The sequence below is a fragment of the Mesoplodon bidens genome (genome assembly GCF_964165515.1).
Source record: "Mesoplodon bidens genome assembly, chromosome: 1".
NCBI lineage: Eukaryota > Metazoa > Chordata > Mammalia > Artiodactyla > Ziphiidae > Mesoplodon > Mesoplodon bidens.
In genome coordinates this window covers 18,787,688-18,931,866 of record NC_138176.1, presented here as the reverse complement: position 1 = coordinate 18,931,866, position 144,179 = coordinate 18,787,688, and the positions used below count along the sequence as shown (strand labels likewise).

Here is a 144,179-nt window from a genome sequence, read left to right as displayed (position 1 = left end):
TATTACTCAGTCATAGAAAGGAATGAAATTGGGTCATTTGTAGAGACGTGGATGGATCTTGAGACTATCATACAGAGTGAAGTAAGTCAGAAAGAGAAAGACGAAGATCGTATATTAATGCACATATGTGGAATCTAGAAAAATGGTACAGATGAACCAGTTTTCAGGGCAGAAATTGAGACACAGATGCAGAGAACAATTATATGGACACCAAGGGGGGAAAGTGGCGGGGGTGGTGGTGGTGGGATGAATTGGGAGAGTGGGATTGACATATATACACTAATATGTATAAAATGGATAACTAATAAGAACCTGCTGTATAAAAAAATAAATTAAATAAAATCCAAAAAAAAAAAGCCAGGAAGAGAGCTCAAAAAAAAAAAAAAAAGAACATAGTGACAGTCTTGGGTCCCTCTTTCCTAATTTACTCTACACAGGCTCAGGCAGGTTTATACCCTCCAGACAGAAAATTTGAAAAATTTTTCTCTGGGAAAAGTCAAAAGCCCAAGAGCAATGACCTATGGATACTGAAACAGTTGGAAATTCCCCATTGAAACAAAGTTCCCCGGTCACCCAAGGTGGAGCCCACCACTGTACCTAGCTTCCAAACATTCTTATCTGCTCCAATTAAAAACCAAAAAAGCTAAGCAGAGAGCCAAGGATCCTCAAACATTTGAGAAAAGTGTCTACTAGGAAAGGTAGAAACCAAAATAATAAACAGAAAAAGAAACTCAGAGGAAGTAGAGTATGTAGGGAGCAAAGGAAAAAGAAACCCAATGGAAGCTGTAGTTAATATTCTCAGAGGGATAGGAAAAGATACTGCAACCATGAAAGAAGAACATGATGTTATCTTTTAAAAAGGAACATGCAGATATGAAAAGTTTATTGAACATTTAAAAATATGATAGCAGAAGTGAAAAATTCAATGAAGGTCTGGAAAATGAGGTTAAGGAAATCTCCCACAAAGTAAGTCCAAGAAAGGTGGGAAATAAAAGAGGAGGAGAAAAGATAAGACAATTAGCATAGATCCAGGAAAACCAACTAACAGGAATTCCAGAAAGAGAAAGCAGGAAGACAGAACAGAGGAAATTACCAAAAAATTAATTAAAGAAATGTTTCAGAACCAGAGGTTTGAGTTCCAGATTTAAAAGGCCCACCAAGTACAGTTCAAAGAAGGAAAAAATGACTCACACCAAGACCATCATCATGATGGTTCACAACACTGTGGACAGAGTGTGGATACTACACACTTCCAAAGGTGAAAAGCAGGTCGGTCACAGGACTGAGAATCAGAATGGAATCATATTCCTCAATGGTGACAATGAAGGGGATCACAAGGTAAAAGGAAAAGTCTTTAAAATCCTGAAGGAAATGATTTACTACCCAGAATTCTATACCAAGTCACACTACTGATCAAACGTGAAGACAGAATAACATCTTCAGTCACACGTTTTCAAAGGTATATTTACCACGCACCCTTTCTCAGGAAGCTACAGGAGAACAATCCTCACCCAGACAAAAAAGTAAAAATAAATAACAAATGGGAGGGGCTTCCCTGGGCTCCCCTGGTGGCTCAGTGGCTGGGAGTCTGCCTGCCAACGTGGGGGACGTGGGTTCGAGCCCTGGTCTGGGAGGATCCCACATGCCGCGGAGCGGCTGGGCCCGTGAGCCACAATTGCTGAGCCTGCCTGTCTGGAGCCTGTGCTTCGCAACGGGAGAGGCCGAGATAGTGGGAGGCCCGTGCACCGCGATGAAGAGTGGCCCCGCTCACCGCAACTGGAGAGGGCCTCCACGCAGAAATGAAGACCCAACGCAGCCAAAAATAAATAAATAAATAAATTTAAAAAATAATAATAATAAATAAAATAACAAATGGGAGACAGAGGAGCTGGGAAATGGGGGCTCCGGTATGGAAAACAGGCAAAGGGAACCACTAAAATGATGAAGGAGGGAGATTGCAGAATGACGGAGTCTGTACACATGTGTGTGTGTGTATGTCTTCTCAGTTGGGACTACATATATTCACAATAAGATAAACACTGGATGTCAAATTAACAAAAAATTTTAACCACTGAGAGGCAGAGTAGAGAGAAAATGTCATGATAAGAAAGTAAATCATTATCTTCAATACAAGGAAATCAATGGATAATACCGCACATTGAAAAATAAGAAATAACAGTATATATGCATGGTACTTAGAAATATGAAAGTTTTTGTGGGAGGAATGTAACCGGTAAAGTACCAATTGTCATTGCCTCTGGAATGAGGGTCAGAGGTGGAGACAAGTGTGACACAAGACTGCCTCTTTTTGTTATAAATCTTATGGAAAAGACTGGATTAGCTAATCTGCAGTTCCTTGAGTTTCTAATTGGATTTTTGGGACACGTACTTTGTAAAATGAGATGATTTGTAGGTTTGAATTCCAAATGTCTTACGTGAATCCCTCTTGCTCTAACTAAACCCTTTCCCCTCATCCTTTATGGAAAGAAACCACTCCTGCTGCCCCATTCATGCCCAATGCCAAGACTACACACACCCCATATTTTTGGAGGCTGACTGGGCTCCCACATAATTATTTACAACTTTCAGTTTTCTGGGTACCCGTTTGAGCAGAGACTTGGAGTAGGTTTGTGTCATAAAAGGAAATAAAGCAGGTGAGGAGGTACCTGAGCGAAGCAGACCTAGAATAATTAAGAAAGTCAAACTACTTGTTTGGAAAAAAGAAATAAAAAACTTGTTTTTCCATCTCATCCAACCTTCCAACCTCAAAGGGACCTTGTGGAATTTCTTTGACCATCACTAAGCAGGGAACACTGGCAGGACCAAAATAGGTTTATGCCCTGGCTAATTTTATTTTAAGTGGAAATTTCTCTGCGGTACATTGTTTAATGATGGAAAACAGGAACAATCCCATCTTAAAGCCTAGCCGTTGGCTTTACAAAGTGAGAAATAACCTGCCCGGGCTTCCGAGCTGATAGCCTCTGGCCTCTGGCCTGGCTGCCGCCTGCTTCTCCATTCCTCTCCCCACCGCAGGGCGCTGACCTCCAGACGAAGTAATTCATCTCAATTCACCTCGCTGCTTGTCTCTCTCAGCCGTCTCCATTTCACCTTCCAACACGACAACCCTCGGGAACCCCAACATGGAAAGCAAAAGCAGAGATTGTCCCCTACCCTGCAAACCCATTCCCCGGGGAGCAGGTAGCTGGATTAGGATGTAGGGTGGGCTTTGTGGCAGGAGGCAAGGGTGGTGGATGGGAGGGGCGTGAACGTGTGCTCTCACACTGGGGCACCCAGCTTTCATCTTAGTAATGAAGATGCATGCCGTAGACGGGAAAATGTCTGTCTCACTCGTGTTCCCTTTTGCAGTGACAGGACATGCTCAAAAGGCCAGCCTTGAAGTGCAGAAGTCTAGACATACTGGGAAAGTAGGTGGTCTGTCAGGGAGCCCTCAGCATAGCCCTGGTGGCCAAGGCATGTGCCTGCTGCGCCCACCCGCCCACCTCCCCCATGCAAGCCTCAAACACAAAGACTGCAGCCCCACCACATTTCAGGGAAATTGAGCCTCTGATTTCTGCAATCTCTTATCTTATGGCCTAATTTCAAGGTAAATATAACTGCTTAGAGCACAGTCCTGGTTCAGGTGGAGGAAAAGACACAGTGAAAATATGTGGAGTGTTGTCCCTGTTCTGTGTTCTGATATGTATAATATGACCTTCTAAGCATCTAAGGCTTCTGGCACGAATCATCCCTCACCCCACTCCATACCCTCCCCCAGCCGCCTCCCCAAAAGATAAAACTATGTGTCACCAGAATATATTTCATTAGCATGTAAAGGCTAATTAAATCACCTCATTTCAACACACTGTACTTTCCAAGGTTTGATGGGTTTCAAACATGTTATTGCCCTGGACAAGACTAAATGAGCCAAAAATATTAGCCTTAAAAGAGTTCATTCCAACCACCCCATGCTTCAGAGAGGACTCCTGTGGGAGATGCATTCGGTATCAGGATCCGGGCACTTTGACAGGGACCCTCTCATGACCACCATCACCAAATCTTATGGATTCTACCCAGCAATTCTTTCTTGAGTGGGTGCACTGTGCTGGACACACAGAAGGTTTCAGACATGGCGGACACAAGACCTCTTTTCTCAAGCAAGCTCCCTGTGTTAAAGTAAAAGAAACAAACCTAAAACCCAAAGAAAAAAGAAGTAAAGATTCCTGGAGTGGCACAGAGCTCTAGGAGAGGAACAAGGAGAGGGCAGTTCATCCTGGCTGAGGGAGCCTGGGACATAGAAGGTGGTTCTGAAGGTGAGCCTTGGGAAGCCACAGTATTTCCAAGGGCTTGAATGTGAAAAGAGGGTGTACTGGGCAAGGGGATGGTGGGAGCAAAGGCCCAGAGATGAGTGGACTTGACCCACTAGGGGAAGGTGAGCTCTCTGAGGCTGGCAGCTTGGGGCATATGCCAAGGGTGGGATGATGGTGGAGGCGGATCCTGCGCTTGTGGGAGTCACAGCCTGAGTCTCAGTTTTCCCTCAGAGTAAAGGAGTTAGACTAACTGATTTCTAGAGTCTCTGCAGCTTTGTAATTCCATGAGACTGGAAAGAGGGCTGCTGAGTCTAGAACTGGAGAGCCTTCGACGTCAAGATAGGACACAGGAGCTACTCTCTGAAGCTGATGGAGCATCACTGTAGGGTTTCAACGTGACAAGAGCTGGGCTGTTTCAATGCAGTGCAGCAGCAGAGTAAAGAGGAACTGGAGAAGGCAGATGTTAGAGGCAGAGGCAAGGAAAGGAAGGGCTGGAGCCCAGATTTCAGCTCATAATGTAAAGGGGAGCAAGCACCGCCCTCCATACCTCAAAGAAAAGGAGGGTGAGCAGCTCTACTAGCTAGACCTGGAAAGGACATTGATAAAATCTAGTTCCTTAACTCACTCATTTTAAAGATAAAGAAATTGAAGTTCATATAACCAGCCGGGGACAGAGCAGGGCCAGGATTCTGTTCTCTAGGTTTCCAATTCAGCATCCTCCAGGGGGTGACTTCTCACTGGTCCACCCTTCCAGGAGAGCTCACTGGCAGCTTTTACTAATCTTCACGTTTAGTCCTCTGGGCTTCTTCTCTACCCTCTGAGATTCCCCATTCACACACTGTATTAATTAGGGATCTGTTATTAATCAAACTCAATCAAATATAAGGCTGAATTTATTAGCCTTCACCATCGGGAAAACCACTCAAAAAATTGAAGAACAAGATGCACGAACCAGAGCCAGATGTTCATCACTACTCGGTACGTACTGGGCGTGTGTATCTTTTTCTTTTTTTCTTCTTTTTTTTTTATTGTGGTACACGGGCCTCTCACTGTTGTGGCCTCTCCCGTTGCGGAGCACAGGCTCCGGACGTGCAGGCTCAGCGGCCATGGCTCACGGGCCCAGCCGCTCCGCGGCATGTGGGATCTTCCCAGACTGGGGCACGAACCTGTGTACCCTGCATCGGCAGGCGGACTCCCAACCACTGCGCCACCAGGGAAGCCCTGTATCTTTTTCTTATCCATGTTCATTTCTGCATTGCCTTACGTGTCGCCATTTCTATACATTGCGAATATGGCTGCCAGCAAATTCAACTCAGCAAACCCAGCAGAAGGGGAGAGAAACTTCTTTTCTGGTTGATCTTGCAATGATTACCTGCCCACCCTTTAGAGGTATCATTGTTGATTACAATTAGCCATGCCTCGTTCACGGGGTCATCCTCTAGCCAGAAGGGCAAAGTCTGTTTCTAGAGGAAGAAACTTGGGAAAAATCTTTTATGTAAACAACCTGGAATAGCTACTCTAACCTACTAAGCCCATCTCTATATGAAGATCCTCAGGAAGTTACTATAATCTACTGCCTCTGCTCAGAGCACATCTCCCTCGTGGTAGGATACGAGATTGGAAGTATACACTGGCCACCTGGGCAAGCAGGTTCTAGCATGAGCCACTGAAGAATATTCAGGCAGTGGCATGATGTTTCACACAACCATTTTAACGCAACTCGACTGATGTTTAGGTAAGAGAAATGCATATAAGGTTCACACTGTGGGCAGGTTTACCCCAATGTATCAGACCTTGCTGAGATCAAACCTGTATAAAATACCTCTCTCCAGAGCAGAGGCCAGCTAGCCTCTGTCTTAAGGCTCCACCTTGCCTGTTCTCTTGACACAAGCCTGTCTTCAAGCAGGAGGTACTTGGGCGACTCCGGCATCACATTTACCCACTTCCTGGGCCCTCTGGCCCTAACTCTGAACCCAATTTGAGTAACTGGTCTCTGTCTTGCTTCTAAAACTTAGTGCCTCATTCATAGAAGCTCGCCTCTTTCTCCATGCTTCAATTCCGGACTCAGACCTCCATCCCCAGAGGACTGAAGCGCAACCTCATTCTCATCTGTCCTCTCTCAGACCCTGATAGACGTCTCAGCCCAATCACAGAGAACTCATACCCTTACTGGTACCATCCGCCTCGGTCTCCAAGCATCACCTGCCCGAATTCCCCATTGCCCTGCTCCACCCCAACACTGCAGCATGGCCAGCTTGGTGCTAACCATCAGAGAAGCCACCTCTTTTTTTTTTTTTTTAATTTATTTATTTGGCTGCATCGGGTCTTAGTTGCGGCACGCGGGATCTTCTGTTGCAGCGCTCGGGCTCTTCATTGGGATGTGTGGGCTTCTCTCTAGTTGGGGTTCGTGGCCTCTAGGGCATGCGGGCTCAGTTGCCCTGCAGCATGTGGGATCTTAGTTCCCCAACCGGGGATCGAACCCACGTCCCCTGCATTGGAAGGCAGATTCTTAACCACTGGACCACCGGGGAAATCCCAGCCACCCCTTATTTACTGACATTTCTTCTAGATACTGCCTCGAGTGCCTGTCTCCACTCAGGGGCGGGGTCTTGCCTGGTCCCAGCCTGACTCATCCAGCTATATTAAGCAATATGCACCATGGCAGCTCTGACACTAAGTCAACAGTCCCATAACCCCATCCCTTAAACCCAGCCGGCACACAGGTGAGGGCTGAAAGTTTAGAAATGCTCACAGTCAAGTGACCACCTGCCCAGTGTTGTAGCTACGTTTGTACTTGCCCACACAAGAACTGTAAGATAAACGTATATGGTGGAGTTCACATAGGAAAAGAATTATGACAATCTTGTCATGGCCCCTAACTAAGCAATGAAGGACTGTAGACCAAACCATTTGTGACTTTCTAAAACTGTTTCTGGAGCTAAGGCTGTCCAAGGAAAACATACTACTAATCTGATTTGTCTTCAAAGTTCTTCCAGACACAGTGGAAGGAAAGACTTGAGGCCCTCACGGAACAAGGTTAGAGGCACAAATGCATCTGGCACCAGTATCCTAAGAGCTTAGAGCAGTGGATCTCAAAGTGTGGTCTCCGGAAGAGCAGCAGTAACAGCATCAGCCAAGAACTTTCTAGAAACGCATATTCTCAGGCACCACCCAGACCTACTGAATCAGATACTCTGGGCCCCTCCTCCGGTGTTTGAACAAGCCCTCTGGGGACACGCATGCCCATTAAGGCGACTACACTAGGAGTTTTAAAAAATTCAGATGTTCACTCCCCACTCCAAAGATTCTGATTGGGTCCAGCCTAGCTGGGACCTGGACACCTGTATTTTAAAACTCCCCAGGGTGACTCTAACAGTTACTATGGAGAGGTATGCCTCGGAGTATGCAGAGTCCTGCAGTTTTGCTCCAAGACAAGACTGTATCCGCTTCCTCCTCCCCACCTGTCTTGTTTCCCTGCACATGGACACCTGCCCTTACTCTGCTTGTTCAGCCCCTGCAGAATTGACTGGCCAGGCTTGGCAACGCTCATTTTCAAAGACTCCATAATGTCAAGCTTCTTGTTATTCACAGTGTTTTTATGTTAGTTATCGTTGTTAATATCACCATCAAATCAAATCAGGAGATTTCACAGGCATGCTGTGAAACTGCATCCGGGTGTCTGCAGCCCGAGCTGAAGTCCTATTTAGGTAAGGTCACATATGTGATCTGTAAGGACTGCAGTTTGCAAGGAGAAGGGATGCCAGTGCTAAATAAGAAACGGAGAAGCAGGAGGAATCAAAGGAAGAAGACATGAGGACTTCAGTTAAATCCACCCCCCGTGTCCCTATTCTTCATGGAAGTCCACTTAAAAGCACCTGTTTGGGTTGTATCCAAACCTGTACCCAGTAATCAATCAGGGCCCAGTGATAGGTGGGGTCTGAGGCTACATTTCATGCTTCCCTCCAAAAGGATGAGTGGTTCTCAACCTTTAAGTATGAGGACATTTTTAATGACAAAATACTTCTCAGAGCCCCACCTAGTAGTAATTTGGCTTGTAGCTTCGTTGGATGGCGAAAATCCACAAAGAAAACGGCTCTGAATTCATCCCACTTAGAAATGAATTCATATTGTGTTTATCACGTGAATTTGAAGATTCACATCTGCATAGTAAACGTTTGTTTACTCAGCCTAGAGGCAATGCTTGAGGCATAAATGGATTCCAGAGGCCACTGCAGTCACTCCACAGCCCCAGAGGAACCACTGCCTTATAGGAGCAGGGGTAATGGGAACTCAGCAGCTGTTTTGTGCCAGTTTTTTGTACATAAATGTCACAATTCTCTTGCATCCACCACCAGCCACAGCCCTAGAGCTGCTCAACCATCACCAGGTAACCTGTGGTGTCTAAAAAGAGCACCTTGAGGAACCCTCGTACACTTCTGGCAGGAATGTAAACTGGTGCAGCCACTATGGAAAACAGTATGGGTTCCTTAAAAAATTAAAAAGAGAACTACCATACGATCCAGCAATTCCACTCCTGGGTATTTATCTGAAGAAAACAAAAACACTAATTCGAAGAGATATACACATTCCAATGTTCATAGCAACACTATTTACAATAGCCAAGATATGGAAACAAGCTAAGTGTCCATGAGCAGATGAATGGATGAAAAGATGGGGTATATATATACAATGGAATATTACTCAGCCATGAAAAAGAATGAAATTTTGCCATTTGCCACAACATGGATGGACCTGCAGGGTATTATGCTTAGTGAAATCATTCAGACAAAGAAAAACAATTACTGTATGATTTCACTTGCACGTGGAATCTAAAAAATAAAACAAATATAACAAACAAAAATTTAAAAAGTCCTCTCTACATTTTTCTGAACCACTCACTCTTAAATCTGGTCTGTTTAACTGCAATTCCTTAAGAGAAAGGAGCAAATAAATTAAGGTTGACTCTTTCTTTTCTTAGAAGGACTTGAGCCTGCATCTCCAAGGCTGAGCCGCCTCCTCACTCTCCCGATCTGTTACCAGCCTCCCTGTCTCCTCCAGTTTCTTGTCCTCCTGCAATAAGAATGGATGTTCTAAAATGCAAGTCTGAGTGTGACTTTCCCAGTCCCCCAATGGCCTTGGGAAAAATCTCAATTCATGACCATAGTATAAAGGGTGCTTCAGGATCTGGCCCCTGTGTATCTCACTCATCTTCTGCTTAGCACACCCTGTCTTGTAGAGCATGCTAGATCCTACCTAATCACCACCAGCCTTTCTGTATCCCCCTTTCCCTGACTAACTCTTCCTTATTTTCATGCCTCATCCTAACCATCTGCCCCCACCAAGCACCTTCCATGACCACCACTGGTCTGGACTTGGTTTCCCTCTTGGATATTCTCATCGCACCTTATTATTCCCCAATTTTAGCATTCAATCACACCATATTGTATTAGCTCATTTTCAGTGAATCCTAGAATATATCACAGAGCAAGAAGGCAGGAAAGATTGATTCAAGTGAGTTGTGCTCACACATGACATGTAGAGACAATAGTCCCCAGATAACACTCTCCTTCTTGCCTGGTTCTTTGGGATGAGTCTACAGATGCCTCCTGAGGCTACAGGACACACAAAGGCACTTTCCATCCAATTGTTCAGTTCATCCCACTCCCCACCCTTGGCATTATTTGGGCAGGATATGAGCACCCTGGCCAGTCTTTACTGATTGAGGGACTGGAGTTGTCCCCACTGTTAGGAAGAAATTAAAAGAATATTTAGCAACATTTCTTCCTTAAGGGTTTGGGATCCAGAGGCTTCCCATGAATTTCTAAAACCCATCTGCTTCCACCAAGGGGATAAAAAAAGTTCTTTGAAGAACAATTCAGAGCTTGTACTTTCATGAAAGGGAAAAGGCAGAGTGAATCTATGCAATCGGTCCTTTGCAGGGTCCTTCTTGATAGTAAAATGGAGCATTCCTGTGGCCAATCCAAAATAACATACAATACAGAGAATCATCTTCCTTTGGCAATCTAAATAAAACCTTGGATAATTTCGCAATTTCCTTATTATGCTCAAATCATGGAGCTTTGGTAAGATTTACATGCCATTTTCAGAACAAAAGCTCTAAGCCACCTAATATTCTAGACAGCAAACATGTCTTCTTTTAAGCAAAAATAAATTTATAGAACTTTTCCTATTGGACAATAAAATATGTTCATTATATGTATATTCAAAAAATGGATATTCCTGGGCTTCCCTGGTGGCACAGTGGTTGAGAATCTGCCTGCCAATGCAGGGGACACGGGTTCGAGCCCTGGTCTGGGAAGATCCCACATGCCGCGGAGCAACTGGGCCCGTGAGCCACAACTACTGAGCCTGCGCATCTGGAGCCTGTGCTCCGCAACAAGAGAGGCCGTGACAGTGAGAGGCCCGCGCACCGCGATGAAGAGTGGCCCCCGCTTGCCACAACTAGAGAAAGCTCTCGCACAGAAACGAAGACCCAACACAGCCAAAAATAAATAAATAAATAAATTTATAAAAAAAAAAAATAGATATTCCTAAAGAAGAAAGTAAATAAAACTCGAAATTTCAACACCCAAAAGTACCAGTGCTATATTTTTTTAAACTGCAAGCCAAGCTGAGTTTTTTTCAGTTCCTCCAATCAAGGCCTCTCTCAAGCCTTTCTACATGGAGACCCCTTTGTCCAAAAGAGTTTTCTCATCCCTCCAAAACCCTGCCTTCAACCTCGTTCCCTGGTGCTAGATTAGACATTATTACTGACAATAATTAATTATTAATTATGTCATTGATCATGTGATACCATGCAATAAAATACAGCAAAGCACACTGCAACACAATATAATATAATAATTATTGGATATAATTTCCTCCAGGAAGCCCTCCCTGACTCCCCAGGGCTGGGGTGGTTGGTCTGCCTTGTACTCTCAAAGCACCAATCACAGGACTGTTCACCCTGTCATAATGCAGTTACTACTGATTCTTCCCTTTCTCCCACCAGACTGTAAGCTCCATGAGGGCAGGGGCCAGTTCTATCCAATCCACTGCTGTCATAAGTGCCCAGCACACACCCGCTGTCTCTTTAAGCAAGGGACAACTCTACATAAACTGTAAACGGCCTTGTTTCTCAATGACAGTGAGCATACTTCTGTGTGTCAATCAAGATAGAGCTATATTATCATTCTAAATGACTTCATTGCATTACATGGAAAGCATAATTTCTTTAACTGTACTGACTGTTGCTATAACATTCAATGAGACCAGAGGATCATTTCTTTCAGAACTCTGGGTTCAACAGGGGTCGCTGAACTGTAAGTAAAATCTAGGAATTCTGATATGAGGACATTTAACACAAGAGCTTTCTTATGCCTTCCATCTGCTCCAAAGGTCTTTTGTTGCTTATTTCCTGTGTCTTAGCTGCATTTTGATGGTTGATTATCACCAGATTCATGACCTTCAGCTAAATGATGCAACACTGTTTTAAAGTACTTAGTATTTTCTAGGCATCTGTAAACTGCTATTTTGTAGTGTCAGCCTAGGGGAAAGATTCCATTCTGAGATAAATACTTTGCCTAGAAGAGACCATGAAATAGATGACCCACACTGACAAAGTAAAATTGACCTTTTTGTACATCACCCAAAAATCTTCTAAGAATTGAGCACATTCCAGCCCTAGAGATAAAACAGGCCATCCATTCCCTATCAAATTGGATTTACAGAACTCCTGTTGTAAACCCAGGACCATGCTAGGTACTATGGAAAGGATAAGTCAGACCTTTTTTGCTCTGGGAAAGTTTATAGTCTCTCTAAAGGATAAGATGTTTATATCAAAAGGTTTGGACCTCCAACATTCAAATCAGTGCCCCACAACTGTACAAACACACTTGCATTTGTGAACAAACATGACCCACCTTCTCTTGGAAAAGCAGATGAGTCAGTGTAACAGCTCTCTGAAAGTAATTCAAGGACTTAGTGGAAAATGACTCATTGCGTTAAGAAAGGAGTCTTTAGGGCTACTGAACCAAGGCAAGAGGAAGCTGAGCAAGGCTGTAGGGCATCATTTTTCTCTCTAAATGTAAATATTATCACTTTGTGCTGGGTCAGGATGCAGACACACAGCTGAGTAATGACTGGAGCTTCTGGTACCATCAAACAGCGTGGTAATGACACCAAACATTTACATGTTTCCTGCCCCCGAGGTGCTCAGACACTCTTTACAAATGGTTTTTAAAGATAAAACAATCTTATAGCTACCAGAGAAGACTTGTCTTTCTACTGGACTTGAAGCAAGTCACACTTGAAGACCATCGGGCAGGAAAATCTGCCTAAGGAAGTGGCCAAGAGAAGGGGGGAACAGATAAACTGGGAGATTGGGATTGACATATACACACTACTATATATAAAATAGATAACTAATAAGGACCTACTGTATAACACAGGGAACTCTACTCAATGCTCTGTGGTGACCTATATGCGAAAAGAATCTAAAAAGAGTGGATACATGTATATGTATAACTGATTCACTTTGCTGTACAGCAGAAACTAACACAACATTGTGAATCAACTATACTTCAATAAACATTTTTTTAAAAAGATATAAACAAAAATCTCCCTAACACACCAGTGCAAGTGGCAACTTGTATTCCATCCCAGAAGCAGAGAAAATGGGAGTCCAAAGAGTTTGGAAGCAAAAGCTGGTCACACAAGCAACAAGCATGTTTGGACCCAGCACCCTCTTCTTCCTCTGAATTATGCCTCTATTTCTGATTTAGTTGCCTGCTATGGAAAAGACTGCTAGTTCTCATGAAATTCTCCACATGTTCCCCAACACTTCCCAGACACCCTTAGAGTTAAGTCAGGACCCACTGACTAGATCCAGTCAACGGAAAATGAGCAGAAGTAAAGTGTGTCACTTCCGCGTTGGAAGTTAAAATCAATGCCTCTGCTATCACTCTCTCCCCTGTTGCAGAAATCTTGGAGGCCACGTGGTGAGACGGGGGCCTCACAAGATGGAGGAATATGGGAGCATTGCACCAACTCACCAGATGGAGAACTCTGTCTAACCTGAGTCAGACTTTGTGCTTGTGAAGGAAACTTTGGTTGTGCTAAACCACAGGGATGCTGGGTTTTACTTGTCACCACAGCACAGCCTACCCTCTCTTGCCAGATACTATCCACCAGCCATTCCTACCCCCTCATTCCCTCCTGACAAAGTCCCAATATTGTTCGTGGTTCACTCTCTGCTTGGCCACAGGCTCAGAGTAAGTGACTGCCTCTCCAGCCCAAGGAGAGTGAGCCACAAATTGATCTCAGCAGATAACAATGGTTTTACTTGCCTTGCCAGAGGTTGGTTAAGGCTTGGACATGTGATCCTATTCTGGGCAAGGGGTTAAAAGGGAAATCTCCTGGGGGAATTCTGGGAAAGGCTTTATTCACTCTTAGAAAGAAATCTATGTGGAGAAGTCATCCCTGTTATGTTTCAAGATGCAACTCATCAGGAAGTGATGAGCCATCTTGCAACCATGAAGGTGAGGCAAAAGCCAACAGGGTAAAAATGGCAGAGAAGGGCTTCCCTGGTGGCGCAGTGGTTGAGAATCCGCCTGCCGATGCAGGGGACACGGGTTCGTGCCCCAGTCCGGGAAGATCCCACATGCCGCGGAGCGGCTGGGCCCGTGAGTCCTGGCCGCTAAGCCTGCGCGTCCGGAGCCTGTGCTCCGCAACGGGAGAGGCCACAGCAGTAAGAGGCCCACATTCCGCAAAACAAAAACAAAAACAAAAAAAACCTCCACCTACCTATTCATATTTCCTCTCCCTCCCAGAGGGACACAGAGGCTGAAGCTCTCTGCGGCTATTCCAAAACAAGCTCAGGCTGAGCCTGACCGTAAATCCTCCGTGTGAATAATGACTGATACCTATTACCACTTACTCTGCACAAGGCACTGGGCTGAGAGCTTCAAGCATTGTTCTGAGGTAAGAGTTCTATACCCATTCTTCAGTCAAGGGAACAGGAACCAAAAAGCTAAGCAACATGTCCCATGGTGACTTCACTAATGTGTCAGTTAGCTAGTGCAGAATTACAAAAATTCCCAAAACTTCCTGAAAATTCAAGCTTGGCTCAATTATGCATTTTTTTCCTCTTGGCTATGATCCTTCTGCTTTTGCCATCACCTGCAAGTTGATGTTCCTGCATGTTTCTAGGCATCTCTTTTCTAGCTGTTGGCTGGCTGTTGGCTGGCTGTTGGCTGAGGTGCCTCTGTTATCCTCCACATGGTCTGTTGTGCTCTAGCAGGCTAGCTCTGGCAAGTGCACAGGGCAGAAACAGTGTTCCCAAGTGCACAGGGCAGAAATAGTGTTCTGAGTGAAAGTACAAGTATGTAAGGACTCTTAAACTAAGGTGTAGCCTTGGAATTGACACAGTATCATTTTCCCTGCATTCCGTCCACTGGAGCAGGTCACAGGGCTAGCCCAGATTTATGGAATAGGGAAATAGACTCCATCCCTTAATGGGAGGAGCAAAGACACATTGTGAAGGGCATGGATTTGGGGAAACTATTAATCTTCCACAGCTAAAAGTAATTGAACTAGATTGGAATCCGGGCAGTGTGGATTCAGGTCCTGAACTCTACCCACTACATAACCCAGTAAGTGCTCACACTCCCAGATATCCAGATTCTACAGTTCTGCTTTAAGTTCCCCATGTATGCTCCTTCCAAGTTAAACTTCCTAGATATTATGCAAACATGTTCAATGCCACCTCTATAAGCAGTAATTTGCACCTTAGTCAGCCATTCCAAAAACTGGAATTAACAAAAGGGGGAAATACAGAAATCTTTTTAAAGCCAATCTCAATTCTACCCAACTAAGCATCACCATTGCTAAAAACCTCAAGAACCAACAATATCATAAACAACATCCACAGGATTATGTGCTGTGGTAAAACTAAGTGCTAAGAAATAAAGAGTCCATTTACATAGAACTGCGAGAGAAATCATTGAACGGTGAAGGATTTTCAGAATAGCTGCTTTCCTCTTGGTGAGAGCAGAGAGTTCACCCCAAATGAAGAACCCAGTCCCTAGACTGACAGCTCAGGACTCAGGCTGTAATTTCCAAGAGAGCTTTTACCCGAAACTCCATCATGTAAAGACTGTTTGATGTCCTTGAACTCCCAGTACAAGCACACTTCATTTTTCTTCAAATTACCTCCAAACAATTACATTTGTATTGCACTCATGTCCTGTAATCCAAACTCCATCCCTCAAAATTGTCTGCAATAGGAAACATGATGAACTCTTTCCCTGCAAGAATTTTTTTTTTTTTTTGGATGTGTGTGTTGACATCTTTTAAACAGATTCTTACAAACTGAACTTGTTACACAGTCTATAAGTGCTACTTGGAATATGCGAGGAAATCTTACTGCCTGAAGCTGGTAGCTCACTGAGAACATGAGCTCTCGTCCCTACCCTGCCCCGCCTTGTCTTTGACCACATTGAAGTTCCTGGGCAAAGCTGGACACACCCAGAGCACTGCGCACACCCCTGCACTCACCCTCATGGCCCCAAGAGGCCCAGATGGAGGACATGTTATTTGGTGAGTGGTTCCTAGACTTTTTCACATTTTCAAGGTAGATGGAAATTTTGCCTGGAGCAAAATGTCAAGATCATCTTTCTCACATCTTCCTTCTCTTTCTCCCAAATAAAAAATATTAAGAAAATACCGGGAGATTTATTTCATTGAGAAAGAGAGACTCAAAATGAGAACCCCACTTGGCAGCCAAAAGAATTCAAATGGATTTCGGTAATAAAGGATTTGAACCTTCTGGTGCTACAGACATCGTCCCTGATCTAAACATTCTCTTCATTCCTTCTCTACTTGAGGCCAGCATGTGCTTCTGCTTGCACAGACCACCTCACCTTCTTACAGCCTGCTGGCCCGTCCCACAGCCTTTAGATAGCCCCACACACCTACACCCTGACCCTTCAACCCCTGACTACTTCCCAAGGTTAACAGGGTTAGGTGCCCAAGCACTGGCTGAGGGCTCTGCACTCACCTGTGGCTCAGGTGAGTGTCCCCAAATGCAGAGGGTCATCACCATCACTGAGAGAGCCCCTCACAAGCTCAGATTCCTGTCCTGACTCATCAGAGTCCCCAGAGGAGAGGGCTGGGCATGTCTACTTTTAGAAGGCTCTCCTTAGCATTTTGATGATTGGCCAGGTTTAGAAACAAGTTAAGTAGAAAACTTTTGGGGAACCAGACATTGCCCAAAAGACACAAAACAGAGACTCTGATTTGGAAGGGCTCTGGGAGGCACCTCATGCACCTACCACTGCCCCCAGAGGACCCAGGTGGCCCACAAAACCACACCATTATCAATTGCCACCACCCTTAATTTTTTTTTATCTTAAATCCTACATTTCCAGGGGCACATAGAAGAAAGCCCTCCTCACAGAACTCAACATTCTCAAGTCTTTTTTTTTTTCCAGGAATTAGTCCATGATGAGTTAGGCAACGACCAAGTTCCTCCTTTCCAGTGGTTCAAAGAGTGACAGATCATTGAGATGGAGTCTCATCACTATAGGTCGTCATTATAACTTCTGATCCTGGTCTCTCTCCCTAGGTCACCTAGAAAAGCCAAAGTTGATTTTTGACCCAGGGGACATTTGACAGTGTCTGGAGACATTCTGGTTTGGTTTAATTTGGTATAACTTGGGGCAGGGGTTCTACTGCTATCCAGTGGGTAGAGGTCCGGGATGCTGCTCAGCCTCCTCTGATGCACATCCCAGCACCCCCTCCCCCGAAAGAATTATCCAACCCAAAATGTCAGTTATGCCCAGGGTGAGAACCTCTGGCTTAGAACAATGTTCTGCACTGTATTTAATCAGCAGTTCGTAAACTTTTTTAGTTCTAACTGAATGAAAATCCTTCTTGATTCTGATGATGGAGTAGTCAATGTGACAGTTACAGTTGCCACACACCTTTTGTTCCTTCACTCAATGCCTGTCTGAAATTCCAACTCTAAGCAAGCGTCATGCTGGGGAGAGGGGTTCAGAGCCACGAAGACGTGGCTCCTGTCCTCACGGAGCCGACATCATTGTTGGAGAGATGGGCACTAGGCAGAGAATCACCGACAGCAGAGTGTGGAATTGCCGCTGTAAGTGCTATAAGGAAGTGTGAGAGCGAGGGATGGCGGGCTTCCACCTAGGGGTGTGTGTGTTTGTGTGTGTGTGTCGGGGGATGGGGGACATCAGGAGAAGCCTCCCTGAGAAAACGGTGGTTGGGCTAAGATGCGTGGGATGCCTAGGAGTTCACTGGAGCGAGAGAAATGAAAAGCGCATTCGGGGCAAAGGAAAGGGAGCATCCGAAGGTCGTTGGGGGACGGAGTGTGGTACATACAAGGGGCTGAAAGGAGGGCGGAGAGAATGAGGGCGGTGTCAGAAGAGGCTGGAGAGGGGACGTAGAGTCGAGATGATGAGAAGCTTCGGCTTAGGGAACGTTCAAAGTGTGGGTCTTTCTCTTAACAGCGATGGGCAATCTTAAACTGGAGCTGGGGGTTATGAAGGATTGAGGTATCTCCTTGTCCATCAGTTCCTAACCCTGTTTACACATGAGAAAAACCCTGGGGAACCCTTTAAAAATACACATCTTGGGGCTTCCCCGGTGGCGCAGTGGTTGGGGGTCCGCCTGCCGATGCAGGGGACATGGGTTCGTGCCCCGGTCCGGGAAGATCCCACATGCCGTGGAGCGGCTGGGCCCGTGAGCCATGGCCGCTGGGCCTGCGCGTCCGGAGCCTGTGCCCCGCAACGGGAAAGGCCACAGCAGTGAGAGGCCCGCGTACCACAAAAAAATAATAATAATAAAATAAAATTAAGTTAAAAAATAATTTTAAAAAAATAAAAAGAAAAATACACATCTTTAGGCCCCACCCCAGACCAAATGAATCAGAATTTCTAGGGGTGTTTCCCAGGCATCGGTCATTTTTTAAAAGGTTGAGAAGCAGGGTTCTAAGCTATCACAAACCCCACATTCATATATTTCTCTGTAACCCATCATTTAGTCCTTTAATATATGCCTGAGGATGAATAAAGATGAAGTTATCTAGAGGCAGCTAGTACCTTCCATGGATGGAGAAGCAATTCTATGCAAAGTTTTGGGGTCAGGTTGGCTTTATTAGCAGAGGGCCTCGCTCTAGCTTACCAGCCTATGGTAGATACAATTCTAATTCTTGTCTTCACAAAACTACAAACAACATCAGGGCCTCTAGAATATAGTTAATCCCACAAGTTGGGAAATCTGCAAATGCCAAGGATCTGCTGTATTCAGAAGATGCAAATGCTGAGGCAGAAAGCAGATTTACATGATGCAGCCAAGCAATGGTAAAAGAGGGAAAAAGAAAAGTTGAACCGAACAGCAGACTCTCCAATCATGCAGAGAGATGTTAGGTTTTTAAGTAATTTCAAGGGGAGTGGGGATGGAATTTGTTTCCAAAGTTTGAAGTTTCAACATTGCCTGGAATTACAAATAATTTATGAAGTTACACGAGATACTTTCACGTGGTATGCTCAAGCAAAGGGCATGGCTTTCCACTGACTTACCCCATTACAGTACAAAGTAGGGGCTAAACCACAGTGGACCTGACAGAGATCATTGCAAATCACAGTAAACCTATTCTAAGCACCAACAGTAAAAAAAAAAAAAAAAAGACCCAAGTTTTAAACTAATAAAGGCAGGCAGAGACATGGGAAGTTTTCCACACAACTTATCAGACCAAACAGTACAACTAACTCAATTAAACAAAACTAGTTCCATGATGTCAGATTTATACCAGCAGATAATTCATTTGCTTCAGTTGATCACACACACAGAGCACTGATTATTAGAGACACCTGGGAACTATCGCGTGTCTCAGTGGAGTTCATGACTGTGACTCCTATTCGCTGCAACTGGCAAAATTAGTGAAAGGTGACCAATAATTCCTTTGGTGCAGCTTATATAAGGACGGTGGCGAAAGGGGCAAAGGAAAAGAAGAAAAGAATGCATTTGGCTTCTTGGGCCAAAGTCAGGCCCAAGTACATTCAGCTCTGAACACAGAAGACCAAAATGGACTGAGAATCTTTCCAGAAGCTTCCAACTGGGGATGCTCTCGAAGTACTGTACTGAGCTAACATTCTATGATTCTACAACAACTGATATCTAAGATTAAGGGAAATAGAGCAAAGGAGAGTACCCAGGCAACTGAGATACTAAGAAACTTGGAATATTTTGACAAAAAGAGAGGCCAGTTCTTACTTTTTATTCCAGTTATTTGTAAAATAAAACAGTAGGGACCCTTTAAACCCTTTAGTAATCCAGTGATCTGTACCCATTTATAAGCCAAAATCCTCTAGTGATATAAATTTCACTACCTATCACAACCCATCTTTTCTATTCTAACAACACACACTTGAGAGTTAGAAAGGGTCAAATTGCTATCAGGATCACAGATTATGATATCACAAACTAAATAGAATTTTCTCCAGGAAAGAAAAAAACATAAATATTTCATAAGAATTGCTTATTTTGTTTTTTTACCAATCAATTGATTAATGGTGAGTGATACACAAGGAGTTTTGGATTTATAAGACAAATTGTGACTTAAAGCGTTAATCGGGAAAACTCCATTTAATTATGGATTTCTGTAAGATGTGCATTTGCACTGTTTGCTTTACCTTTTAATATATATTCCTCTCATCTTAAAGATGCAGATGACATTTACAGAAGGCACACACTATAATTTCCAGACAAGTATTTTGTCTTTTTTGATTAAATTTATAGCTCTATCAGAAAATGACTAGATGGTGGAGTCGTTTTGTTTACATTTTATTTACAGCTAAATGAAGCAGATAACTGGTAATGTTCCTGGAAGGAGCCCCATTTCCAACCAAAGAGGCCAATGTCCCTCACATTTAGGAAAGTTTTTGCTATGGACAAGAACAATTACTCGGACAAACAGCAAATGAAATGATAAACTTTTAATAAAAGAACAAGCCCATATACTCTGCATGTATTTCTTGACCAAGCAACTTAATTTTTTAAAGGTTTGGTTCTTCGTAAATATACAATTTCATTATGTGAGAGATGTCCCCATATGTCAGAAAAAAACAAGGTTACGTCTGACACATCAGGCTGAGGAATGGAGAATTAGGGAGCACACAGGACTTGCTGTGCTTTCATCTTCCTCTTTGTCCTGAGGCCCCGATCTCCACGTGGAAGGTCCACTGTCAGACATACCATCGATGAACTGTAGCTAATTGATTTCCTAAGACACACTGAGACACAACAGGAAGCTATGAAATTATTCCCACCTTCCTGTACAACTGTATTTCCACTTACTCCTTAAACAGTGACTAAAAGTCTACTGTTCAAAGTCTATTCTTTCCCCAGCACCATTCTAGGAACTAAGGAAACAAAATCAACCTGTCTTCATCAGATCTGGTCTAGCTATGGGTTCACAGACATAAATAAGGACATGTGAAGGCATTACCTTCCTAGGGTGGGAACTTGCTCAGAATATCTGGGGGCTTCAAATCATAGGAAACATTTACTGAGGGCTTCCCATGTGCCAGGAACTTTACATGGATTATTTCATTTAACCCAGAACTGAGCGGAGTACTATAATCTCCACATTATAAAGAGGGAGAAACTGAGACCTAGAGAGGTTCAGTAAGCTGCTCTGGGTCACACAGAGAATAAATGATGGCACCAAAGTGTGGACTGGGATTTTCTGCCCCCAAAACCTCTGCTCTTGATTTCTCTGCAATATAATCCTGCAAATTGGTAGTTGTGAGTCTCATCTTGGATGGGGTCTGAAAGAAGAAATCATGAAAGGCTTCATAGAGGAGGTGACTCTTGAGCCGAGTCTAAAAGATGAGGGTATAGCACAGGTAGGCAGCTTGCGCAGTGGGCTGCTTGAGCAACACAGAGGTGCAAACATCTTAGCCCTCAGGGGAGTTTCAGGGCAAGGTTTGGAGAGGTGGCAAGCAATACACTGGAGACATCCACGGGGCCAGGCAGTGGAGAACCTTAAATCCACACTAAGAAGTGTGGACTTGATCCACAAGCACCGGGGGCCACCAAAGGCTTTTAAGCAGGAACATTAATGTGGTCATACTAGCATTTTAGAATGATCTGGGGACACAGTGGAAGATGGGTTAGAGGGAGACCAGATGGAAGGCAAAAAGAGCTGGTAAGAAGCCATCGCATTAGTTGTGGGGTAAAATCACTCACATAGCAGCCCTGGGGATAGAAAAGAGAGGATAAATTCAATGAAATATATAGAGTGTGGTGAATAGGAATGTGATTGATTAGCCCTGGGAAGATAGAGAGAGGGAGGTAGTTTGGAAGCCACTCAGATTTCCAGCCCAGGGAACTGAGTGATGCCATTTACCAGGTCAGAGGCTATAGAAAAGGACACAGCTGGGGAGGTACAGGAGCACAAGGTAATGAGCTCATCTGCGGATATTTCAAATACCAGGTCCCTATGGAGCGGCTAAGCAGAGACATATCCAGCAGGCTGATGGATATGGAGTCAGAATGCATTACAACAAGCACACCTCAAAACAATAAAGGTAATAAGCAATGGAAAAGGACACCATGGGCTCCCTAATGGGCCAGTACAGACCATGGTCCATGGCATATACACAAAGAACACTGAAACCTCTGAGGCGGCGGCGGGGGTGGAGGGAAGCATGCTCCACTTTCACCACAAGAGGGCAGAACAGAGTCTCCTCTTCACTGGAGGCCAGCTGCTCTCCTGCTTCTTGGCTGCATTTGGGCCCCTACTTGGTGATACAGGACACCAATGTTCCACATAATAAAGATGGTTCCCAAGGAGGCCCTATCCATTCGCCCTTCCCGCCTTCAACAGGGAGGCAGGCTGGGACCAGCAGTCTTCCTTTCACTACATTAGTCCTGACCATCTGAGCCCTGGTGACAGGTGAGGTGAACTAATTTCTCCTGTGTCTAAACACATCCCCTCACAGGGACCAAAAGTGCTCCAGAGGTGAAGTTTATGGGGGTTTCGTGCAGCCATTCAGTCATCAATAATTCCACATGCCCCCGCATATTTCTCCCTTAAAGCACTTTACGGTTTATAATTGTATCTGTATGTGATTATTTGATTAACGTCTTCCTTACTATTTCTGCCAGGGTCTGTGACTGTTTGTGTCACCCATTGTGGCTTCCTAGTTAACATTTACTGTTCAAGAAACTGATATTAAATGCCTCCCATGTGCCAGAGGCAATGCTGGGTCCTAAGGACACCCAGTTGGCTGAGACCCAGTCCCTCACATCAAGTTGCTTACAGCTAACTGTGGCTCCAATATTGTCCTCTTGGTCAGCTAAGGACATTGACTCTGACTCTGTTGAAAAGAAGCTTCCTCTGGTGCCCCTGCACCAGCCTCCAAAGTGCCCCCCCTAGGTCTCACCCTGACACTAAAAACAAGACAGCAGAGCCTGGGGAGAAAGGAGCCCCCATAAGTCATCACACTAGGCAAGACCTGAGAATAATAAAACACTTTGAATTTCTCTTATAAATGATAACATTGTTGATTCTTGAGAGAGAAATGATACTTCCTTTAAGAGTTTTATTTATCCTCTTTCATTCTGAGCTGTGAGATGCTTCCCCAGTACTTCATAATCAAAAGGCACTGTCCCTTTCCCACAACAAACATAGCCTCATGGACTGACACCATCAAAGTTAAGATTTACATATTTGTTCTTTTTTTTTCATTTAAAAAATTTTTATTGGAGTATAGTTGCTTTACAATGTTGTTAGTTTCTGCTGTACAGCAAAGTGAATCAGTTATACGTTACATATATCCACTCTTTTTTAGGTTCTTTTCCCATATAGGCCATTACAGAGTACTGAGTTCCCTGTGCTATACAGTAGGTCCTTATTAGTTATCTATTTTTTTAATAGATCTTTATTGGAGTATAATTGCTTCTCAATACTGCATTAGTTTCTGTTGCACAACAAAGCGAATCAGCCATATGCATACACATGTCCCCATATCCCCTCCCTCTTGAGCCTCCCTCCCACCCTCCCTATCCCACCCCTCTAGGTCATCGCAGAGCCCCGAGCCAATCTCCCTGTGCTATGTTGCTGCTTCCCACCAGCCAACTATTTTACATTCGGTAGTGTATATGTGTTGATGCTACTCTCACTTGGCCCCAGCTTCACCCTCCCACCCCATGTCCTCAAGTCCATTTTCTATGTCTACCTCTTTATTCCTGCCCTGCAACTAGGTTACATATTTGTTCTTAAAATTAAGGATTTTAAATCTTTCTGTTCAATAACAAGAACTGTTATAAATTAGTATAAATAATTACAGACCTAAAACATGATCAGAAGTGATTAGCTTGGGCGGAGAACAAAAGGACATTGTACCATTATTCTTTATGAAGTAACTTCAACACTGAATTTTTTCTTCAGCTAATGTCTACAGTCATCTCTCTATATACAGATAGATACATGTATAGATAGATAGATAGATAGATAGATAGATAGATAGAGATCCATTTTATTGAGATCCAATTTGCACGTCATACAATTCACCCATTTAAAGTGTGCAATTCAATGGTCTTTGGTATATTCACTGAGTTGTACGACCATAACCACTATCTAATTTCAGAACCTTTTTGTCACCCCCAAAAGAAACACCATACATAAAGCAGTCATTCCCCATTCCCCCCAGCTGCTGGAAACCACTAATCTACTTTTTCCCTGTGGATTTGCCTATTCTGGACATTTTATAGAAATGAAATTATGTGATATGTTGTCTTTTGTGACTAGCTTCTTTCACTTAGCATGATTTTTTTTTTTTTTTTGGCTGTGTTGGGTCTTTGTTGCTGTGCGCGGGCTTTCTCTAGTTGCAGCAAGCGGGGGCTACTCTTCATTGTGTTGCGTGGACTTCTCATTGCGGTGGCTTCTCTTGTTGCGGAGCACAGGCTCTAGGCGCGCAGGCTTCAGTAGGTGGCTTGCAGGCTCAGTAGTTGTGGCACGCAGGCTTAGTTGCTCCACGGCATGTGGGATCTTCCCAGACCAGGGCTTGAACCGTGTCCCCTGAATTGGCAGGAGGATTCTTAACCACTGCACCACCAGGGAAGCCCTAGCATGATGTTTTTATGGTTCATCCCTGTTGTAGCATATATCAGTACTTCATTCCTTTTTATTGCTAAATAATATTCCATTGCATGGATAAACCACATTTTGTTTATCCATTCATAGTTGATGGACATTTGGATTGTTTCCACTTTTTGGTTACTATAAATAAAGTTGCTATGAACATTCATGTACAAGTATTTGCATGGATATGTCTTCATTTCTCTTTAATGTACAGCTAGGAGTGGAATTCCTTGGCCACATAGTGATTCTATGTTTAACATTTTGAGGAACAGCAAGACTATATTCCAGATCACTGCACTATTTTAAATTCCCACCAGAGTATTTGAGGGATCTACTTTCTCCACCTCCTTGCCAACACTCATTAACATCCATCTTTTTGATTATGGTCATCCTAGTGAGGATGAAGTGGGATTTTGTGGTTTTGATTTGCATTTTCTTAATGACTAATGATGTCCATGGCTTTTTGAAGCCTAAAGTTCTGGAACAGGATTTAGACCTCCTCCCCCCAACATTAAAATGAAAAGCTGTCTTCTGAGAATATAAGGACCACATAAAGCCATGGGATCTATAAGACCCCGATAATATCAGTAGAACCTGAGAGTGCCATCAGTGATTTCAGGGGAGATGAGGGAATATGCAGTGAAGATAAGTTGTGGGTAGAAAGTGTTCATGTTCTTGGGCCTCCAAAGAGAAGGGAACCAAGAGCCCCATCAGCCTCCACCAAGCAGGGAGGCTCCAGCTGAGGCTACACTGAGCAGCACCACCCCATTTGCTCCAGTCATGTCCTCGGTGAATGAGGCAAAATTCAGAACCCAACAAAAGAAGTGAGAATTTGGGGTGCAGCCACACGTGGTCTTGCTGACTGGCCTCGGGGAAAGATCTGGCTTGGAGTCTGGGAGGTGGGGCTGGCACAGATCCTCTTTAAGACCTTGTTTTGATCCTAAAGGGGATTTGGACCAAAGATAGGATCATAAGAAGATAGTCCTGGGTTGTAAAACCCAAAGTGCGGAGGCTGTACTGAGCCTTTCAATCAGAAACTTCTTGGACTGGAAACCAGTTGTCACCACAGCTGTGGTCAAGGCCACCATTAAAAAAACTAAACGTTCATGCGCCCACCTCCCCTCCCCTCTTCTGTCTGGTGGTCTCACCACAGGATGGCAAGGCTTTTCTGTTCCTGAGGGTTGTGTGAATCAGCTTGCGTTACAAGAAATTGTCGGAGCCACTGGGTTGGGCATCGGAAGACTTAGGAGAGACACAAAGACCTGGCCTGCCTTTAAGAAGCTCACACATTAAAAATTAGAGGAAAGGGCTTCCCTGGTGGCACAGTGGTTGAGAGTCTGCCTGCCGATGCAGGGGACACGGGTTCGTGCCCCGGTCAGGGAAGATCCCACATGCCGCGGAGCGGCTGGGCCTATGAGCCATGGCTGCTGAGCCTGCGCGTCCAGAGCCTGTGCTCCACAACGGGAGAGGCCACAACAGTGAGAGGCCCGCGCACCGCAAAAAAAAAAAAAAACTAGAGGAAAGACAGAGACAGAGAGAAGGAGGGAGGAAGGGAGGGAGGGAGGGAGGGAGGGAGGAGGAAAAGAAAGATGTTTTATGTTCATCTCTATGATTTCATGTGGTGTTTATCAGTAAACCCAACTCTGGATTTTACTTTTTTTTTTTAAATCAATAGTCACCAGTTAGCAGCCTAATGCAATTTGATTTAGTTAATCCTAAATCAAATTGCTAGCCCAACCTTATAACAGAAAGGGAAATTTAGGGACAGGAATTGTTTGTGTGAAGCCCATATGATCAGCAACCTTGTGGCTGTAGATCACTGTTCAACATGGAGCAGAAAAGATCAAGTTGTCCATCTGAATCCATCAGAAAGAAGCCCACGAGGTTTCTCCCCCTCTGGCCATGTGGTTTGGGTAGGCCTAACCTAAACCCCCAGTTCCTGGAAAGCACAGAGCCCAGTACTGGTCAATGAGACTACAATCAGGGACCATAGCTGGAACCAGTGACAAAGAGAAAACTTCTCTTTCTACTGGACTTGAAGCGAGGTACACTTGGGGACCATCGTGCAGGAAAATCTGCTTATGGGAGTGGCCAACAGAAGAGAGTGATGCCAAAAGACAAAGAGACACAAAGCACTACTGACATCATCTGAGCTTCTCGATACACTTGTGCCTGAAGTGAATTACCTCTGGAATTTTCCATTAAGTGAATTAATGACCTTCCCCCTCTGCACATATACAGTTTTGTTTGTTTTCTGCTTTTTTTTTCACTTATATCAGTTTAAATTGGGTTTCAGTCACTTGCAAACAAAGATCTCAATGGACACAGGACTCAGAATTTTTTTGTTTTCAGCAATCACTGTCCTATCCACATGGACCCCCTTCAGCACCAGGGCTGCTGTTTCGACACACCTGCTTGTGCCTGGACCACACTCTCCATATGTAGGGACAAGGCAAATCCCTTTCATGTGCCAGTACACAGGCCAACTTTCTTTGCCACCAGCTTGCCCTTCGTGATGCCTCCTCCTCTGTCCTGTGACAATCTGTACTCTGACCCCCGCCCCCAGCAAGGATCTGCGCCACTCACCACGCTGCTCCTACACCATCCACTCCAATGCATCTTCAGCTCCAGGACAATAAACTTGACACACTGGTCACAGTTTGGCCCACCCCAAAGGCATTCCCAGCTCACCAGGGCTCTGGGGTCACGCTCATCTCCCGGTCCACTTCTCCTTGCTTTTCTTAGTTCCAGTCCACACAGAAATGAAGGATTTTAGCTATTCTAGCAAATATGCTCCTTAGCAGATGCAATAACCATTCTAAATTATGCTGTCACTTTCTCCCTACTTGCTAATCTGTAGGGAATAAAGCCAGGCACCGTGGGAATCCTCACAGCACCACCCAACCAAAGTCCCTATCACCCCACTGGGTTTTTCTGGTGGTATTTGTAAAAATTTACAAAGAACTTTACCTAAAACCTCCCAGTGGAGAAGACAGATGTGCCAAACTCCACTCAATGTCCTCTTGTGTGTCACCTCCCCTCCCCCACTGCTTCTCTTTGCTCCCTGACACTCCAGAACTTTTCAAGCAGGGAGGAACATGGCCAAAAGGAAGTGGCTGGTCACATGCCCTGGATGGGGCTTTATCCCTATGCTGCTCCCCAGGCTGATGTATCCTGGTCCCCGGTCAGGGAGGCTTAGTTCAAAAGGCATCCCTTAATTTTTATTATAATGTGATTTCACCTAAAATCACATCTTCCTGGTGTTTGGGCAAGACTGAAGTCTATTTTTCAGGAAATGTAGAGAGACTTGCATATATACACAGCACAGTGGTTTACAAGGTGGCCTCTGGAGTCAGATTGCCCGAGTTTAAATCCCAGGTCAACCATTTGTACATAAGATTTAACACACTTTTCTTGTTTAATAGAGATAATAATAGAAGTAGCACCATAAGGGTGCTGGGAAGATCAAAAATGATAATGGACACAAAGCACTCAGCACAGTGCTCAGCCTAGAGCAAATGCTAGAGGGACATTCGCTAGTGGGAGGCTGACTTTCCAATTGATGAAGAAGCCTGGTGGGTCCTGGTGCTCATGATGTCCAAATGTTCTCAGTGTCCAATTATCTCCAAATGTGTGCCTATAGGTCTCAAGGAGAAGCACCGCCTATGGCACTGGTTCCCAACTGGGGTCAATTTTACCCCTGGGGCTCAGTTGACAGTGTCTGGAGACATTTTTGATTGCACTAATTGGGAGGTGGAGGTTTCCACTGGTATCTAGTGGGTAGAGGCCAAGGATGCTGCTGGCCACCCTACAGGATAGTTCCCCACAACCAAGAATCATCAGCCCAAATGTCAGTGATACCAAGGTTACGTAACTCTGGTCTATGGCTACATCTCTTGAAGTTTGGTTCTTGGGTTACCTGCACCAGCATTAGCTTGGAGTATGGGTTAGAGATGCAGATTTTGAAGCTGAACCCCAGAACTACTTGTTAGACCCTCTGGGGCAGGAGGACCACGGTTTCATGGGACCCCTTCCACACATCATGCCAGTCTTCGTGGACACCCCCAGACCCATAATCCTGCTTCTCTCTCACTGTTTCCCTGACTCATTTAGGAAGATTGCAGAGAATTAATACTGGAAGCTGCTTTAGGTACCGACACATCTCTCTACCGGGTTCCAGAATGTGCTGGGGGTGGTGAGTCAGGGGAGGGGCTGTAACTGACTTGAAAGTGAGAAGGGACCAGTGAGATCACCAGTCCAACCCCATCTTTTTCAAAGAAGAAAACTGACATCATTAAGGGAAAAAAAAAATCCATACTTGGTCAACTTCCAGAGTGGGTCACTGTTTTTTTTCCTATTTTTTTCCCATCTTAATCAAAATCATATAAAACAGAAGTGGAGGAGGAAAAGCTGCATGGCTGGAGGTGGAAAGTGACGGGACTGGTAGTTGGAAAGGTGAGAATAATGTGAGTTTTTCAGTAATGGAAGCGGAGGCAGCAAGAGAAGAGATTTTAGGCTCCGAGCTCCCAGTGTAAACAGGAAGCCCTTGATCCCTTCCTCTGTCATCTCAAAGTAGCTGTGGCTCCTGCATAGTCTGGGGGCCTGAGGTGCCTCCAGCTGACAAGGCCATCAGCTATGAACAACCAGGAAAATATCACTGGCCATATTTTTCTATCCTTCCTTTTAGCAAGGAAAAGCAAGAGTATTATCAGCCTTGGATTATCACATAAAAAGGCAAACATTGGGCTTCCCTGGTGACGCAGTGGTTGAGAGTCCGCCTGCCGATGCAGGGGACATGGGTTCGTGCCCCGGTCCGGGAAGATCCCACATGCCATGGAGCAGCTGGGCCCGTGAGCCATGGCCGCTGAGCCTGCGCGTCCGGAGCCTGTGCTCCGCAATGGGAGAGGCCACAACAGTGAGAGGCCCGCGTACCGAAAAAAAAAAAAAAGGCAAACATCTTTCACATGTTTTTTATTCAGCAAGACCACCATCCAGGGAAAAACTTTATGTTCTGCACATACATACATACACACACACAAACACACACATATGCACACAACAAAGACATATATATACACACAGAGACACACACATGCACACACATATACATGCACACAGAGAGACACATATGTATACACACATACATAACATACAGAGACACACATACATATGCACACACTGAGAGTCACAAATACATATACACAGACAAGCACACATATATACAACAGACATACATACACACAGAATCACAGACACACATACACACACTCATATACACATATATACATAAGATACACATACACACATGCACACACGCAGTCTTAGTAAAGACAGCACATGGACAGCAAACCTACTTTTTCCCTCCTTCAAGCCTATCTGCTCAAAGAACTTTCATAAATGGCATCTCTAATAAGTGATCCATATGGCTTCCTGGAAAAAGAAATCACAGTCCCTGCCCTCAAGGGATTGTAGTCTGGGAAGAGGGCAGAGGCAGCCCCCATGAACACGGACAAAGCCACATGAAGCAAAGTCAGCTACGACATTAGTGGGGTCAGTGTGTGTGTTAAAGGGACCATCTTCATTTGTGTCTGCCCCTCCGGGCCTGGAGCAGCCTTCCTGCCCCGAGTCTGGACTCTGGGCAAGCCCCAGAGCCTCCTACCCCTGGCACAGTAAGGAGATACTGACCTGCTATAAACCTCAGGGCCTCAAGGATTCCCGCATCCTTAACGTCTGCTCCCCACATTCTCTGCCACAAATTCCTTCAAAGGGTGGTGTCACCCTGGAATGCCATGGCTGGAGCCAGGATTACACTGTGATCATCCTCATGGAAGGGAATATTTGGTTCCCCTTCAGAGGAAGAAGGCCTGTTTCACTCCACAGGAGACCCTGCCAAAGTGGAACGGGCTGTTGGGAGAGGAATTTCCCTGTCTCTGAAGGAACCCTGGCTTCACCAGGTTGACTGGGTGCCAGGAAGGCACATGGCAGAAGTGTTCACCCAGTGCTCAGAGCACAACTGGGAGAACATGGGCTCTGGGGTCAAGTAGAATCTAGTTCAAAACCTCTCACTGTCACTTAAGAGCTGTAAAATTTATGCACATTATTGAAATGTACTGAAGCACATGCTTACTTTCTTCATTTCTTGGTTTGCCTACGCATTGTCTCTTTCTTCTTCTCCAGGTAATAGAACCATCATTTTCCTCCAGGTAGAAGGTATCTACCTACCCCATCCCTAGCTCTAGAAGTGGGCATGTAGCCCAAGAGGTCAGTCAGCATATTGCAGCCTCTCAGCCACATGGATCGAATCAGCAGAACCTATGACCCAAGTTAAACCAAGGTGATTCAATCCTGGGATTTGGAGTTGGGACCTCTGAGAAGGTAATCTCTCTTTTTACTATATTTGAAACCGAGAAGTCATAAACCGGAAGTTTCTGAGGCTGTCACACCAAGTAAGCCCACCAACACAGCAGAAAGTAGAACCAAGACCATGAAATGGAGTCCTGATGACATCACGAAGACCCTAGATGCAGCTATGCCTGAAGCCTTAGAATTTCTACTTACATGAATAAATTCCTCTCTATTTGCCGTACACCAATTAAAACTTGATTCTTAACATTTGCAACCACAGGTCCTCAGTAATACACCCTCCAAGCCTGGGTTTCTTCATATTATAATGGAGACAGTATCAGTTTTAATCTTATATGGTTGTGGCGTTTAATCAAGATGTAGCAACAAACAGAAAGTGCTGGCCTTTAATGCTGGTTTCTCTTAGGTAAGAAACTCAAGTAGATTAGATTAAAGGCTGTGGCAGAAATAATCATGTTCCTCAAACATTCCATGTACTCGCCTATGTTTCCCAGCCCACCTGCATTTAAGTGAGGCTATATAACCCGTCCTGGACAATGAGCAGTGACCAACATTGCAGATCTGGTGTTTGACCCTCCATCTCTCTCATCTCTTGCCCCAGTGACCCAGAAGCTTCACGAAGAGGTGAAGCACCTCTGCACCGCAAGATCAAAGCAGTCAGAATCACTGAGTTACTGCACGATGGACAGCTGCCCTGGAGAGCTGCTAGACCCACGGCTGCTGTGTTAAGTCACTGAGATTTGGACAGCATTGGTTACCACGGCATAGCCCATCCCCTACCGACTAACAGAGTTGTCTTCCGAAGAAAGACTTCCACAGCCAGGGGGATGAATGCAGTGAACGTTCAAGCCCGCATGAAGGGCAACCCATCCAAGGAGGTGGACGCTCCACCCCCAAGACCAACTTCACACATGTCCTAATTTTGCAGAGGGGCTGCCCAGCCCCTCTCCTGAGGCTCCGCCTCAAACATGGCACGTGCTAGGGCAGGCCAGGTTTAGATATCAACCAGAGGGAATCCATGGCTGGGAGGAGGGACGGAGGTTGGTAACGCTTTGGCAATGCTCTGAGGATTAAATGTTCAATACTAATTCCTTACTATGACTCAGAAAACCCACTACTCCATGCTGCAACTCATGCGTGGCCCCTCAGTCACCATACCCCCACCTCATTGACCTTCCAACGATTTCCGGAATATCTGAGTCTCATTACCTCCTCAGGGCTTGTGCACAGGCTGTGGCCTCCTTCAAATGCTCTTCACATGGTTGGCTCCCTTTCATTTTTCAGGTCTGAACTTTTATGGCATGTCCTGAGACAGGTCTTCTTGATCTCTCTCGGAAGCAAGTCCCTTCCGTGTTGACCCTCTCTGCATCCTTCTTATTCTCTCCTCCTCCTGCCCCCACCATGCCTTCCTCTTCCTCATCAACATAACTAACGTTGATTGGTTGTCTCCTATGCTTTGGGTGGAACTCTAAGCTCTCTACATGGATTATCCCATTTCACCTAGCAACAACCCTATGTACCAACTGGGCATCTTGATTTCACCAATAGGAAGGAAGCTTATTCAGGCCAAAAATCCATTTATTGGAGGGGTACTGAGTAGCTCACAAAATCAGGGGGATGCCTGGAACCAAGCAAGACCGGATGGTCACAATCCCAGCCTTGGTCAAACCATAGGCAGGAAGTGGCTAAGAACAACTGCCACCAGTGCTGGACCTGGGTCACCACGGTCGTCACCAGCCGCCCTGCATCTGGATACACTCACTGCTGCCTCAATCAACTCTAACTGTTCTTGCACCTCTGAGGCCTTCCTTGCTCGAGTCAAAGACTTAAGCAGAAGCACCCAATTTTCCAAGCTAAGACCAAGGCCCTTCCCAGGCTGCCCTGGGGCGGGATATCATCTGGCTGAGTCAGCCCACGTGAATGGCAGTAAGGCTGCCTACTGAGACGCACCGTGGGAGAGTCACAAAGCAGAAGAAGGAGCTTCGGATGCCGTCCAGCTCTAAAAGTTGTGAATGCTCACTCTCCTTGAGGCAGACAGGACATTCAAGACACGGTTTTTAAAAATCCTTGCCAATACCAGTGACACCCCTACTAAAAAAAAAATATGATGAACAAATATTTAAAGACGATCCATTTGAAGAAGGGTCTAATTTTTAGCCTGACGAGGGCACCCACACTTTCCAGTCTCATTCTACTGATGAGGGCAGGCAGAGAGGTTTCCCGGATGGATGTCTGCAGCCTGAGTTTCTCATGGATGTGTAGCTTCTGACGGCAGAGACGTCCAGGTCTTGCTACACAACGTGTGGTCCCAGAACCAGCAGCATCACCCGGGAGCTTGTGAGACATGTAGCCTCTCAGGTCCCACTGCAGCCTACTGAACCCGAATCTGCATTTCAGCAAAATCACCAGTGATTCATGAAAGTTTGGGATACACCGTCATAGCCCAGTGATTCTCAACCTCACCCACATGTTGGAATCACACGGGCAATTTGTACAAAGTTATCGATGCCGAAACTCACTCCCAGAGAGTCCACTGGGATTGTTCCCAGGTGTGACCTGGGCATAGAAATTTTGAAAACTCCCCAGACAACTCCAATGAAAATCAAAAGTCAAGAACTACTTAGAAAGACATGATCCCATCCAATCCAGAGTAGCCTTGGATTAAAAAACAACAACAACAAAAAACCCCACAAAAAACATTCTTAACAAAAATCAGGTCAACACAGGGAGTCACTTTTCAACCTCTCCCTCCTAAAGTTTCCCTGAGCATCATCCCTCACTAGAGGTTCATTCCCAGAGAAGTAATTCTAAAAATCAAAGGGCTCTGATTGGTCACTGCCACTTTGAGTTAATGATTCTAGACCTTGGTGCTTTAATTTTTTTTTTTCCTGCAAGTGTTCAAGTTTAATAAATCAGTAAGAGAAATCCCAGAGGTCACAGGATCTAACCCCCTCATTTTATAAATGAGTAAACTGAGGCACAGAGTGAGGAATTGAGTTTTGAAGCATAACCAAGGATCTGGACTCCACTCTTCTGATTTCCTAGGCAGCCCCTTTCCGCCACACACTGCCTCTCCAGTGAAACGTACTTATGAGGAAGGATGTTTGATGAGTGCATGGTCAAAAGTTCATCACCAAAACATTTATTATTAATAATGAGGTTAAAAGCTTCGAAGCCAATCCAGTGCCAGTGGCTCCCATGAAAGCCATTTTTCAGTTTGTTCTCATCTAATTACTGGTAGGTACAGTAATTGGAAACAGGCCGCATCCGATGGGCAGGGTTTCAGGAAATGGAAATCTCTAATACAATTCTGCCTGGGGAGAGTCAGCTTCCACCATCACGTGCAGCTGGGACTCTCACAAGGCCTGCCCTGCGGAGAAGGAAAAGAGAGCACATTCCAGAAGCAGGTAAAACAGGCATAAAAGACAAGATCGTTGAGGTCTGGAAGAGTTATGGTCCCACCAGGAAAGCCAAGTGTTGGGCTCCTGTGCTGTGGGGACTTTGTGTTGTGCCGATGCTCCAGGGACCGTTACTATGTCCGGGGTTACGCGTGGGTGTGGTTGGTTGTAGTCTTGAAGTTACACTTACTGAGTAGGGGCTAGGGACTAGGTGCCAGGTACTGAACTAAGCACTCTGTTTATATTACCCCATTTCATCCTTGCATCCATTCCATGAGGTAGGTAACCCCTTTTGACAGAGGAGGAAACCGAGGCTTAAAGTGGTTGAGTCACTTGCTCATACTCCCGCAGGTAGGGGTGAGCCGGGACTGGGATCCAGAGCTCTGGCACCCACTAGGCTCCACTGTCCATCTCTCCTCATTGCAACACTCTCAGGACCTAATCAGGACCAGCCTGGTCCTCCCAGGTGGAGGCAAGCAGAAGCACCAGGCTCCATCAGAGCCAAAGGGCAGAAGCTGGTCAGAGGAAAAGAAGAGGAAGGAAGAAAATGGCACCCACAGAGCGAACAGATGTGCCTCTCAAATGCTCCGGGAGCTCCGGCAATGTGAGATCGGCTGACCCGGGAGCTGTCAACCCCGGCATGTGCCGCAGCGTGCGCTCACTGCACTGGGACCCTGGGACCACCACCGCCTCTTGCGCTATCTGGCCTTCCAGCGACAGAGATTTCGCCACCGTTTGCAGCTGAGCGTGAGCTGAGCAGGTCTCCAGTGGCTACCGTTCAACAAGTTCATGGCTCAGTGGTTCCCGAGATGGATTACTCAAAGCCGCGTGCGCAGGTGCCAGATGTTCCGCCAAGCCAGCTGCAGGTGGCTTCTTATGGCGGCCATCGGTCTCGTTAACAGGACCTGATCTGTAGATCAACATTTTCCCATCTGGTGCCCACCATCTGGGCTGCTGTCAGCTTGGGGATTGATTTTTCAATCTCTCTCTCCCTCCCCCTCCCTCTCTTCCCTGCCCTCCCCTTCTCCCTCTCTGCATTTTTCTTCCAAACCAACTTTCTCAGCACTTCAAAACACCATACCTCATTTCGTCCCATTTGGTGCTTGTTTTCAAGTCCAGATTTGCACCAGCTAGGTGAAAATACTCCTTTTGGTTTGATCAAGCTGGTGGAATACCTTCAGCTACTTCAAGCCCACCCTCCTTATTCCCTGAGATTGCACAGAAGGTTCAGGAAGGCCTATGCAACGCTGAGGTTTGGTGGGGGAGGGAGGAGAAAGGTCACCTGGATGTTGCCGTCATCTGCCCATGCGGGACACTGCAGAGTCATCTCCACCCCTACCCCTGAAGCTGCTCTTGGCCTCATGACCCCCTAGAATCATCCACTGCTCTTTTTTCATTTTAGGTTGAGGATACTCTGAAGCTATCAGGACATTGCTTATCAAAACTCCTCAGGAAACCATTTCTTCTCCGAGGTCCTGCAGGCTCAGGCAGGAGCCTCCTCTGCCCTCGGCTCCCACAAACACATCTGTATGGTTGCTTCTCCAGGGCTCAGCCAAGCCCCTCGTGGGGTCTCTCCATGTCTACACCGTCCCTGCATCCCCTCCAAGTCGCCTCTCTGCCTGCAGCCCTGAGAGTCGTCTTCTGGTCAGAGATAGAAACGGAGAGGGTCTTCCTTTCATATGCCTTATTTCCTCCAAAATATTTTTCCTCTGATATGAGTCCTTTCTGGTTCTCAAAGGGTCTAGGCTACTGAAACTTGAAAGCCAGGAAGAGGGTTCCTTTTCCTTCCCCTTTCTGCTGTCACAGGGAGGGATATGGGGAAAGAGAAGACGCACCGATGAATGGAAGGGCCAGGAAGGAAAAGGAAATAACAGTTAATATTTTCAAAATGTGATCCTGTCATAGGGTGAGAGAGTCTCAGAGACATCAGGCCTATTGCTTAAAGACACAGAACACATGCGTGTGGAGGAACTTGAACCAGAAATTAGCATCGAAAAGATGAGATATGAGAATTCAGGCACCTTTAATCCAGTGGGTCCGGCTGTGAGTCAGAATCACCTGGTCTCACATGGAGAAGCTGACTTTAACAAGAGCCCCAGGAAATTGTTCAGCAGTAATTCTGTACTCTTTGGAAATCATTTTCCAGATGAAGACACTAAGGCCCAGAGAGAACAGGCTCTCACAGATAGTTAGTTGTCATTTACAATCTACCTCTGTCCAAATAAATGGAGGCCATTCGAAACAAGTTCGCGGCGTCAAGGCTAGAACATGATGCTCAGGCTCCTTCTTCCAGAAGCTATCCTGTCTCTCCTCCATCCTGTCTACTCCTGGCAAGGGAAAAGTTTTATCCATTTTTAATAAGTTGTAGCCAATTTATTCCCCAAAATTATCCAGGAGGCCAACAGGTTTGGAAGAGAAATGGAAGAGCTTGTGCCTAGGTGCAACTGCTGTGAGCAAGAAGTGATGTAAACACACAGTCGGCACTCATCTGTCCTCCAGGGGTTATGTCCATGTGTTTGGGGTAAGTAGGCTAAAGATAATCCAAAAACACTGATCTGACCAGTAACTAATTACTCGATTAGTCCTAGGAAACTACTGGGCCATGTCATCATTTTTTTTTATTTTGTTGAACAAATAATTGAATTCTTCCTATATGCTCAACCCCATGCTCAGACATACAGGTGTGAATATGTCCTATAAGGCCTCTATGCTCTGGGAATTTACATTTTTATGGGAAGACAGATCAAAAATAAAAGCAAACATGAAAATACATACATTGATTCTTTTTTTAATAGTTTTTTTAAATTTTTTTTAATTTTATTTTGTTTATTTTTGGCTGCATTGGGTCTTTGTTGCTGTGCGCAGGTTTTCTCTAGTTGCAGAGAGTGGGGGCTACTCTTTGTTGTGGTGCACGGGCTCTAGGTGCATGGGCTTCAGTAGCTGTGGTGCACGGGCTTAGCTGCTCTGCGGCATGTGGGATCTTCCCAGACCAGGGATCGAACCTGTGTCCCCTTCATTGGCAGGCAGATTCTTATCCACTGCACCACCAGGGAAGCCCATACATTGATTCTTATATGTGAAAAATGATATCAAGAAAGCAAATAAAAGGCTGAGCTACAACAGGAGTCAAACTTTTTCTAGAAGGGACCAGATGGTAAATATTTTATGCTTTGTGGTCCATATGGTCTGTGTCGCAACAACCTGGCTCTGCCACTGTAACCCCAATGCAGCCAAAGTCAACAGGTGAAGGAACGGCCAGGGCCGTGATCCAATAAGCATTATTTACAAAAGCAGGCTGCCACCAGATTTGACCCACGGAGTTTGGTGACCCCTGAGTACTGCACGTGTTGGGTAGAGGGTAGACCTGCAGGGTCTTGAGGAAAAGCAGCCACAGGAATTGAGGGGAGCGCCTCGGGCAGGGGAGCCCCGGGCAGGGGCGGGGTGAGAGTAGGGGAGGCCTAGCAGCGAGACAGCGGGTTGAGGCTGGTGAGGAACTGCAAGGCTGTAGGCATCGCCAGGGACCCTCTGTGGGCTGTGAAATGAGTGGGAATTTTATTCCAAGTGCAAAAAACAGCATGGACAGTTTTAAGCAAAGAACTGACATAATTTGAGTGACTTTCCTCCTAAAAGCATCGCCCCTTTTAAAGCTGCTCTGTGAAACATGGAAGGTATGGGAGACCCGGGTAGCAGGAAGCACCAGTGAAAAGGCTTCTCTCGGAGCAAGATGATGGTGGGGCCTTGGTGATGGACAGCAGAGGGGCATTGGAGATGCGGTGCAGAGATAAAGCCACAGCTCCAGTGGGTGGGCTGCACGTAGAAGGGAGGAAAGGAAAGACTCAGCAATGATTGCCAGGTCTCTGACCTGGACAGATGTGGCGGAGGCGGGGATGCACTGCATGGTCCTCTTAGCTCTGAGATGCTGCCTTTCTATAAATGAGGGAGACCATGATGATGTAGCGGATGGGTAAGTCACCAAAACAATCATCTCAACTACCAGTACTCAAGGCTGCTCATGGCCTCAGTCAATCTTAATTAAGCACCAACTGTGTGCCCAGCACAAAGCTGGGTTTTTAGGCTCCACTTGGATGAGGTGGGCTGCTGCCAGGACAAGGAAACGAGACCACAGGCCTCCTCTGGCCTGTGCCTCTCTGCTCCCTCCACGCCCCTCCATCTCAGGTTCCCAGACATCAAAGAATCAAAACGGCAGCGAAGGCAGAAGCAGAGGCTGCAGAAGGACAGGAGTGACCTATCAGCATTGGCTACGTTGATAGAAAACTAAGAAGTTTTTAAAAGTTTAACTTTTAAATAAAACAGAACTGTTACCTTTATTATCTTTAAGTAAAAGCTGGGCCAGTTCAAGTGATTTAAATGCCAGCCCTCCAGAGAGCCTGAGGAGGGGTTCTCTGCTTGGTTTTTGCTGGGTTTTTTTTAAGAGGAAAGGCCATGGGGAGGAAGGACCAGCCTAGGGAGCCCTGGGTTCCAGTCCTGCGCTGCCCCAGAGAGGACGCCTGCGTTTGATGCCGGCCTAGTCATGCGCCCTCTCAGGGCCTCGGTGGATCCATCTGTAAACTTGGAGATGGAGCAGGGGCTCCCCAAGGCCCCGGTGTCTTTCCTGTGCCGTAAAGCTCCTCTGTCGGGTGATGTAATTGCCCACAGTCGCTTGGCCCAAATGGTCTGAGGCTGGTGTAAATCATGATCACCTGCCCTCTGTCTGGGGCCCATAAATCACAGCTCAGAGAGCTGAAAGGCTGTTCCTGCTCAGACCCGGGCCATGCCTCACCAGCAAACAGCACCAACTTCTGTCCATTTGGCAGAGGGGGCTGGCACGTAGGGATGAGCCTCCCCGAGTTTACGATGAGACAGAGAGCTGACACGGGCCCTCTTTCATCAGTGTCTTCCCTGGGGACTGTGGACTGGATCATCTGGGCCATTTCTGGTCTCCCTCAAGCTCACAGGCCTCCCCTCCTCTCCGTGTCCCACTGACCCTGATTCGACCCTCTGTACAGTCTCATCCCATGAATATTTTCACTTGTACATGTTGGGCTCATTTATTCAGCAAATATTTATGAAGCACCTATGATGTGCCAGACACACAGTATAAAGAGCTGGGAATCCAGAACCAACAAGACAGACACATGTGCCCACCAGAAGCCTACAGTCTGGTAAGGAAACAGCATTGCAGTCTATTCAAAAGTACAACTTGTAAAAAGTGCTATGATGGAAGTTAAAAACAGAATATCAGGGCTTCCCTGGTGGTGTAGTGGTTGAGAGTCCGCCTGCCGATGCAAGGCACACAGGTTCGTGCCCCGGTCTGGGAAGATCCCACATACCGCGGAGCGGCTGGGCCCGTGAGCCATGGCCGCTGAGCCTGTGCGTCCGGAGCCTGTGCTCCGCAAGGGGAGAGGCCATGGCAGTGAGAGGCCCACGTACGGAAAAAAAAAACAATATATGACTCTGGCTGCAGTGTAAGAATGGATTAAAGTCAGTAAGAGAGAAGGTAGGAGTTGATGGGAAGCAGTGGGGAGATGATGGAGAGAAGGGGACCAAGTTAAAGTCTGTTCAGGGGACTTACCTGGTCCAGTGGTTAGGACTCCACACTTTCACTGCCGAGGGCCTGGGTTCAACCCCTGGTTGGGAAACTAAGATACCACAAGCTGTGCGGCACGGACAAAAAATAAAAAATAAAATAAAATCTGTTTTAAAGGCTGAGCTGACACAGTTGGCCATGGATTGGACGTGAGGGACAAACAAGAGGGGTCAAGAATGCCTCCCTGTTCTTTGTACTCTTGGTCATCATCTGGCCATCGGACCATAGGCATGTTGAGATGACCCTTTTTTCCCCCAGCACAGAAGAGGTGCTTAGGAAATACCCTTGCGTTGATGGATGGCTCCCAGAGCAAGCATTTCAGATGCCAGGACAGGCATCTTAGAAGTTGAGCACAAGGCCTCTTTCTCCACTCTGCAGCTGACACCTCCAGGCTCAGTCTTCTGCCTGGATGGTGGTTTTCACCCCGTAGGAGAGGCAGAGAGCACACCTGTGCTTCCTGACCCTCCCCAGCTCTCCTCCTCGGTTTCCAGGGCTTCCCGGAGACCTCTGGCTGGGCGTTTGGGTGATGGTTGTTGCTGCGGTTTCCATGTCAGTCTGCCTCATCGGCCCACAGGACCTCCGGGGTAGAAGCAGAGGTTCTCGTCTAACTTCTCAGCTCTGGCAGAGAGCTGGGGCTGAACGAGGGGAGGGAGTGGGAAGAGGAGGCTGGGTTCTCAGACCTTCTAGGGTCCCTGACAGGAAAGACCCTGAGTCAAAATATGGGCAACAGAAGGAGGCGGCAGGAGGAAACCAGTACACAGACGTGAAAATAAATTCTGTCTCCAGTGAAGACGACTTCTCTGAGGCAGCATTCCAGGGCACCGGCTTTGAGAAAGGGAACACTTTGTACTTGTTCCTTGACGAGTTGCCTTGAAGCAGTTTTGTAGCCTTGAGAGGAGGCTGTGGCCATGGGAGAGCAGTGGCTTCTAGGAGGTGGCCGAAGGGAGGAGAGAACAGCCCACGGGTACCGGCACAGGCACACACACACACGCACGCGCACACACAGACACACACACTGCTCAGCAGCCTGCCTTTCGATCTTATGCTTTGAGAATGCTGGTGCTACGAAAACTGAACCTAAATCAGATCAAGCCTCCCGATCCAAGTTCCAGATTACAGGAAATACGGAGGACAGAGGAACAGGCTGTACAGGACCTCAGAGATGCCAACAGCCAGAGCCAGGTGTGGGGAACCACAGAATAACTGACCAGATCGCTTAAACAAGTACGTTGCAGGGGAAAAAGGAGAGGGAGAGAAAAACTGCAGCTCAAAAGAAACTGAAAAGACTTTGCTTGCCATGTGTGGCTCTTACTTGGATCCTGACCACCTGTTAAAAAATAACTGAGGCAAGGGCTTCCCTGGTGGCGCAGTGGTTGAGAGTCCGCCTGCCGATGCAGGGGACGCGGGTTCATGCCCCGGTCCGGGAAGATCTCACATGCCGTGGAGCGCTGGGCCCGTGAGCCACGGCCGCTGAGCCTGCACGTCCAGAGCCTGTGCTCCGCAACGGGAGAGGCCACAGCAGGGAGAGGCCCGCCTACCGCAAAAAAAAAAAAAAAAACGGAGGCAACTGAACTCTGACTAGAGTGATAATGACACACCTGATATCAGGTGTGATAATGACCTTGTGATTACGGTTTTAAAACAGAACCATTAGCCTTTAGCGCTGCCTGCCGAAATACTTATGGAGGAAATGATACGATGTCATGGATCTGCTTTGAAATAATCCAGAGGTGGGAGAGCAGAGAGGATACAGATGAAATGGAACCGGCCCTGGGTTGGCAGCGGTTGAAAGTAAGTGATGGGAGCACGGGGCTTGTTCGCTACTCTCTCCACTCGTGTGCATGTGTGAACTTTCCAGGAGGCAGACATCCGCCTTGCGAGCCATGCTCTGTCTCTGCTTTGCTGTGTGGCCCTGGGCAAGAACCTCCACCTCTCTGAGCCTCTCCTCATCTATAAGGTCACACTTACAGTCACACTGCCTTACAGAATGGATGTAAATCTGCCCACAGCCCACTGCCTCTTGTTTCCTCCTGGAACCTGCATTCATAACGGGACCCCCTATCATCCTCGCCTTCAGAAGCATCACCATCTCAAGCCCGCGGGTCCTCCCTTTCATCGGATCCCCTCATGTTCCACAAGGGCTCTGCAGGAGTCCTGGGGCTCCGGACAATTGCTTTCGCTAAGATTCTCATTATGATGGAAATCATCTGCCAACGAGTTTTAAAATTAGCATTCCACACAAGCCCATTCCACTACTGACCCAATGAGGGATTACTTTCAGAGCAGAGAAAGGGCTGCTGGAGACCAGCAAATAAGCAGGGTCCTCCGGCTGCAGAGCAGAAGCTGTATCCACTGGGAGAAGAAATTGCAGCCTGGCCAGCATGTCTATAACGCACGTTATTAAGGCAGGAAACGCACGCAAGAACTCGGTGCAGCCCCACAGCCTGTGATGCTCAGAGATGCCGGCGACGAGAACCGCACCAACCGACACCTCTGCAGACGTGACGCCTGCACCTGGAGCCCTCGGGGCCTCTGTGGATCCCGTGGGGCACGCAGGCCCCAGTGGCCCAGGACAGTCCGTCTCCCCAGTTCCTCCAGAGAGCTCGGCCCCATGGTTGAAGGCCAGAGCAAAATAAGGATAACATCCCCCCTTGGTTCCCTGGCCCAGAGCAGCCTGGAGGTTAGAAGGCTCTGGAAGCCAGGAGCAGAGCCAGCTTCATGAGTTGGTTTCCAGATTCTCAAACAGCAGCAGTGGCCACTGGGCCAAACCTCCTCTGGATGGAGACCCCCCTGGAGGTCAGAACGCTCGCCCGGCTTCCAAGAGCAACTCACTGCCCTCTCCCGTCCCCTCCCCTCCCCCCTCACTGGGTACCCCAGCCTTTCAGCTGCTTCTGAGCCCCATCCTGCAGGACCACCACCTTCCCACCCACTCACTGTCTCCCAAGCGGCTGCCACCACCCTAGGCAGCTGCTCGCCAGAAGCCAACACCCAGTAGGCACCCGGGGCCAGTGGATGTGATGAGTTCCTACCGAGGGCAGGATCCAGCTAGGCCCTGACGGGCAGAAGGAACAGAGACAAACACTCCAAAGACAGATTCTCTTTCCCAGGAGAGTCACCCCACAGGGAGGAGGCCGCAGGCACCCCCAGGCTCTTGGGCAGGCAGACCCAACTGCACACACGGGGGCCAGCTCCGGGAGCCCCTCTGAGGTTCGACACAGCAGCCCAAAGCCCCCAGGCACGGTCCCCACTTCCCAGGGCTCATGTTGGCAATGGTGTAGCCAGAGCTGATCTGTGAGATGCCCAAGCAAACAGCAGCCACATCTGAGCAGCAGATAGGAACAGAGGGCACAGGGGATGGGATACAAGGTCGCAGTTCCAGGCACGATGGCATCTCTGAGGGCCCTGAGACACCCCACCCGAAACCTCTCCCACAAGCAGTGGCTTTTGAAGCTGCACCAGCAACTGCAGGGTGCTGGCGCCCTCTACTGGATGGAGGGGCCGGGCTCCACCTGGACCGTCTTCCCTGGCCCCGGGGGGAAAGTGAAGGTTCCCAGAGAGGTGCCAGCCCAGGGCAAAACTGTGATGTACAGAACACCGGCTTTCCAGCCTCAGCATTACTCCCCTTGCCCCTCCTCAGCGTCTCCCCATCTTCTCACTGGTCCCAGACACAGTGTGCCTTCTCCCTACGGCCCTTCCCAGCTTGCTATGTGGATGTCAATTTTACTACGGTGCAAACTTTACACTGTAGGACTGACTGTGTAGTCAGTTTAGAGCCAGCAAAGTCTTTGTTAGGAGTGAAGTTCCGATATGATTCAGGCATCCAGGAGGCATTTCTGGGAAGCATGGGAGGCACCCACTCTCCCCTTCGGCAAGGCAAGCCAGACTACAGGACTCCTGAAACCATCAGCACCCCCACTTTTCAGAGGAGAAGTATGCAGGCGGACCCTGCAGGGGGAGGAAGAGGGATTGGAGCTCACTGCTTAAGCAATAGCAGCGAGGGCCGAGAGGGCGTGGAGTCCCAGGCACAGAGCGAAGGAGAAAAGCCCGCCGTGGCCCCGTCCCTCTGTAGCCACACCAGGCATCCTCAGTGCTCCCAAGACAGTGGGTGGCAGGCAGCAAAGGGGGCCCTGCTTCAGTCCCCTTGACACCAGCGTCTCCAACAGTATCAAATCTTTATGCTTGTTCTACCAAAGGGAGGCCACCCAGGAAATGCTTCTCATGGTCACAACAATTAATCAAGCGCGGTTCCTGCCCTCAGGGAGTTTTGAGTCCATTCATCAAATGTCAGATCCACTGTCCCTGCCACGTCGTGGCCCCCTGCACCTCCCTAGAGCTGGCTGCTCAGTCACGTCACTCTGCCGCCCAGACTGCACGTGCTCGGAGCCCCTCCCTCACAGTGCTCGGGAGGCAGTGACCACCCCCCACCCTCCGCCCCAGCCCTGGCCACTGGAGCTGGTATTCAACTTGACCCTAGGTCCCATGCCTTTGTGACAGGGCACACCTGCCCATCAATCTCCAGAACGTCCCCAAATCCACCAGTCCCAGGCGCCATCCTCTCTTGCTGCACCTGGGGTTTCATTTCCTCCCCTTTCCCCAGGTCATGTACACAGAGCAGCAACAACACTCTTTAAAGGGCTTGAACCTTGATGTTCCCCTCCAGGCTTCCCTGCCTCATGCTCTGGCAGCCTCGTGGCTCAGGGGCTGCCCAGCATCTCCCAGCTTCTCTGTGGTCCAGTAGGGCTCTGTTCATGCTGTTCCCTCTGCAGGAACGACCCGCCCCTGAGCCCCCTTTGCAAAACCGGCTCTTTCTCAGCCTTAAGGCTCTCGGCTTAAATGTCAACTTGCTCAGAGGAGACTCCCCGAGCCCACACCCCACAATTACACTCTCCCACAGCACCCCAATGGTTTCATTCACTGCACTCATTACAATCTGCATTTTATTTACACCTCTGTTTACTCCTTTTAGACCTATCTCTCCAAGGAGAACTTGAGCTCCATGAGGGCGGAGATGTCAGTATTGTTCACCACTGCATCCCCAGCGCCTTGCTGCATATAGTATAGGTGCTCCGTGAGTACTGGAATGAATGAATGAAAGGGTCCAGTGCCATAGGAGAGATGCAACGAGGGTTCAGAAGAAGGAACAATCACTTCCAGGTGACCCAAGGGGGAAAAATAAGATTTGAACACGCAGAGGTGGTGACAAAGAAACTCAGAAGCAAAGGCGTGGAGGAGGGTAAGGACGGGTTGGGTTTGACTGCAGTGAAGAGCGAGGGTAAAGAAGGGAGAGGTGGTCTTGGAGAGCTCCGGGGGTATTAAAACAGGAGCAGAAAGGTGCATGGAAGATGAACCGCAAGGCAGAGGTGGGCAGGGGACCGGAGGGAGTGACAAAGTGACGAGAGTCTGGACTAGCACAGAGCAACTGACAGAGACAAGGCCATAGACGGGAGAGCTGGGGCTGCAGGAACCACGCCCGCTGCTGCCCCTTATACCCCATCCGTCCCCGTCCCTGTCTCTTCCTTTCCCTTTCCTCCACTTGGAGGATCCGTCCCAGAGTCTCATTTGCGGCAATCGGTGAGAAGCCCCATTGCTAAGGGGCACCTAAAGCCCACCCCCCAGGAAGCACACACTCCAGACCCAGGGTCCGGACGGCGGCGTCCTTCTTTCAGCCCCGGGTTAGGAGCCCAAGATGAAGTTCCAGCGCCACCTCGTGGACGGAGCTGGAATGCGTGGCGCGGCCACACCCTGCATCCCTGCATCCCAGATTCTAGCAAAGTCGCCTCTGAAACTTCCCGACCTCAGGAAGGCTGAGGAGGCTGGGGAAGCACAGAGCACTAGGGTCAGGACCACGGGAGGCTTGCACAGCGTCTACCCGAATATTCTGCGAATCGCTAGCTGAGGGAGCGAGAGGGCAGGTGGAGGTAGAGAAAGCAGGGGGTCCCAGGGGAAATTTTCTGAGTCATCAGAAAAGGGGAGACATTTAACAGGGTTAACGTTTATAAAGCATTTACTATGTGTGTGCCAGGCTTGGTATTAAATGCTTCGTGAATATTCATTACTTGCTCGTAAACCCAGTTAAGTGGAGACGGTTAATCAAGAAACAGGCGCCAGGTCGCCGGGCTGGTGAGCGCTGAACTGGGATCCGAACCCAGGGAGCCTTCGACAGATTTGGGGCACAGAATCCCAAAGTTATAAACGCTTCGACCGCAGTCACATCACAGAGATAACCCGGAAGCCCCCTGACTACTGCGCGGAGACCCTACCTGTTCAGAACTCCAGTTGGTTGGCGGGGGTCGGAGCTCTGTACCCCCAAGAAAGCCGTGAAAACGGACTCGCCCGTGACTTCGCGGCCATGGCCTTCTTTTCACCCCCGAGAAGCCCCACACCTGCGATTGGCCCGCGCATCACGTTCCACGCCAGCCCTCTATTCCCCTCCTCAAACAGCTGCGGCCTCTTTGTCCTGGATTGGGCACGTTTAACTCCCGAGGCAAACGTGTGGGTCCTGGGAGGCGGGCTTTAACTTATGGGGAAATCGTAAAGCCCCACATCTTAGTGCGTCGCCCTCCTTTTCCCTCCCACCACCCTCATCCCTAACCCACCCCCAAATGTGGTCACAGCGGGGACTTACCACAGCCAGATCATGAAATCCAAACAGGAAGAAGCTCACGGTCAAGGAAACTCCCGGGTGCCATAGAAAGAACAAGGGTTTGAGCGGCAGGTTGGCCATGATTCCCTTAAGATTCCCTTAAGATGCCTGAAGCGCTTCCCAAGACTTCCGCGCCTCCACTTCCCGGCGTGTAAAATGGGGAGAAGCTAGCCGTGCCTGTAAAGCTGTTAGCGCAGCGACCGGCAATTCGCTTATGCTCAATACGTATTACTTTATTCTCTGCACACTCAAAGGGTTTCTTTTTTTCATTTTAAATAAAGACGCGCATTTAGAGACCCTGCTCTTTGCTTTGGAAAAATAAAATAAACTGCACAAGCCCAATGATTCAATGACCCCTGACCTCCGTGCAGCAGACAATCCAGCAGGCGGAAATACAACAAGCATATACCCCATGTAAACGACCTCTATTCACTATTAACCCGTTGTTCCATGGGGAGTGCAGACCCAGTGCTGCTAGTTCTCCTAATAGTTTTAACACAAGCTAGAATTTTGCTACAATTTTAGAGAAATCTGATATCTTGAACTTTGACTCCATTTGTTTGACATTTTGAAATTACCAAACTAGGCAAGCCTGCAGGATGAATTAAGGCTATGTACACAGGTCTTGCACATGAACTTTGATATGAACTTTACTCAAATTTAATTATCAGGTGAGGTTTTGAAAGGACTCGAGTTCCCACTGGCTGCTTCTTGCCCTTCTTTCCAGGCCCACTTAAAGACTGGCTCTGCCATGTGCTCCCTGTCACCACCCAGATCTCCCACAGCAAGTTCTGTCTTTGCCTCGACCAACTACAGTATTATTAGCTAACCTTTCTTGAGTGAGGTCCTGGGTCCCCTAGGAGACAGTGCGCTGCTCCCAGGTGAGCACATGCTTTACACGTGGCCTCCTCTCCCCTGCCTACCTCTAGACTCTTTCAATGTTGGTTCCACTCCCTGAATCTTTACCACCCTGAATTCTTTTTTTATAATTTTTATTTATTTATTTATTTATTTATTTTTTTGTGGTACGCGGGCCTCTCACTGTTGCGGCCTCTCCCGTTGCGGAGCACAGGCTCCGGACGCGCAGGCTCAGCGGCCATGGCCCACGGGCCCAGCTGCTCCGCGGCATGTGGGATCTTCCCGGACCGGGGCACGAACCCATGTCCCCTGCATCGGCAGGCGGACTCTCAACCACTGCGCCACCAGGGAAGCCCTACCACCCTGAATTCTAATCTCTCTAACCACCATGGCGATCCTGCTCACTGGCAACCAGCAAAGGAGGCAGGACCGTGTTTACAGATCCACTCCTCATCACCATCTTCAAACATGGATGTCAAGCCGGGAATTAGAAACGCCACGTTCTCTCTGGCTCTACGTATCCTGCGTCGACAGCGCATGGGTGAGTCCAACTTAACAGACTTGGGAAACACTAGCTCTTGACATCACTGTGCTCAGCATCTAGTCAATGAAAAGTCATGAGGACTGCCTCCGTTTGGGTTCCCCTGAAAACAGCTCCTGAGACAGGATTCAGCTGCCAGTCCTTGATGTGTGAGCTGATGTCAGGAAGCACCAGTAACGGACAGGCAAAGGGAGACACGGAACGGGGAGAAGGATGATTACACCCCAAGAAAAGGGAATAATGAGTGGGTCACTGCTATAGCCGACTGGAGCTTAACCCCACTGAGGACCCTCTGAATTGTTCCAATGAGGGGCTGTTTATCTTCTAGTTCCACAAACCCAAACCCCACTGGATGACCATGACTGCTGGGGTATTGACTCACCAGCAACTTCCAGCAGGCTCTGGTGGCTCCACGTACTCCCAAGTCAGGGACCGCCCTCAGCAGGGAGATCCAGGCAGACAAAAGTGCAGGAATGTCCACAGGTGACCCGGAGGTGGCCACGGGCACATAGGTAGGGTCCTACAGAATCCACTGCAAGTCTGCCTCAGGAAAACCCAGCACCAGAACAGAAGCCAGTCTTTACGTTTAGAGAATAAATTACACTTTCAAGGCATCGCCCACTGGCTCAGGTGGTTTTCCCAATACTCCCGTGATAGACGTGCTAGATGTGGGGACATTATTCTTTGCCCTAATTTACAAATGGGAGAAATCAAGGGTTTGCCCAAAGTCATATAATCAGTTACTAACTCTCATTTGCAGACTTGATGAACTTCTTATAACTAAAGACCTTGCCAGCGGGATTACTTTAAATAGCAAAGCATGTAATTCTTTAAAATTATTTTTGCAATTTTTAAATTGATTTCCTAACGGCTTTTTGGGAATTCATCTGATTCTTGGTGTTGTCTTTGTGTGCTTGTGTGGTGGGCTTTGCTGCAGTGACTCCCATATTCCGTGTCTGCAACTTTCTGGCCCCTCACAGTGTCCTGAGACTCAAATGCCCTTTTGGACAATTACTCTTTCAACCTCTGCATTTTACCTTTATTTATGTAAAGTTATTTTCTGGGCACTGAGAAGACTCTACTGTTAATTAAATTGACTTAAAGCAGGAACCCTGGATACACCATGCAAACCTACCTCTTGGTTCAGCAGCTTAGGGAAGCACAATGAATCTTCATCAAGAACGACCTCAATGCACGTTGTTGCCAATGAAATTCAGGTTCATCCTGATCAAAGACAATGGCCGTGTTCTATCACCCAATTTAGACATACTTTCCAAATTAATCTGCCTGCTTTATGCCTGCATTGTGCCCACGAAAAGAATGTCATTCGCCATCTGGCTCTACAAGGATTAAGTCATTAGCCACTGCCGTTGCTGACCTTTAACATACCCTGAAAGGAGATCGGGGCAAAGATCAGGAATGAGGCACTCTGTGCTCTGGGGAAACTGGCAGAACAGGCCTTCAGAGAGTTAGATAGTTTCAGGAGAAAATTTTATGAACCCAATTTCTTGCATCTTCTCATACAAGCACTACAGTCATTAACTGAGATACCTGTTTCTCGTGACTCGCAACAACCTTCTGCGGAGATGTGTGCCTGATTACACCTACCCCTCCTCCAAACTCACTCTCATGCTGACCTCTCTCCCCACCTCTTTGGAGCTATCTGAGAGGCTGTCTCCTGGGCTATAGTCCTCAGTAAGTCTCCACATAAAACTGAAACTCACGGCTCTCATGTTGTGGGTTGTTATTTCAGTCGACTGCTGGGAGGGAACGTCTATGGGGAAAAGTTAATGAGGCTGCAAGACTTCAATAAAAGAGATTTTGTAAAAATTCCCAATCCAGAGATGGAAGCAAACTTTATGTAAAGAAAAAAAAAATGACTTGCAGTTTAGAGCCTCAAAGCGTTATACAACTGTGGCCCTGTTGATACCATTACTGTCTCAGGATTGCAGATTTAGAAGTGATTTATGCAGTGCCTTGGAGGGAAGGGCTATCTCCTGACCCCAAGTGGAGGCGGCCAGGACTGCAGCCTGCAGTGTGGGAGGCCAGGGTGGAACTGCCCCCTTTTCTTTCTGCACAAGAGGCAGGGACGTTTCCAACTCAGTGAACACAGTGGAAGACTTCAGAGCAAGCCCAGCCAAAGCCTGCCTTGTGCTCAAAACCCCTCCCAAGTAAACGCCACCTCCAGATTCTGTTCCAGTGTTATTTGTTCTCTCTTCCAGACATGGACCCACTGGGGAGGCTGAGTGCCTTCAACGAGCCCCTGTAAAAGGCAGTATTGAAGATCAAGTTTGGAAACCAGCCCCACAGCCTGCCAGCAAGATGACCGTGAGAAATAGCTTACATTCAGTTTCCTCTTAGGGTCTTTAGGACCCCTACTACATGATCAGCGTGGTGCCCGGCACACACGTTCATAAAAATACTATTACGTTGTTGGTTTGCAAACTGGCCCCTGTACACAGAGGGCAAGGAGAGAACAGAGGAAGAGGCAGACTGTCCCAGATTGGTAAGTGGCAGGTTTAATAAGCAAGGGAACTTACACACGAGGATTGTCCTGGGCGGTGCAAGACAGTAGATCTCTGCCCCCATCAGCTAGAATCCTAGAAGTCTATATAGAGGCCTTAACTGGGTTCAATCACGTCTTCAGTCGAGTTGGTCTCGGCAACACCTCTCTCAAGGCTGCATCCTTGAAATGGCTGTCAGCATGGGAATAGTAAGCAGCACGGACATTCCAAGGACAGAGGAGGGGGTGAGGAATCTCCTGCTGCCCGGGTGTAACTCTCCAGTCAACCAATGGTCACTTCCTCTCCGTGATTCCCTCCAACACATATGCTAATCATTGCTGAATTTTGGCCCTGCGTCATGACAAATCCACAGTAAGTGGCGACAAATTCTAGCCGTCTTCAACCTCAAAAGCTCTCCTTCTGCTTAACTCTGTGCAAAGGGCACAGTGTAGGAGGGCTTCTGAGAAATCCTTCGAGCTGGATACATCACCTTAGTGACATGGTTGCCCTCTGAATTGTACAAGGACACCCTTAACAGTGGATTTTTCAAGAGGAAATTAGGTGAAGGGAAAGAATCCTTACGTCCTTTTCCGCCTGTCCTGATGAGACATACTGCTTTCTGCCTTATTCCTCTGTGCCTGTCAGTTGTTCCAGGCCAAGGGCAGAATTTGCAAACCCAGAGAAAAGTGTGTCACCACGATGGAGAGCAAATCTGCACTCTGCCTTGGCAGGAGCCTTCAGCAAACTGCTTCACGGTGCTTCAGTTTCATCAGTGGTTAAGATGAGGCTAATAGTATTGTACCTTCCCCCGGAGGATTGGGGTGATGCATAGAAAGTTCTTAGCGCAGTGCCCAACTCTGTACCCACAAACAAGTCCCAGGTACCAGCATGTCAAGCGCATTGTTTTGCTGGAGCCAATAAACTTCCTTCCAGTTTCACAACCTTATGTACCTATAATTTGCCAAGTTCGACACCAAACACAAGGATGGTCCCTACTTCACCAGATGGGACTTGATCATTTTGCTTTCTTGTTCACCTTCCATTTGGCTGGTGGTCATTGAAGTGGGATTGAAGTGGGGTGGGACTGAGGGTCGAACGATGTTGCTTCTGTTCTAGATTCTATCATCACTTACTGTGCGAGCACCGGTGATGACCTCTTCTGTAAAACTTGGGTGCCAAATACCAGGTGACTCCTAATTTCCCTTTCAGAGCTACATTTTCTTTCCTAAGTAGGAAATCGAGAAAACCAAATACCACATAGTTGTAACGCTCTTAAGCTTACAAAACACTTCTGCATTCATTCCACCTTATTTCATCTTCAAAAATCCACTGTTGTCCCCATACAACACAGAGGACACCCATGTATGTTCACTGGGGTGAGGTGACCAGCTCAAAGTCTTCCAGCACGTGCACAAGAGAGCCAGACTCAAGAGTTTTTTGCTCCCCAAACCCCACGCTCTCTCCCTGCTATACTCCTTTTCTTAAAAATAATAACAACAGATTTGAAAGGCTATATAAAATCCACACACAGAACGCAACTTGGATGAGCCTTCCTTTTCCTAGATTGAGGGCTGAGAAGCATCCAGATGTCAAGCTTTGTGGTACAAGTCACACAATGCAGGAGCTATGCTGGCATCTAGAGACGGCTAAGCAGTGGCCGTTGTGTGGACATCACAGATGCTGTGGACAATTAAGAAAATGTCTATTTGTACATTAGAATTTTGCTAGTTAGGTGTGTACCAGACAGACTGTAAGGTGTTTAAAAGGGGCATAACTAGGACTACAATTAGTGAATACAGGACTAAACATTAAAAGACTAGACTTCAAAATTAATATCCACTTAAAAACGCGTGGTTGTAAAAGTTAGAATTTTGCCTTGATGAAGGGAAGGTAAGGTAAGTCCACAACGCAGGAGCAAGAAAGTTGCTAATGCAAAGGAAAGAACGAATACACCAAAGGGTGAGGGCACAGTCATGGCAACAGCATCCCAGAGGAAATCAAAGGGGCTAAAGCACAAAGTCCAGATCGAGAAGCTGGAGCAGAACACATGGGATGATCCTGGGTGTGGATCAGGTTCACAGCCCTGTCACGCACTGTCATGCACCCAAAGGGCATGGATGGCATCACCAGGCACCTGTTTAACACCCTTTCCAGGGGGCACACTTTTGAGAGAAGGCTGCATTTGAGCAGTTTCAAAGCATCCACAGAAAACTGTGCTCTAGTAAAATACTCGTCTTACTTGTCAAAAAAAGTAAACTATTTTGAGCAACTATCATGAACTAGTGGGAAAAACCTAAGACTTCAGTTCATGCTTTTATAAACTTAAACATATTAAAATATATCAGAAGCACCACGTTTAAAGGAATATTTACAGAAACCCAAAGAATCTCTCTGTGATGTGAATACTTACTGAGAAGGGCGGTAGCCAAGCTGTAGATATCTACATCCCCAAAAGCCTGATCAAATTTGAAGAGCTCTGGGTCAGTAATAAAATCACGCACTGCAGGTTCACAAATTTATGTAAGATTATTTCTTATAAGCATTTTAATAAAGGCCTATGTGAAGTCAAACAAGAACCGTTTGTACAATGAATTATGTAGGGAACTTTTAACTACAAATGCAAGACATCAAGAATACATTCACTTTTTGGTTTATTAAAACAAAACTACATTTCTGTGCTTCTTACAATATATTGACAAGCATAAAAATCAATCAATGTTTCCAAATAAGTTTCACTCACAGCGTCACATGGTACTTTATAATAAATCTTTTTATAACAATCTGACACTTCTCTGTACAATGGGCAAATAGTTTAACTCCTTCCATCAAGGCTTTTCAGAACTTTAGATGTTCAGAAATAAAGTCAAAAGTCTCTTTCAAATTCAATCATTAGTTTGTATTAAACTGAAATGCCAGACGCTAAGCCTCAAGTTCCTAAAATGTGTTTTAAAAAACAGATTTACATCCAAATTAAATCTTATAAACCTCAGTGGTAAGTCCTATCATTTCTAAGCACTAGAACTATTTGTGGATAAAAAGCTGCATTCGATTGTGCAATATTTTCTTCTAGGTTTGAATTAAAATCTTAATTTTTTATCCCAATTAATCCTAATGTTAACTTTGCTACTTTCAGTGAAAAACCCAGATACATTAAGGGGCTGGTCTTTCATCAAAGAAAAGAGCTCTGACCACCTATACTATAGTTTTCTGTGCTTATTGTCTCCAGGGGAGGAAATATACATCCATTAAATGCAACATTCGATTATACAAAATGCATGCAAATTCTGCCTCTGTGCATGTGTTATTGTTTTGACCCCTTAGAGAACTACCTAACATAGTGTTTCCCAAAATGTTTTCTATGACCCTAAGGAGAGGTCCATAGGTGTCCCAAAGGGGAAAAAGGCCCTGGGATCACACAGATCAGGAAATGCTGGGTTAAACAGGCTTGGTACTGGCAGGCCCTGAGCCCTTACTGCACTAAAGTGCACTGTGAGTTTCTAGGAAAGAGGGTCCGTGTGCAAATTTATTTTACCAGCAACACGTTTTCTATATACAAAACACCTATGAACATCTCACAGAGCACTCATATACATGGAGAACTTTGGGAAATGCTTTTCCCCTTCAGACTGGAAATTCCACAATCCTACATTCATTGCAATCCCTGGTGTTTTCTCCACTCACCCTGTGGCTTTGTGAGACTTAATAGATCTGAACAGATCTGAGAAGGAAGACTCACAGTACTGTTACTAGTTCTACACACTTCATGCTAGTTCTTTCCCTTTGTTTTTCTTTAAATTTTGAGAGCGAAAGTTCCTTCCCCTCTTTTGAATTTCTTAGGATTTTCTCATTTTGAAAGAGTGCAATTTCACATTGCTTATTATTGGGTCTTTTTGTTTGCTTTTTAACTTGAGTCACAGCTTGTCTTCCCCTGGAGGACATGCATTTCAGTTTTCTAGAAATGCAATAGAGTAAACTGTAGTAAATTATTTACAAGCACCTAGTTTGTTTAATCTTACATGAAAGCCATTCGCTTTTGGAAAACAAGAATAAATCTTCTAGCAAAACAGTGCTATCTGGAAGCCTTATTGGGATGATGGATGTTCATTCAGTAACGAGGCACTCAAGAATGAGCTGTGCTAAAATTAACTCGAGGGTGAGCTTGTCTGGATGAGCAGAACTTTGGTTGAGGTTTGCCTTCCTTAAAAAAGGTTTTCAAAGCACCAGTTAATTACAGAAAGCATGCATATTTATTCTCACAGTGAGTTAAGTGGCGAGAGAGCTAGCAAATCATATATTGCATTCCCCAAAGCATCTGAGTAGATTTCTAGAAAACAAACCAACTGAAAGGGAAAAATAAAGCCAGAGAAGCCATTGTTCCCTGCTTAGGCTGGTGCAGCAGTAGCTCTTAGCAGAAGTCACAGGCGGGGCAGCAGAATCCACTGGGAGGTCAGTCCCAACCTTGACTTAAAGGGTCTGAGTAATCCTTGGTCTATAATTTAGCGGATGAGTAAAAGAGACTAGTGAAATATTTGCTTGCCTAGGCAAGGAACACACAAGGGGATAAATAAGCCTCCCTGGCTGTTCCCCCAAACACAGAGCTCCATCCTACTTAGGAAAAAGGAATGCTACACGGGGAAGACCCCACTCCACACCAGAGACGCTGCAACACTGACAACTGCTTAATGGTACATGAACGCCTATAAAGAAAACATATATTTTAAATGCGGAATTTGAGAAGAGTGGAAGAAAATCACAAAAGCATGGCATTATTGCTCTGAGTTTCAAAAGTTTCATACAATGTGAAATACCAATTAGTACCTTGCCCTCTCGCAACACACACAGAATATTCATGAGATATTATTAGTGTTTAAAAGCCAAGCTGATGAAAGCACAAACTTAATTCGCAGTACTTTTCGATTAAATTCAAAGATTACCTGCAATATTCATCACGAAAAATTCCTATTCCATAATACCATGGAGAGAAGAGAAGGAACAGTAAGCTGTTAAAAAACGTTTAATATCACATGATTTTTAAGAAATCACTATAATTACCATAATTAGCTAACAATTATGATCCCTGCTCACAAAAAGGCACCTACATGTTACGAACGATTTTTCATAATTATTTGCCACTATGTGGCATCGGGGTTTAGGAAAATAACCCACACACATTTTTAAAGAACCATGGTTTTTTTCTTCCTCAAAGCTAAAAAACCTATAAATGCCTCCGACCATTTGCCAGTCTGCAGGGCTATCACATATACCGTCCAGGTTGTACTCTGCCCAACGTGAGTGGGTACTAGCCACCCAGAAGACGTGCAGTGCACGACCGGTCTGCATGGCATGAGAGGACTGGGTCAGTAGCCTGAAGCCAGGGCACTTTAACACAGGCTATCAGGCCAAGCTAATAAGTTAATACAGTTGCTCTCTCTAAGAAACAGCTGTACCTGTGATAGGCAGGTACTACCTGAGGGGCGGGAAGGTGTACAGACATAAAATAGGAGTTGTTCCTAAATACTTGCTGGTCATTTAAAACTCAATGGCACTTTTTCATATGAACAAACGTTTTCAAAGTCAGTTTTCTGGCCAGGTTTATCTTGAATCTCACCAGCCAAATTTATTTCCTGGTGCTAGCTGTTTGGTCACATTATCTCTATTCCTGACCTAAACTAATATTGCGTCTCCACTTAGCTCTTAAAACACTTTCTGTACCTGACTGCAACAGACAGCACAGTGATACCTGGGTGTGATGTATATTAGCCCATTCATCTGTAAAGCACTTTAAGATGAAAAGTGTTCCCACTTAAAATTTAGCTACGATTGACAAAGATAAAAACAAAAAAACAAAAACAAACAAAAAAAATCCAGGGAATGGATGACGCAATTATTTTTAAAGGAAGCATTAACCATTAATCAGAAAATATGCCAACAAATTACCTGACAGCATTAAGTATACTATACAAGATTCAGTTCTAGAATCAACTACATTTTTGTGTCCATCACAGTAATTAGTCCTTAACAGTTATACTTAAAATGTAAATCTTTAATAAACTCCAAAATAATCGTTTGCGATTTCATTTTGTAATCTATTGATTATGAACTGTGAACGGAGGCTGAGGGCCCCCAAAGTGTGATCTGTAGGCAGCTGTGTCATCTCAGAGTCCGATGATCACAGATCACGTAGGGGAGAAGGCACTTGTCTTCCAGGAGGTCACATCAGGACAGGTCAGGCCCGACCACACGATGGCACCTTCCACTCTCGAGCCACAGGCAGGAGCCTACGAGGGACTCGTCCCACACTTGTCACTGGCCAGACGTGCCAGGAGTTACCTACAGCACCACAAAACTCAGAATATATTCTAGGAGTTTTTGCCGGTTGCACTGAGGTAGAAAAGTGCTGCTGAGTTCTAAAACAGACACTCTCTTTTGTTTGGTCTCTTTGAAAACCTAGAGAGAAAGTTTAGATTAAATTAAAGACAAACCAAAAAGGGTCAGGGGGAATTTCTATCACCAACCCTGCTCTGTGTCCTAGCCCAGAAAATGCAGTAAGGCACGTAGAGCCATATGCGGGCTTTAAGTAAACGTCCATGTAGGCATGTGCAAGTGTGGGGTGGGGGGGTTTGGGGGCAGGTGTGGGGTTTTGGGGGTGGAGTTCAACCAGTGTACTATATTTTTAAATTTACGTTGGAATAAAGTCACAAATATTCCCTTACAAAGACCACTAGTACCTTCATGGAACTCATGTCCCAAATGATATGTGAAGATAAGGGATACCTGAGGATACTTCTAGAAATATTGGTAAAAGCACAAGAAAATAACTGAAGGGACTTCCCTGGCGGTCCAGTGGTTTAAGACTCCACACTCCCAATGCAGGGGGCATGGGTTCGAATCCCTGGTTGGGGAGCTAAGGTCCCGCATGCCGCACGGCGCAGCCAAGAAAAAAAAAAAAGAACTGAAAATCATAGGGCATAATTAACATCCCCACCAAAACTATAGTAGAATCTTGAAACACACTGACACCTTCGTTTGGAATGAAGATGAAAACCAGGAAAATTCTGAAACATTCAAATAAATCTGTGCTGATGGGCCTCACCTTCCACGTGCCCCTTCTCCTCCCAACCCCCAGAAATGCCTGCAAGGTTAATCCAGCAGAAACTGCTTCTCCCAGGGTTCAGCCCAACACAAAGGTGCCTCACACAGACTAGATCTAAATAGAAAGAAGACAGACGTGAACACACTCTTTTATACCATAAGCAGGGGACACTCACCCCAATATCCTTAAACATTTTCACAGCATTCTTCACAAGACAGTAGGTGGCACTCTCAGCTGTGGAGAAAGAAAAAGCCCATCAGACGTTTCGGCCCAGCAACAGAGTAAACCCCAACATCCACAGGAAGAGCACGGGAGGCTAGGGAGAGGGTCAGAGCAAGTCCAAGGACTGGGTCAAGCTCCCTTTCGCTACTGGCAACCTGTGAGGCCTCAAAGGATTTGCCGTTCTTTAAAACTACTTTGTCATCTTTTAAGGAAAAAAGAGAAGGAGAGAGGGATAAGGAGAGAAACAGGGAGGGAAGGAGAGAGGGAGGCAGGGAAGGACAGAGAGAAGAGGAAGGGAAAGAGAAATACCCAAAACGCCCATCTTGAAGGATTTTTGTAAGACTCAAACAAGACAGTGTGCAGAAATTCTTTTGAACTGCACAGTGATGCATACATGACTACTACACCAGTGGGACCAGAAAGAGCACAAGTCTAGAGGTTGGAAAAAAAGAGTTCTAAACCCAGGTTGCCCTTTAACTAGCTATGTGATCTGGAATAGTGTCCTCATCTATAAAGTGAGGTGATTCTAGCTCTAGATAGCAATCTAGAGATATTTCTAGGGATATATCTACACATCTAACTATCTATCTATCTATAGAGAGATCTAGATATCTCTAGATAACTATAACTAGGTATCTCTAGATAGATTATCTCTAGATCCCTCATGGCTCTAAAAATTATTGATTCAAAGTAGTTTCAGTCCTAAACCTTAATTGTGTAAAATGCCACTCCCACCCCAATCACACCTCTTCTGTAGCAGACAGTACCAAGTGCCGGTCAGTATGGGGGCAAATGAAACACCCACTGCTACTAGGCGTGCAAACTGGTTCAGCACTTAAGAAGCGCTTGGCAGTACCCACTAAAGCTGAACCCACCACACCCTGTGACTAGGCAATTCTCCTATACAGCCCAGCATAAATGAGTCCCTGTGTTCACCCAAAGGCACATTCAAACATGTTCACAGCAGCACTATTCAGAGTAGCTCTGAACTGCAACACCCAAATATCCATCAATGATGGATGTGAATAAATAAAATGTGGTAAATACTTATACAGTGGAATACTACAAAGCAACAAGAATAGACAAACAACTACATGCAACGACATGTATGAATCTCACTTGCAAAGTTAAATGAAAAAAGCCAGACATAAGAATATCTATCTGTATCATTCAATTTATATAACACACCCAAACAGGTAGTAGTAGTCATCTATGGAGTTAGAGGTCAGGATAATTTTGCATTCTTTTTTCCAATTATCTACAATAAGCAGATTCCTATAATCGAAAAATGTGTAGCTTTTAAAAGAAGCCAAAATAGGATCACACATACCATACACTGCAACACTTCTTTCTGTCCTGGTTATTAGGTATTTGTGCAGCTTTTGCAGATATTCAGGCTCTGGAACAGGACCACTGAAGTTGTGAATGAAGATGGCAGCAGAGCTGTAGGCCTCCAGCAAAGGCCCAAGGAGCCTCTGTAGGAAGGTGATGAACTGCTGGTGCTCCTTGGACTGGCTCACCTGGGAGGGGAGGGGCGGGAGACCCCGTCACTGGGGGACAAAGGAACCTCCTCAGAGCACCAGCGGCTCGAGAAGATGGCCTCTCACCGGCTCCACACAGAGGCAGCCTACTGCTCCGTGCGCACAGAATCGCCCCTGGAAATGACTGCTGGTTTTGAAATGCGTTCTTTACTGTAATCACTGACATTCACAGTACTTGAGGTTTGCGTTCATTGAACAGCTGCCTAGGAGAAATTGTCATACTTGAGGAATTATGCCATACGGTCATCACTGAAAATAGCTAGTCCCGAGGCTGGACCCTCCAGACTTTGAAGCCTGGCTCGACGGTCACTCAAGTGCGCAAAAAGGCCACATGTCGAGACCCCCGAGATCATCTCAGTCCCTCCCAGCCCTCACCGCCTGTCATCCCCACATGGCTTCGGGCCCACAGTCTGGCACAGCGGGGAATGGTGTTGGTGATGATGGGGTGCTTTGGGCAGTGGGCGCTCTCATTGCACCCCTCCCCCAAAACATGCACGTTCAGACGAGCCTCTCTGGAGTGTGGAAGCAAGATCACTGCCCCATCTCGAAACTAATAATACCCAACATGGAAAACCTCCAAAAGTCATTTGGACTCTCCTCTGTGTGTGCGTGTGTGTCTGTGTGTGTGTGTGTGTGTGTGTGTAAACTAGGGTTATTATCCCACTGCAAAGACAGTAATCCACTTAGGGTATTCAGAAAAGAAGGGTCATTACTACTAATTTCTAAAATTACAAATTAGACAAAATTGCTTTTTCTAAAGCAGGGACAATCTTTTAAAAATCAAATTTTCTCCTGTGATAGGAATTGTCTTAATTGAAGGCAAAGAGCTTGATGTAGGAAATTTTGGGAGAGACGGCAAGACTGAGCATGACTCAAAAAGAGCAACCAGGCCAGTGGCAGCTGAATCTCAATTCTCTCCCATACCTGGTACGGTACTGCCTTGCTTCAGTGATGACTGAACAAAACCACTGCCTCTTTAGGAGTGAGTGCAGGTGTGAGTAAACAGGTTTGCACCTGGGCATTCTGATGAGAGGGTCATGAAAGGTATCATCTATGCTGTTCATCTTCCCAAATTTTCAGACTCTTGTCTCTTTTTCCATTTATCTATACCCACACCGAACAATTTAAGGTATTAATTCAATTCAAACAGTTTCAGTATCCTAACTAAGCAGAAAGCACCCCGGATAGTTTGCGGGTGCTCTGAATGTGAATTAGTCACCAGAGTCCCAGTTTATAAGAGCCTCATAACTTGTGGCAACGTAAGCCTCGACTCATCACGGTCATGTCCACCAGAATCCTTCACCCAAAGTACCTTCAGGAAGCAATCTCGCTGCTCTTCACCAAAATCGCTGTCTTCATCTTCTTCATCACTTCTCCAAGACAAAACTTCAGGAAGCTTCTTGTCCCACTGCTGCTCAGCAAGACCAGGACTAGTATCTTCCTGATCATCTGGCTATGCCAAGGAGATGACCAAGAGTAAATAAACATGCACAGGCACGCAAACACCTGCCCGGCTAGATCCCAGACAAAGCAGCCCTCTCTCATTCCCTCCCCTACTCTGCTCTGTTTAGCCATTCACAACATCAGTCCACTGCCCTCTCCAAACTCAAAATCACTCAGAAGACAGCAGGGGAGGGAAAAAAGAAAGAGTGAGGGCTAAAGCTACCAGACAGATCAAAAAAAATACCCTTCCCTCTCCTAAATTGGTACCTATTTTCCCAGGCCATACCCTCTATACTAAAGGTGCCAAAATTAAAACAAAATCTCAAAAAAGAAAAATGCACATGGGCAAGCTACAAGCACACAGATACGCGGAAGAGCTGATCTTAGAAGGCAGACTTCTGGATGTCAGGGAATCTAGTCAAGATACGTCTTATGCAACACCCATTACACAAAAGGAACCAAAATATTAAGCAGTCCCAAAAGACATTTATTCTCCCCGTTCTTATTTTTCTCTTCATCTCATCTGGACTCGACTATATATCAAGTGGAATTATTGGTTCAGGTGGCTGGTAGGAAAGATAATGAAGAGCAAGAAACTAAATAAAGGCAAACAAAGGCGAGCATGTCCTCTTACCTCCGCCACTGTAAGAATGCCATACTGGATAAACCTGCCTACTGTTTCATGGCAAATTTGGTAAAACGTCTGGCAGGGCTAAAAAGAAAAGGCATTTCCATGTAAATGTCACTGTCCTCCACTTATTTTTTTAAAGACAGAAAATCGCATACAAGGTAGCTGCTGGATACTTCCACAGTATCACCTGCCTCCCTCCACTGGGCAAGCCCTAAGAGTTCCGACACCCGCCCTCTTGATGAGTGCATGTCGTGGACAAAAGAAGAGACCTTGTAACCCAACTGGCAGAGCGCCCAATGCAGCACCACTTGCAGAGGGGGCTCCTGAGCTGTGTCTCCCCGAGTGGAGCAAGGCCTTAGAAGGGCTGCTGGTCAGGACCCTACACCTGTTTCTTCCTTTATAAGACAATTTCTCTGCAAAAGCTATCTTACAGTAAATGTTGTACACAAAGGTGGCGGATGAGGAAACACTATATGTATTCAAATAACTCAAAAAAGACCCAAGTGAAAGACAAGGTCAAACTTGAGAGCCTTATCTACCCTGCCCCCTCCCACCCTGCCCCCAAGATTCATGCAAAACAGATTCCCCAACAGGACCACAAACGTAACATATATAAAGAACGCTGTGGAGGAGAGCTGTACTCACAATACCTGTGCTCATAAATGTCCCAGGACATACTCATACAAGTGGAAAAGAACAGACTTTAAAATAAAATATAAATTCTATTTGTTGATGATTTTGAGGAAAAAATCTCTCTACTGCTTAATATGTATGCCTCCTTATAAATGTCTACACGTATTTAAATATACTATAAATGCTCATTAGTTCCGCTGGGCCTTGCTTTCCCCATTTGTAAAGGAGAAGGGGTTGAGCAGATGAGTTTTAAGCCTGTTTCTGACTCTTCTCTTCTACGGTTCTATCATCCACGAGTGGGCATGTTAGTTATTTACAAACCCCTGACCCAGTGGCTTAAGCACAATAAGAGCTCAATAACTCTGGATCTCAGTGATGGAGAACGCTGAGCCATCTGTCCTATCACACCTCACGGCACGCGAGGGGTTCGCTGGAGCGGTGACCCCAATAGCAAACCAAGATAGTAACGACATAATGGCTTGGTGGTCATTGAGACCCAGGAGCAGGATATAAAGCTTCAATCATGGGCCAAAAACTCTCTATAAGGAAAGCATTTTATGATTTCACAAAGGTGCTCAAGACAAAGAGAAGAGGCCACACTAAAGAGTCTTCACTTACAAGCGAGATGGTGCCTTCGTTGGAGAGCAGATAGCAGAGGCTGGCGGCCTTGCGCACCAGCTGTTCCTGGCTGACCAAGCTGGGAGACACAGGCGCGCCCGGGCCCCTCTTCTTCAGAACTGCGTACAGGCTGCAGGCTGAGAAAGTAAAAGCATCAATGAAGCTGGCAGCCTTAGGTCTCCAAGAAAAACTTCAACTGGCTCAGATTAGTTGGATTACCTCAAAAGATTATTAAGACATCAAAAATAATTATCTGGGGCTTCCCTGGTGGCACAGTGGTTGAGTGCGCCTGCCGATGCAGGGGACGCGGGTTCGTGCCCCGGTCCGGGAAGATCCCACATGCCGCGGAGCGGCTGGGCCCGTGGGCCATGGCCGCTGAGCCTGCGCGTCCGGAGCCTGTGCTCCGCAACGGGAGAGGCCGTGGCGGTGAGAGGCCCGCATACCACACACACACAAAAAATTATCTGCATTCACTAGAGAACTTTAAATAAATCCCTTCAGAATTTACTTCTTGTGATTCCATGTGATCCCAACCCTATCAAACCTTCCTCAGAAGCTTCCATCCCGTCTGCTCTCCGTCTCCTGTTGCCTCCACTCACTTCAGTCGTGTATGTCTCATCTCACTTAGATTTTCAGCTCGTGAACAGCAAGACATCTTACCTCTCCTCCCTAGTAAAACGTGTAATACTATGCATACAGTAATCCAGTTACTACTTGTTGAACAATAAATGTAAGAATAAGCTATGAACAGTGACATAGCAGATGACATTTTTATCTGAAAACGAAAACTATAGCAACACATTCCCTCAAACAAGGGGCTATCGTCCAAACTGCAGTAGACACCACCATGTGCTTTTGGCCCTTTCACTTGCCACGAAAATATTTCAGGGTCCAACATACCTATGATGGCCTCCATGATAAAGACGTGGAGCAGCCCATTGCTGTAGAAGTTGAGTTCAAAGACTGATGGGACAGTTGTGCTGGGAGTAATAAAAAATTCATCGTTCCTGCTGGTGTGTGTGATTGTGATGCAATTGCCCAGCAGCTGTATGGCATGCATGACTACGTCTTCTGAATTTCCTGAGAAACCCAGGTCAAAATCACGAGCCAGGACTTCCTCCTTCATCACAAAGAAGTCCTCCACCAATGTGGAGAGATCAATTCCCTAGAGAAACAGACAGAAGTGGTCTCTAGGGAACAGAAAAACTCCTTCCCAAAAGATGAAGAGACCGTTCCAAGGGTTTTTTTTCTTGCCTTGGCTTTCCTGCAGCTCGCTGTTGGCACATACGGAAAAAGAGCCAAAACACCGTGTGAAGAAAGTCAGAAGACTGGTTAAAAAGCTGTCCCCCAGGAATGTCAAGATACTCCACATCCAGAGACTACTCTAGCCACAACACATGATACGAGCACGTAAGATCACAAAAGGGAGAAGCCACCATCTGAAAGTGAGAAGTACTTATTTTTTAGCAAGAATTTCCCTCATTCTAAATATTTATCTGACAAATATTTATTTGGTGTCTATATACCGGCACTATGTTTGGTGTTGAGAACATGACTGTGAGAGAGACAGACAGACAGACACAGTCTTTCCCATCACAGGGCTTAGACAAGTGTATTGTGGGAAGGCAGAGCGCAGGTCCAAAATACCAATCAAATAGCTTGGAAACCATTAGCTATCAGAATACTTTCCGCATGTTGATGAGATACGCCTTATTTACATTAACTGTATTACTCAAAGAATGTCTTACTGTCATATAAAACAGTCTCTGAGGTTTTTTATGTAGATTTCTTCCTCCATCAGGTGTAAGCACCTGTCGGCAGAGTCCTTAGCTTACTTTACTGTTCATCTCACAGGACTAGCGGGAAGGGGGCCAAGTCTATCAGTGGACCAGTATTTGGAGAGCTGACAAAGCATTTTCATGCTTTCTATTGAACTCCAGGTGACACTGCAGACATACCTGCCTGTGTCTGTAGAGGAGCAGGCAGGCCACGATGTGTGTTGACATAATGGCACAGGACTTGCTAGCGGCTGGAAGGCAAACACAGATCTTTAGTTGCACTTTTTTTTAATATAGTTAAAACTTTTTTAAAGCACCTAAATCTTAATCAGGAGTATTTAAAATTATAAAAGTCCTCTGCCACATTTCCTATAACCCATTTACCAAAGGGAAGTTACAACATTATACCATGTTCTGGGCCAAGGGAACCTCATCAGAGATCATGATTCATCACATAATAGAATTCAGTCTAAGACAGGTCTGCCCTCAGTCCAAACCAATGGAAGTTAGTTACTCAGTGACCAAGAGACATCTTTATGGAAATACCGAGACCCAAAGTATGAGCCTATTCCAAGAGCTCTACAGGATATCCTACTTTAGTGTGTCTTGACTTGTTCCCGGCCTCAGTCTACTACACCTGCAACTCTACTTCAGTCCTCTTGCAGGTATTCACCACCACATTACAACAAAGTCAGGGTGGCGGGGGGGGGGGGGGGGTGGAGGGGGATGGGGATGGGGACAGGTAGTTAAAGTCAGGAATCTAGGGTCAAATCCTAACTTCTACACTAATTTCATGACTTGGGAGAAATGTCTTAAATTCCCAAGCCTCAGCTTCCCTTTGGTACAATGAGCATCCACCTGGTTCACTGGGCTGTGTAAGCACGAAATGACTGACCTGGCACAGGACGCATAGTAATGGGCGCTCAATACGTTTTAATTTCCTCTTTTCAACCTGGCCCAGAGGCAGGTCAGAGGTAGGAAGGAAGGGGACAGAAATACATTTGAGAGTGACTATAGTCCATAACTCAATATTCTAAATTTGTAGAAAATTATTAATCATACGAATCAAATATGAGAACATCTATGGAATAATCTAAAATAAGACACCATCTGTGGGTTTTCTGAGATGATAATGAATTCATGAATACTTCATTCACAATTGATGTTGTCTCCAGTGTTTAAGAAACAGAAAAGTACCGAGTACCATATATATTTGGCCTTTAAAAAGAATATTTAAAAGTTTTTTTTAAATTAAGTATTTGTGTTATAAATGGAAAATAGCACAATACAAAACGGTAAAAAATAGTTTATAGACTAGACAGCAACACATCTGGTTATTTGGGTAGTGAGTTTTATCTTTATTTTACAACTTTTCAACATTTAAGGATGAAGTATTTTTAGCATCCAGAATTTAAGCAAGGGGAGAGACACAATCAAATGTGTTCCAGAAAGACTATCCTGGCCCAGCGTAAAGCAGGAGTAGAGGCAGCTAGAGTGAAAGGAGCGGGACGAGGTGAGGAAGCCTCCACACTGGTGTCGCGAGGAGAGTGCGCCTGGGTGGCACCCCAAGGGCCCCACGCTGCTGCTGCTCTGCGATCTTAGAGCAGCCTCTACATGACACCATGCTGCAATTCGGAACTTAAGGACGGCTAATTCTGCAGGTAACTCACTCCACTCTGAGTCGTGCCCATTTGCATTATTTGTGTACAACTATCCCACTGAGAAGAGCATACATCTTTAAGTACAGAACCATTATTCAATTTGTATTCCCCACAGCTAAAACAAAAATTTACACATAACAGCCGCAAAATATTTGCCAAATAAAAATGATCATGGGGTCACAGGGGAAAGGGACATGCAACTGTAAACCTAGATGTTGTACCACAAGTTAGTTCAAAGAGACTAATTCATAAGCAAAAGAAGCAACAAATCATTTTGGCAATTTTTTTAAATGCCTAAGAACTACCACATGAGTACCTGCTAATTAACAGGCACGGTGTGAGATGTTTCACTGGGTTACCTCAAATCCTCTCAGCACCACTTTCTTTCTAATAACTTACCTATCACCCCCTGTGTATTAGTACTAGAACCAGAAGTGGAATCTAACTTTGGCAGATTCCAAAACCTGTATGGTTTGTACTGCATCACACCGAATCTGAATTATGGAATTAAAGACTGGAATTCTACTTACTGAAGAGAATGTGCTCAGCCAGATTTGCAATCAATCTTCTTCGGAAGGATTCATCTGTTGCACTTCTGGACTCGTTAATGGACATGTCTGTACCTTCAGCAGCAGCATCATTGGGTCTAAGAAGGTTTTGTTTTTGTTTTTTTAATTAGACTTCTATAACCCCACTCTTTCACAAAGCATACTACATGGGCTTAAGATACAATGTATTAGACACTTTAAATTTCTACATATTCTAAATTTAAGCCACAGGTAGATTATTTCTATGGGTTGTTTTACTCCATAATATACCTTATTAAATTTAATATACTCTCCTGACCAAAACGTGTTATTTAATTATGACTAATCACTTCCAGAACTCACCGGCATAAAGAATGCATAAAGCAAGATGCCTCATTTTAAAACATTTTCAAAAATTCAATACTTGAACATATATTAAAGGAAGGGCTTAATATTCTATTTCTCTAAGTGACAATTCGATTTGAATTCTGGAAAATTCACATAGGAAAACTCTTTCATTTGTTGCATGAACATGCAATATGCATAGCCTAAGTTATTACCAAAAAGAACATTTCAAACATTCAAAAATATAAATCAAATAAGAACTCTCAGATGACTCACAAAATCAAAAAGATTTTATGATGCAAGCAATCAAAAACCTTCAAACTAATGTGAAAACACATAATTTCAAGATCCTTTATCAGACCAAGAGAAAAGTTACTCAAGTGAGGAAGTAAAAACAAGAACATGAATGCCCTTAATAAAGTTAACAAATTCTTCCATGCAATAGAAGAAATAACAGATATTTGATGGGTCAGTACAAAAAATTTCCATGAACCTTACCTTGAAGCAAGTATAGCTGGTAACAACGCTTGCTCCAGAGAAAGTGGAGAAGAAACAGGTTTCTGACTTTGGCTTTCTAAATATTCCTGGAAAAATAAAATAAAATATTATCATTTACTCCCACTGTCTCACTTCCATAAACATATATAAAATATAATTTCACCTTCAAAAAGTAAAAAGGGAGATGTTAATACAATGAGCCATATTACATAACATGAGAAACATTTTCTATATCCTAAACTGTCTTCAGAACTGCAGAATAACTCATAGAATGTTGTTAAGCATGAAATCTAAGAACAGAAACTCCAAAAAACAGGATGATGCTTAAGCAAAATCATTTAAAAATTAAGGGGAAAATTTAACTTTTCTCGTATCTTCATGAAATTATTTGGCATTCCCAACATTACTAATAGTGATAAGTCATCAACCATACCTTCTAAAGGAAATCTGACAACCTGAAGGTCACGTTATACTCAAAAGAACCTCAAGTCAAAAACAAATCATAAACAAGAGAAGCTGTGCAATATTAACAACAACAACAACAACAAAAAGTGATAAGAAATGATGAGGTCCCTAAAAGTCAGAAGCACTTAAGGCCAGAAAGCATGCATCTAGCATAGCAGTTTGACTCTTTCAAAGTAAAACCAAAAAGTGGAACAGAAGGAGAAGCAGGACATCTCTGCACCTTATCTTTAGGTTCCCATCCTTCTCTTCTCCTTTACCAATCTGAAAATCTTAAGAATTTAAAACTGCAGGACCTCAGGGACCCACCAGCCCCAGGCTTCTCCATGAGGACGGCACTATTCCTCTGAATATGTAGGTATTAGACTCCACTCAGTAGAATACGGCATCATCCTAGACTATCAATGTTACCCAGCTGTGAGATACATGTTGAAAAATTTCTCTTAAGGGCGATTTTAAAACATCATGTAGGGCTTCCCTGGTGGTGCAGTGGTTGAGAGTCTGCCTGCCAATGCAGGGGACACGGGTTTGTGCCCCGGTCCGGGAAGATCCCACATGCCATGGAGCGGCTAGGCCCGTGAGCCATGGCCGCTGAGCCTGTGCATCCAGAGCCTGTGCTCCGCAACAGGAGAGGCCACAACAGTGAGAGGCCCGCGTACCGCAAAAAAAAAAAAAAAAAAAAAAAAAAAAAATCATATAAAATTGATATAGATAAAGCAACATACAAAATTCTCATGAATTAAAAAAAAAATAGCAATACATTTTGAGACTGATATCTCCCAAACATAGACATTTAGGCTCCTTTGTCAACAGGCACATTTCAGTGGAATAATTTAGGAAACACTATCCTTGTCAGAGTCCCCATTCTATAAGAGAAGAAAGTGAGGCCCCAACTCACATGGAGAGGAGGCATCAGAGGCCGGACTAGAGCCCAGATCTTGTGTCACTGAGCTACACCAAGGCTGACACAGCTTCATTTCAACAGACACTCACCTTTAAGGAAAATGGTTGTGCAAAATCCACTCTCACACATCCATAGTTTTTTCGTAACATTCTGATAACGCCTCTTGCTATGCTCCAGAGGCTCTCATTCTTCTTAGGTTTTCCCTAATTTGAAATTTTGAAAGAATAGCATGGTAAGAAATAAAGCTAACAAATATACAAACATCATTATCCAAAGAATAAAGTTTATTAATTTTTTTATGGAAACCGATGGTTTGTCTGGAAAAAGATAGTAACGAATGAAGGAAAATAAGTATTCATTGACTGAGACCTGTCAGAAACGTTTAGCACTCGAAGGTGCTAAAAGATGTAATCACGTCACTGGGGAGGTAATTTGGCCAATGAAAAAGGAAACATTTAACACAACTTCATTTAGTGCATTGTTTACATCATTCACAAAAATAGAATTGCAAACTACTGAAGGACAAAAATGACGTAACAGCCTGAAAAACTGTTCTGCAGTTCTCAGATAAAAATAAGATGTCAAAGAGGCCACCTTACTGTGGTCTGATGATCACGATGGTCCAAATATGTAACATTAGGCAACCAAATGCCAAATTCAGCCCCAGAGTGGCCTGTGAGCCAATTATTCATTCAGTAAGTGTTTCCTGAATATTTAACATGCATAAGGCACAATGTCAGCTGTATAAGGGACACAGGACTCAGATGTGATGTCATGAGACGCAGTCAGGGTGAGTGGAGCATATGTTCAGAATTGACACAGGCAACACAAGGAGGGGTCTCACAAGAGATAATAATAATAATCCAGGTCTATCACTTTATTTCTAAAGCCTCCAATTATTAGGAGTCCTTGAGCTTCTGATATGCTTTGGGCAATAAGCTTGAAACAAGTACCATGACCAAGACTTCCACACTAAATAAGAACAAAACTAAACTCCTCTGGAACTTGCACACTGCTGGGAGGAATAGTAAGTTGGTAAAACCATTGTGGAGAACTGTTTGGCAGCATCTACAAAGCTGAACATACATATACTTTATGATCCACTGACTCCACTCCCAGGCACATACCCAACAAAATGCATACATATGGTCATCAAGAGAAATGTACAAGAATGATCACAGCTGAAACCAGGAAACCAAACTATTTTTTCAACAGTAGAATAGACAAATTGTATATTCATACACTGCAATACGGTATAGCTATGACAATGAACAAATTGTAACTACCTGTAACAACAAACAGGTGTTGCTTGTGCAAAGGAAACCAGAGATAAAAAGTCCACACACTACATTATTCCATTTATACCATGTTCAAAAATGGGCAAACTAGGGCCTCCCTGGTGGCGCAGTGGTTGAGAGTCCGCCTGCCGATGCAGGGGATACGGGTTCGTGCCCCGGTCTGGGAGGATCCCATATGCCGCGGAGCGGCTGGGCCCGTGAGCCATGGCCGCTGGGCCTGCGCATCCGGAGCCTGTGCTCCGCAACGGGAGAGGCCACAAGAGTGAGAGGCCCGCATACCGCAAAAAGAAAAAAAAAAATGGGCAAACTAATCTATTCAGTAAGAAGTCAAGATAGGTGGTTACCCTTGCGGGGAAAACAATGAGAGAGGGATAAGGGAGGTTTCTAGGGTCCTTGACCTGGGTCCTGGTTATGTAGGTGTATTCATTTTGTGCTGATTCCAGCTACATGCGTATGATGGGTGCATTCTTCTGTAACTATTTACTTCAGTAAAAAAGTTCACTAAAAAAATTACCGCAGTCTCAAAATTAATTTGTAGTTGTTTTACCAACATGATCCCACCAGTTCTTCAGGTTTAACTTAAACTCTACACATAAGCAATAAGCCCTGGGGAGACCGAGCCATGTATACCCTCCCCAGGGCAGAGGTGGCAACTCAGTACCAAGTATTCTTCCACTTTCCGACCCCATGATTAATCTAATCATGCCACTTCCTCCAAATGCAGGAAATTACCACATCATCACTACCAATCAGGCTGCCATAGGGGATGAAAGCCCACCCTACCAAGTTTCCTACCGTGTTATAAAGTTAGAGAGTAACAAAAATATTCTTAACTAATTCTAAAAGCACTTATCTAAAAGCAAAAGACCGGAAAAGCAAAGATGACTTTTGTGCAGGTGGTCCGCTTACCAGTTGTTCGCCATTGTAATGACCCTCGATAATACGATCGTAGGAGATCCCAACAGGTATTATCAAGATGTCTGGGATGGTATTGGTAGACAGAGTATCTACTACAACTGACAAAAGTCCTGCCCGAGCACAGGAGATTTTTCCACTCCTAGAGCGTGTGCCTTCCAGAAAAATCTCCAAGAACTGCTGCTGTCGAAGTAGTTCAACTATATGCTGGAATATAAGGAGAAAGTAAAACATGAGCTCATGAACTCAAGATCACCCAACTTAGAATAAGCTCAGCAAAGTTAAACCTAAAAAAAAAACACAAAAAAACCCTATAACTTCTGACAAAATATTTTGCTCATGCAGATAATATCAAAAGAGCTTCTCCAATGTTATATTTTGGTGATAACAAAAAGTAATCATCAAACCCATATCCAAGCAATAATCACTGAAATAATTACTCAGACAACTGTTTTTTAAAAATCTCAATCAAGTCTCATTTTCTTCTACTGTGATAGCTACCATAACGACTTTAAGAATAATTAGAGATCACACGTACCCCGTGGAGCAAAGCCCTATAGAGAATATCTTTCCGTCCATCTGACGTCTCATCTAGCCTCCGTCGTATGAAAAAGCCCCCAAGCTTATGGATCAGGGTACTATAAATTTAAGAACACATTAATTTTTTAAAAAGAAAAATTTAAAAAGAGTACTCAAATTCCAAGTTATTCAAAACGTGTCATTTGGATATAAACCTCATGTGTTGTTTGAGTTGCTGATTGTGAAAATGTGGACATTTTTCCATTTTCCATATATTGACATGTTTCAGTCATTTACATTATTCATTAGCCTTCAGAATATCACTCTGTATAATGAAGCTCTGTTACATCTGTTCTAAGCCAAAAGGAGTTTACGTGATATATTACCCCGCAAAGGTCCTGGTACAGACTTTAAGAGGATTATAAAATACTGCTAAATTTTAAAACCCTGTCCAGGGTCTCAAGACACTGAACTTTAGACATCCCCAAATTTTCCTATGGCACATTTACTACAAGATGAATATGATGTTACAAAAGCCCGTTTGGGGAAACCTTCTCAAGTAAGTATTTCTTAGAGAGTATCCCAGTAAGACGAGAGTAACTTTATCAAACTGGAACCAAGCATAACCATCCTCCCAAAACATGAAACCAAAGTTTGCTTCATTTACACATACATAGAATAAAACAATTTGCACAACCCCACATCTCTGTCTACAGCACTGATGAATTATTTTGATATGAGGTTGAAACTTTCCAAAACTTAAGTCAACTTTTCCAAACTCAGAGCCTCCTCCTATTCTGTTCAAACAGAGTGATATTAATATAAGTATTAATATACAGTTCTGGAATCTTCTCCAGTCAGCATAAGGAGGCCACAGGAAGATATATCCAGAACTTAATGTCACTCTTTGAAAGTAAAACTCTGCAGAATAAATTCTTAATAAATGAGATGAACCATCCACAAAAATAAGCCCCCTTGAAAAGTGGTTTGTGAATGTACAGACTGGCATGTAACAAAAGAACACTGCAAATAAACAGGCCAGGTCATCGAGAGTCTGTCATGTCTGAAGGAATGATAAGCTGAGCAATGACTGGCATAGAGGTCGTGAAAAGGGAAGTTGGATTATGAGAAATTATCAATGTTTATTAAGTACTTCCCCAGAGATCCACCTTGAGAACCAATCCAGCCTGGAGGGAATGAGTACATGAGTTTTTCTGATTACAGAACAGGCAAACTATTATGGGGCAAGGCTTCTCTAAGAGCCCAGCTGGAAGAGTCCTCTTCACGCCTAAGCACCTTTCTGATGACTTTCTAATTCAACTTTCCAGGTTCCTTGACACTGGGAAGAGGTACCCATGAGAGAAAACATAGATATTCTGATACTTGGAAAAGCATGTCTGCCCTGTAGGGTCACATCACGCTGGATTAGAGCTAGCTGTTTGTCTACATTCCCCGTTATTTTATGAGCTATTTGAAAGTAAGGACCATGTATCTTGTTCTCCCTTGTCTAGAGCACATTTGGGTAAGTATTGGCTTACTGCATGAATGAATGGCTTCTCTTCAGTCATCCACACACATCAGATTAGCTACAGAAGTCTGAGCCAAGGGATTAGGAAGGAGCTCCTTGTACTGCGAGGCTGAGGATCAGGTTTCATAGCACGCAAAGCAGTGACGGCCCCCTTGTGAAGCACCACCTGCACAGCCTGCTTCCCTTCCGGTCGCTCCACGTTCATCCTCCTCGTGCTCTCTACTACTCACAGAGCTGACCTGAGAGATGCTTTGTACTTTGAAGTATGAAACTGAGTACTTTTCAAATCTGTGACCTCTTCTCCAAGAGCACTATTACACTTTTATTTAAGTCTTCATTACCTTTTATCTGAACCATTGCAATAGAGTCAGAATTGATCTAACTCCCTCTAATCCAGAATGACTTTTCAAAATGCGAATCCGAACGTATCATTTCTCAAGTATGGGATACACTGTAAACTCTTGGCTTAGAAATTGTTTTGACCTAACTCTCACCACCTATGCAGTCACCACCTCCAGCCTCTGAACCCTGCTAACGCCCCCTACATTCTAACCCTAGAGTCTAAGAATTGTCTGTTGTCTCATGACCGTATCATGCTTTTAAATCACTCTGCCTTTTCACATACTATTCCCTCTGAATGGAATGCACTGCATTCCCCTGAAAACCTCTAAAACATACCTTTTATGTTATACTGTAATTATTATGTTTCTAGCTCTACTAAATTATGAGGTCAAAGTAACAGGTATGGCTCTTTCTTACCTCTATACCATTAGCACCTGCCTACCACCACCCTGACCCCACCTGTGCACTGCCAAGTCAGATACAGTGATTTGCTATCTTATCTTTCTAATTGCCTTTTATATGTTTGATAAATACTCCTGATAAGTTTAGCTATTCACAGTTCACCAAATATCCCATATAAAACACAGAAATAATGATGATAGTCTTTTGTTGTTGTTGTTGTTGTTGTTGTTTTCTTGGAGTATGGTTGCTCTACAATGTTGTGTTAGTTTCTGCTGTACAGCAGGGTGAATCAGCCACATGTATAAATATATCCCCTTTGTATTTCCTCCCCATTTAGGTCACCGCAGAGCACTGGGTAGAGTTCCCTATGCTATACAGTCAGTTCTCATTAGTTATCTATTTTATACATAGTAGTGTATATATGTCAATCCCAATCTCCCAGTTCATCCCACCCACCCCTTCCCCCGTCTGTTCTCTACCTCTGTGTCTCTATTTCTGCTTTGCAAATAAGTTCAAATGATGATGGTCTTAATGCTTTTTTGTACTTTCCAAATTTTCTGCAATAAGCATGCATTACTTTTATAATGAAAATAAAAAAGTTAATGTCCTCATTACAATAAATGTATCAAAAGGTATAATAGGGCCTCCCTGGTGGCGCAGTGGTTGAGAGTCCGCCTGCCGATGCAGGGGATACGGGTTCGTGCCCCGGTCTGGGAGGATCCCATATGCCGCGGAGCGGCTGGGCCCGTGAGCCATGGCCGCTGGGCCTGCGCATCCGGAGCCTGTGCTCCGCAACGGGAGAGGCCACAAGAGTGAGAGGCCCGCATACCGCAAAAAAAAAAAAAAAAAAAAAAAAAAAAAAAAAAAAAAAAGGTATAATAAAAAAAGAAAAATTCAAAATATAATCTTCATACCTTAACTTTCAAAATAAGCTGATCTTACCTGAAGATGGGGATGTTGAGATTATTGCCTGAAGCAATGTATGGCGCTTTGATGTTATGGCAGAAGAGAATGAAAGTGAGCAGGAGATAGTCTATATGTGATCTATGAACTGGTAGAAATATAAGTGGCAAATTCATCTAGCAAAAGGAAAAACACCAAATTTAAAATTCAGATGGAAAGTTCAATTACCGTTTGCAACTTCACATTTGGTTAAAGTCATTCAAACACTAGCTACTTAATGACTCATTCTTTAAAAACATTTTTCCGTAATAAGAACTTCTTTCAATTTAATATCATCTAGCTAAAAACAACTACAACAGAAAAGAATCAGGGAAGGAGGAGAACAATCAAGAGTTCAAGTTGACTATATATCTTCTGAAAGGAAGCCCTAATCATATAAAAAGAACATAGTTTTTGGCCACAGGCTTGGTTTGGTTTGAAATCCTGGGCAAGTGACTTACTGGCTGTGACTTGGGGCAATTTCTTAATCTATATGTGCCTTTATTTCATCATTTATAAAATAAGGATTGTTCTACCTGATTTTCAGAGTTATTGCAAAATAACTTACAGAAGGAATCCTGCATATTGCTGGAAGGTGCTCCTTTACCCCACTTATCCCCCACAAATACATAACTACTGTAGTTATCTCACACAGGGGAAAATCTTGCAAATGCGTAGGAATGCACAACAGTATACAAGAAAACATTTGAAAAAGAATTCCAAAATCACTCTGCAAATGTGGAGAATACAGAATGCCAGATTCACATAATTCTTGCCTCAGTTGCAGCTTTAACCATCTCAAGTTGACCCTTGTGAATCTGAATATTCCAAAAGAAGCTGTTGAACAGTTTTAGCAGCACCCACCCGGTCAGTCTGAAAGGAAGTTAAAAAACGTTTTTAATGTATATACATATATTTATATATATAAACATATATATTTGACATTTGTCTACCTAAAGTCTGGAACCTACAACGTGAGTGATTGTAATTGATTTGTTATGAGCATGTGTGCATGTATGTGTGTGTGTGTACATCTGAATTGTGAACTTAAATAACTGACCTTACACATATACTACTTATAGAAGCATCCATTTATTATGTACTAAAATTTTACATTTCATTCTAGTTGCACACTTTATACTTCAGAAGCTAATGATCAAGCAAATATTTAAGTGAGTAGAGTGATCCCTCTCCTGCATACAAATCACTCCAAGACATGGGCATGTGCAGATTCATCAAGAAAAAAAGAGAGAGGGCCCAAATAAATAAAATCAGAAATGAAAAAGGAGAAGTTACAACCAATACTACAGAAATACAAAGGTTCATACAAGATTACTACAAACAATTATATGCAAATAAAATGGATAACCTAGAAGAAATGGACAAATTCCTAGAAATGTACAGTCTCCCAAGACTGAACCAGGAAGAAATAGAAAATATGAACAGACCAATTCCCAGTAGTGAAACTGAGTCAGTAATTAAAAAAAAAAAAGAAACTCCTAGCAAACAAAAGTCCAGAACCAGATGGCTTCACAGGTGAACTCTACCAAATATCTGGAGAAGAGTTAACACATATCTTCTCAAACCATTGCAAAAAATTGCAGAGGAGGGAACACTTCTGCATTCTGCTCATACTATGAGGCCAGCATCACCCTGATAGCAAAACCAAAGACATCACAAAAAAAGAAAATCACAGGCCAGTATCACTGTTGAACATAGATGCAAAAATCCTTAACAAAATATTAGCAAACCAAATTCAACAATACAGTACATTAAAAGTATCACACACCATGATCAAGTGGAATTTATCCCAGGATGCAAAGATGGTTCAATATCTGCAAATCAATCAATGTGATACATCACATTAACAAATTGAAGAATAAAAATTATATGATCCTCTCAAAAGATGCAGGAAAAGCTCTTGACAAAATCCAACATCCATTTATGATAAAAACTCTCAACAAAGTAAATATAGAGGGAACATACCTAAACATAAGAAAGGGCATAAATGACAAATCCACAGCTAACATCAGACTCAACGGTGAAAAGCTAAAAGCATTTTCTCTAAGATCAGGAACATGTCAAGGATGCCCTTTCTTGCCACTTTTATTAAACACAGAATTGAAAGTCCTAACCACAGCAAATAGACAAGAAAAAGAAATAAAAAGAATCCAAAGTGGAAATGAAAAAGTGAAACTGTCACTGTATGTACATGACATGATACTATACTTAGAAAATCCTAAAGAGGCCATCAAAAACTACTAGAACTCATCAATGAATCTGGTAAAGTTACAAGATACAAAATTAATATACAGAAATCAGATGCATTTCTATACACTAACAATGAACTATCTGAAGGGAAATTAAGAAAAGAATCTCATTTATAAGTGCATCAAAAAGAATAAAATACCTAGGAATAAATCTACATAAGCAAGTAAAATACCTGTACTTGGAAAAATGTAAGACACTCATGAAAGAAATTGAAGACGACACAAGCAGATGGAAGCATATACTGTGTTGATGGACTGGAAGAATTAATATTGTTAAAATGACCATATACACAAGGTAATCTACAGATTCAATGTAATCCCTATAAAATACCAATAGCATTTTCCACAGAACTAGAATAAATAATTCTAAAATTTGTATGACAACACAAGACCCCAAATAGCCAAAACAATCTTAAGAAGAACAAAGGTGGAGGTATCACGCTCCCTGATTTCAAATTATCTTACAAAGCTACAGTAATCAAGACAGCTCGTACTGGCACAAAAACAGAAACATGGATCAGTGGAATGGAACAGAGAACCCAGAAAGGAACCCACACTTATATGGGCCATTAATCTATGACAATGGAGGCAAGTATACACAATGGGGAAAAGAGTCTCTATAATAAATGGTGCTGGGAAAACTGGACAGCTACATGCAAAAAACCTCAAACTGGACTACTCTCTCACACCATGCATGAAAATAAATTCAAAATGGATTAAAGACTTTAATCTAAGACCTGAAACCATAAAACTTCTAGAAGAAAACATGGGTAATATACACTTTGACATCAGTCTTAGTAATATTTTTTTTTGGGTATGTCTCCTCAGGTAAGGGAAACAAAAGCAAAAATAAACAAATGGGACTAAATCAAATTAAAAAGCTTTTTCAGAGTGAAGAAATTATCAACAAAACAAAAAGGCCACCTACTGAATGGGAGAAGATGTTTCAAAAGGATATATCTGATAAGGGGCTTATACCTTAAATATATAAAAAACTGAAACGACTCAACATCAAAAAACAAACAATCCAATTTAAAAATGCACAGAGGGGACTTCCCTGGTGGCGCAGTGGTTGAGAGTCCACCTGCCGATGCAGGGGACACAGGTTTGTGCCCCGGTCCGGGAAGATCCCACGTGCCGCGGAGCGGCTAGGCCCGTGAGCCACGGCCGCTGAGCCTGCGCGTCCGGAGCCTGTGCTCCACAACGGGTGAGGCCACAACAGTGAGAGGACCGCGTACTGCAAAAAAAAAAATGCGCAGAGGATCTGAATAGACATTTTTTCCAAAGAAGACATACAGATGGCCAACGGGCACATGAAAAGATGCTCCACATCACAAATCATTGGGGGAACACAAATCAAAACCACAATGATTGGACTGGTTCAAGATGGCGGAGTAGAAGGACGTGCTCTCACTCCCTCTTGTGAAAGCCCCGGAATCACAACTAACTGCTGAACAATCATCGACAGGAAGACACTGGAGCTCACCAAAAAAGATACCCCACATCCAAAGACAAAGGAAAAGCCACAATGAGATGGTAGAAGGGGCGCAATCACAATAAAATCAAATCCCATAACTGCTGGGTGGGTGACTCACAGACTGGAGAAAACTTACACCACAAAAGTCCACCCATTGGAGTGAAGGTTCTGAGCCCCACGTCAGGATTCCCAACCTAGGAGTCCAGCAATGGGAGGAGGAATTCCTAAAGAATCAGACATGGAGGCTAGCGGGATTTGACTGCAGGACTTTGACAGGACTGCGGGAAACAGAGACTCCACTCTTGGAGGGCACACACAAAGTAGTGTGTGCATCGGGATCCAGGGAAAGGAGCAATGACCCCATAGGAGACTGAACCAGACCTACCTGCTAGTGTTGGAGGGTCTCCTGCAGAGGCGGGGGTTGGCTGTGTCTCACCATGAGGACAAGGACACTGGCAGCAGAAGTTCTGGGAAGTATTCCTTGGCATGAGCCCTCTGAGAGTCCGCCATTACGCCCACCAAAGAGCCCAGTTAGGCTCCAGTGTTGGGTCGCCTCAGGCCAAACAACCAACAGGGAGGGAACCCAGCCCCACCCATCAGCAGACAAGCGGATTAAAGTTTTACTGAGCTCTGCTCACCAGAGCAACAGCCCGCTCTACCCACCACCAGTCCCTCCCATCAGAAAACTTGCACAAGCCTCTTAGATAGCCTCATCCATCAGACGGCAGATAGCAAAAGCAAGAAGAACTACAATCCTGCAGCCTGTGGAACAAAAACCACATTCATGGAAAGATACACAAGATGAAAAGGCAGAGGGCTATGTACCAGATGAAGAAACAAGATAAAACCCTAGGAAAAACAACTAAATGAACTGGAAATAGGCAACCTTCCAGAAAAAGAATTCAGAATAATGATAGTGAAGATGATCCAGGACCTCGGAAAAAGAATGGAGGCAAAGATCGAGAAGATGCAAGAAATGTTTAACAAAGACCTTGAAGAATTAAAGTACAAACAAACAGAGCTGAACAATACAATCACTGAAATGAAAACTACACTAGAAGGAATCAATAGCAGAATAACTGAGGCAGACCAACGGATAAGTGACCTGGAAGACAGAATGGTGGAATTCACTGCTGCGGAACAGAATAAAGAAAAAAGAATGAAAAGAAATAAAGACAGCCTAAGAGACCTCTGGGACAACATTAAATGCAACAGCATTCGCATTATAGGGGTCCCAGAAAGAGAAGAGAGAGAAAGGACCCGAGAAAATATGTGAAGAGATTATAGTTGAAAACTTCCCTAACATGAGAAAGGAAATAGCCACCCAAATCCAGGAAGCACAGAGAGTCCCATACAGGATAAACCGAAGGAGAAACACGCCGAGACACACAGTAATCAAATTGGCAAAAATTAAAGACAAAGAAAAATTATGGAAAGCAGCAAGGGAAAAAACGACAAATAACATACAAGGCAACTCCCATAAGGTTAACAGCTGATTTCTCAGCAGAAACTACAAGCCGGAAGGGAGTGGCATGACATATTTAAAGTGATGACAGGGAAAAACCTACAACCAAGATCTACCTGGCAAGGATCTCATTCAGATTTGATGGAGAAATCAAAAGCTTTACAGACAAGCAAAAGCTAAGAGAATTCAGCACCACCAAACCAGCTCTACAACAAATGCTAAAGGAACTTCTCTAACTTGGAAACACAAGAGAAGAAAAGGACCTACAAAAACAAGCCCAAAACAATTAAGAAAATGATAATAGGAACATACATATAGATGATTACCTTAAACGTGAATGGATTAAATGCTCCAAACAAAAGACACAGGCTCACTGAATGGATACAAAAACAAGACCCATATATATGCTGTCTACAAGAGACGCACTTCAGACCTAGGGACACATACAGACTGAAAGTGAGGGGATGGAAAAAGATATTTCATGCAAATGGAAATCAAAAGAAAGCTGGAGTAGCAATACTCATATCAGATAAAATAGACTTTAAAATAAAGAATGTTACAAGAGACAAGGAAGGACACTACATAATGATCAAGGGATCAATCCAAGAAAAAGATATAACAATTATAAATATTTATGCACCCAACATAGGAGCACCTCAATACATAAGGCAACTGCTAACAGCTATAAAAGACAAAATTGACAGTAACACAATAATAGTGGTGGACTTTAACACCTCACTTACACCAATGGACAGATCATCCAAACAGAAAATTAAGAAGGAAACACAAGCTTTAAATGACACAACAGACCAAGTAGATTTAATTGATATTTATAGGACATTCCATTCAAAAACAGCAGATTACACTTTCTTCTCAAGTGCACATGGAACATTCTCCAGGATAGATCACATGTTGGGTCACAAATCAAACCTTAGTAAACTTAAGAAAATTGAAATCATATCAAGCATCTTTTCTGACCACAACACTATGAAATCAGAAATCAATTACAGGAAAAAAACGTAAAAAACACAAACACATGGAGGCTAAACAATACGTTACTAAATAACCAAGAGGTGACTAAGGAAATCAAAAAATACCTAGAGACAAATGACAATGAAAACACAAGGATCCAAAACCTATGGGATGCAGCAAAAGCAGTTCTAAGAGGGAAGTTTATAGCAATACAATCCTATCTCAAGAAACAACAAACAACTCAAATAAACAACCTAACCTTACAGCTAAAGGAACTACAGAAAGAAGAACAAACAAAACCCAAAGTTAGCAGAAGGAAAGAAATAAAGATCAGAGCAGAAATAAATGAAATAGAAACAAAGAAGACAATAGCAAAGATCAATAAAACTAAAAGCTGGTTCTTTGAGAAGATAAACAAAATTGATAAACCATTAGCCAGACACATCAACAAAAAGAGAGGACTCAAATCAATAAAATTAGAAATGAAAAAGGAGAAGTTGCCACAGACACCGCAAAAATACAAAGCATCCTAAGAGACTACTACAAGCAACTCTATGCCAATAAAATGGACAACCTGGAAGAAATGGACAAACTCTTAGAAAGGTATAACCTTCCAAGACTGAATCAGGAAGAAATAGAAAACATGAACAGACCAATCACAAGTAATGAAATTGAAACTATGATTAAATATCTTCCAACAAACAAAAGTCCAGGACCAGATAGCTTCACAGGTGAATTCTATCAAATTCTATCAAACATTTAGGGAAGAGCCAACACCCATCCTTCTCAAACTCTCCCAAAAAATTACAGAGGAAGGAACACTCCCAAACTCATTCTATGAGGCCACCATAACCCTGATACCAAAACCAGACAAAGATACTACAAAAAAAGAAAATTACAGACCAATATCACTGATGAATATAGATGCAAAAATCCTCAACAAAATACTAGCAAACAGAATCCAACACATTGAAAGGATCATACACCATGATCAAGTGGGATTTATCCCAGGGATGCAAGGATTCCTCAATATACGCAAATCAATCAATGTGATACATCATATTAACAAATTGAAGAAAAAAACCATATGATCATCTCAATAGATGCAGAAAAAGCTTTTGACAAAATTCAACACCCATTTATGATAAAAACTCTCAGAAAGTGGGCACAGAGGGAACCTACTTCAACATAATAAAGGCCATATAGACAAGCCCAGAGCAAACATCATTCTCAATGTTGAAAAGCTGAAAGCATTTCCTCTAAGATCAGGAACAAGACAAGGATGTCCACTCTCACCACTATTATTCAACATAGTTTTGGAAGTCCTAGCCACAGCAATCAAAGAAGAAAAAGAAATAAAAGGAATCCAAATAGGAAAAGAAGAAGTAAAACTGTCACTGTTTGCAGATGACATGATACTATACATAGAGAATCCTAAAGATGCCACCAGAAAACTACTACAGCTAATCAATGAATTTGGTAAAGTTGCAGGATACAAAATTAATGCACAGAAATCTCTTGCATTCCTATACACTAATGATGAAAAATCTGGAAGAGAAATTAAGGAAACACTCCCATTTACCATTGCAACAAAAAGAATAAAATACCTAGGAATACACCTACCTAGGGAGACAAAAGACCTGCATACAGAAAACTATAAGACACTGCTGAAACAAATTAAAGATGATACAAACGGATGGAGAGATATACCATGTTCTTGGATTGGAAGAATCAATATTGTGAAAATGACTATAGTATCCAAAGCAATCTATTCAGTGCAATCCCTACCAAATTACCAATGGCATTTTTTACAGAACTAGAACAAAAAATCTTAAGATTTGGGCTTCCCTGGTGGCACAGTGGTTGAGAGTCCGCCTGCTGATGTGGGGGACACGGGTTCGTGCCCTGGTCCGGGAGGATCCCACATGCCACGGAGCTGCTGGCCCGTGAGCCGTGGCCGCTGAGCCTGCGCGTCTGGAGCCTCTGCTCCGCAACGAGAGAGGCCACAGCAGTGAGAGGCCCGCGTACCGCAAAAAAAACACAAAAAGTCTTAAGATTTGTATGGAGACACAAAAGACCCCGAATAGCCAAAGTGGTCTTGAGGGAAAAAAACGGAGCTCGAGGAGTCAGGCTCCTGGACTTCAGACTATACTACAAAGCTACAGTAATCAAGACAATATGGTACTTGCACAAAAACAGAAATATAGATCAATGGGACAGGACAAAAAGCCCAGAGATAAAGCCACGCACCTATGGTCAACTAATCTATGACAAAGGAGGCAAGGATATACAATGGAGAAAAGACAGTCTCTTCAATAAGTGGTGCTAGGAAAACTGGATAGCTACATGGAAAAGAATGAAATTAGAACACTCCCTAACACCATACACAAAAATAAACTCAAAATAGATTAGAGACCTAAATGTAAGACCAGACACTATAAAACTCTTAGAGGAAAACATAGGCAGAACACTCTATGACATAAATCACAGCCAGATCCTTTTTGACCCACCTCCTAGAGAAATGGAAATAAAAACAAAAATGAACAAATGGGACCTAATGAATCTTAAAAGCTTTTGCAAAGCAAAGTAAACTACAAACAAGATGAAAAGACAACCCTCAGAATGGGATAAAATATTTGCAAACGAATCAACTGACAAAGGATTAATCTTCAAAATATATAAACAGCTCATGCAGCTCAATATAAAAAAAAAAAACCCAATCCAAAAATGGGCAGAAGACCTAAATAGACATTTCTCCAAAGAGAACATACAGATAGCCAAGAAGCACATGAAAAGCTGGTCAACATCACTAATTATTAAAGAAATGCAAATCAAAACTACAATGAGGTATCACCTCACACCAGTTAGAATGGGCATCATCAGAAAATCTACAAACAACAAATGCTGGAGAGGGTGTTGAGAAAAGGGAACCTTCTTGCACTGCTGGTGGGAATGTAAATTGATGCAGCCACTATGGAGAACAGTATGGAGGTTCCTTAAAGAAATAAAAATAGAATTACCGTATGATCCAGCAATCCCACTACAGGGCATATACCCTGAGAAAACCATAATTCAAAAAGACACATGCACCCCAATGTTAACTGTAGCACTATTTACAATAGCCAGGAAATGGAAGCAACCTAAATGCCCATCGACAGACGAATGGATAAAGAAGAGGTGGTACATATATACAATGGAATGTTACTCAGCCATAAAAAGGAATGAAATTGGGTCATTTGTAGAGATGTGGATGGATCTAGAGACTGTCATACAGAGTGAAGTAAGTCAGAAAGAGAAAAACAAATATCATATATTAACGCATATATGTGGAACCTAGAAAAACGGTAGAGATGAACCGGTCTGCAGGGCAGAAATTGAGACACAGATGTAGAGAACAAATGTATGGACACCAAGGGGGGAAAGTGGGGGCGGGGGTGTGATGAATTGGGAGATTGGGACTGACATGCATACACTAATATGTATAAAATGGATAACTAATAAGAACCTGCTGTATAAAAAATAAATAACATAAAATTTTAAAAAAATGAGATATGACCTCACCCCTGTCAGAATGGCTATTATCAAAAAGACAACAAATAACAAGTATTGGGGAGAATGTAGAGGAAAGGGAACCCTTGTACATTGTTGGTGGGAATGTACATTGGGGTAGCCACTATGGACAACAATATGGAGATCCCTCTAAAAATACAACTACCATATAATGCAACAATTCCACTCCTGGGTATTTATCTGGAGAAAATGAAAACACTAATTAGAAGCCATATATGCACCCCTATGTTCACTGCAGCATTATTTATAATAGCTAAGATATGGAAGCAACCTAAGCGCCCATCAATAGAGGAATGGATAAAGAAGATGTGGCATGTACACACATATACCCAAAAACACACAATGGAATATTACTCAGCCATAAAAAAAGAATGAAATTTTGCCATTTGTGACAACATGAGTGGACCTAGAAGACATTATGCTAAGTGAAAAAAGTCAGAGAAAGACAAATACTGTATGATTTCACTTATGTGTGGAATCTAAAAATCAAAACAACATAATAAAACAGAGTTATAGATACAGAAAAAAAACAGGTGGTTGCTAGAGGAGAGGCAGGTGGGAACGTAAGAAATAGGTGAGGGAGATTAAGAGGTTCAAACTTCCGTTGTAAAATAAATGAGTCACAAGTATGAAATGTAGTGTGGGGAATACAGTTCATAACTATGTAATATCTTTGTATGTGGACAGATCACAACTAAACTTATAGTGGTGATCATTTTGAAATGTACAGAAATATTGAATCACTATGTCATATAACAGGAACTAACATAGTGTTGTAGATCAATTATACTTCCAAAACAAACAAACTCAGAAAAAGAGATCAGATTTGTGGTTACCAGAGGTGGTGGGGGAGGGGGAATTGGATGAAGGTAGTCAAAAGATACAGACTTCCAGTTATAAGATAAATAAGTGCTAGGGATGTAACGTACAACACAATAAATATAATAACACTGCTGTATGTCATATATGAAAATTGATAAGAGTAAATCCTAAGAGTTCTCACCACAAGGAAAAAAAATTTCATTCTATATCTTTGATTTTTTATCTATGAGATGATGAATGTTCCGTAAACTCATTGTGGTAATCATTTCATGACATATGTAACTCAAATCTTTATGCTGTACACCTTCAATTTATACAGTGCTGTATGTCAGTTATATCTCAATAAAACTGAAAGAAAACAAAAAGACACGGGCGTGTGAATCCCAGCTCACAACTAGTCTAGAAGATGTCAGCAGTAATACAATGGCTGGTAACAGTTGACAGAGATTAATGAACCTTGAAGCCTACCAAGTGCTACTTCTCATGACAGTTAAATAAGAATAAAAAGGGCTTCCCTGGTGGCGCAGTGGTTGAGAGTATGCCTGCCAATGCAGGGGACACGGGTTCGTGCCCCGGTCTGGGAAAATCACACATGCCGCAGAGCGGCTAGGCCCGTGAGCCATGGCCGCTGAGCCTGAGCGTCTGGAGCCTGTGCTCCGCAACGGGAGAGGCCACAACGGTGAGAGGCCCGCGTACCACACACAAAAAAAAAGAATAAAAAGAGGAGTTGGTTTTTAACATCAGAATATGCTAAAACCTCTTTTGGACCAAGAGCATTGTGCTAGGAAAGTCCAACGGTTCAGTCCTGTCTGCTCAAAACAGGATGACTCTTGCTGAAAGTTTTCTGCTTTGCTTTTTATACCTGATCAGTGCCGGTGAGACAGTGGCAACCATCTCTTGAAGGATCTTTCTGGCTTTCTTTTTCACTTTATTGACAGCTTTTGATTGCTGCTGAGCAGAACCATCAGGGTTTAATTCAGCAGCCACTTCTGCAATTGCCTCTTGTACTCTGATTTCAAAATGGAAAGACAGACAATGTAACTGGCTCTATGCTACATTCTGTATTATTTTCTAAACTACAGCTATAAATCACAAAACAAAATATACTTTCTCTTTTATGTGATAACACAAGAGAATAAGCTCAAGTTAGAGGGGCTTTCCTTGGCTGTCTATGAAATAATAAGGATATTATATTCCTAAATCAATGAATTCCTGAGGAAGCTGGAAGGCAGATTTGAAAATTCAATTCAAATTCACTGGGTAGCAACTATGTGAATTTGAATGTTCCAGTTATGCTGTGAGGGACACAAAGGTACACTGGGGCAGAAAGGAAGAAAAGGAAGATTATCCCTTTAGGCATATAATTCAGAGGTATCCCAAGCCCACTTGCCAAAGTAAAGTGTGATTTTTCTTTTGAAGACCAAACTTATTATTCATTTACATTGTGGCTTATTAGTGGAACTATTTGTAAAACTCTCTAGGAGGGATCAAAGGTGGACATAAATATTTACAAGTATTTTCCAAATCAAACCAGTAATTTTAAAAAGGCACAGCTCTAGATTTAAACAGCACAGGTCAGTAAGCAGTAAGGTAAAAGGGAAAATTTAACCCAGTCTTGTAAATCTTCCACATGACTTAGGGAAGAACGAATGAGGTTTAAACCTCCTTAAATCACTTCTAGCATCCTAGTTATTACTCAAAATATCTGGATGGAATGAAACATACTTGAGGGGCTTTACCTAGAAAACAGAATATATAATAATCCAAGGGAGTTTCAAATAATTGTTTTTTTCTCCCACTGTTGCTGATTTTAGACTAGTGTACAGCAAAACTCCACAGAGCCCCATCATTCGTTACTACAGAAAGATCAATTCCACACGACACTTACGCACCATCCCTAATTCTATTCCATGAATAGCATTTATTTCAATACAGCCAGGAATGCTTTCACAAGTAATTCATGTGATTATTATACCTCCATTATCAACTATTCACTCATTTATTCAATAAATATAAAAGTACCTACTATGTGCCACTACTGTTCAGCCCTTAACAACCATACCACTGGGCTTGCATTTCTAAGCATCTTTCCATCCACTCTGGTCTCCAGCTTCCCAAATCCAGGTAGGTGTCTAACATGGGCCACAACAATGAGGTGGAATAGAAACCAACCTTCACCCAAACTCCCATAGTCTAATGGCTGAGATTCATAACGATTTCCCCAATCCTTCTGAGTTCAAGTCAGTCTCTCCCATTTTTAAGCAAGATCCTCTGAGGTCAAGGACACTTATCTCATTCTCTTAAAGTTTCTAATAATGACCTTCTAATACAAGAATTTGTGCCCGGGTACTTAACAATTATTTGACAGAAATATCAAACTCACTTCTCTTCTGGCTATAAAATAGGAAATGCATTGTCCCAAACATTCATATTACAGAACTTTAACAGAGAACTCTGGAAATATGTGCATATCTGAACTCTCACTTGCCTTTCATTTATTAGAAGCCCATTCAATTATTAATGCATAAAACAAGACTGCTATTCCCACATGGCACCAAAACCATCTGTTCTTTTGCCTTTCCTTGCTTTCTTCTGGAGCCTGAACATTGAACGTTTGGAAACACAAACACCTCTTGAGACAGAGTCCCAGAGAAACTAAAGGTTGATAAAGGAAATTACTTCCCCACACCCACCGCCCATCCCTACATTTCCCCTTTACAGCAGTGTCCCACCCTTACCTACTGCTGTTCAGTACGTTTTCAGTCACGTTGGTGGCAAACATGCCTTTATGAACATCTCGCTCTTGAACGAAAAGCACGTAAGAAAGACGTCTTGCCAGCCATCCTCGATGCCTGCAACGTGAAAATGATTTAGCAGAGAAGTACTCTAGGAACACCTAAAGCAAGTTGCTTAAACTATACACGTTCCCCTCCTGTAAAAATAAATCCTCATTTCATCTATTCCAGAGATTTAGGGTTCTCCTGTAGCAAATTCTCCTTACTAAGTAGTTCAGGATGCTATACAGTTTTATTTCTAATTTCCTTCATGTACTCTCAGCTAAAACTTAAACTTGGAATTTATGTATTAGTGCTTGAATAGTGTTACTCCACAAACTAATAATCCAAATATAAAAACAAAAGAAATAAAAGCATCTTACTTTAATACCATTTGAAAAACCAAATATGTTGAATGCTTTATATATAAGCTATATAGCTTATATCTATAGCTATGGGCCATAAAAAATAATTTGGGAGTCGTTTCCTACCATGAAGGGCTAATTTTTTTGTTGTTATTACAGTAATTCTTCTAAGGTGATCACTGACTGTCAAATTGAATTGACAAAGTTGATCAGTTGAGAGAAGTCAAGGAAACTAGACAGTGGTCTGAATATTTGTACTCTGGGCTTATGAAGCCAGAAGTTCTTACTGTTTGGGTGGCTTTTTTAAAAAACACATTCAGCGTACCTAAGGAATAGGACATACTCCCATCAGGGACAGTGACTATGTGTTATCTGGATGGGGGTTAAGGACAGGGATCTAGAGTAAGAATGCTACAAACTTTCATTATGTGATGATTTGAAACCATTTGTAATGATTATATAATGCCTTATTATCATTTCCTCCATAATGATAAGCATATAGACAGTAGAAGATTTCAATTATAAATTAATTCTGGAAAGATCCAAAAAGCCTTCAAATGAGGAAAAGTAATTTGAGGGAGAACTGTTTATGAATCACATGTTCCTTCATCTCTCCTTCCTGACATTCTTTTTCTTCCTCCTTTCCTTTGTCTCATTTCTCTGAATACTTAGCCCAATATGTTAAGTGTTTAATGCTAAACTCTTCTATCTGAATATTTTCAAAATTATTACTGGAATGTACAAAGTCCAAACTCTTGATGAAATCCCTTCAAAATGGACTGAAAGCAGTGTGTGTGTGTGTGTGTGTATGTGTGTAAAAATGTTTAGGCTATGCTTCATGCAACATACAGAAGAGCTAAATAGCCAACTCACTTGCACAGGTAGCTTATTACACTGAATAGTTCCACACTGCCTGGTCAATACAACATACGCTAAAAAGTGTGTGTGTGTATGTGTATCTCATATGCTTTTTTTTCTTAACTGCCTCCAACTGAGGACCACAAATGTCAGTTTTGTATGTAAAATATCTACTTACATAAAGAAAAGACTCAATGGGATCCTTTTGCTTAGGATCTTAATCATGTCAACCAAAGGAAAAAAAAATTTCTCCTCTTTCCTTTAAACTTGACAGCAAGAGAGAGAGAGAAGAAAGGGTAGCATGGAAATTGGAAAAAAACACATCCCTTGACTTTAGTTCTATTTTTTAAAAAAACTTAATATATACCCAATATTATCATGCTCACTTATAATATCATCATCAAAATATAGGTAGTAAAATCAGAAAGACTTAAAATTTAAGTATTTGACTTCTTGGATCAGTTTTTTAATGGAATTTTGTGTATTTCTCATGACCTGAGCCTACTACTTACCTACTCCAGGCATTTACTCTTAGAATTATAAGGACTGGTAGTATTTTTGGCTGCCGTTTCTCTCTTGTCTCGCAGACATTCCCCCTCTTTCCTTATCCCCTAGCCTAAATTCACTTAGAACAAAGCCTCTTTTCTCCCACTCTGATGCCTAACAGCCTATCCCCATATGCCTAGAATTTGGAAGTAAGAATTCTAAGAAAAGTCTTAAGCCAATAATAAATCAAAGAACATCTGTTCAATAGAGAAAAATATCTTCCAAAACTCTGTAGATTAGGCAGATTTCAAAAAGTTACACTTTCTTTGAGGTATAAAATAATAATAGATCGTAAGACATTCAAACCTACACCTCTCCTCACACATATCTCTGTCACGTTTTGGCACATTTCAGCTGCAACATCAGTATCTGAATAAGGTAAAGAAAGCCAGAAGTGATATCTGCACACTCATGAAAATATTATATAATTACAGCAGGAAATAGCGATAGGTCTTCTCAGGTTCTAATTTTTAGATAAAGCCTTTTGTGTCAGAAGTTAATATCTTATTAACTCTAAAAAAAAATAAAGAGATTCATCTTAAAGTGTGTTAACTGGTTATTATGGAATTTTTCTCTTGACATGCATTAGAAGTATAAGAAATGTCTTTTTACCTTGTGTGAGTTTCATTGATATAAATAACATTCCGCAAACCCAAAGATGGGATACTGGGGTTGAAAAATTTATCCTACATAAAACAAAATAAACATAGACATAAATATATGACTGGATTGCTGGTGAAGGACTCACATTATTAGTTCTTTAGGACTTTTATAATTCAAGCATAAAGTAAGGCATTGCTTCAAAAATCTGAGATGAAGAAAAATGGTGTTTTATTGAAAACTACTTTTTAGCCTTCTAAGAAGGTCACAAACTTAAAACTAATCCTCAGCACCTTTCAAAGGAAATACTGCCTCTCACTTTCCTGCCCTACTCCCCACCCCCAACCAAAAAGAGTTAAAGCCAGAGATGGCTTAAGTCATTGACAGGAATATTGGAGATTTCAGTATTTTCAAAATACAAAAATACCATGCTAAGTATCATGTAGTTATTGTGAGATTACTAAATCTCCCAATAATCCTGACACATAAGAATTATTATCCCCATTTTATAGATAGGAAAACTGAGGCTTGCAGAAGTTTAGGATTCAATCCCAGATCTTGCTTCAAGAATGTGGTCTTTCTATTCCCCTAAAATGACTGTCTACTTAATGAAAAAACATATGGCTAAAGGTCACCCTCTTTACAGGTAATCTTGAAAGATAATCCAGAAATAACTCTGCTAAAAAGAGAAAGGCCATAACTTTAACAATGTGGGCAAAAAGGTAAACTTTCCACAAATAAATGCTGAGAGAGCACAACGTACCCTCAACAAAAGACGTCAAAATACTTAAGTGATATCTCCTTAGAGAAAAGGAAAATAGGATTTCATAGAAAAGGTAGCAAATGTCAAAAAATTACTACAAAAATACTATCAAACAAAAACTATTTTAGAAAAACATGCCATGGAAGAATATAAGATCAAGTTTAGCTCTATCAGGTACTATATGTAGGCAAAAATCAATTATCTGTTATACTACTCACCTATCCCCACCCCAGACCATCATCACCACCAAATAATTTCTTACACTCTCTTCTGACTGAAGAACACATTAGAGTTAAGGTATTGTTTTGATCTTTTAAGCATTCAAAATTAGAATTAGATGAGATGCCAGATCTAAAAAGAAAAGCCATATGATCTATTTAAATCTTTATTTCTACTGGCCTTTTTTTTTTTTTTTGGGGGGGGGGGGTACGCGGGCCTCTCACTGTTGTGGCCTCTCCTGTTGCAGAGCACAGGCTCCGGACGCACAGGCTCAGCGGCCATGGCTCACGGGCCCAGCCGCTCCACAGCATGTAGGATCCTCCCGGACCAGGGAACGAACCCGTGTCCCCTGCACCGGCAGGCGGACTCCCAACCACTGCACCACCAGGGAAGCCCCTCTACTGGCCTATTAATCTGAACTGGCCTTACTCCTAGACTAGAAATGTCCATGATCCTTCACCTCCACCATATTCTTGCAACAAGGCACTTGTGATTTAAGAGGAACAATATTTCTATCAAGATATTCTTGAGCAGACATGAATATTTAACATAAACTGCTTGGGTATCACACAAATCTCTCTCAGATTAGTAAATTCCTTATACAAGACATTCTGCCAAGCCAACCCTGAGTGGAAAATTCTCACAGCACTGTTAGCTATTCACACAGGTTATAAGCAACTTCTATAAATTGCAGGGTTAATAAATGGCACTTAAATGTCCTGGTAACTGGCCCATCCCAAAGAGAGCTTACCATCCAGTTACAAGGTAAGTTTTAAAAGGTAAGTCTACTGCCTTGGAACACAGCCACATTAGAGTCTACATTCCTGTGCTAACTCATCCCTCTGGCAAAATGCCCTCAGAAGCATACTTCTCATCCAATTGACTCTTCTCAAACGCTACACTCTAATGTGGAAGATTTTGTATGGCTTGTGTTTTTTCATCAAATATGAACAACAAGCCCATGCACACTCCTTCTTTTTTTTTTTTTTTTTTTCTGTGGTACGCGGGCCTCTCACTGTTGCGCCCTCTCCCGTTGCAGAGCACAGGCTCCGGACGCACAGGCTCAGCAGCCATGGCTCACGGGCCCAGCCGCTCCGCGGCACGTGGGATCTTCCCGGACCGGGGCACGAACCCGTGTCCCCTGCATCGGCAGGCGGACTCTCAACCACTGCGCCACCAGGGAAGCCCCATGCACACTCCTTCTTAAATCTTCATCGTAACATTCTAGTGACCACCCTTCCCTATCAGAGTCAACCGAAACCCCTCACCCCCTCCACCGCAGGAACAGACACTTAGCAAAAGGGCAAAGCCACCGCTTTAATTTCTTATTCTGTCCTGCTCACGCTCATGTATGTACGCGCTCTCGCTCTCTCTCTCTCTCTCTCGCCTTCATCTTGCTAGGATTTTAACTTTCAGTGCTAAATTGCAACATCTTGAAGTTACATGAAGGTTCCCACCAACTCTTTGGAAGGGTTATCTTTTTTTTTTTTTTGCGGTACGCGGGCCTCTCACTGTTGTGGCCTCTCCCGTTGCGGGGCACAGACTCCGGACGCGCAGGCTCAGCGGCCATGGCTCACGGGCCCAGCCGCCATGTGGGATCCTCCCGGACCGGGGCACGAACCCGAGTCCCCTGCATCGGCAGGCGGACTCTCAACCACTGCGCCACCAGGGAAGCCCTGGAAGGGTTATCTTAAGGTAAGATCTACTCTCCCTCTAAAGTCATACTAAAATGAAAAAACAAAACAAAATATAGCCTGGCATCAACTAGTAGACCAATATTCACTGAATAAATGAATGGAAAGAAAAACTGAGTCAACATCTTTAGTTGGAATATTTGGTTTATAAAGATGGGCCTAAGTTCTAAAAATGCATTAAGTCCATTAAGACTACACAATAATAAAATTCACACAAAGTTGGAAATCTATGTCACATATTTCACTCTGTTTATTAAAGGTCAACAAAGGTATTAAAGGTAGCATTCTTACCCAGCTCTGGGGAGTACAGGAATAACAACATCTTCCTACGAAGGGCCTTTTCCGGCTCATTAGGCTTTCTTTCCACTTCAAGGTTGCAGATCTGAAGACAGTCGGTCTGAAACCACACTCACCCTAATAAATATTAAGGAAAAATAGTGTGTGAATGACAAGAAAATTATACTTGTCCACTTGATCTCTAAGCTATTTCAGATAGAAGAGAAACTCCTGACATATTTTCTTTTTGGTGGCATGTGTTTCTCAGAGTGATTTTTCATTCAAGGTGCTCCCTCTATGACCAACACTTAGAACATAAGCAAAAATTGAGCACCTAAGAATAGCAATAGCTGGCAACACTCAAAGCAGCATTCAAAGGTTTAAAAACTAAGTTATAAAAGGTCAGATAGCCTTCTGACAGTAGCAGAAGGAATAAAGTCAGACTCCTGGAGCCCTATGCTAACAATTCACCTCACTCCCTCTTAAATCACACACTCCCACAAAAGAACTACAAAGGCCTTACTCAGAGAGTAAACAAGTTGTTATAATATGCCTTAAAATATTTTACTTTAAATGAAAAACAAGGTAAACTTATATAATATTCCTTTATCCTAACAATAGAGTTTAAAGTCTGGAATTTAAATTATAGCCATACTATCCAATTAGGGTCAAACTATGCTCTTCTGTTTTAAATAATTTTCTCTTAACTTTGAGTTCATCAGTTGCTCAAATCCCACTGATATCACATTCTCAAAAATAAACCAAAAAACCACCCAAAACTCCAACATCATTTTTTATCTAAAGCAGATAGTGTTACAGGAAACATTTAAAACATGCCATGTTATATTGACATAGGGAAAATAATACAAAAAAAAAAAAAGCATGCCCTTTGGATTGAGATTCATACTAAAATCTCCTATTTTCAATTTTTGAAATAAAGTTTATTTCCATTACAAAATTCACACTTGTGAAATGTAATTATGGAAAAGATACGAAAAGAAAAAAAATCTCTTTATAATTACACCACCCAAAACAACTAATAGGTTTTTTTCCTATGCAAAACTGTTTTGCTTTTTAACATAATCACTGTACTTAAATTTCCTACCCAATTTTCTCTTCCCAATAACATAATACCATAGAATTTTTAAATATTAGACTTCATAAACAAATCTTCTAACAGCTGGAGGTAGTTTCTGTAGCTATTAACCTCTATTTGAATTTATGTTGCTTCCAGTGTTTCCACCTTCATACACACTGAAATGAACATCTTTAGGCTGAATGCTTTTAACCTGTATCTTAAACTTACCCATTCCTCGCTTGCATGCTTACATCGACCAATACTGTATTCAGATGAATTTGGCAAATAAGAAACATCTATTGTGCCAAGGGTCAGTGCAGATTCATCCATGTCACAAAACGTAACTCCCAAATCATGCGCTATAAAAAAATGTATACCATATAAGTTAATGAGGGATCCAGAGAGCAAATACCAGAACTCAAAATTCTGATTTCTATATTATTTTGCCCCATGATAGGATGTCAAATGAACTATGGAGGACTTCCCCATGTTTAGTCAATGTGTAAAAAAGGACTTTGATGTGTATATATGAACCCAGGCCATCCTGATTTAAAAAAAAAAAAAATCGTATCTTTAGACTTCATGAACAAAACAGCTATGAATTCACGAGGGTAAATAACAGCTGATTTCAGGTATGTGACAAATAATTACTTCACCTGTGTAACTGAATAGTTCCTGGAAGTATGAAGATACGCATTTATTAAATTAAATATAAGTTACATGTATGCACACAAGTAGATAATTTTGAAAAATTATGTGCTGGGAATTTTTAGTCATACACACTATGCAATGTAAAATGGGTAAAGGTAATGAGGGCACCTCTCAAGTTTCCCACTTAAACTGAATTAAGCTCTTGATTTTCTTGTGCTGCCTTAAATGAAATGATGTTTGCACTTTTAATACATCTACACAGCTCTAAGACAAAAGTACACTGTTCTAAAATATCTGATTTATAAGTTTTCATATCTTTTCAATAAGCTTTTTCCTACCCTAAGAAAAAATGTTCACTAACAGTGAACTGCTAAAGAAAATAGATATTAACTTAAAATGTAAGAATTTTCTAACATAATTCTCAAATTATTTTAGCGTTTGACTATTTCTCACCTGGCCTTAAATTAGTCCTTTAAAACCCTGAAAGGTCATGTCCAAGTTAACAGTGTTCCTTGGAGGGCAGATTCCGATTTCTTTACAATCCCCATGTGGATTTACAGTGGTAATTGTTATCCTCAGCATGACTATACACATTCTTAACAATTTTATGAGTAACAATCTACCATAATAGGCGAGGGGAGGGAATAGTAAAGCAATGCACCTGGCATGAAAGCTCTTCTGTATTATAAAATAAAATTCAGCTATCAGTTTCAGGTGTGGAATGTAGCTACAATCGGCGGAGCCGGCTGCTGCCTGGGAAAATGAAGACTCGTCTGGCCCCTGTGATGAGGGCAGGACGAGAGGTGGAAACAGTCTTGTGCCTATAGGAAGTCCACGCTTCACCCCTCCCTCCCCACGTTTGTCCAAGGTTGAAAAGTACACCCACCCCCGTAAAAAAAAAGAGAGAATCCTGGAGGCGCCAGGCTGTGGGCTGAGGGGAGCCAACTGTGGGTTTTAAAAGCGACAGAGGCAGGAGGGCCAGCTCTGAAGCCAAACAGATCCGAGTTCGAATCCCCCCTGCTTACCATCTGTGTGACTTTGGACGAGTTGGTTAACTTCCATGCCTTGGTTTCCCCATCTGGAAAATGGGCATGATATGATAAATCTTACCTCCTGGATTGCTGGAAGGACTGGATAATACCCCTAAGACGCCTGGCACAGTGTCTGATGTACAGTGAGTGCTCAGTTCAATCAGTGGTCATCTGTCAACGGACTGTCCCCAACACCAGCTGCTCCCAGAGCACGCTTGCTGCCTCAACGCCAAAGCCAATGACTCCACGTGCCCTTCGGGTGCGCGGGGGACTGAGCCCACAGGGACTTCCCTCTCGCCCAGGGGAAGCCTGCCGCAGCCCGATCTCCCGGGGAGAGAAAAAGCCCGACCCCCACGCCAGTACGAGCCGGGCCCATCTCTCAGGGGGAACCCGGGAGCTCGAGGGAGAGGGCCGGGGGGAGCGGACCGCCCGGCAGCTTGCTGGAGTAGCGCCAGGCCCGGTGAGAGGGCGACCACGCACCTGTCCCGGCGCTCCCGGCGCGAGCAGCCTCCCGCAGCCCGCTCCCGCCCTGGCCGCTCGCACCCTCGGCTCCGCCGGCTTCACCTCTGCAGCTGCCCGCACTTCCAGCCTCCGCCGGCGCTGCTGCAACGTCGCGTCCTGATGACGCAACCGGCGCCCGGGGTGACGAGCGCAGCCGAGAGCCAGCCAGTTCCGGGAGGGCCAGGGCTGGGGCTAGGCGCCGGGGGCAGCGGCCGGGGCTCCGGGCGGCTCGTGGCCTCGTGCACTGGGGATAGGTCCGAGAGTAGAAGGTGTGCCCGCAAGTGTATCTGTGTGGCCAGGTACGGCGTGTGCTCCCTAAACGCGCGGTGATTCTTCCTGGGCTCTGAGTCACGTGAGTGTGGGTGCATCTGTCAGCGTTGTGTGAACGCTGTTCCTCTGGAAGTTTGTATCTCCGCCCGACTCTCCTAGGAGCCTGCACGTGGGCTGTCTTTATGAGATTTGTAAGACTGCAGAATTTATTGGGCATGAGGGAGGTAGGGATTGGGAATGACCCTGTTGTGTAGTTTTCCAAACAGGGGCTGAGTGCCTTTTTCTAAAGGAAGAATATAAGGAATTAAAGGAGAAATAAATAAAGCTTGGACTAGCCGGAGTCCAAATTTCTCTGCCTTTGGTCCTTGAAACAAATTAACAAGGGGCACAAAGAGTTTCTTTCACAGTATTTGTCGTGCCATTGACAAGGCCAGTGGTTATCAAGAGATTAGCAATTTAGAAGGGAAAAGATAACCTCTTACATGCACTTAAGCAACAAGCATTAACTATGAACTAGCAGACGGTACAAAGATCATTAAGGCATAATCCCTGCTCTCACACCTCTGCCACCATCTCCTCTGCACATATGAACCCTAACCCTCTCTTCCAAACAATCTCTGCCCATGTCCATCCATCAAAAACCATCCACAGCTCCCACAGTCCAAACGCCTGAGCCTGGCATCTAAGGCTTACACAGAGAGGCCTCTGCTTTTCCCACTGTTCTCCATCAGGAGCCCCTGCTTCAGCCTCTCCCATCGTCCCTTGTCAAGCCCTGGGCCCTCATACTCCTAACTGTGCTCACACCTCTCTCAGCTAAATTTGACAAGTTCTGTATTGAACTAGGACTCCAAGCCTTCCCTAATGTCTCCAGCCCTCCATAAAAACACTGTCATTTAAGTCTTTACTAAATTTGTTACAATATCGCTTCTGTTTTACATTTTGGGTTTGGGGCCACAAGGCACATGGGATCTTAGCTCCCCGACCAGGGATCCCACCCACACCCCCTGCGTTGGAAGGCGAAGTCTTAACCACTGGACCGCCAGGGAAGTCCCAGTGCCTGTTTCTTAGGTAACACTATGATACTTTGTTATACTAAATGCATAACAGTAAACACAGTAACTACTTTTTAAAGCTAAGGAACAAGAAGTAAAACAAGAGTTCTTTCTCTTGCACTTCCTACTTCTGTTTATAAATCCACCCCAAAACAATTCAAAACAGCAGGAATTGTTATTCATTTAAAAAAAGATTTTGAGCTTCTTGAAGTCAAGGACCCTGTCTTTATTCAACCCCCCTCACACACCTTAGCTCTAAGCACACACCTAAGTATTTAAGGCCTATGATGACTAGAATAAGATGAATTCTCATCCCAAAATATCATGAAATTTGTGTACAGATTACTGACCCCCTGACATTAAAAAAAAGAAGAAAGAATAAGAAAAGGAGGAGAGAAAATAGAGGAAAGTCACAGGATGTGAAGTCACTGTTAAAGAGAAAGTAATGAGAAATGAAGTGGAGCACCGCAGGAATTAAAATGTAAGCCGGGGTGGGGGGGAAATTAGGCTCTTATATAAACTTCATTTGTAGGCAACTCTTCTGCAACACCCACTGCACAGGAGTTTATGGTACTTGGAGGAGATGTGGATTGCAGTGCACAGATTACTAAACGAGAACTGTTTTGGAAGCAAGTGACACCCTTGGCAGCCTTTTATCAACAGAACCACAATAATTTATAGTAATCCAGATCCAATCTAGTCAGCCAAGGTGGAGCAACAAGGACTGAAGGACTGAATTTACTCTCCTGCTAAGATGACAACAACAGTAAAAAAATTTTTTTAAAAAAGCAAAATATATAAAACAGCAAGCAGTGCAGGACAGTGGTCCATAAGCACTGTGATTGCCTCAGCCTACTGCCCAGAAAGAGTTGCCAGGCTATAGTGCACAGGGGTAATCCAGGAAGAGCTAGGCACACTTTCTGAGTTGAGAAGCTAGAACTGGGAGACCAGGAAGGCCAAAACAGCTGGAATTGGGAATAGAGTGCCAGAGAGGTGTGCTTCTTCCCACAAGGCAGAGTGAAAAGATAACCAGGGAACATATGGGACCAGGAATAAGGCCTGGAAAATCCCATAATTCGCAACTCAAAAAGTCTTGCCTCAGTAGTGGGGTAAAATTAACCCTAGAGTAAAACTTCTCTGGTCCTACCTAACAAATCTTAAAAGGCAGCCCCCAAAGGATCAAACTTCACAAGAACAAAATATCCCAAAACAAAGTACAAGAATACTTAAAGGATATCAAAAATATCTAGCACCCAACAACGTAAAATTCACAATGTTACTCTTCCAATCAAAAATCATCAGGGAGGGCCTCCCTGGTGGCGCAGTGGTTGAGAGTCCGCCTGCCGATGCAGGGGATACGGGTTCGTGCCCCGGTCTGGGAGGATCCCATATGCCGCGGAGCGGCTGGGCCCGTGAGCCATGGCCGGTGGGCCTGCGCATCCGGAGCCTGTGCTCCGCAACGGGAGAGGCCACAACAGTGAGAGGCCCGCACACCGCAAAAAAAGAAAAAAAAAAAAAAAAAAAAATCATCAGGGATACAGAAGGAAGCAGGAAAGAAGGAACCACAATGAGGAGAAAAATTAATTAATTGAAAGAGTCCCAGAAAGACGGAGATGATAGAACTGGTAAATAAGGACACTAAAAAATACAACTATATTCTGTAAGTCCAAGAAAGTAGAGGAAAGATTGAGTTAACTAGAGATGTGGAAAACTTTAAAAAGACCCAAATCAAACATCTAGATATTATAAAACCATTGTCTGAGATTTTTAACACACACACATGCACACATCACTTGTACAGGATGAACAGCAAGTTAGACGTTACTGGAAAAAAAAAAAAGATTAAAGAACCAGAAAATATTGCAATAGAAACTATCCAAAATTAAACACAAATAGAAAAAAGTAAAGACTGAAAATAGAAATGAACAGAGTATCAGGGAGCTTAATATATATGCAAATGGCATCCCTGAAGAAAAGGAGAAATATCAGAAATACATATTTGAAAAAATAATGGCTGAAAACTTCCATATTTGATTAAAACCATAAATTCACAAATCCAAGAAGCTCAACAAACTCTAAGTAGAAACAAGAAGAAAACTATACCAAAGAACATCTCGATTAAATTGCTTACAACCAGTGATACAGTGAAAAATCTTAAAAACAGAGGAAAAAAGACACATTACAGTGCAGAGGAACAAAGATAAGAATATCAGGAGACTTCTCATCAGAAATATGCAAATGAGAAGATAGTGAAGCAGCATCTTTAAAGTACTCAAAAAGAAATCTGTCAGTTTAGGATTCTTTCCCCAAACATGTATTTCAAACACAAGACAAAATAAAGACATATCTGACACACAAAAGCTGAAAGAATTCACCACCAGCAGACACTACAAGAAATGTTAAAAGAAACTCCTTCAGGTAGAATGAAAATACAGCCAGATGGAAATTTGAATCTACATAAAGGAATTAAGAGCTCAAGAAATCATAAATCTATAGGTAAATAATTTTTTCCCTTTTAAAACTCTTTTAAAAGATAATAGCTTAATGCAAAAATAAAAACAATATTTTGGGGGGGTTATAATATATGTAGAAATAAAATGTATGATGACAGTACAACATCCAGAAAGGGGGAAGTATCTGTTGTTGTAATATTCTGATACTAAGCATAACGTGGTGTAATATACTTGAAGGTAAACTGTGATAAGTTGAAGATGTATACTCCAACTCTTAAAACTGCCATAAAAGTAAAACAAAGAGTTGTAGCTAATACATCAACAAAGAAAATAAAGCAGAATCATTAAAAAAAAAAAAGTCACTCGAATCCAAAAGAAGGCAGTACATGAGGAGAAAGGAAAGAAAAATGGATTGATAAAGAATAAACACATAGCAAGATGGTAGATTTAAATTCATGCATATAAGTAATCACCCCAGTTAAAAGGCAAAGATTGTCAGACTGGAGAAAAAAGCAAGAACGAACTGTATGCCGTCTATAAAAAGAAAAAAAGAATCACTTTAAATATAAAGACATAAGTTAAACAATTGAAAAACAATGTACCATGCTAATGATAATCAGAAGAAATATGGGTGGTTATATTATTATCATACAAAGTAGATTTCAATACAAAGAATATTACCAGAAATAAAGAGGATCATTTCATAATGATAAAGGAGTCAATCCATCAAGGGGAAAAAAAATTCTAAATATTTATGCATCTAGTACAAAGCTTCCAAATATATGAATCAAAAACTGACAGATTTTCAAGGAGAAATAGAAAAATCCATGATTATAAACAGCAATTTCAGCCCCTCTCTTTCCATAACTGAGCAAGTAGGCAGAAAATCAGTAAAGATATAAAAGGCTCGTACAATATTATCAACCAACTTGGCCTAAGTGACATACATAGAACACTACACCCATGAATACAGAACGTGTCTTGGTAAAACTTGACATAAAACAAGTCTCAATAGATTTATAAAGATTCAAATCACATAAAACATACTCTGACCACAATGGAAATTAGAAATCATTAACTTAGAGGTATCTGGAAAATCCCCAAATATTTGGAAACTAACATGCTTCTAAAGAACAAAAACAAACAGAAAAACACCCCACCGTTTAAAGAATAAATAAATAAGAATGAAAATTAGTATTTTGAACTGAATGATGGTGAAAACACCCCTTATAAAGGCTGGGACTCAACACCTTGAAATACCACCCTGAGATCAGTGATTTGAGTTGAGACCTGTCTTCTTTTCTAATATAAATATATTAGAGCTATAAACTTCTCACTAAGTTTTGCTTCAGCTACATCTGTCAAATTGTGACATGTGCTTTTTTTTCCTCTGCAAGAATATTATGAGGAACAGTGTCAACTGACTTGCCAAAATCCAATGATAAAATATCTATGACATGCCCTGATCTCCAATACAACAATTACTCCATCAAAAACTTTTAAAGGATATAAAGTTTGGCTTGACTTACTCTTACTGAATCTATGCTGTTCTCATCATCCACTTTCCTCTAGCTTTGTTTTCTTCATTCATTTATTTAATAAATATGTATAGAACACCTACTGCCTGCCAGGCAGCATAGGATAAGATAGCCTAGGAGACTTACACAACTGTTTGATAATTGTGTCCCAAAAGATTCAAAAATCAGCATCAAGTTCAGTAGCTTGTGGCTTCTACAACTCAGTTGACTTGGGGCAGGCAATGAGACCTGTCTGTCCAATATCCATTCCTTGTGGGTTCCTGGCTATTAGAAGCCTGATTTTATTCAGAGTGATCTCTTGCCCAACCCCGAGAAAAGAGTGAATCAAAGTATCGGAGTTAGTTATGATAATCTTGTTCTCTAATATTCTAAACTGTCCCCTGCAGCCAAGATGGTCTTATGACCCAGTTCTGGGCAATGACACCTAAGAGAAAATCAAACTTGAGGATTTCTGGAGAAGTGTTTCTTTCCTAGTAAAAGGGAACAGATACAGCTGGCACTGCTTCTTTTTCACTTCCTTTCCCCATTTGCTCTGTAATTTAATGTCCAAACCCCACATTACCAATCACACACCTCTGGATTTTATGCCACTGAAATCTTTTTTTTCTGTTACTCACAGACAAATTGCATTCCTGACTCATATTTAATATTTAAGCACAGTTATTCCGGCTGCTAGAATAACTCAAACATATGGGAGAAAAAGAGCATTGAGAAATAGTCCCTGCCAGCATATCACACTGGGGGATGGCAATGGACGTGACCTTGGAGCTTGCCATTTAGAACGTACCTTAGGCCAGAAGAGAATGGAATCCCCTCGGACTCACATTTACCACATGTGTGACAGAACAGGTACTTCAATTTGACTGAAAACTGCTTCATAGTAGATTAAGCCAAAAACTTCAAATAAGCCAAGCAGGAGGCAGTCATGCTTCTGGGAGAGCTGGCTTGGCATCTTCTACTGTGTGGGCTGCATGACAAAGCCGATCCACCCACCCCAGGAAGCAAGGCCAGTGGGAACTATGTAGGGTTCCAGGCTTTCAGCCACAAGCAGGGCCTCAGGGCAGGGCACCAGCTCTAGGGTTGGAAGCAGGGCACTGAATCAGTAACTGCTAGAGCAGTAATTAAGAAATTAGCTTCCAAGTCAATTTCTTTGTTTACAACTGTTAGCTTATTCTTAAAAAGAAAGTTATTTTTCCTTCTCCCAGGGGTGTAGCCAGGCTCTGTGGTTTAAGTCCTGAGGTTCTGTTGAAAGAGGCTAAGTCATTGCCATTAGCAGCCTTTTTGTTACTGAAAGACAAAAAATGAGAAACTATTGACGGTCGTTGGTCACCAGAGGAGACAAAACCTGAACAGGCCTTCGCTTTCTCTGTGGAATCAAGCTGAATTGTGTGACAGGGAGAGGTTGTCTGAGGCGGTAGAGGCCAGGAAGGCCCAGGTGCTGAGAAGGGGCTCAGGATGGAGGACTCTGCTTATGGATCTGATTGGAGACGGCTCCAAGGTAGGCCCTAGAGGTGGCAGATCTTCAGAAGGAGGGTGAAAGTGGAAGCACTATGGAGAGAATAGAGAGTCTTGGGAGCCTCGGTGAAGGTCCCAGTGGCTGAGCATGTTGGGAAAACAGAGCTCCACGCACCGTGCAGGGTGTAGGCAGGGAACAGTGGTGAAGAGGGCCAGCCTGAACAGAGCCAGGGCCTCTGGCTCACAACGCATGTGCCAGGGAAAGGGAGAGGAGGGGAGTCCCAACACTGATCACCATCGGACTTCTAGCGACCCTTGACACGAGCAGTTTGGAGACAGATTAATTCAACATCAATTCATGCATAACACATTGACTGAGAGCCCACTTTGTGCCAAGCATCTTTTTCAGACACCGAGGATACACAGATGAGGCTGTCACACATAGATCCTGCCCTCGTGGAATTAATAGTCTAACGGCCTATGGAATGTTGGGAGGGAGACAGTCGGGAGAGCAATAAACAAGCCAACAAACAAAATCATGACACGTTTTGGAAACAGCAATGAAGATCCAACAGCATCTGTCACAGAGAATAACAGAGGTGACCAACATTAGATCAGGAGATGGGAAGGGCCTCTCTAAGGAAGGAGCAGCTACCTTGAGGCTGGGGTGTGAGAAGGATGTGAAAGGAGACCAGGAAAGATCTTTCCAAAAAGAGGGAACTACACCTGCCAAAGCCCTGAAGGAGGACAGAGCTTGGCAGACAGAAGTGAACAAAGGCCAGTGCAGGCTGGAGGGAGTGAAGGGGATGTGGCAGAGGGAGGGGTTGGGAAGACAGAAGGGGCCGGATAGAGCAGGGCTTGTTAACCCGTAGGAAGAAGTTTGAAAAATTAGAAATAAAAGGGTGACATGTCATACATGTCGTGGCAGAATCCACATGCCCTTTACCTTATAAAGATTAGATAGACAAGAATGCATCAAAACAAACCCAGGTCTGTGGACGTGGACAGCCCAGAAGGAGGAGAAATGGGCATTGATTCAGGAGCTATGATGTAGGCAGGGACCTACCTGCTGCAAACTGGCCTCAGAGAACCTAGGCAAGAAGTAAGTACATTTTTTAAGCTACCACATATTGGGCACTTACTATGTGCCAGGCACTGTTCTAGTACTTCATAGGCATTATCTCAAGCAATCCTTTGTATCAGGCATGGTGCTGTGTGAAAAATAGCCTGTACCAGACAGCCGCTAGTGGACTTTAATACAGAATTCTACTTAGAAAGGTCTTAGAAGAACTGAAAGGACAAAAGGGGATAGTGAGGCAGCCTAGAGATCAGCAACAATGGAAGATCACTACCCTCCCTAGGGCTGGAGTGACAAAGCCAGGTGCTAACAGAGCCACTAGGCAACAGCTGGGACCAAGGAGAGAGGGGCTGCTTAGGGGAAGCCGAAATCACAGAGCTGCCACCACTGGAGATGCCCCCTGAGAAAGAGGGGGATACCCTCCCTGGCTTTTACCTCTTTCTGGCTTCGTCTGCCAGCCCTCCTACTGGCTGAAGCAAACTGCAGGGGAATCTAAGGAATGAATTTGCAGGGGGCTACCTCCACCACCCACCCAGCCCCTCCCCAGACATACAGTAGAGCAGAGAAGGATGGGGATTGGACCTGAGAGCAAATAGGCAAATAAGGTACCCAACCTCCCAGCAGCCCCATGAGCTAGGAACTATTACTACCCTGATTTTCCATATGGGAAAACTGAGGCACAGGGAGAGGTTAGGTGAATTTGGTATGTGGAAGAACCCTGATTTGAATTCAGATCCATCTGATTCTAGAGCCCAAACATGTAACTGATAGCGTTACTCAGCCAGCATAAGTGAGAGCCTGGGAGTTAGGACTGGGCCACCAGATCCCAGGTCTGAAAAGCTTATCTTTATGTTAAACCCCACTCCATGAAGGAGCTGAGGGCAGTGATACTAAGAGGTGGTTGGCTTAAAAACTGAGCTGCTGCTAGTTGGGACATCAGTGGACTAACCCTGAGTCCTTCCAGCAGAATGTCTGAGAGTTGTGACAGGGCTTTGGAGCCCGACAACCTGGGCTCCAATCATGGTCTGCCATCTACCAGCTGTGTGACCCTGAGAAAGTTACTTAACCTCTCTGAGCCCCAAAATACTCTCATTTTAAAAGTGGATTTGCTAATGTTCACTCACTGGGTTATTTTAAGGTAAAATGGAATAATGTATACAGATAATTAGCATATTGCCTGCCACATGGTGAGATTTACTAGATAGTAGCTATTATAATGATTGTTGTTAGTCTCCTCTTGCATAGACTCTGAAGACAAAAGAGAGGTCCTATTCCTTTGAGCTTAAATCCTAGTGAATAATTTGTCCTAAAATCTTTGGAACTCATATCAACCATTAAGCTTACTTTGTTCTGGGAAGAATGTCTCTGTATCAGTCAGGATGGGCTAGGTTATGATTCAGTAACAAATGTCTCAGAGTCTTGAGACAACAAAGTTTATTTGCCTATGCTACATGGAAACTGCAGGTTATTACAGGGGCTCTGCTTATAAGGTCACTAAGGGAGGCTCCATCTTGACACTTGCTTCCTTGATTGCTGAGGCTGGGACCAAAGAGTATAGTGAACCATGCACTGGCTCTTAATCCACACATCACTTCTGTTCCCATTTCATTAGCTAAAGCATCATATAAAGCAAGAGAGGGCTTCCCTGGTGGCACAGTGGTTGAGAGTCCGCCTGCTGATGCAGGGGACACGGGTTCGTGCCCCAGCCCGGGAAGATCCCACATGCTGCAGAGCGGCTGGGCCCGTGAGCCATGGCCGCTGAGCCTGCGCGTCCGGAGCCTGTGCTCCACAACGGGAGAGGCCACAACAGTGAGAGGCCCGTGTACCGCAAAAAAAAAAATTAGCTTAAAGCAAGAGAGTGAAGCAAGAGGTGGTGTAATCCCACCATGTGCCCAAAACAAGGTAACTAAACATTTATGAACAACCCTAATGACTATCAGAACAACCTCAGTGAAACTTCTGGTTGGGCTGGATAAAGCGAAGGCCCCAATCTGGAATGAAGGGATTCAGGAGCCTCTAACAGGCCAGACTACCGTATATGACATCACAAAAGTGTCCTTGTTGTGCCTAGAATTGCATCTCCGAAGACATTGTCTTTTAGGGAAAACTTTTCTTCCTAAATATTGCTTAAGACCACTTCTCTGAAAACCGCTGTTGGTTCTTGGAACATACGATCCAACATGGTTTGTGGAGCTGAGATGCTGACTGTAAACAAAGCATCTTGTCTTCTGGGAGAGGGATCCTAATGTAGGCTAGATTCTTCATGCCCAGACTTACCCGGGACCTTTCTTCCACTGTTGTATAACCTGATGTCAGATTATTGCGTACTGATGGCTTGTGGAGCAAGTTCAAGCTCTGGGTGTAAGCCTTTCCTCAGCTTTCACAACCCCATGTCCTGCTGGATTTCTTTCTAGCTACCTGAATGTTCTTTCTTGGCATCTTTTGCTGGTTCAAAGCCCTCCTTCACTCTCATTCCACACTCTGTCCTTAGCAGACCAGGAACCTAGGAGTCATTCTTAACTGCTTCCCACATCCAATCGAATACTAACTTCTCGCAATTTTACCTTCTAGATAGCTTTAAACTCATCATCTTTTTATCTTCCTCTCTCCTTGAACTGTCTTATTCCAGGCCACGACCATCTTCCCTGGGCGGCACAACAGCTTACTACCTGGACTCCTCATGTCTGCTTTCTACCCACCACCCTCCCAAACACCCCACATATCAGCCAGGATGAACATTTGAAAGTACAACACGGATGATGTCAAACACCCCCATTTCTCTGCCTGATCCCCACTCCAACTGATTAAAATCTTTTCAATTATTCCTTATAGTTTTTAGAACTGCCAATGCCTGGCACATTCCACATGAGGGTGGTTAATCTCACCACCCTCATCTCCTCCCACTTGCCCTCTTTTTCTCCAACTTCAGTCCCCAAGAAAAACAGGCTTTACTCTTCCACTGCACAAACTGCTTTCTCTGCCAGCAGAGAGAGCACAACCCTTTTTTCTCTCAACTCATGCTTCCTAACGTAGCTCAGATCTCACCTCCTCATGAAAAACTTTTTGACCCTCAGACTAAGGCAGGCCCCGTATCATATGCTTCTTCCCCAAGGGACTTATCACAATTATAATTGAATATTAATTAATTGTAGAATTAGTCATTTAAGATCTGCCTCTCCCTCTTGAATGTCCATCTTGATTTCTCCCATTCCTTTCCTTTGTATTCCTAGCACCTAACAGTACCTTGTACAATACAGATTCTTAAGATCTATTTGTCAAATGTCTAAATACAACATGGTTAATTAACTGTTAACAAAGGAAGGTGTGAATGGCTATGACAACTGTCAAGAGTCCTGGACAAGGGTAGCTCTAGGAACAGAAGTATTCAAGGAGAGATATATGAACCTAGAGTTTTGGGGGCTCAGGACTCACGGGTCTTGGGGAAGGCATGTATCCAAGCTTGACAGGGAGATAGGAAGCAGATTTCCCATTCCTCTCCCACCCCAACTTCCTGAGCCAGAGTAGAGGGAAGAACATAATACAAGGGAGAACAGGGGCCCAACTCTGCAGTGGTAACCAGCAACACAGTGGGAGGTGGTCCACAATGGATAAGAGCCCCACAATTAAGAACAAGGCAAAGCACACTAGTGCCCAATACACTTGAAGGAAGGAATTTGAAAATACTTGAAAGGGAAAGCTAGACACGGCTGGAGACAAACTTATTTTTATTTTTTCTTCCCTCAGAATCAGTCTTTGTCAAAAAAGAAAAAAATTTTCATGAAGGGGACAAGGAGAAACAGGACTACTCTGCATTTGTTCTTTTTCTAATGAGTTCAAAGTAAGCTAGAAACTTACTTATTAAGTCTAATTGAAAGGAAGATCAATTGAAGTTCAACTGAGGCTCATTTTTAGAATACTTTTAAATAAATTTACTTTCATTACCTTTGGGGACATAGAAGCTCTAAGATTTTCTTTTGGAAAATTATTCTCCTGGGTATTCCAAACATACTCCTTAAAACTGTCTCTGGCTTTTAACTTAAAGATTTCCCAAAAGAAAATTTTTCCAAAGTAAAGAGTGTTATCAACCCAGTATCCAATTATCTAAATTGCCTGATATAAAGTGAAACCTGAATAAGCATGATGCAGCTGACTGCGGTTTTAACCAGATATTTTCTGATGGTCATCATCGTATTATTCCTTAAAATATTTGAAATTTATTACAAGGATGACCTCCACATGAAGGTAAGATATTAGAAAACAGGCTTTCCATAATTGAGGGTCACAGGGTGCAATCCTCTCTCCCAGCCCCTCTTTGTTATTCCGCTGTCTTGGGAGGGGATTAAGTCTGACCCTTCACTCAGTTAGGATGACTTACACCTCACCTGTTCCTGCTGCATATCCAATTCTGCTTAGGAGATGGCACAACATTTTCCCCTTTATCAAATTATTTTACGGTTACTTTTTCCAGAGGCTTTCTGTTCTGGTCCAGGGTTCCTACTTCACCTCTATCTGTAAATTTAGCCCACATACATGAATTGTAGAATTCCTAGTAACCACTATAGGCTACGGGTGGGATTACACAAACCTTAATATCCACAATGTTGGTTTTTCTATAGATTATTTATAAGTGAGTTTCTTAGAGAATAGTCTGTCTAAATTTCTAGTCCACCTGCTCATTAACTGTTGATGATATTGGGTTGTCCAAAAAGTGCCTTCGGTTTTTAAGTAAAAATAAAAGACACATTTTTCATTTTCACCAAGAACCTTATTGAACAACATATTCACCCTTTTGTTCCACTACCTTCTGCCACTTTTCAGGCAACTTCATAATTCCACCTTCCCAAAATTTTTTTATCTTTTTTGAGCAAAGAACTGTTCCAGGTACATTTCACAGTCTTCCAGGGAATGGAATTTTTTTCCGTGAAGAAAATTTGGTAAAGACTGAAATAAATGGAAATCCAAAGGTACAATGTCTGGTGAATACGGCGGATGAATCAGAACTTCCCAGGCAAGCTGTAACAGCTTTTGCCTGGTCATCAAAGAAAAATGCGGTCTTGCATTATCCTGATGGAAGATCACGCGTTTTCTGTTGACTAATTCTGGACGCTTTTTGTCGAGTGCCACTTTCAGTTGGTCTAGTTGGGAGCAGTACTTGCTGGAATTAATCGTTTGCTTTTCCGGAAGGAGCTCATAATAGAGGACTCCCTTCCAATCCCACCATATACACAACATCACCATCTGTGGATGAAGACCAGCCTTTGGTATGGTTGTTGGTGGTTCATTTCGCTTGCCCCACAATCTCTTCTGTTTCACATTATTGTACAGTATCCACTTTTCATTGCCTGTCACAATTTGTTTTTTTGTTTGTTTGGTTGGTTTAACATCTTTATTGGAGTAGAAATGCTTTACAGTGGTGTGTTAGTTTCTGCTGAATCACAAAGTGAATCAGCTATAACACACGGAAAGGTCAGGGAATGGACAGCAATGTATTTGGAGATACTTGAGCTGAGACCTCAGCCATCTCATCCTTGGATTGTTTGTTTTTAATGCTTTACAGAGAAGCATATATTTTTTATTAACAGTGCAGCAATATCTATAATAACTGAGAGGATCTGCCAAAAGAATAAAGCCTCCTACCCACCCACCCACCCCAAAACAAAACTCTTAAAACAAATTGTGTGGATGGACCTAGAGTCTGTCATACAAAGTGAAGTAAGTCAGAAAGAGAAAAACAAATAACGTATGCTAACACATATATATGGAATCTAAAAAACAACAAACAAAAGAATGGTTCTGAAGAACCTAGGGTCAGGACAGGAATAAAGATGCAGACGTAGAGAATGGACTTGAGGACATGGGGAGGGGGAAGGGTAAGCTGGGACAAAGTGAGAGAGTGGCATGGACATATATACACTACCAAATGGAAAATAGATAGCTAGTGGGAAGCAGCCGCATAGCACAAGGAGATCAGCTGGGTGCTTTGTGTCCACCTAGAGGGGTGGGATAGGGAGGGTGGGAGGGAGATGCAAGAGGGAGGAGATATGGGGATATATGTATATGTATAGCTGATTCACTTTGTTATAAAGCAGAAAGTAACACACCATTGTAAAGCAATTATACTCCAATAAAGATGTTAAAAACATAATAGTTACAATAATAAAATTATCTACTTGGTCAATTACCTCACTTTATAAACCACAGTGACTCTTAGCCAAATTCAAATTAAGCAGAGTAGTCAGCTGGCTCTCCTCTGCATGTGACATGCAATCTGTTCTTATTCACAAAACCAAAGGTGGCACAAATAGGAATCCTGTTATTAATCAGGCATGTGCTTCACGGTTTTACAACACGGCTGCCATTCAGACACATCCAAAATGATAATTATTCTGAGCCATTAATTACAGCTGGGCAAACTATATTATGCAGACCTGTGAAGGGTCTTGGAATGTTGAGTATAAAACTCAATCTATGGTTTTAATCTGTGTGTGCCCTATTTTCCTCATCTGCAAAACAAGTCTAATAATAGTACATACTTTATAGGGTTAATGTGAGGCTAAAGAGTTAAAATATATAAGGCTCTAGGACAGTGCCTGGCGCATAGTGGGAACTATATAATGTTTGCAGTCATGATAAGAATCCCCAGGAGAATGTGTAGTCCTCTAAAAGGAAGGCTGCATTTGACCCAACAACCATCAATCCCCCTTGCTTTCACAGGTCATAAGTGATAAATGTGGTCTTTGAGAATCACAGGCTTGCCCAGCTCCAACTCAACAAATGTTCCTTTTTCAGTTAGAAAATTTCTAGAATTTTCCTTTGATAACCATGTTATAGATTGAGTCAGTAAAGTCTTTAAGAGTGTAATGAAACTCTAGACTTCCTCCTGATTAAAAAAAAAATGTACATGTAAAAGTTTGCATTCCATTTCAGGGGGCTCATAACCACCACCACCACCCCCCGCCATGATCATTCATGGACCCCAGATTAAGAATCAGTGTTTGAAAGCATGGCTTGGAAGAGAGCCACCTTTGGATCTTGTTCTTTTAAGGATGTCTGAAACAAAATGAGACAGAAACACATACTTGCACATTGTAAAGGAAGTATTAACTACTGTTAGCCAAGGGGGTTGATAAATAAGGGGTTCTGGTGAGGATAAAGGTGATGAAAGACGAGGAGAATGAAGAGGAGAACACGAGGGGGAGGAGGAGTCACCCCAAATGGATCAAAGTTGATAAACTAAATGTACACTTTTACCTTTAAGTGAGCCAAGTATGCACACTGCTTGGAACTGGAACGTACTGTATGGCTGTAATTATTGGCAACTCTGGAGGCAGTTTATCTGATTGTATCAAAGCTTTCTTTTAAACCTCAAACAGGTAAAATATTATCACTGGGGCTCTTCACCCCTGTTCAATGACTGAGATACAAAAGAAATGCTAATTATGAGAATTGAGCTGTGAATTTTGAGTGACCCTAGGGACAAAATGATTATCTGGTTGTCTTAAGTTGCGGGAAATTTATTAGGGGGTTTTAAGATTACATTAACTGATTTTTACCTTAAGTGCTCCACCTGGAGAAGCATTAAAGTCTCCTGATAAGGAATGATTTCAAAGAGGTAATGGCATTGGCCAGAAGACTTTTTTTTTTTGGTGAGTCAAAAAAAGTTTGGGGTAGTGTAAGGAGAAAGCCCAGGTGAGGTGGATGTGTCCTGCTGGGGCCATGTGATGGGCTTGGCACTTCGACTGGGGCTCACTAGAGCCCCTACTCATCTCCTATTTCTGACAGTGATGAATGCCAGAGACCAAAGAGGAAGAATAATATATTTACAACAAAGGTCATAGAATGAGTCCAAGGACCCAGTTACATTTCTGCCCCATTATGATCTTAGATGGAATCCCTGCCTCTAAAAGCCGAACATCTTCTCAGGATCTGTGAGCGGTGACATGCTTTTACCCGTGCTGACCTCTGTCCCCTTGTCTTCTACCATCTCCCCTACCCCAAAACCTCCACTTTGTCCCAGTCCCCGAGGCCATCTCTTTGTTCTTGGACCATCTCAAGCTCACCCCTGGCTCAGGGCTTCTGTATTTATTGTCCTCTCTGCCGGGAACATTCCTTCTCTAGATATTTGCATGGCTGACTCATTCTCATGTTTCAGTCTGAGCTCAGTGAGCAACTTTCTGTCCCCTGCTTTGGCACTTTCCTTCGTACTGTCCTATTTTATTTATAGCACTTATCACTGTCTGAAAGTAATCTCTTGATTCATTTTCTTCATATTGTCAGTCTTCCCCGTTAGACTGTGAGCTCCATGAGAGCGGGGATCGTCTATGTCTTGATCACTGCTGCAGCCCCCCAGGCTTAGCAGAGAGAAAGCACTAGAAATACATTTGGTGGGTAAAGGAATGAATGATCATCATAATAGCTACATTTATTGAGCTTTTCCTCTGTACCAGGCACAGGGCCGCAAATACTCTCTCACTGAATTCTCACAGCAACCCTCCAAGGTAGGTATTTCTTATCCCACGGTACATATTAGGTTTCAGAGAGTTTATGTGGATTTTCCAATGTCAAAGCAAGCAAGTAACTAAGACCTGATTTGAACCGAGGTATGTTTAACTCCCACGTTACACTCTAAGTCAGGAGTCAGCACGCTCTTTTCCATAAAGGGCCAGATAGTAAATATTTCAGGATTTATGAGCCATATGGTCTCCGTTGCAACTCCTCACCTCCGTTGCAGAAAGCAACCACGACTATACATATACAAAGGGGCGTGGCAGTGTGCCAGTGCAACTCTATTTACAAGCAGTGGGCAGGATTTGGCCCAGGGGCCATAATTTGCAGATCTCTCCTTTAAATCATCATTCTATCTGTGCTTTGCTAGAAAGAGGTTAAACAAAAGAGGAGGGAAGTAAAAGAAAAGTATTAAAATGCGTGCCCTTCAAATAAGAAAGACAGCAGGTAGATAAACTAAGTTTAAAAAGGCAAAATAGGTGATGGAGTTCTGGTAAGAGTTATGATTCTACTTCTTCAACTTCTCAACTAACTTATAACCATCGCTGAGACCGCAGGAGAGTTTGACGCAAATACGGTATTCTGTTTGAACCAAGTTTCCATTCATATTGTAGTTATCCGTGATTTCACCTGCCAACACCCTAATAGACCACACATACCCTCCATCCCAAGCAGGCCCAGGATAGGCAAGATGGAAGGATAAAGTATCCCGAGGCACTGTGACTATTAAAACTCTTCCTCTCTCAACCACTGAGCCTGAAAACTTCAGTCTTTTCTTCTCAAGCAAAGGTATGAGTTTGTTGGCAAGAGGTGAAAGACAAGATATGAATCACAGGTCAGAGCCAGTGCAGAGAATCTCCCGCAGCCTCACTGAGAAGGTGAACATATTGGTGCCCAGGTGTTTAATCAGAGTGGCTCTCGAAACTGAATATCAGCATTAACGCAAAAGACCAACTCACCAGTCCCTTGAGCCTGGGCTGCAGGGTAAGGGCTGAACTTTGGGAAGATGGGAGGTAGGGACAAAGGTGGTTTCTATAGCGCTTGGCTATGCTGGAGCCTTGGGGGCAAGGCCTACGCCCTGCCCTGTTTTTCTCTCAGGCAGCCCTAGGGCATTAGAAACACTGTAGACAAAATACTCATTTCTCTCTTACCCTGAAGAAAGTGTCCCTCTGGAAACAGCACGTGGCTCTCAAACCAAGAGGTGCATTTTCCTCAATCTGTATGCAATTTTCTAAACATGGGCTTTAAATGTTTGAATAGTGACAAAGATTCAAACCTTAGTCAGGCTCCTGAAACTTTTCCGAGGCCCATGTGTGTGCTTTCTTGTAAAATCCAGTTTTTGAAAGAACGCTGCTAAGTCAGTTTCACCAGAGCCCCGGTCTTTGATATCTGATTGGGTTCATTATCCTCTGCCATCCCCCAGGTGATATCTGACACCCGAGACTTCAGCAAAGAATCCTGTTGGGTCAGTTTACCCAGAATCCCCCTCACCCATGATGTTTCTTCTTGGTAATTTTCCACCCACTGACCCCCAACCTGCCCTTTAGCTGTAAATCCTCACTTGCCCAGGCTGTACTTGGAGTTGAGCCCAATCTCTCACCCCCACTGTAAAATCCCATTGCAGTGATCCCTATATTTATCGCACTGGTCCCTATATTTATCTCAGTGGTCCCAAGTAAAGCCTGCCTTGCCATCTTTAACAAGTGTTGTTATTTTTTTCCCCTCTAACACAGGAAGGCAGCCCCAGCATGGTAGAACCAGCATCTAGAGATGCAACATCTGACCCAGCTCTGCATTAACCAGCAATGATGTCCTGGGTACCCCTTGCCACTCGCTTCCTCTTTCTGAGCCTATTTTCTTATCAGTAACACAATGAGTAATTTCATACCTTTTCATCCACCCAGCCGTCCATCTTTTTGTTGTCTGTTTAACATCTACTATATTTATTGTTGTTAATAGCCACTATTTCAGATCATTTATATTATTAATAAAAATTGATTTCTATTGAACACTTAGTATTTACCAGAATTGTGCCATGTGCTTTCCATGTGCTTCATATTTAATTCCTCATGAGGAGGAACCCCTGTGATTGCAGACTCACAGATATGACAGCTAAAGTTCAGGGAGGTGACATAAATTTCCCAAGGTCAATCAGAGAGTAAGTGGCAAAGCTTGGATTTGAGCCTGAACCTTTTTTCTTTCTTTTTTTTTTTTTTCCTGAGAACTACACTGCCTTCATGAGCCCTGTAGCCCCTGGTCAGAGTCTGACCAGAGAGGAAAATGCAGATTCAAACTCCCTTGCCCTAACTTTTTTTTTTTTTTTTTAATATTTATTTATTTATTTTTGGCTGCATTGGGTCTTCACTGCTGCGCATGGGCTTTCTCTAGTTGCGGTCAGCAGGGGCTACTCTTCGTTGTAGTGCACAGGCTTCTCATTGTGGTGGCTTCTCTTGTTGCAGACCACAGGTTCTAGGCACACGGGCTTCAGTAGTTGTGGCATGCGGGCTTCAGTAGTTGTGGCTCGCGGGCTTAGTTGCTCCGTGGCATGTGGGATCTCCGCAGACCAGGGCTCAAACCCAGGTCCCCTGCATTGGTAGGCGGATTCTTAACCACTGCACCACCAGGGAAGTCCCTGCCCTAACTTTTTTTTTTTTTTTTTTTTGCGGTACGCGGACCTCTCACTGTTGTGGCCTCTCCCGTTGCAGAGTACAGGCTCCGGATGTGCAGGCTCAGCAGCCATGGCTCATGGGCCCAGCCGCTCCGCGGCATGTGGGATCCTCCTGGACCGGGGCACGAACCCGCGTCCCCTGCATTGGCAGGCGGACTCTCAACCACTGCGTCACCAGGGAAGTCCCTGCCCTAACTTTTTATTACTATAACATGATGGTTTTCTTTGGGTCAGGCTACAAAATACCAAGATGTTTTGCCCGGAGGAGATAGTGTATGACCTGCCATGGATGTTCAACGCATGGTCTTTGTCCTTGAGACACTTAGAACCCAGGAGAGATGATAAAACCCACAGCCCAATCCATGCCCCAGGAGGAGCAGTGCTGATAACCCACAAAGTGGGAGTTTCCTCATCCTCAATTCCTTATTGTCATTTTTGTGCTCAAGCCAACCTGAAACAGTGGCATCTACAAATCTCTGGTTATTGGAGAATCTTTTTCTTTGCTAGGGAGAGGCAGTCCCTTTAAGGATGGACCAATTCAACAATCTGGTGGTACAAGAGATCTGGGGCTCTCCTCGAAACAAACAGTTGAAGATTTATTGTTGAGATGACATATCAGTGTTGGCTTGACAGGAAGGAGGTTGTGGGCACATGGTGGGATAAGGATAGATTCCCAGAAACAGCAGAGCAAGGCTGGCAAAGTAACTGGTTTGTGCAGATCTGATTCTCTCAGGGTCGGGGGAGAGAAAAGGGAAATGAGTTTAATTACTGAGTGTCTACTATGATCTACATGCTTTTATATACACTGAGCATTAGGTCCTCACAACAATGTATAACGTTGCTGTTTTACAGATGACGCCAGCAAGAATCCAAACAGGAATTCTAGCTCTTCTTTTCACGCTTTACCTCAATGCCTGTGTAGATACCGTCCTACCCTAATTCAGCTTTTCATGAAGTAGATGGCGCTTTCTCAATAGAATATCTGTAAAAAAATATTTAGGCTGTAAAACCTAATACAGTTTACAACACATAGTGGGGGCTCAATAAAATAGGATAAATGAACAACTCCTAATGTGGTTTCTCAAACATAGATATCATCTGATCCAATAGCTCTCAACTGGGGGTGATTTTGCTCCCCAGGGGACATTTGGAAATGTCTGGAGAAATGCTTTGTTGTCACAAAGGGGAGGAGTTTCACTGGTATCCAGTGGGTAGAGGCCAGGATGCTGTTAACCATCCTACAATGCACAGAACAAAGAATTATGACCCATAACGTGCTGAGGTTGAGAAATTCTGATCTAATCCAGCATGTTTCACAAGGAAGCCATGACCCAGAGAGATAAGGAGACTTGCTCCGGTTCATACATCAACAACTGGTTGATGACATCCCCTGGAGTCTTCTACAACGGTTCTTGCCAGACCTCAAGGCTAGCCAGCCAGAAGCCTGCCTGCCATAAGAGGGATGGGTTCAGTGGGAAGGAAAGACTATGTTGGCATAATGGCCCAGGCAAACCAAACACAATTCCACAGGTTCAAAAGGACCAAGACTGTTGCTCTTCAGTCTGGATCATCCCCTGAATAAGCAGCCAAGGGAGGTTCTGGAACTAGGAGACCAAGACTCAGAACACAGAGTGCTCACCTAGAGGCCTTTGCTGCCACCAGCTTCACACACCCCCTCCTTCCTTTCCTTAGGGTTGCAAACCAAACACAAGGATCAAGTCAAAGAAAGAATTTTCTTTTAAAAATTAAATAGGCAAGATAAAAATATTAATGATTGGGTGGTCATATTAGGTCAAGTAGATATTGCCAGAAACTGATTCTCTCTAAAACATATGAGTCCTTTGCATCGTCATTGTCACCACCAATTTTTTGGCCTCTTATGTGCCAAGAGATGTGTTGGGTCCCAGGGGAGAGATGGACAGAAGGAGAAGAGGTGTCCGCTAACATCACGCATAAGTTATATCCTTGACCCCAAGAAGTACTTACTCAGTGCAAACATGAGGGTCTCCTTTGCAACCGCCATCACAGAGCAAAGCCAACATTGCAAAATGGGTAAAACAAAACCCTCCTTACAGCTAAATAGCTAAGCCCAGTATGATTCACTCATTTTAAACAACTTTTAACACAAACACTCAACTTCAGCCCAAGAATCTGGACTTTACCACTGTGTCATCGGGATTTGGTTTACCTGGGGGACATTTTCTTCTATCCATCAAGCTTCATGGGGGACTTCCAATGCCCTAGATCACACCTAGAATGACAGGGTAACCAGATGCAATATGGACTTCACTTAACCAGAGGAGATGCTTTGACCCCGAGGTCCCCTAACCTAAGAAGGCAAACAGAGGGCCCCCAAAAGGCTACCCTGAGCCAGGGTACTGGCATCTTTTCCAGCAGTCTCTAAGCTGCCTCTCAGTGGAAGCTGGAGATCTCAGTTAACACAACTCTGAAGATGGACTTTTATCTTGAAATTTCAATGAAAAATTAAACATCCTGATAACAGTGAGTACTAATGGCTTTTATTTCCATTGCAACTGCTTTCTGAGACAGATAATTCCCCTTTAGATTTTCATGAGTTTGGCCCAGAAATCGGATATTCAAGGCATTAAACATACAGGAGCCTGGGATGCCAAGAAAACAGTAGTGTCTATTTAAGGATTTGGCTGCCACAGGCAGCTAAGTGTCTTGGGGAAGTGAGTGGAATTTGAATATATCAGCTCTGCCACTCTGCTGCAGACAGGAAAATCAGATACTAAGAAAGACACCCCAGGGGCTCCTGCTTGGGTCTGGACATGGGTGCTAATTTCAGGGATGAGCAGCTTGAAGGGCAATGATTCCCAGACCTTGAGCTATCACTTTTTTTTTTTTTTTTTTTTTTTTGCGGTACACGGGCCTCTCACTGTTGTGGCCTCTTCCTGTTGTGGCCTCTCCCGTTGCGGAGCACAGGCTCCGGATGCGCAGGCTCAGCGGCCATGGCTCACAGGCCCAGCCACTCCACGGCATGTGGGATCCTCCCAGACCGGAGCACGAACCCGCGTCCCCTGCATCGGCAGGCGGACTCTCAACCACTGCGCCACCAGGGAAGCCCGAGCTATCACTTTTTTATTCTGCCCAGTCATAATATTAAAATTAAACTCAACAGAAATCGACAATCTACAAACATCATCATTTAATAAGGAAAGAATGTTTTAACAACCCAACAAGCAGGATGGACAGACTCTCAGAACAAGGGGAAGTTTCTCAGATTGAATACCCATAGCCATCTTAAAGACGTGCTACTTTGTCCTTAGTTCTTATGTCACCAGAGACTGGAAAAACCTCATAGACCAGCACCTCTCTGCGGTGTGGAATCTGGGTACTGTGAGTAGCCACTGGAGTTGTGTGGAGAAGAATTAGACTTGAGACCCAGCTTGAATGGAGAAGATATTCCAGGCCAAGGATAGGGAGGGGGAGGGGTAGAAATGGGGGGTCAGGAGTTGCCCTGAGAATAAACCACTGCTCTGTGGAGGCACCCTCTACGCTGTAATGCTACGGGACATTGCTTGTTTAATTATCCGTCTCTTCCACTGTGCTTTAAGTTCCTTGAGAGTAGTGTCTGTACCTTGTTGCCCTGAGTCCCAGAGCTAATTAGATGTGGTAGTGTAGCAAGCGGGCCTTCGAAGGAGCAATGGCAAACACAAGGGACACACAGTGCTGCTTCCAGGACCCACATGATCTGCGGATTGGAAGGCACATTTTCTATTATCTAATCACGCGCGCAGTTCCTGCCTGGTGTAGTGGAAGGGGGCTCTACCTCCATCCTACCTGGCAGGCTCACCCTGAGCATCAGCCCACAAGATAATTAAAGTGTGCCCTAAGGGGAGCTTGATGGGAGCTGGGACTGTTGCTGCCCCAGGAAGTTGCCAGGGGAGCACTGAGCGAAGGCTCAGCCCTGCTGCCTGCGTCTGAGCAGCTGTACGAACAGAAGCAGGGCCGAGGGTGTGGAGCAGCCAGCCTCCTGCCTGCTTGCTGCCTGATCCTCCTGTTTCCCCATCGCCAAGTCTGAGGAGAGTTCTCAGTCCCGAGGTTTGCACTTTCCCCAGGCCCTCGTTCCTCATAATCACTTTCTGGAATTGACTCAAAGAAAACATCACCGACACAGTTACCAGGAGACACCAGGCTCCAGTTCCACAACAAGTACCCCTTCCCTGCAGAGAAAGTCCAGCCCACAGGGAAATGGATGTTGCTTTCTTTCAAGACTCATTTTGGGTGTCTTTTTTTTTTTTTTTTTTTTGAGGCAGTCTGATTTTTGGCAGGATGTTGAAGCACAATAGACAGAGCCAGCCTCAGCTAGACATCCTGCCATCCCCACCGGGCACTGGGTGGAGGCCAAATGCAAAGCTCACCAAGCAAGTGCACTGAGGCAAGGGGAGGACAGGGCGGGGAGAGGACTCAGGAGCCCAGGGGTGATGATGAAGCATTTTCATTAGCCAGCTCAGTGTGACAACCAGAGCCCCACTAAACATCTGAAATGCAGCTCGGCAGGTGGAGAACTGAGCTCCACCTTGGTGGAATTAGCAAGGCTGTGGGGGAGATGAGTGGTGAATGGTGAGAGGGAGTTTCCCATTGCAAGTATCCTGCCATTTTCCTCTTAGGACCTATTGGGGAGAATTTGCTTTGGGATACTATCCGCTATTCAAAGTCTTGTTGGAAAGGGTCTTGTGTAGTGTGCTATTTATGGCATGGCATCTCTGTTCCTTTCTCACCATCCAATCCTCTGTGACTCTCCCACCAAACACAGGATTTTAAATCTTGAATTCAGCTGAAGACAGTTATGTGCCTTGAGGTATCAATCCTACTGCTTGTCTTCCCACCATGACTGCCCCCTTCAGGCATCACTGGCTAAAACACTGATGACCCTGGGAGGTCCTACTAAGCCTTATTGTGGCCAGCAAGCAACAGGTGGGGGCTGGCTAGCAGACAGCTGAAGGCAAGAGTGAGGCCCCAGCTAAGGAAGAGGAGACGGAGGGAGAATTGATATGCCTCTGAGGGTCACGGGGACAGGGTCCCCCACGGGGAAGGTGGGAGAGGATTGAAGATGCTGACGCTGTTCTTTCAGGAGCCTGAGGCTGACCATTTCCTTTCATCACGCTCTGCAGGTTTAGCCTCCCCATCACCTCCCACAACTGGCTTTGTCTGGAAAAAATGCTAACCAGCTCCTTACAAGAGCCGTCACTGAAGCCCCGGCCAGAAGGCTTACAAAAGACACCGTGTACAGTGCAAAAGGAACACGATGCTCCTGGGAGGCTGAGTGGGTGAGGAAGGGGGCAGCCTTGGGCACACTCATGGGCAGCCAGAGAAGATGATGGGCCCACCCCCAAATCCTCAGCTCCCTCTCCTCCCAGCCTGCTTGTGTGTGGAATTTCACCACCAGAGATGACCGCCCCAGGTGGGTTAGTCATCCAGGACGGACGTGTAGGAACCTGGGGGAGAAAGACACAGAGAGCCTCTTATCTGGCCCCTCCCACCCCAGCATCCCTGGGAAGGGGTTAGGGATTTTCATCTGATAGAAACGATCCCAGGGGAGTGAGGATACTGGGCTCCAGCTGGGGAGTAGGAAGGAGGTGCTGGAGAAAAGGGATTCTAGGAGACAGAATCGGCCAATTCTTCCTCCTGCCCTCCCTGAGTTTGGGCCCAGCCTCTCTCCAGCGGTGGAGGCAGCTGGGTAGAAGAGCACTGGACAGGGAGTCAGAAGGCTCCGGTTTGAACTGGCTCTATCCTGCTGTGGGTCAAGGAATCATAAAACACCAGAGAGCAGCGACTCAGTCTTAGGAATCATTCAGTTCTTCAAAGAGGGCTTTCTTGACTAGCTTTCCACCCCCATCCAGATCAGGTCCTTTGTTCTTTTTCTCATCACAGATGGGGATGACCTATTTATTTGTGTGATTTTTTTTACTGCCTATCACCCCCCACCCCATTTACCTGTAACCTCCAGGGGGGCAGGGAGCTTCCTCTGCCTCATTCTCTACTATATCCCAATGCCTCACGCACAGTAGGCACACACCGCTATTTATTGAAAGCAGAATCTCTATTCGCGAAGTAACCCCATGAGAGGAGTATTATACCTATTTTACAGATGAGGAACTTGGGGCTTAGACAATTTAAATAAGTTGAAAAAGCAAACTTCAGCAATGGATCTGAATGACCCTTCCCCCATGCTGCACTACTCTTCTAACCAAGATTAGCAGACTAGGGAGATTCCCTTAACCTGCGGGCCTTGGCTTAGGTTTTTGGGGCTGTGATGTTCTAGAACCAGATGCCCAAGACATCTGGGAGAGAGGAGGAGCAGGAGAGGGATGATCTAGAACAGAGGACAGCTCCGAGCCGGTGTCCCCGGGCAGGTGCCCAGTCTTGCCAAGCCAGGTGCTTGATCAGGGTCCAGGAAGCATAACCTTGTGTACTGCGCTTATCCTCTACCTCTTGATATTTCCCTTAAAATTATGAGGGGGAAGCAGGATTCACTTTGATGAACTTCTCAGACCAATTACTCTGAAGAGTCTCAAGAAATACAAAAGGGCCTCAGTAGAGAAAACTCCTTGGGAATCACAAAGCAGTCAGCAAGAAGAAGGATGTTCCATCCTGTGGAGCAGTTTTGTGAGACCAAGCCTTGATAGCATCCTGCTGCCGCTAACAAAGCAGGGACAATCCAGATACAAACACTCAAGAGTTAAGACAACACAGATGGAAACTTTTGGAGATTAAGACAGCCACCAAGACTAGAGAAAGGAAATGCAGTTGGCATGGCTATCTCTTAACCTAAAATGTACAGGGAAAAATCAGTTTTAAGAATAGCCATTTGGGGCTTCCCTGGTGGCGCAGTGGTTGAGAGTCCACCTGCCGATGCAGGGGACACGGGTTCGTGCCCAGGTCCCACATGCCGCGGTGCGGCTGGGCCCGTGAGCCATGGCCGCTGAGCCTGCGCTCTGCAGTAGGAGAGGCCACAGCAGTGAGAGGCCCGCGTACTGCAAAAAAAAAAAAAAAAAAGAATAGCCATTTACGGTTTCCCTGGTGGTGCAGTGGTTGAGAGTCTGCCTGCCAATGCGGGGGACACGGGTTCGAGCCCTGCTCTGGGAAGATCCCACGTGCCGTGGAGCATCTAGCCCCGTGAGCCACAATTACTGAGCCTGCGCGTCTGGAGCCTGTGCTCCGCAATAGGAGAGACCCGCACACCACGATGAAGAGTGGCCCCCACTTGCCGCAACTAGAGAAAGCCATCGCACAGAAACAAAGACCCAACACAGCCATAAATAATTTTTTTTAAAAGGCAAAATTCCTTAAAAAAAAAAAGAATAGCCATTTAGCATAAAAGTATTCTTTTCCAGTGAATGCCAAAATAAAATCCTTTTTCTTATTTTTGTATCATATCCTCTCCTCAACCACCTCCAGCTAAACCTACCAATTAGAGAGGACGGAATCCATACTTTTCTCCTTTTCACCTTCATTCCAAGTGATTCAGTCCCTGCTGGCACCGCAAGGAGCCCAGCTTCCATCCATAGCAAGGAAGTCCTTTGACGTCAAGCTCTGTCTGCCCACCTCAAGCTCAAAAAACACCACCGAGGTGGGACTATAATGAGGATGAGAATGGACAAGACACAGCAGGTGCAGGTCCCAGACAAAGTGGGAGACAAATTCTCCTAAACAAGGAGCTTGGTCCCACTCTTCCTTCTCTGATGCCAACATCACGAGGGTTGGTACCACCAAGTAGGGTTTTGAGGATCAGGTCTGACAACGTTTCAAGCTGAAGCAACTGGATTTCTCATAAAGTGTGCAGAACCCGCTCAGGACTTTGGGGTTCTGAGCCAGCGGGAAGGATGACAAGGAGACCAAGGGGGCAGCTAGACCTGGGGAAGGATTTCATGGAGGCAAAACGCGCAGACCCGAACGAGACCTCACGATCGCGCTTACACCTCTCTCCAGCTGCAGACAGCTCATTCCTTGGCTGTGCCTTCCTGTAGAATTCCAAGATTCTGAGTTCTCTTTCCTTCCACTTCCTTCCTCCACTTTTTCTGCCTTTCCTGCTTTCCATTGTGCTGCCCCAGCCTTTTCCCCACCCCCACTTCTAACGTCTTGACATCCTAAGAAATTAGACCAACAGCCCCAGAAAAAAAATTTTTTTAATACCTGTATCCTTGACTTTGTGCTGTTTGAGGAATTATTTCCAACCAGTTGATTAGCAAAGCTGATGGAGACTCTGGAGAAAATAGCCCCAGCCTGAGTGTGGGGCTGAATGAAAATCTCTTCGGGGTGCTTGTTTGTGCGGCCGAAGACTGAAGGACTTTGGGTGCTCGGTAGTAACCTCAGAAAAATTCCCCGGGCAGCAGCAACTCTCCCAGCACAGTTTCGAAACACCACAGGAGGAGGAAGCCCTCTTTAATCAAATAATAACCAGTCAGAGATAAGGCCTTCTAGGCCGAGCTCAGCCAGCCAATCACACGCTTCCTCCTGACCGCAAAGGCAAACAGACCCAGGGCTGAGTCTGAGTTTCAGGGCTTATTATAATTTAATGATGCTGCCGCTGGTGTCTTCTTGGCTTTGCCTGGCGGGATTTTCTGACTAGGAAGTGAAGCCCCAAGCTCAGGAACCTCGCTGTCAGTGGAGGCACCTGGCCCAGGGGCTGCAGCTGAGGACCCTGAGTGATCACGTGGCACCCAGCTCCCCGCACAGGCGCTTCCACATCACCAAGAGGACCCTTGCTGCTGCTGGGAGGCAGGCTTGGGTCAGCAGGGGGTGAGCATATTTGACACCAGCTGTGCAACTCACTGACTGTGACCCTGAAGAGGTGGTGGAGACCTCAGTGAATCGCCCTCACATATTGGAGATGCTTCACATGCATTTCCTAGGGGTCCTTGATTAGCAGTGACTTTGAGCTTTTCTTTATTCTTCAGCCTTCCCAATGACCCTCCCCTTCCAATGCTATCAGTGCTCCATTAGGCCACAGAGGTATCATAAAGAGGGTGGGTTCTGGAAGCTTAGCAGGCCTGGGAGTGAATAATGGCCCTCCATCTCTCCAGCCCTGAACACGCCTCTTAGCCCCTTCCTCGTTGCTGCAAGGATTAAATGGAAGAACTCTGCCACGTCCCAGTGAGGGTCTTACGGGCCCCGAGGAGGTGTAAACAAACCCTTAAGAGGTATTGATATATTAGAGGTCAATATCTAAAGGAACATAAGGAGAACCCCTTTGTTAGGTGAATAACACTAAGCATCAGCAGAATCCATTTTAGGGCATTTCATCACCCCCGCCCGTTAGCAGTCATTCCCCCTCCCCATACCCCAACCTCCCCATCAGCCATTCACTCAACAATAGCTATTTGGCGTCTCTCACTGGGGGAGCACCAAGGTGAGTTCCCCACCCTCACGAAACCATGTTACAGCACAGGAGGCAGGAATTTATTAGAGTCCTCAGTGCATGGAGCCAACCGCAGGACAGTGAAGGGGGCTTTGTCACGGAGGATTTGGTCCCGTCCAAAGGGGACAAGGGAGAAACCAGCAACGGCGCACGGAAAATGGATTCAAGTCAGGGGGCCAAGTGCAGCCAAACTTTCCCCAAGGGAACTCCCTACGGGTATCAGACCAGGGGATAAAAGAGGAAAAGCAGAGTTGTATCGCCACTCCTTTTTAAAAAATATATAACAGCCTCATGAAGATTAATTCCCGTGCCATACAATTCTCCCATTTAAAGTACACCATTCAATGATTTCTAGTATATTCACACAGCTGTACAGAATGAATTTTAGAATATTTCATCACCCCAAAAAGAAACTCCTTCTCATTAGCAGTCATTCCCCATCGCCTGCCCTCCATTCCCACCTCTGCCAGCTCTTGGCAACCACCAATCTACTTTGTCTCCCACGATTTGCCTATTCTGGACATTTCACATAAATGGAATCATACACTATTTGACTTTTGTGACTGGCTTCTTTCACTTGCCATAATGTTTTCAAGGTTCACTTCATTGCTTTTTATTGCTGAATAATATTCCATTGTAAGAATATACAACAATTTGTTTTTCCATTCATCCATTGATGGACATTTGGATTGTTTCCACTTTTTTGCTGTTACAAATAATGCTGCTATGGACATTCTCCACTCCCTTTTATCCAAAAATTCACAATCTCATAGCAGGGAAATAAGAAGGAAACAAAGCAGGTGTGAGAAGTAGCTTTTGAAGGACATCTCTCTAGCCAGAAGAGAGAATATCACAACAGTAGCTGTGCATGATATTCACACAAATTTTCACAACACATAAAGCACTGTCATACATTCTTATAATAAGAAAAAATAAAAAATTATTTGTATTGCCATTTTAAAGATAAGATCATAAAGAATAAGAAAGTTTGGATAACTTGCCAAAAGTCACCCAGCCAAGAACTGAGCCAGAATTAAGTTCTACGTTCTTTGTACTCCAGCTCTTCACACACAAAACGGGCTTTATTCTTCTCTTACATACTCAGACTTGGCTTCCAGGAAGCGTAGTCCAAGGGAAAAAAAAAACAAGAAGAAGAAAGAAAGAAAAAAAGATTTGGCATTATTTATGGAGAAAGTGGCAATTAGGCCAACAAATAGTTGTTACTGTCTGCATTTTAAAAATTTGTACTTAAGGCTCAGAAAGATTAAATATCTTATAAGGCACAGAGCTAGTGAGCCAGTCATTGCTGACTTAAAGGCAGCTAGGTGATTCCCAAACACAGGCTAGATCACCTTGCTTTCTTCCTAACGTCTAACCAAGAGCAGTAACATGGCTGTTCACATGGAAGGAAGGGTAACTTTGGAGGGGGCACTGCAGATGAGGGTGGGCCTGGGTGAAGAAGAGGCCATCCACAGCATGGGGTGTGGAAGGGGATAAGGGAACATGCGAGTCTGAAGATGCAGAGACAGCTATGAAGAGAAGAGCAGGAGGAAAAAAACAGAGAACGTGGGGAGAGTCCAGCTGAAAGGCTGGCCAAGTTCCCAGTTTGTCCCGTGGCCAGGAATGTTTCAACCAAACCCTTGCGGTCACCTGACAAACAATATGAACAGATGTTCTGAGTGGAATGGTGTGAGAAAGATATCAACCAGGGACAGAGCTAGAGAACCCATCCAGCTTCTTATCACCTGTCCAGCCCCAACCAAAGAGCACAGTCCTGCACCACGGGAGAGGGATCCTCCCAGAAGCAGGAGGGCAAAGATCTCCATGGGGGGAGATGAGACCAAGCAGGCCAGGTGAGCACAGGAGATGGGCCCGGACACAGCTCACCTCCCATGTAGAGATTCCAGGGCAAAGTACTTCTTACCTGGGAGTAGGAATCACAGCGCGAACAGCAGGGGTGTGGGCATGCCGGAGCTCTGGAACCAGCCAGGGGTCTCATGGCTCTGGATCTTGATTCACTGCGCCAAGACCATGCCAACTTTATTTGGTTTCCTTGGGCACGTTACCTGTAGAATTCAGTTCACAGCAAGCAAAACTCTGTCAGAAAATTTCAGTTAGAAAATCTCTCTAAGGTTAGGAAGCAGACCCAAGCTAGTCCCAGGCACCTCAAAACTCTGAGCCATCTATAAGATCCACTTCTGGAAAATGAAAGGTTATCTTTAGATCTCCTCCTGCATCAGAGCACCAGGGATTACTGGGCACCAGGATACAGAACGAGGCAAGCACTTATCAGTATGTTCATCTTAGTGGAAAAAAATACAATATTTATTGGCACCTACCAGATAGGTGACCAGGTCCCACATAGATGCTTTCCCTGTCACATTTTCTCTTCACAAAAACCTGTAGGGTAGGAATACTTATACCCATTTCACAGGATGAAAGAGTAGAACTCAGAGAGGTTAACCAGCTCGCTTGAGGTCACACAGTTAATATGCGGCAGAGCAGGAACTTGAGGCTAAGATCATCTGACTCCAACGCCCATGAACTTTCTGTTATTTCATGTTACCACTTTCTTCTTAGATTCATTTTTTCTGTTTCTGACAAGCTGCCACTTATTCACATTCTTCCTTCAGTGATTTTTCTAGCACTCCCAAAATCATTTGTGTGCATGTGTGCATATATAACATGTATGCATCTAGGTTCGTGCTCATACATATCTGTGAGAATACATATCTGTTTACATATATTCACATGTATGCCTCCTTGCTTTTAGGTATGTGTGCTCTGCTGCCTTCAGAGAAGGGTACAAGTGCCATTACTTTTAACTTCCTTGAGGCTGTCTGTCCTGAGATGGTTGATGGCACCTGTCAGCTACTGAGCAGAGAATTTGGCTCCTATGACCAGGGTTATTTCCCTACTGCAGGCATCTTCTGAGGACCTGGTCCTGGGATGGGGCTTTCCTAAGTGTCCCTGAAGGGGACGCTCAGGCTTAAGATTCTCAAAAATAGAATTTTTGGGGCTTCCCTGGTAGCGCAGTGGTTGAGAGTCCGCTGGCCGATGCAGGGGACACGGGTTCATGCCCCAGTCCGGGAAGATCCCACATGTCGCGGAGCGGCTGGGCCCGTGAGTCATGGCCGCTGAGCCTGTGCGTACGGAGCCTGTGCTCCACGACGGGAGAGGCCACAACAGTGAGAGGCCCGTGTACAGAAAAAAAAAAAAAAAAAAAGAATTTTCAACAAGTAAGAGGAGATCAGAGAATTCTGGCCCAAACTTAGAACCAGCAAAAGGCAAATGCTGGTCCACTTTGGAATTGTTCTACCTGCTTTCCAAAGTCCTCTCATATTTATTTTCATCGTGACAAACCTTTCAGAGCCAGCAATCGTCAACTCCATTTCACATAAAGGGATTAAAACTCCAGCAATCGTGCTTGGATATGACAACTCCTGGCTTCTGTAGCACCATTAGCTGTGTGGTCTTGGGCAGGTTCCTTAAGCACTCCACCCTTCTACTCATCTTTATTTGTTTATTTATTTTTGGCCTGCATGGCGCAGCTTGCGAAATCTTAGTTTCCCCACCAGGGATCGAACCTGGGCCCACAGCAGTGAAAGTGCAGAGTCCTAACCACTGGACCACCAGGGAATTCCCCTATCTCCTCGTCGTTAAAACAGAAGTGCTCCGTAGGGCTGCTCTAAGCATTGGCTGTGTTAAGATATGTAAACTCTTAGAACAGAATGTGGCACATGCCAAGCTCACAATAAATGTTGGCAATATACCTTCTCAGTCCTGGTGTCCACTGGAGGTTCCCGACAACTCTGCGGCCCACAGAGCTTCAAGCCCTGGCTCCCCGCTTCTCAAGACAATCCATCTAGTAGTAGTCGGTCCAGACAACTCCTTCTGAAGGCTTTTTGTTCACACAAGCGAGTGTGCACTATGTTCTTAGCCTCTTCTCATTTCAACAGTTGATCGTTGAGTACTCAAGGCAATCCTGCCTTGAATATAAACTTTCAGTGCCTCCTCAGTGTGTCTATGTACTGGGATTAGGTCCCTGAAACCACAGACTCTGGAGCCAGATGGCCTGTCTTCAAATCGCAGCTCTGCCACTTATAGGCTATATGACCACGGTCACATCACTCTACCGTTTTGTGCCTTAGCTTTCTCATCTGTAAAATGGGGATAATAATGGTGCTCATAGGGTCATTGTGAGGATCAAGTGAGTTAACTTACGTAAAGTTCTAAAAACAGCTCCTGGATGGGACTTGCCTGGTGGTCCAGTGAGTAAGACTCCATGCTCCCAATGCAGGAGGCCTGGGTTCCATCCCTGGTCTGGGAACTAGATCCCGCATGCATGCCGCAACTAAGGAGCCTGCATGCCGCGACTAAGGAGCCTGCATGCCACAACTAAGATCCTGAGTGCCGCAACTAAGACCCAATAAAACCAAAAAAAAAAAAAAAAAAAAACCACCCCAAAACCAAAAACCAGCTCCTGGTATATTAAAGTCTATATTAGTATTGTCATCATGACTCATTTTTACTACAGATTTTTTAAATTTTTAATTACGGTAAAATACATATAGCATAACATTTACCATTATTACTATTTTAAAAAATTTCTATTGAAATATAGTTGATGCACAATATTACATAAGTTATAGGTATACCATATATAATTCACAATTTATAGTTATTATAAAATATTGGCTATATTCCCTGCATTATACAATATATCCTTATAGCTTATTTTAAACATAATAGTTTGTACCTCTTAATCCCCTACCCTTATATTGCCCCTCCCCCTTTCCCTTCATCATCATCATTTTTTTGTTTATTTGTTTTTTGGGGTTTTTTTTTGTTGTTTGTTTTTTTACACCTAGGTTGGAGTATAATTGCTTTACAATATTGTGTTAGTTTCTGCTGTATAACAAAGTGAATCAGCTATATGTATACATACATCCCCATATTCCCTCCCTCTTGCATCTCCCTCCCACCCACCCACCCCACCCTTCTAGGTGGTCACAAAGCACAGAGCTGATCTCCCTGTGCTATGCGGCTGCTTCCCACTAGCTATCTATTTTACATTTGGTAGTGTATATATGTCCATGCCACTCTCTCCCTTTGTCCCAGCCTCCCCTCCCCCCCACTGTGTCCTCAAGTCCGTTCTCTACATCTGTGTCTTTATTCCTACCCTGCCACTTGGTTCATCAGTACTATTTTTCTAGATTCCATATATATGTGTTAGCATCCGGTATTTGTTTTTCTCTTTCTGACTTACTTCGCTCTGTGTGACAGACTTCACTCTGTGTGACAGACATCCACCTCATTACAAATAACTCAGTTTCGTTTCTTTTTATGGCTGAATAATATTCCATTGTATATATGTGCCACATCTTCTTTATCCATTCATCTGTCAATGGACATTTAGGTTGCTTCCACGTCCTGGCTATTGTAAATAGTGCTGCAATGAACATGTCTCTTTTTGAATTATGGTTTTCTCAGGGTATATGCCCAGTAGTGGGATTGCTGGGTCATATGGTAATTCTATTTTTAGTTTTTTAAGGAACCTCCATACTGTTCTCCATAGTTGCTGTATCAATTTACATTCCCACCAACAGTGCAGGAGGGTTCCCTTTTCTCCACACCCTCTCCAGCATTTATCATTATCATCATTTTTAAGTGTACAGTTCAGTGGCATTAAGTACATTCACATTATTGTGCAAACATCACCACCATCCCTCCACAGAACATTTTCCATCTTGCAAAATTCGAACTCTACCCATTAAACAACAGCTCCTCATTTCCCCGCCTCCCAGGCCCTAGAAACCATTGTGCTACTTTCTGTCTCTGTGAGTTTGACTACACTAGGTAGTCATGATGTAAGTGGAATTATACAGTATTTGTTCTTTTGTAACTGGCTTATTTCCCTTAGCATTAATGTCTTCAAGGTGCATTCATGTTGTAGCCTGTGTCAGAATTTCCTTCCTTTTTAAGGCTGTACAATATTGTATGTATATACCACATTGTGTTTATACATTCATCCATCCATGGACACTTGGATTGCTTCCATCCTTTGGCTGTTGTGAATAATGCTGCTATGAACATGGGTGTACAATATCTCACTGAGTCCCTGATTTCAATTCTTTTGGGTATATACCCAGAAGTGGAATTGCTGTATCATGTTATAATTCTATGTTTAATTTTTTGAGAAACTGCCATACTGTTTTCCGTACCATTTTACATTCCCACTAACAGCGTTCAAGGGTTCCAATTTCTCTACATTCTCCCAAACACTTGTTATTTTCTGGGATTTTTTTGTCTGTTTTGTTTTGTTTTTTTCATAGTAGCCATCCTGATGGGTAAGAGACGGTATCTCATTGTGGTTTTGATTTGCATTGTCCTAATGATTAGCGATGCTGGGCATCCATTCATGTGCTTATTAGCCATTTGTACATCTTCTTTGGAGAAATGTCTATTCAAGCCCTTTGCCCATTTTAAAATCAGGTTGTTTGTTTTTTTGTTGTTGAGTTTTCATCACGATTCCTAAGCACTGACCCCTGTAATTTATATTATTTGAAGCTTGGTATCATTCAGAAAATAAAAATTGCTCATTTTCCAAATGGCTTACAAGGAAAAAACCAACTGAAAATTGCTGACAGAAAATAAAAGGAAAGGCCAAGCTATTGAATTCAGTGCCTTTTCTTCTTTGTACTTGTACAAACCCTGAGACACAAGGGTATTAGCATGAAATAGTGTTTGCTACCAGAATAAAAACACTTCCTGCTGCTGAATAATTGTCCAGGGAATTTTATATGAATGGCCAGTACTCTGAGGGAATTAATACAGATCTTGAGACATAAAGACCGTTAGTAATAATATGAACTGATAAGACTGACAAAATTCAACTCAAAAGGTCAGTAATTGGAAATTATAAAAGCTACCACATAACCAAGTCAAAAGTGTTTAAAAAAAGATGCAAGACCTGTGTGTATGCAAGACAGATTTTATATGTTTGTGTGATGTTATGTGTAGATTGTGTAAGAAAGAAAGAATATATGTGTTGAGTGTTAAAAAATTCAGGTAATTTAATTTAATTCTATTCAAAAGAAGAAGAATTGGGCAATTCAAGAATTGGGATTCTGTTTGGTCCTTTGTTACTGAGACTAATTATTTAAGTAAGCATTTCTCCCTTGATATAGATCCTGAACATATGAAAATGTCACTGCATTTCATGGCAGAAATTCACTAAATATCATTTCCCATGCAAAGTGTCCTATGAAAGCAGAACTAACACACACAACTAATATGTTTCTTAGTTTTTCTAATTAGACTGGAAAGTCTGGGGTCAGAAATCATGCTTTGGGGTTCTTTTATTTTCCTCCACATTGCCTAGCAAAGATCATACACATTATAATATGAACATGACTGTGGTTAGCTACTAGACTAAGCACTCTATATAAAACTCTAACAGCCCTGCAGGATAGATATCATTATGCCCATTTGACAGATAAGAAAATTGAGGTTCAGGAAAGTTAAATGTGTGATACTAGTATTGTGGATATGTCTTAAAAGAAGAACAGCATCCTTATTCTTCAGAGATATATACTAAAATATTCACCAGTGAAATTATATGATGTTGGGGATTTGCTCCAAAATAATACAAGATGGTGGAGCTAGATGAGGCTAAAGGTGAAACAATATTTGCCGTGAGCTGCTAATTGTTGAAGCTGGTTGATGTGTGTGTTCATGGTCTATTATATGATTTGTTATTCTATTTTTGCATGTTTTTTTCTATGTATATGTTTTTTTCTATTTTTTTTTATGATGAATGGAAAGAAAAGACTTCCTACCACCACATCGTGCTTCACAGAGCTTAACAGATATACGGTAGTGAAGTGAATGGCTTTGCCACTGTTGTGCCTCACCATGGATATTAGCAGGACTTCCGTTGTTAGGAGCCCCACAAAAAGTCACACATACTTCTACAGGTTAGTTTTTTGAAATGACTCATCAGACTACAAGGCCCTTCAATATTATAAGCTTGTTGATGACCCACATAATTACTGTTCCTGACATGGAGTCTCATGGTTGGTAGGTACTTGGTGAATGTTGAAAGGATGGAGGCATCACGTGGGCATGGGGAAGGCTGAAACGATGCAGAACACCTGGCACACACGTCCATCATATTGCCTAACGGGAACATCCCAAGCTTTCCTCCAGGGATCCCTCTTTGAACCACCAGCACACATCGCTCCCCACGATTTCAAACTGCTCCATCACTCACCTGTTATTATTACCTCTGCCATTATTTAACACACATTCCCTCGCTCAGGTGTGCATGTGTGGTCTTCCCATCTAGATCATGAGCTCCCTGGGGGATGGGAACAATGTTCTTCAGATCTCTGTAGCCTCCAGGCCGAGCATGGAACCTGACACAGGGTGTGCAGGCAAACACTGCATGTCGTGGCAGCCACAGAGGTGCACAGCTCAGCTTCACCTTCAAGAGAACCTGCTGCAGAAGCATGGTTGACTGACAGCCTCTAGGTGCGCCTCTTTGGACCACCGCACATTCCCACCAAGGCCACACTTCCCCCAGGCTGCTGTTGGCTAGGGGCTGGGCACAACGGCGGCCCTAGAGCCAGTCCTTTCCTGCCCCCTGGGGCATCCCTCCATCAGTCCAGCAGAGACGTTCCAGAGCTGCACTGTGGTCTGAGGCTCTTCCTACCCAATGCTCCCTTCCCTCTCTCCTTTCACAGGATTCAGACCTGCATCCTGGTCCAAGGCCTGCCTACTTCCGCTCACTCGCCCTTTATCCTTCAGAAGTGTTACCCCTGATAAATCTCATCCACATCCACTCCTTTAGCACCTGTTTCTCTGAGGACCCCAACAATCAAAGTGCCTGAGGTCCACTAACACCCAGGGACTTCCATACTTCCTTACACATGAAAAAGATGCTACTGACCTCCCAGTTTACATTGGAAGCAATGTAAATAAATTAATTCTGCACCGAACTAAGCTGTTCTCTTCTATGCTGAAGCCACAAGCTGCAGTAGAGTCAATCAGGGTCCCCTATTCAGTTACATACGACCATTGTGACCTTGAGCAAAGCGCTTTCCTTCATGGTGCCTCATTTTCTTTATTCTTTAAATGAGGCTAATAAGATCTTTCTTATGTTGAAATAAATTTCTAGGCCCAAGATGGAGACACTCCTGTCTGGGGTGTCATGGTCAGCAAACTGAATCTTAGATAATGTTCATTTCCCTGTAAATGCTCTGCTTGTATAACCACTCACCCAATCCCCAGGCACCAAGCCACCTCTGGGCTCTATACTTATTCCCTTTTCCCTTATTAAGGAAGGTCATCAATGGGCAGAGGATGGGAGGGGAAGGAAAAGGGATTTGCAGAGCACAGGAATTAGAACCCAGAGCCTGAAGGGGAGTGGGGAGCTGTTTCCCACTGGAAATATAAAAGGAGGCTTGGAAGAGATGTGGAAAAGGATCACCAGGCCTGGCATAAAAAAGCCAGGTTGCACCCTGAACCCGTATGACCTTGGGCACGCCCCTCTCCCTCCCTTGAGCGTTTCCATAAAAGGCAGTTGGTAGCCAAGTGACCTCCAAATCCCTTTATGTGCAGACATCCATGATCCTTTCTAACCCAGCCAGCATCTTCCTCCTTTACTTCTTGTGGACCCTCTCCTGATGCCTCTATAAGAAAATGACTTACGGTGTTTCCATAAATGTGGTCTCTGCATAAAGGAGAGTCCGTTAAACATGAACTTTTACTTCTTAAGGACAATTAGTTCGGGGGATGAAGGAGCATAACAGAATTTGTTTCTCTGTTCTCTTCTTTCCAACTAAGCCCTGAGGCCTCTCTCCTGCTTCATCCTCCCCCTGGCACCTCGTCTTCCTGGATCCCAGCCACTGGCTGTCCTTGTTCTTCTCTTGCTCAATTGATTCACCTAATGGGCTGTGAGGCCAAAGCCCCTTCGGCTCCTACAGTCACCAAGTGGCCTTGGCTTTTAGCTCCCACCAGGGAGAAGCCAACAAGACTAACCTCTCAAGTGATTTCTTCCTTGTTGTGCTGGTCCCCATGGATGAAGAAGATGGATTGAGCCAGGCAAACAAGACATGAACTGAAGATACTCATTGAACAGTTGGCTCTCATCCTGCTGCTGGAAGTGGACAGGCAGAGGTCAAGATTCCCACCCCCACCCCCAACCATTGCCCAATGACACACCAAGGACAGCTACATGGTGACTTTTGGAACCACAAACAGTTCGGATCAATTTGTTCTGAAGACTTCTTGGGCAACCACACTACCCACTTCCCTCTTTGTCTGCCTTGCCGTGAGGCTCCCTGCTGACCCACCGCTTGCTCAGACAGGCAAGAACACCAGACCCTCAATTACAAGAGACCATATGACCAAGCATAGTTCAACTAATTGACCATCTCCCATTTGTTATCAGGAGAAGATATGAGCAGTGCCATAGCTGCCTCACTAATCATTTCCAGATCTTTTCAAACAAAACCTTTCTTTCAAAAGGTTCATCTTACCACTGGAGTGAGATATATTTCAGGTAACAATAATTAAATGATGGATGATGGGCAGCTGGAAATATTCCTTAAACAAAAGAGTACAGTAGGGTCATTTTGACCACTCTGCTTAGCATTTTAAAAAACAAACATCGTTTTGTGTTCGTGCATTCTGTAAAGATGTCTAAATCAATAGTCTCAGCAATTCTTACACATTCTGTAACCAAGAAATCAGAGAATTAAAATCAGACAATCAAACCACTCATTTATTGAGTACCTACCTTTCACAAAGCACTGTGCTATGGGTTGGTACACAGAAATATACAGCTCAGCTCTTGACTTGGGATGGTAAGTTGGTCACTGAAGGGGGTTTGAAGACAGAAAAATTACAAACCTACATAAAAATAATTGAGTGAAGATAGCCAGATGTTATGAACTCCCACTGAAATGAACATCTGAAATAGGTACCTTCCTGGATTAAGCATATTAGTGTGAACATGGCCCCACCAAGTTCAAATATGAGAGTTGGTAATTTTGCAGGGAGCATGGAGAGATAAAGGGCAGACTTGTATAATGCTGGATTTTATACACATCTCAAATCAGTTAGGAGAGCAATCACAGATAGTAACAGTAAAACTCACAAATAGTGGTTTAAACAAGTATGGAGCATATTTTTCTCACTCCAGTTCAGAGCTAGAGAAGTTATCATGAAAATCATCAACAGTTTCTACTATTTTCCTGCTATACTCTCCTTTGCTTGTGGATTTTGTCCTCATATTTTCAAAATGGCTGCTGCATTCTAGGCATCACGTCCAAGAGGAAAAAGAAATGGTAGCGTAAAAAAAAAAAAAAAGAAATGGTAGTGTAAATGGCAAAAAGTCTTCTTTTTTTAAGTTATTGTCTTTTTATTTGGGAAGAGAAGGCTTTCTCAGGTAACTGCCTTTGTCCTATTGATCAGAATAAATAACATGACCACCCTCAGCAACAAGGGAAGCTGAGTATTTTTCACTTTTCAGGCTCCATAGTAGAGAAAAGCAAGGGAGAAGGTGATTTAAATAAGTTTCACTGGAGCTACTGCCATATTCCATCACATAATAATCATGTTATATATGAAATGTACTTGATTTTAAATGGTCATATGATGAGAGACTATTTCCCTGGCCTCACTGAATATACAACATGGCTCAATTTTTATCCTTTTAAGAATAGCTTTTATATATAATTATATTTTATATATATTAGGAATATGCTTTTAAAGAATAGTTAGGTACATATTCTATAGTGATTACCTCTGAATTGTAAAATTACAGATTTTTAAAATTTCTCTGTGCTATCTGGGTATTTTTGTTCATTTTATTTTTTTTAGTTCTCTATAGCAAAAGTATATTATTCTGTAGTAAGAAGGCAAAAACAATGTCTCTTAAGTAAGAATGTTCATGATGGTTTATGACATATTGTCAAATGAGAAAGCAGTATATATGACATGTTCCCAAATTTCATAAGAATATATGAGAGAAGCAAAAGCCTGGAGATTTACCTCTGAGTGCTGGGAATATAGATTGTTTTAATTTCCTTAAAATTCTGCTTTTTGGTATTTTCCAAACTTATCACAGTAAAAAATATTAGCAACAAACAGCTATCTCAGGTTAAGAAGCTCTCTGCCTGGTCCTGGAGGAAAGACAGCCTTTGAGCATCACTGAACAGTCTTTGAGAATAAACTGCAGAAAAAAAAGCAAAGCATTCACCGAAGGAACAGGCCTGGTTTGTTAAGACCATAAAGGATATAGGAAAATGCTTCCCTCCCTCCCTGTTTCCTTTCTCCAAAAGCACTTTCTGCTGGGAAATATTAAACTCCCTTAACATCTTCAGGGGATTCTCAAGTCCAAGGCTCAGAAGCCCGTCAGAGGGGTATTTGTTCCCTTCTGGTGCGTCAGCTGTGAAACGTGGCTTATTGTTTTTCAGCAAATATGGCCACCGGAAGGGACACTTTCCCAGCCTCCTTTCTTTCCAGGAGCGGGAGAAGCTGGGGAGCAGAACAGTGGCTGATGGCTCCTTTGCCTTTCAGGTGGCCCAGTGCACATTCAAATCCAGCAACCATTTCCTTCTCTCTCTCTCTCTCTTTCTCTCTCTTTCTCTTTTCTTTCTTTCCACTGCTTTCTCCCGGAAAGCAAGAGGCCATCTACAATTCTCCTGGATGTGCAGAGCCAGATGCTATAATTCCAAAGGCCTGGGAAATTAACAGTCTGGTAAAAGATGCCCCCTACTGGGTCAGTCTCAGTGACAGACAGCCCATTCCTCAGGTGTTTGCTCATTCGTTCATTCATTCATTCACTCACTCATCCATCCATTCAGCCACAGTGCCTGGTCTGGGGATACAGTGAGAACAAGACAGACAAAATGTGGGAGTTTATATCTGGGGGGCATGGGGGTGGGGCAGCCAGACAATAAGAAAAAAGGAAACACAGCAAAAGAAGACACATGGTCTAAAGAACGTAAAGCAGGGTAACTTTCTAGAGAGTCATAAAGGAGCAGGATAGTCAGGCAAGGGTCTTCCAGGAGGTGACATTTGAAATGAACTTGAACAGTGGGAAGTGGGGGAACCATGAGAAGCTCAAGCATGACACAGACAGGCTACAGCAGGAGATGAGATCAGAGCACTGGAAGCACGGGGTCTTAGAGCCTGTGGGGAAGAGGACACGTGACCATCGACAGGGTACTGGGAAGCCAGAGCCAAGGGCTGCAAGCAACCATCCAGCTGTCAGCAACTATTTTCCAGCCCTGCTGGATGGGGAACAGAGAAGACTCCATTAGAAGTTTCTTACTTCCTAGGAGCATCCAGCCTCGAGACAGAAATGATGCTTAACGCAATTATGGAAGAATGTAGGGCTAGCTCTGTGGCTTTGATTCTACACAAAGGCATTTGGAGAAGGTGAGATCAGTGTTAGCAGAAGCATTCAGAGGATTTCATGGGGGGTGGGTGGGGAGGAGGGAGCTAGACATAGGCAAGGGGAGGGGTCATATCAGGTGGTGAAGGCTTAACTGCACACACACACCCCTCCTTCCGTTGCAAATGCCTTCAACCATTCACAGCTCTCTTTCTCACTCACCTTGGTCTCCAAAACCTTCTCAGACTAGCATTCCAGGCAGATGCCTCCAGTTAATCAGTTAGCACAGGAGGAGAAATCTCAGCCTAAGCCAGAGGGAGTAGATCAGGGAAACTGGGGGGAGAAAGTGCCTCCCAAATCGAGAGGCCTAAGGACCAAGTGGGAGTTCCCCAAGTGAAGATGGGAAAGATGCTGGTTCCAAACAGAAGCACAGCACGTGTGAGGGATAGATGTGGGGAAGGGTTATAAAGTGCAGGGGGCAGAAGGGCTGCAGAGATGAACACAGAAGGCGGTGAGAGTTAAAGGAAGAATTGGGACTTTATAGGAGAGCGGTGGAGAGGCTTTGAAGAGCTTAAGCAGCTGGAGCGGGAGAGGGGGGCGGTGATCCTAGTCTAGCTCCAACCATCACTCTAGCTGCTCTGCAAACCTGGGAGGACACAGGATAGGGGGCTATTGCAGGAGGGCGTTGGTTGGGGTGGGGAGTTGGGTCAGGGTGGTGTCCAGGAGAATGGAGACAAGTGGGTGGCTTGGAGGCAATTTAGGACAGGGAATTGCTCAAAACTGGTGACTAGGCATGTGTAGAGAAGAAGGTCAAGGATGGAGTCTGGCTTCCTCACATGAGTCCTCTGATCCTCCCACTGACAAGGGAGAAATGGAAACTGACAAGTCCAACTGAGCTGGGCATTCAGATGTAAAGTACCGACAGGAAGCCATCGGTGCCTGAAGCTTTGCAAAAGATGTTCACATCTCTGCTGAGAACTTGACACACCAGATATTCAGCTGTTTCTCACTTCCGCTTTAGGTCTCAGGCAAATTGTACACAAAGGCTTTTACATCTCAGGCATCTCCTTGTAAAGGCACTGAGCAGTAGCCCAGCCTTTGAAAACCACTAGATATTGTAATTTGCCAGTGGATGATCTTTGCAGAGGATCAGCCTAAGGCTCAGAGAGGCTGGGAATGTCATTCAAGGTCACACAGCAAGTTGGAGGTGAGTAGAGAGTTAGAACAAACCAGTCCCAATTTATTAGACCACTTGCTAATCAGGCCCCAAACAAACCCAACATCTTAAGTTACGCTGTTGCTTGCCTTAGCACGTTTAAGCAACCGTGTCAAGTGCAGAAGAAAATGACAAAGCCCTCGTCCTCTATGTGTCGTGTCAACACCTCTACTGGACCCCCTTGCACGTTATAAACAATGCTCAGGGTTTGCCCTGTAGAGACAGATGGGTGGGCAGGGATTTACAACAGCTATGCATATACCAATTCCTCCAGATTCTACTTCTCCCTTCCTTGATGAGCTTTTAATACCTAAAAGAAGGGCTTCCCAGGTGGCGCAGTGGTTGAGAGTCTGCCTGCCGATGCAGGGGACACGGGTTCGTGCCCCGGTCCAGGAAGATCCCACATGCCGCGCAGCAGCTGGGCCCGTGAGCCATGGCCGCTGAGCCTGCGCGTCCGGAGCCTGTGCTCCGCAACGGGAGAGGCCACAACAGTGAGAGGCCCGCGTACCGCAAAAAAAAAAAAAAAAAAAAAAAAAAAAAATCCTAAAAGAAGGTGGAGTGGAGTGTGTTCAGATTCCGAAACATGACATTTGAACGGTACCTCACTCCCAGGCTGGAGCTGTGAGCTGAGGTAACACCTCTGAATCTCATCTTCCCTAGTGGCTCCTCTCAGCAGGCATCTGAGCACCTACCACGGACGGGACTGCCATCAGCGCTGCACACTTGTTACCCATCGCACTGCTGTTCGGGCAGCCTCTGCACTTTATGCAGACAGGAAGCAAAAAAAAAAAGTTTTTTTAAAGTTTGCCTTTTCCGGAACTCTAGGCGCTTTGGGGCTGACCTCCTCGTGTGGGGCATGCAAATTCAAAGGAGCTGATGAGACATCGAAGATCTGGGGCTGGGAAGATGCAGGGGAGGAGGAAACTGGCTTCTCACAGGCTGGGAAATCCCCACCAGGGTTGAGCCCAGAAAGCAGACAGTGAATATGACAAGCCAGACAATATAGACTTTCCCCATTCCCCACATCATTCATTCATTCATTCATTCATTCATTCAACAAATATTTTCACAACATCTTTTATTTTATTTTATTTTATTTTTTTGTGGTGCACGGGCCTCTCACTGTTGTGGCCTCTCCCGTTGCGGAGCACAGGCTCCGGACGTGCAGGGTCAGCGGCCATGGCTCACGGGCCCAGCTGCTCCGCGGCATGTGGGATCTTCCTGGACCAGGGCACAAACCCGTGTCCCCTGCATCGGCAGGAGGACTCTCAACCACTGCACCACCAGGAAAGCCCCACAACATCTTGCAAAGCATTCTGGGTGCTGGGGCTACACTAGCACACTCAACAGATCAAAATCTGTTCTCCTGTAGCTGATATTATGGTGGGGAAGACACATGATGAAGAAGGATGGCAGATGTTAGGTAGTGATACAAGCTGGGGGCAAACCTAGGTCAAGGAAGGAGACAGACTGGGCGGGTGGTATGTGAGGGGGAAGAGGAGGGGTGTTGAGGCAGGCCAGGAAGTCTTCCTGCAAGAAGTGAGTTTTCATCAAAAACTAAGGGCAATGAGGGAGCTAGCCCTGCCGGTGTCTAGGAGAAGAGCATTCCAGGCAGAGAAACAGAAAACGCAAAGACCCTGGAATGGGAACATGCTTGGAGCATTAGAGAAATGCCGAGTTGACCGTGAAGGCTGGAGTAGAGTGAGTGGGGGTGAGGGTAGGAGTAGGCAGGGTGGTGATCATCCGAAGTACAAAACTGCTTCATTTTTATGTTGAGGTCAGAACAGCCTCAACACATAGGGACAAGAGGGCCAGTAGACTTTGGGGGGACATAGGCATTATACTTGTTCACCCCCATAACACTACCAGTAAGGAAAGTGAGGCTCAGGAGAGGGAAAGGAATTGTCCAAGATCATACAGCTAGGTTGATAAGAACCTGAATTTGAACTTGTGGCTATTGGATCAAGCCTCTGCTCTTCCCACTACAGCTAGCTAAAAAAGCGGGCAGTCGGGGGATGAGAACGAGAGTCAAGTACTGGGAACAATCCAATTGTCCTGTGTCAGTCTGCAACACCTGGGTAGGTTGTAGGACTCCAGAGAAGGAGCCACCAGCTGTGTGTCCAGGCAGAGAGGATCTCAAACAGCCTCACAGCTATCCCTCAGCCTTGCCTGGCAGGGACCCCTGCACACTGGAAGGCAGGGAAGTTTCAAGGAGAATCCCTGCTGGAAAGGGAGGTAACCTAGCTGCATCCTGCCTGATGGACTCCTATACCTGCAATCTTGGGGAATGAGGCTGTCCCAGAAGATGCCAGTGTGGGTAGGGGATGATCCTGGAGACAGATGTATTCTCAGGCTTGTAGACCCTGAATTGCACAGGATGGTTCTCAAAATAGGAATTTAACTTAGTTATAGAAAAATAAAGAAACATATACCTCTTTCACAGCTTAGTTTTTGGACTAAGTTTCATTCTTACTGTGAGATCTCTCACCAATTACTCATTCATATATCTCACATATATTTATCCAACAGTTTTTGTGGCAGGCACTGTTCTAGGTGTTAGGAGTACTTCAGTGAACACAAGAGACAATCAAAAAGTAATAGAGAGTAGCTGGAGCAGCCGGGGCCCCGCAGGAACCTAATCGGCAGCGGGCAGCAGACCCTCTCTAGGGGCTAAGATGGATCTTGTACTCAAGGCTGCAGATTATTATTTTTTTACACCATACATATATCCAGCCACATGGCCAGAGGACAGCATCTTCCAACAAGCTGTCAGTTTCCTGATTATAACAAATCTCGGTGCTTATATCCTTTATTTCTTATTCGCAACACTGAGTTATTATTTTGTCTATGATCATTCATTAATGAAACACTCACAATTTTTAAAGAACCAAGTCTATCAAGAGATTATGCATTCTGTCCAGTCAATGTCATGGATAAGCATCCCCATGGTCTCAGTGTTCCTGCTAGAGGTGAGAGGTTACAGCAAACTATATGACACCATGGAGGAGTTTCCATATGGCTGGTTTTGATTCATTGCTAGTGTACTGTCCTTTCTCTTTTTCACTAACGTTCTGATCTGCTGGATTCACAGAGACCTTCATCATAGACTTGTATATTAGCGCTTACACAAACCTCATCATATCTGGAAGATTCCAACTCCATTTGCAAGTCATGCTTTTCATCTTCTGGATGGCTTCCTTCAGGGTCTACCTTACCACATACACCCATTTATCTTCCCATTACACAAGGTAGTTTATTTAGGTTTGTACATCTTGGTCAATATCTGGACAATTTCTATTCATGATGGTGATTTTCGTGTTCCCCATATATTCAGGCCATTTATTAATGGCTCAGCTCATCATACAGACCACCACATGCTCTTTGACTATAACTATGGACAGTATTTCACATTGTGGGATAGAATTGGAGGCTTATTCAAAAATCCCTCCTCCTTTGAAGGGAACAGACCACTTAATTATGTGAAGAAGATGACAGAAGAAAAGCACAACAGCCATGCGGTAAGTGGTTGTAAAAATGAAAAATTATTCAATGGAGAGTTTACAAAGATTGAGTAGATTATTACCCAAATATTAAATATTTTTAATCAAGGAAAATAATCTACAGCCAGGATGCAGAGCAAGTGAACAATATCATTTGAAAATCAGTATTATGGGTATAGGTGAGGAACGACCATAATGGTAGAACAAGGGAACATGCCACGAACGCCATGACTTTAACCTCGTGCTCAAAATACTGAATGTTGGTCTAAGGGAGAAGTTGTCTTTCCAGCCAGTAGATCTGTAATTTGTATAGCCTCAACAACATTTTTTTAAAAGGTAGAGGATAAATTATTGAGGGGACTAGGTTATGTCCTTTTGCCTTAATTCATCCATATTCATTAAGTAAAATTCATTGTGCTTAATGATATCAAGACTAAACACCATAACAAAGAAGTACTAATATGAAGACGGTTCCTTGTTTCAGGAATGATTAAGTACTCAGAATTGGTATGATAACAACTGCTTGTACTTTGTTGAAGTGGAAAAATCAGTGTGAAAATAAATCATGATATAATGTATTAGTAGCTCAGTGACCTGATTAATAGCAGGTGTTATAAAATTATTGTCTTCCTACACATAGAAAACTTATTCTCTGGAGACATTGTCAACTGTTACATTTTACTGATGAACAAATAAATTGGAATTTTAGAAAATATTAATACTACCATGACTTAATCCAGATCTGGGATTATTTAAAGATTTTGATGGTTATTGTTTTCAACCATTATTTAATAAGTGTAAAATTATATGACCCTGCTTATATTTAAAAAGGGAAATTTGATGCCCAAATAATATATTAGACACCACTGGTTTTTTAATTAAATTGATGCACTGCACTTTTGGTATGTTTCAAAGTTACAATCCTGTGATTTTCTATAAAAGGAAATAATTGCCAAATATTTAGGCCTATCACTGAAGATTAGTTTTGAAATCTTATTTCTCCTCCTCTTTCTTCATTTTTCCCCACTCCCTCTGCAAAAAGATTT

At 44.0% G+C, this 144,179-nt stretch overlaps 1 protein-coding gene and 1 pseudogene across 8 annotated transcripts; one reads left to right on the top strand and one right to left on the bottom strand.

Moving 5' to 3' along the window:
* Positions 1 to 52,930: 52,930 nt before the first annotated feature.
* Positions 52,931 to 123,910, bottom strand: GPAM (glycerol-3-phosphate acyltransferase, mitochondrial). 7 transcript variants are annotated; one of them, XM_081231856.1, is made up of 22 exons: positions 123,785 to 123,910; positions 96,099 to 96,151; positions 94,651 to 94,781; positions 93,360 to 93,482; positions 90,405 to 90,478; positions 87,988 to 88,101; positions 86,112 to 86,258; positions 75,450 to 75,546; positions 74,674 to 74,810; positions 71,479 to 71,578; positions 70,935 to 71,147; positions 68,817 to 68,930; positions 67,362 to 67,447; positions 66,522 to 66,637; positions 64,511 to 64,581; positions 63,453 to 63,717; positions 62,553 to 62,689; positions 61,305 to 61,382; positions 60,540 to 60,680; positions 59,017 to 59,206; positions 57,640 to 57,698; positions 52,931 to 56,818 (listed from the first exon to the last, which is right to left on the bottom strand). In XM_081231856.1, the coding sequence occupies exons 2-22, from the start codon at positions 96,133 to 96,135 to the stop codon at positions 56,702 to 56,704; spliced, it is 2,547 nt and encodes an 848-aa protein (XP_081087982.1). In that variant the 5' UTR covers positions 96,136 to 96,151; positions 123,785 to 123,910; the 3' UTR covers positions 52,931 to 56,701. The 7 variants fall into 7 exon arrangements, with proteins under 7 accessions (XP_081087982.1, XP_081087981.1, XP_081087980.1 ...); XM_081231855.1 differs by lacking the exon at positions 123,785 to 123,910 and adding an exon at positions 96,669 to 96,709; XM_081231854.1 differs by lacking the exon at positions 123,785 to 123,910 and adding an exon at positions 96,585 to 96,674.
* Positions 123,911 to 142,242: 18,332 nt separating this feature from the next.
* On the top strand, positions 142,243 to 143,208 carry LOC308615150 (lathosterol oxidase-like; annotated as a pseudogene). The gene has a single exon. The product of its transcript is annotated as a lathosterol oxidase-like (transcript).
* Positions 143,209 to 144,179: the final 971 nt, after the last annotated feature.

Excerpts from the sequence above, each read along its gene's own strand:
- GPAM (XM_081231856.1), bottom strand. The coding sequence starts at position 96,135 with ATGGAAGTTAACCAACTCGTCCAAAGTCACACAGATG. Across the intron at positions 86,259-87,987 it reads AACGTACTGAACAGCAGTAG|AGTACAAGAGGCAATTGCAG; the intron begins GTAAGGGTGGGA and ends TTTTGAAATCAG. Across the intron at positions 67,448-68,816 it reads CACAACCATTTTCCTTAAAG|GAATATTTAGAAAGCCAAAG; the intron begins GTGAGTGTCTGT and ends TTATTTTTCCAG.